Raw genomic sequence first — 144,179 nt, 5'->3', positions numbered from 1 at the left:
TCTGCATTCCTCCAAAAAATATGGGTATTTCAGCGCTTTGCTGTTCATGGACAAATGCAACTATAACCTTACGCTTTTATACTTCTTCTTCTTATCTGTTGTATCTTTTTTTTAGTTTCCTAAGCCTTGAAAATAAAATCCTTTGGTCACAATTTGTTGTCTTTATTGCAGCCAAATACTGTTTGAAATACGAGAGATCTGAAGCACATCCAAACTTCTTTTGACATTGTTTTTCCAAGCACGGCCCAAACTTTGCCATGACTCAAGTGAAGTTTAAGACATACTGGTGCTAAACAAAAAAATAAGGCAACATCCAAGAATTTGAAGCAAATATGAATACATGAGGTAAATATGAAATTAGATAGTGCAGGGATTGGTAAGAAAGATACAACCAGAGCCAAAGTTTCGAGAAAATGACAGAGACCATCAGAGTTTTGCAATGGAGAATAGTCATGTGGTTTTCAGTGGTGTCAGAGATGAAAGAAATTATTATGATTTTCAGCTGTTAGCAGTGGAAGCCATTTCACAAACTTATTTCTGCCCAGGAAAGGACACAAACATGTGCCAAATGATTCCATACAAAGCTTCCCATGTAGTCTGTAGATCCCTATACGTGTCTACCAGAAGCACAATGTGAGATTACCAGACAGATGGTGATTGCCTTTGCCACAGAATATCAAACTCCCTAAATGTACTGTGTGTGTTTGGCCCAGACAACCAAAGATAATATTTTATTCTGAAGACTTTTCTTTTATAGATGGTAAAAAAGCTGATGACCTCCAGCTTGGAGATGGGAATGGGAGGGCTAAGTCAAAGAAAAAAAAATTTGTATTAAACTTCAAAGTGTTAAAACCAAAATTCTCTAAATATGGGAGGAGAAAATGCTAAAGTTACATGTCAAATCAAGCCTTTGCATAAAAATATGATTCTTATCAATACATGTTGTTAATGCTTTCTTCATCTTCATTAAATGTGTCCTAATTTTCTTCCCGAAAGCTCAGCCGTGCTATTACATACTGGTGTTTCCTTTGTCTTGATAGTCCCAAAATGACTCCATTTCTGCAGCAAGCCTCTCCCACTCTACATTATCCAGTATTAGTAGCAATCCAAACAACTCCTAGACTTCAAATATGTCTGAAAAATTGGAAGAGCATTCATAACTCCATTCTGCAGTGGGAAGAACCGCGGCACAGAGAGATAAAATCATCTGTCCTTGGCAGGAAGCCACCTACAGAATACTTGCTTTTTGTTCATTTTTACTTCTGCCTTTATAATCTAGATAATTCTTAGATATTTTTGCTTTCTTTTTCTCGCTAGTATTCTGTTTGATTTTCTTTTTTTTAATCTTCATGTCGTTTATTGAGGTGTTTGCATTTTTAATTGCCTCTTCCTACAGGCTATTTCGTAAGAGAAAACCTCCCCCTGGCTGCATAAAGTCTCTACTGGAACATCCAGTGGGACCAGGACTATACTTTCCTCTACTTTTGTCCCACTTTTCTCTGTCCCTTGGATCCATTTATTCCTAGCTCTTTCCATTTTGCGCTACACTTCTAACTCTCCCCCGCATTCCCCGCTGCCGCCTTCCTATTTTCTTTCTGTCTCTCTCTCTCTCCTCTTTTCCCACCAGCTGGACATAAAGGGACCAGGATTTGAAATACCAAACAATAGCTTTTCAGATCTGGTATGTTTCCTAAGGACTTCACAGGGCTGAAGTCTATGGGAGGGGGAGTAGCCTTTAAAAAAACAACTAGATGTTCCTAATCATTGCCAGGAGATGCACTAAGGGGAGCCTACAAGGACTCAGTCACAAAAAGGGAGTGGTATTTTCCTTGCCATGAGCCCAGTATTGTGCTAGCCAGCACTCTGAGTCACTGGGGGGAGCTTTTCTGGGAGAAGTCATGCAGGAAGTTCAATCCAAGAAATCAATCTCAGAAGCACCATTGCCCTATTTTGGAGAATATCAAGTGTCAACACAGAGTTTTAGGAAGATTCTTCAAAGTAATATTCTCATTATCTTGGAAAAGCATCAGCTATGCCAAAGCAGAACAGTCCTCCTTAACAGTATCTCTCTGGTGTCCCTCTGATGGTCATTGTGACCCAGGGTCATCTGCTCACTACTGATTGGTGGCATATGTTCAAAATGTCCACACATTCCTTTAAATAGTTCAACAAATATTTCCCTAATCTCCGTGCATTTTGGAGATACCAAGCTGGTAGTTTAAGTTCAGTTTCAGTTCCTTTCACATCTTTCCCAGCTCACAGCTGTTGCTTTTATTTGCAACATCAGCATGGTTTATCCATTGCCACTAAAATTACCTAACTACAATCAGTTAAACAGAAACACTCCCAGGTATCTCTCTACATCCTGCAGCCTACAGCAGTGACACAGTTGGAAGCTTGGGAAAAGAATCTTTTTCTCAGAATGTTCCCTTCCACAGAGATAGAAAAGAAGAGGATTATAGAAAATGTTGGGAGGGCTTTTAGCAAACTGGCACAAAAACTAAGAAACGAACGATGGGTGTTTTCTAGTCTCAGATGTCTATAATGGATTTCAAATCAAGCATTAACCGTGGTGTATTTGTGTTGGAATAGATGTCCCACAGACATTTGAGACAGGTCCTTTGTTGCAAGAAATGCGGAAAATAAGAGCCAGCTTCCAAAAGACCTCTTTGATTTATATTTGTATATCTTGCATGGAAAATGGAATAATTTGGTACAGAGTCACCATTTGTCATTTAAAGTATGATGTGCAAAGCAATTCACAGAAGAGTGACATAACATTGACCATGGACCAGCTTGTCACCTATTACTTTACATAGGTATTCTTCCTCACCAGCCCTGCTAAAACATCACATTAGCTAATCTATGTGATACAATGAGAAACAACCAAGGGCATCTTTTCATATGCCTCCCTAATCATGGTAAGCCTTTCTTTTTCTGAAATCTGTGTGTGGGTTTTCGTCATGTGGCATGCAATGTACAAAAATGAATAGTGGGGAGATTGCATGCTGGGTCATACAAAGGGAAAAATATGAAAAAAAAATCTCAATATCAAATGTGACGTTGATGAACTCATTGCTTATCTGACTTTAGGTCTGGGGTTAAGGTTTCCTTAAGTCTTTCACCAGACCTGCTACAGCTTTGGGCAAAGCAGCTGTTTTCTCTGTGCTTCTGATGCTCCTCCCTTAAAATGAACTGAACAGACCTAAAGGACCACAAGATGAACTGACACTAATCACACGTGAGAGACTACTTAGCACCAGGCTATGCTATTTGGCCAGCCCCCAGTACCAGCTCCATGCCTGAGGCAAGGCCACAATCCTCACTCTGACTGTGGGGGCAGCCAAAAAACACTGAGAAGTGGAGCCTCCCTTCCTCCCTCATGCCCCAAGTCCCAAGGGGAGGAAAGGCACATTCATTTTGCAGAAGACAGCTCCAGCATTTTCCAACAGATGCCATGTTTAATGAACTAGCAGACCAGGACAGAAAAGGAAGAGAGATTACTCTGTACACAGCCATCCCTCTCTTCAGTGGTCATTTAAAAGAAACTACAAAACCAGCCCTATAATCCCATTAAAAAAAAAAAACCAAAAAAAAACCCTCAAAATCTTAAAAGAAGGACAGACAAGCAACCAAGCTGATCTGACAAAATGTAGATATACCTGATCATATGGTCGTGGACAGAAAGGAGGGAGGCATTTGAAAACCTTTTGTTTAGGGAGTGTTGTGTCCTTTTGAAATATCTCAAAGACAGCCTTGTGCAGGCTTCACAATTACTGAGGGAAAAAGAGGATTGTGGGAAAAAAATAGAAAAAAAAAAAAGAAATTAAGGAAATGGAAGGAGAACACAAAGAGCATTTTAAGAGGTTGAAGGCAAACTCCCCACCACAGACAGTGGGCAAAAAGGGATCTAAAAATAGGCAGCATGAGACAGGACTCTCCGAAAGAGAGCGGGAAGGACACTGTGTTCTGGAAACTAGTGTGACCAACCACAAACAAATGTGCTAAGACTCTTGTTCATTTTGTTGGCATTTTGCTCAAGGCTGGCACATAATCCATACCAGGAAAGGTATCACCAAGTAGACAGGGCCCGTCTCTGGGGCATGCTTTGCCAGTTCAAACTCCTCAGAGATCAGAGGCAAATGGCTCATCAGCCTGTGAAAGATGAATGATAAAACAAAGACTTTCCTAAACTCTCCCTTGTCACCAGAGGAATTGACAGAAGCATATTTTTATGTATTTATCTAACTCCAGGAAAGAAAAGTTTGGCTTTTTTTTCTATCTACTTACAGTAAGTTTATAGCCATTTGTTCTTATGCTTACATTGGTATTTAGTTTCTTTCTAAATTAGCTTTACTTAGCTTATCTTCTCCTCTCCAGTGTTTAGAGGGTAACCATATCCCCCCCCCCTCTAAGCTAATATACCAGCCTCTGCTATTTTCTTATTGTATACAAGATCTTCTGTTTTGTGATCATTCTCCTTTTACACTTCTGCATCTACTCTGGTCTAATCTAGTTTCTCTTGAAGTGGGGTAAACAGAGTGAGAATGAAAATTCAAATACTAGCTCACAAGCACCTTGCAGAATAATACCTCTCTACCTCCACTGGAGTTGCCAGACCTCTGAGTGTAAAGCCTTTTTCACTTCCAAATCACACTCATGTTTCTAATTTCTATTACCTCTTACAGAGATCCAGCTTAGAGGTTTCAATGACCTCCTAAACACAATGATTGTCTATTTGTACTATTAAATTCTATCTCATTTCTACTCAAGTCATCAACAAAGTAGTCTTCAGAGTCATCTTCATGCAATGGTCTGATCTTCATCTGTATCGACATGCTTCTCTTTTTATTTATCACTGGCAATTTTCATCAACTTATTCCTGTATTTTATTCCAAACTCCTGAAGCAAACATATTGAATGGCACCAGTGCCTAGACAGGGTCTCAAGACACCTCCTTGCAGCCTGACAGGTTTCTTTTCAGCACAGCATTTTATCCCGTCCTTTTTATGTGCAACTCAGGTTTCTCATATTAATCTCCATTGTTTCCAATCTGACAGCTTCTCAGCTGGTACAATATAAAATATTTCAGTAGAGACCAGAATATTCAAACTGTCTGCCCAGGAAAGTGTTGGGAGTCACCAAGCCTGGAGGTATTTAAAAGATGTGGCGACATGATTTAGTGATGGACTTGGCAGCACTGGGTTAACAGTGGGCTCAATGATTTAAAGACCTTCTCAAAAAAAAAAGATTCCATTATTTCTCTATATTTTCTTCAGTTAGAAAATCACTTATTTATCTCAAAAAAACATTGTGCGATGCTTTATTCAACCAAGGTAATTTTTAATCATGCTGTTTATCTCCATTTGCTTAATTACTCTGTATGTCAGCAGTAAGCTGAGCTAAAAATCCTTGCTAATAGTACTAATATTTCTCCAACTGGTCTCATGGGTGAAGATTGTCCAGTGGCTTAACTGGAGTACATGGAGAGGCTTTGGAGACCATATGTGCCTCACTGTGTCTTCCAATCTGAGGAGCAGGAGACACATTCGAAGCAAACACAAGAAGGTTGTACTTCAATCAAGCTGCAGGTAACCTCTGGAATTCCTTTTCATGAGATGTCGTGAATGGTTAACAATATGGTTAACAATAAAAACAGGGGAGGGGGTACATGAACAAGTAAATGAAAGAGGAAACAACCGAAGAAGAACACCTACAACCTTTCCCATGTTTATACTGGGCATGTGAGTCCCTGGGCCACAAACTGCAGGAGGCTCAGAAACTGATACTGCATTGGGAAGCACGGTGAGATGGATTTTCAAACAAACACAGTAAATTGACTCATGTATTTATGTAATCTATTGTATTTTATTTGACTGTCTTATTTCCTGACACTTCCTTATTTCCTTATTTCCTGACTGAGTCTTATTTCCACCACACTCATTCTACGATAACTACTCCCATTCACTTCCCCACTTTTTACCTTGTGGCCAATATCATCACTCTTGAAAGCTGAGACAAAGTGTTTGTTTAGCTTTTATAGGATATACAGATTATTGTAAACCTTGTCATATCCTTAGGGCACATTAGGTAAACATTATCTTTTTTTTTTCTTTATGTTTCTTGCTTTACCTGCTGTCATTTTTTTGTAATTTCTTTTTTTAAGAGCTTGACTTAAGGAAATTCTCACTTTGTCCCTATATTTTCTAAGATCAGTAAAAGATTTATTTCATGATCAGTCTTTTTTCCATTCCTTTTAGCCCTCAAGTTTCATTCATAAGTTCTTTGACACAACAAATCATTAGGCCACAAGTGGGACCCTTACTTGCCAAAGATGAAATGGGTTTTACATCTTTGTGGTAGATGATATATGTTTTAGACATAGATACAAATATTACACCTCTGAATTGAGAAATTCCAGCCCTCTCCTGCCTCTCAGTTCTTTGTTTTCTCTAAGCAATCAAAGTAAGGACAACAGCTCAGGAGAGAATGGAATGCAGATTTTGGCATCCGAGGCTCCTTTCAAGCATGTAAGGTACTTACCTTCAACAATTGCAGCCATCTAGTGGACAAATACCAGAAACAGTCCCTCGTCAGTACAAATGTGGTCTTCCCTTGCTTGCAATTGTTCACTGAATGGACTGGCATTTGGTGTTTCATGGTTAAACAGGCAATGCAAAGCAAGTGTCCCAAAATCACTTTATCATGAGCTTGTATTACAGCGCAGTTGTCCTGGCCACTCTGCTAAGACCTTAGGAATGGGCACACCTTGCTACCACAGAATATGATATTCTGGGGAGTCACTAGGGCATACAGATTTATTCTCTTGCATTTCCAATACCTAAAAAAATGATGACTTTACTAACTGCTCTACACTGACAGTGATAATGAATACATAACCAGAACGGTTTCTACAGCGGGACACACCACTGACTCACTTGGATACTTGACAAGTGAGTGTGGAGGCAGCTTTTTGTGTGTCAAGGCCTTACCCTACAGCAGTGATTCCCAGCCTGTGCTACCCCTGCCTGACTGATGTATTGATGACTCTGCCAAGGCGAACACCAGCAGCTGCTGACTATCCTGGCTGTAAATGTTTGCCTTCACCGAAGGAGACTCACAGACAATTACCACTTTTGCAAGCTCAATTAATCAGTCAGCTAGGTAATGGCAATCCAACAGCATCTGCCTTTTGAAGTGTGAGACTTACAGAAGAATTTTTTTCACAGAATAGGAGATTGGACATTGAAATGGGCTGCCCAGGAAGGTGCTGGAGTCACCATTCCTGGATGTGTTTAAGAAAAGAGTGGTGTACCTCTTGGTGCCATGGTCTAGTTGTTAAGGTGGTATTAAGTCATAGGCTGGGCTTGATAATCTCAAAGGTCTTTCCAACCTAGCTGATTCTCTGATTCTGTAGTAAGTCATCTTTTAAAATGCTGATACTTTAGGGCAAGGCATGACTATTCAGTTTTTTTCGCTAAGAACTCACCAAAATCTTGATGATGTATCACTGATACATATGTCTAAGGACCCTGAAGGAATGACTTGTTGAAAGCCTAGTCATCTAGTCATGTTTTTTTTAGACATTGCCACAAAACTTAATTGAACCCTAGCCATTATTACCAATAATGAACCCCTACCATTATTACCAATATATGATGCAGGTACCATACAAAAACCTGGCTTTCCCACACTCTGCACACATGCTATGGGTATTTCCAGGTGTCACCATTGTCATTGTATGTCCTGGCTGTTAGGAATAAAAAATTGTAAGCAGCATTTTTCTAGTGACATTCAGTTATTGTGCTATCACTGCTATGAAGCTGCATACAAAGGGAGGAGACAAGACAGGAGAGGATCAGACCACAGGAAATACCATGGTCTACCCAGTCCTCCATCATGTTTAGCAAAGCTGCTGAAGATTCTGGAGCTAAACACCATTTGGAAACTACAGTAACTACCTGCCTGATTCAGCACCAGAGTTAAGCAAGCTGTTTGTAGCCAACAACATAACAATTCCAGCCATATTTCCTATTCATAATTTATGTTTAAGCTCTGCATTGTTTCTATTTTTTTTTTCCATTTGCAAGACATTCACTGCAACATTTTATTGAGGAATATGGTATTTGTTTTGTACCTAAGTCATAGGATATTATATCTACAACCAGAAACTGAAACCTTTCATCAACAGACAGTGGAACTGAAGCAGTCACTTCTAATTTAAGCTTCGAGAAAAGACAGACTTACTCACACATACAAAAAACAGCAGCCAATGTTTGCCTGTGTGCATGGCCTGGGGCAGCAGTTTTCAGTACTGAAACCCAATGAGACAGGACACAAGAGACAGGAAAACAGATGTGCCATGAAGTTCCCAGTGTGAGCAGAGCAACCTCAGCTACACATTCTAGTGATCAGTTCACCCCAAAGGGTTGACATCAAACTGGTGTTAGATTTATTTTACATTCCAGAACAGCAGCAATAATTCTAAATTACGTAGATCTACACTGGACTTTAGCACCTGACAGTCACTTGTCAGCTGCAGTCTTGCTCTGCATGTACTCAGTCCCTGCAATATTTTAGCATGTTGCCTTTTGGAAGGATTCGGGTACTGGACGTCCCCTGAGAAACCCATAGGAAATACATATTGGTCTTGTAGTTAATTTAAGAAAGATCTTGATGTCATTATTATATAGTGGAAATGTAGTCAAACACTTAATAAGCAGCCAAAATTTAAATAAATTCCCATTTTCTTAAGTGGTCATTTGAGTGTTTGACATAAAATGTACATCTGTGTTTAAGACATGGCATACACACATGAACTTACACATCACTGTAGGTTTTAACATGCTGAAACGATTTGCAAGTCTGCTTTAAAGTTATTGGCTTCCAAAACCAATTATGATAAGTAAAGTGAGATCTGGAACAAATTAATATATTTCCCAATAATCTGTGGGTTTCTTTGGGACTGCTCATAGTACTTAATCTCCAGCCAAAATCTCCCCATGACAACAAAATGTAAAAGAAGAAAAATGCTGTGAATATTGATAAGGCGCAAAGTCAGGCACTTAAAATTTAGAAAGCATAAAACTACGATTCCCCACACAATGTTAATTGGAGACCCTCATATACATTTATTCTGATACAAACCTGATATTCAGCTTTTTGCCGCAGGATTTCTCTGTGGCTGGGGCAGACTGGCAAGCCAGGAAGCAGAAGCAAAGTGCTGCTTTCCAAGTAGGACAGCTGGCTGTCAGCAAATGCCATGACAATGCCAGCTTCTCTGTCAGAGAAACAGAGGACTCCAGAGAAAATATAATGGCTGACCAAGGTGCTGCTGCTTGTGCTTGTGCAGAGGCATTGGGTGTTCAGGAAACAAGTTATATCCTCTATTTCCCCCCTTTTCAGGAGGCAGTTAGGAGCATATATAACCCAGCTGGATTGCCCAGGAGAAGCCATTTCACTCTGCTGCCTCCTTCTCTTCCCCCTAACCCCACAGCTGGGTTTGCCACCTGAGTTGGGGGATAGACAGACCCATGCCTGAAGCTAGCAGTCCCTTGAAAACAGAGGCTAATCAGGAGCAGATGGCCAGAATTGTTCCAGCAGTGCATACATTTCCTTGGCCATCATCTTCCCAGCCCAGGGATCTGTGGGGAAGTGCCAAATTGACTGGGCTAGTTCTGCCCCCAGCTGCAGAACTGTGATGGGAAAGGAGCTGCTCTCAGCTGAGCACTTCCCAGGAGCAGGGGTACAGACACAAGGAACAGGTATCCCAAGGCACAGGACTGGTAACAGCCTGCAGAGATCCTCAAATCACTTACAAATGAGCTACTGCAGGGAGGGAGATTTAATCCTGCTGAGGAGGCTTAGACTGGATATTAGGAAAAATTTCTTCATGGAAAGGGTTGTCATCCACTGGAACAGGCTGCCCAGGGACGGGGTTGAGTCAGCACCCCCAGAGGTATTTAAAAGACGTGTAGATATGGCACTTGCAGACATGGTTTAGTGATGGATTTGGCAGTGCTGGGTAAGTGGCTTGCCTCAAAGATCTTACAGGTCTTTCTTTTCCAGCCTAAATGATTCTATGATCCTATGATTAATTCCATACTGCACCCAGCCTAAGGAGCTCTGCTTCTTAACCTTACAATTCCTTTCCCCTCTGTGTTTTTCTCCCTGTGGCTGCTATATATTGGCTGTTATATATTTTATATTACACCAATTTAAAATTGAGAGAAAAGGCTTTACAATTTGCACCTATTTTATTCTTCCTTTTTTCTTCCTTATAGATGAACAAAAGAAAAAGAAAACCAACAAAAAAAACACCAACAAACAACCCTCAAAATCAAAACAAAGAAAAACCCAAACAAAACAAATCAAGAACAACAAAAAAGCCCAAACAAAACCACCCCCAAACAAACAGGGGAAAAAAAAAACCCAAAGCCCAGCTCTGCAATTCAGTTTGTCTGGTTTTGTACTTGGGCACTACAATGGTCCACATTAACAGCCGTAATATTTTTTATAGGAGGCAACTGGAAATTTAGAGACACTGAGTGACCTCTCCATGCAGGAATAAACAAAAACCTTTATTTCCAGCTTCCTGTTCTAACAGCAAAGCTGCTCTCCCACACTCCCTACAGTTTACCAAAAATTGTCCCTTCTCTTTGAAATGTTTATTCCAAAATACCACAATGTGTCTTGGATTCCCTCAAAGCTCAGAGTAGCAACACAAATCCCAAAACTGTCAACACAGCTTCACCTCAGTGATGTTGCTGTAGTTGAGATTTGGACTAAGACACCTCAAGACTGAGGCACCGCCTATCTGGAGCACCCAGCCACTTGCAAAGGAGGAAAGAGGGAGCTATGGGTGACAAACTGGCATAGGGGTTTGGGGACATACAAGGAGTAAACTACAAAATTGCAACCTTGGGAGAGAAGAGTGGAAAAAAAAAAGAAAAGTACCCCATACCTAAGATGTCAGAGTATTTCTTTCAAAGTCAGAGTCTCATTCAAACAGTACTGTTGCTTGTGATTCAATATTTCCACAGCCTCCACATTTCTAAGTACTCATCTGCCTTCAGTATTTTTCAGCATAAAGCCAGATCAAGGCTTCTCAGCAGTGTAGGCAATAAGCAGTTTTGGAAATGGTGGTAGAATGTGCCCAGGACAGGGAGGACCAAAAAAAACGGGGGGCTTTGATAACACTGAAGAGCAGAACAGCTGGACCAGAGCAAGCTTTTATTGCCCTGTGAGAAGTGTGGTTCAACTACTTTGAGTCTGCTCAGAGTCTGATGCCAGGAAAGCACTTTTAAAAATCTTCCAGTTGCTAAAAAGGAAAGAGAAGAGTTCTGCCTCTTGGAAGAGTGTACTTAAAAAGGGTTACACAGTGTGGTTCTCCATCTTGGAGAGGGTATTTTCCTAAGTGGGACTGCAGAGCACAGGCTTCAGTCCCTCACCGTGTTGAATTTCCTAGCCTTTTGCTAACAGTGGCATGCCAGTAGCTGTGGCACACATCATCCCAATGCAGGGACGGTGCTGACACTGCCCAGGCTTCTCAGGATGACACAGGAGGCTCCATCACTCCAGCTTCTCACAGGGTAGGCAATGGGAGGCTCTGCCTCTTGGGGGAAATGGCTCACCAGGGCCAAATCTGCAAAACCAGCAACGCCATAGAGTGCTCCTGATCACTGCACTCTCGTCAGAATTTTGGCTTTGTGCTGTGGAGGGTTTTCTGTCTTTTACAACCAAAGTTTTACAACTCAAATGCAATTATTTTATTTGCTTCATGAAAACTGCAAACTTAATCAACATTTGCTTGTAGTGGATATGCCTTGCCCTAGTGCCCCATCACTCATGTCCTGCCAAGCATCATGTGGGAAAGCAGGAAGGAACTTAGACTCAAAGGCTGACTGCTAGACACTCTGCTGACACCCTAAGGGAGATTGCAATGTCCCCTCGTTGGCAGAAAAAACAAAGTTTGCCCATTTCCTTTGTCAAATGTGTTAGTAGTCCTTCTGCTGCCCCAGGAAACTCAGGTTTCCAGGATCACTAGAAATTGCTCAATGAATTATCACAGATCTACAGATCCATGGCTGCTTCTGAATAAAGGTGCCCTTCATGCATTGTGTGCATGGGGGATTTCTCCTCAAGAGGCTTGTGCAAGTCCCCAAATAATTTGTTCATGTCACAGAGCTTCCATGAGGTTAAAAATCAGGTTTTGCATAGCACTAATATGAGCAAAATTTATCATTCTGAACTGAACTAACATGAAACTGTGCCTACCCCAATTCAACAAGGATTTTAACCTGCTGCCTGTTTAAGGTGAGACATAGGCTTAAACAGCTTGCTGAATAAAAGCCAAAAGGAAGACAGATTGAAAGATTAGGCAGACATAAATGATTGCATAACATTTTCAAGCAAACTTTAAAATTGTTTCCCCTTTAATTCTGATGTTTTATTGGTATTGCTTTCCCAGTAGAATTTCAGTGCAGCTCTCATCTTTACAATAGAAAAGGATTAAAACTAAAGCAAAATTATATTTTTCCGTTTAACTGAGTACCTGTTTTTAATGGGTGGAGTCAGGTCCAAACACAGAATTTCTCAGACAGACTCTGATTTTTTAATTTAATTTTCCAAAACCCTCGAGCTGTTCTGAAAATGTAATTAAATAAAAATCAATAATTTCAAATTATATGTGGAGCATACAGGCGTATTGTAAACACAGAAAAACATTACAACATCTGTTATTATTAATAATACACTATTATTATACACTGTTATTATTAATAATTACTTTCTGCTCCTGTCAATCCTTCTGCTGATACAGGAATCAGATGATCAGAGTTAGGCTCACCAGGGAAGCAGAGACACAAGGATTTTTGACGCATTTCAAGACAGTGTAAAAGTCTTGTTTATATTCTTATCAAAGTATAAGAGTGAAGGAGCTGTTGCCTGTGGATATGACCAAAAGGACTGACTGCCATATGAATCACCCCACCAGCATGTTGTGATCTCCTGGGTAGCTTTAACGTTGGTTGATTTAATGTGATGCACTGAATATTCATTATTGATCCTCAGTGGCTTGTGAACAGAGGCAGCGTGTCCTGCATCAGCCAGCTTCTGTTTATCCAAAATGCCACAATCACATATATTCATCCCAGAAATAGTATTCTAAAAGTACGCTGTCTATGATGATGCTTCAGACAAGAAAAGTATTTTTACAGTGTTGAATACATGGAAGTGACAGGAACCAAGTAAGGAATCATAGTATTGGTGCAAGACAAGACTGACAAGCTATCTGCATGTCAGCAGACAGAAAGTAGGGCTGTAGCATGCCATACAAACATCTACAGGAATGAACTGCAAGGTTTGAACCTCATGTTTCTGGAAGCTCAAATACATTTTCTGTAACATTGGTAAAGATTAGAAGACAAAAAATTGTCACTGAAATCTCCAGGAAAAATACATTTAGTACACACACACACAAAATTCCCACAATCTAAATCAGTTCAGACCTATCCCAGAGGGAGCTCCTCATCCTTCTGCCTATTTTCACCCCATTTGTTTTATGCCATCTCTTTCTAATACAACCAGGGAAACTGATCAAACACATTCTATACATACCACCCAGCCCACAGTCTCAGCATCCCAGCTGTATTCCTAACCTCACAAATCCACAGTCAAACCATCTCCAGGGTTTCAAAAGCATAGCAGCTTTCATGAAGGGAGGCAGTGGGAGCTCTCTTAATTAGCTCAGCTTCTTTGTGCATTTCTAGACATGTCTCCCTCTTTGTTCACCTTTAAGAGTTTCATGTCAGTGTAGAAAGAGAAGATTTGTCCTCCATAAAGTAGCATCACATTCTTCAGGGTCTTCTTTTTTTTCCTTATAAAAATTCTTTCACTCAGAAAAACAGCCAACATGGGGCCAAATATCTAAACAGAAAGAGGTGAATTTTAACTAGTCTGTGCATTTTATGAGGACTATCAGAGGAAAAGCTGGAAACACAGACAGTTAGGTGAGCATTTCATTAACAGAAAGTCCTTCACATGTTGTCCCTACAACTCTGCAAACTCTCCCTACAACTTTGCAAATTCAAACACTAAACCATCACTAATGTAATTCAATCCTTTCTGGAAGTACAAGAAAATTAAATTCAGTCTTGATAGATTAATTCTTTTAATATTTCCACTGGACGTATAACTTACCAACCTGACAGTCATTTCCACAATGCAGGGAAGGGAGCAGAACCACAAATTTTCTCACCAGTACTTTAAAGAATAAGTTTATACAGAAAAGAGAGTTGAGGACAAAGCCATGGAAAGATGGTTCCAACTTTACTGTGTCCCTTATTTCATTATTCAAGGTTTGCAACAAGGAAATCACATGATCCTCTAGAACATTCAGCATGAGCTGAGAGGCCCTGGGACAACAAATCACTCAAGAATGTGTCTAAACTACACACAGCAAATTTTTCTAAGGAGATCCACATAGATCAAGTTAGGTAATAATTTAAATCATTATTACCGTTCCTCTCTGGCTACTTAAAAAAATGTTTGAAAACTGAAATTCCCCATTAAAATCTGCATGAATTCCAAAATCTAAATTAGTACATATTCCTGTCTGGCTACTTAAAAAAAAGTTTGAAAACTGAATTCCCCATTAAAATCTGCATGAATTCCAAAATCTAAATTAGTACATGGCTTAATAAGAGATAGCAGTCCATTAAATTTGTATCTTCTGAGAATTGTTTTGTCTTACATGCTGCAATATTTCTATTATTAGGGGACTGAAATAAAAAAGCTAAAATCTAATATTGCCTAATTTTTATGCATTATCATGATGGCTTAAAAGAAAAATTAAAACATCAATGAAATTATGAATTTTGAAGAACCCAAAAAATGTACCTCCTCCTGAAGTAAGGAGACTACAAACATCAATTTGTCTCCAGAAGTTTACTTTTTGCTATGAAGAGGCTGTTCTTCCTACTAAGTAGGCTATAATTAAAGTATTTTGTACAAAACCACTTCAATATGAAGAAAAGTAAACTAATTCTGGTCTCAGAATAAGTAAAAAAGAAATAAAGAATAAATAAAGAATAAATAAAGAAAAAACCCCTAACTATACCTCAGTTCTACCTTTCCTTCAAACCTCCCTGTACTAGTGCTAGCAAAATATTCAGATCCACCTAACCAATATCCTCACCAATTTCCCGTTTGAAACCCTTGCAGATGTCTCCTGATAATGAAAACACTTTTTCTGCAAAAGAGGAGGCAATGATCTTACTAAAGACTACCTACCTTTTCAGTACATGCACATATGTACATTGTACATGTGTACATTGTTCATGTGTACATTGTTTGTCTTACTGCATGTGTGTCCTCTGTTTTTCAGTGTAATCTATCTCCTTTCTCAGAGACAGCAAAGTTTAAGGGAGTGGGTGTTACCTAAAATTACATTAGAAACTACATCAGCATTGTTTTAAAAACCTATATAAATAAATTACTTCAACATCTGGAACAACTGTACAACTCTCACTGCAAGGCCTTCAGTGTTTTTGTTTTCCCATGTAAAATAAGGTCTTAATTTAATACAAAAACCTTGAACAAGAGTTACACTAAAGTGTAACTTAGTTTGCATACTGTACACAATCCTACTGGTTTATAATTTTACCATTTCAAAAGAGACATTTTGGCTGCTTGAAGCTTTAATGTCAGAAAACCACCTTAACAGCTACAAGTACATATAGTTAATGCACAAAGTGAAGCATATATATAACATATTCATACTCATTGAACCCAAGGGCTCTGCTCATCCTCAATGTTTCTATTTTTACAAATCAGCACATTCGTCAACATTTTCTATATAAATATAGTAAATATTTAGCTATTAGAATGTGGCTGCATGGAACAGGATGAGAAAAGGTTCACAGGAATATATCCACAGTCAAGTTCAGGCAACTAATCACATCTGCTCTGCCTGGATTCTGCCATTCATGATAACTTAACACGGTCCCAAACCTCATCTTTCAACCATTCTGTTGAACAAAGGACTTTGCATTCACCATGGAAAAAATAGGCTCAATTGACTATGCTGGCCATCTACTCATCCTTGTTTCTTTTCCATGTAATATCTAACATGTTGGTATATTTAACAAAAATTGAATTCATTAACACATTAGTCAATATATCAATATTGTTTGTTGATTAAGTTCTTGGGATTTTTTCCCAGTCATAAAGTGATCAGACTTAATCTCGGGGTTTTTTTCCATTGCTTTACTTTCTCAGAGATTTTTTAAATTATAATTTTCTATAGGTAACTGGGTTAAATGACAAATTTCTGCAATTTTTTTATGGTCTCTTTTATGTTTTCTTACTAGAGCATTTCTGCTGTTTGAAGAGACTGTGACCATCCCTTCTATTGAAGGGCTGTACTCAAAGAAAACAATGAAAGACACAATTCTACAACCACCATGTATGGACTTCTCTTTATTTGTCTGAACAGGGCTTGGTCTGCAGGATCCTGAAGGGTAATTTTATGACTTTTGGACATAGCTTCACTGTCCTGCCTAAGCCCAGCAGATTGTGGGGCACAGCTCAGTTACAGCTGTGCTATCAGACAATGGCTCTGCTCCTGCTTCTAATGCAGTCACTGAGAATTTTGCCATGAACTCATATTACTGTAATTCAGATGTGCTACTGAAATAAATGTGATGTATATTTTTCATGATATGATTACTGGATTCAGTTCTGGTCAATTAAATCTGCCTGCCAGGGCTATCAACAGGGTAATGATTAATGTCAATAAGCAACCCTTGCGCACATCTGCTGGCTGCCTATTAAAAAACCCAAAACAAACAAACCAACATTAAAAATGGGCAGTGACATTAATTTGTTGCCTTCAGCCACATTTAGACTAAGAATACCCAGCTGCATGGAGCTGAAGTATTGTGTCCATAAAGAAACTGGCAGAGGGAACATGTATTGCTAGGAAAGTGTCAGACCTGAATGACGCTCTGAATGAGACCCTGGCTCAAGGTGGAGAGTTCAGCTGCAGCACTGCCCACATCACCCGTGACAGGCCATGCAGCAGCACTCTGCCACTTCACGAGACAGACAAACTAGATGAAAGCCTCACAGCACACCAAGAACAGCCACAAAAAGTAACAGAAATAAAAGTTTCTCTGTGTGTGTGAGAGCCCTTGAATGAGCACAATTACAGCAAAACACTCCCAGTGCCTCCCAGGACTTTGGGGTGTGTGCTGCAGGCCCTGAGTACCAGCCCCACAGAGGACAGCATTAGAGCAGCTGGGCTTGGTTCCTGCTATGGAGGGAGAAATTCAGAACAGAAAAGCTCCTGGTGAACTTCTTGTGGGTCCCTGGCCCTCTCTGCTCTTCTTCCAGCCAGCACCTGGTACACCCACACTGACCCTCAATGCCCCAAACATGAGGGATCTTCTCTGTTCCCATCCTAGCTGGGCTTTCATCCCGTGGGTTGCATCTCTGAAACAAAGACACATCCTCACACTCCAGCTCTTCTCCTAGGTCGTTCTGCCATGGTTTTAATGCCACCCTAGGGACTGGGCTAAGCAGTTTGGGGAGCAAAGATGGGCATCTCTCATGCTCCATTGTTTTGAAGCAGGAAATGGCCGCAGAAAAACCTCTTCTCAGAACACTCAGGCTGATGACATGGGACTGGTGGGATCCCTTCTGGTCAGAATGTAACCCTCACTGGAACAATCAGCAATTTGGACATCCGAAAATTATTTTATTAAACAACAGTTGTTAATCAGTAGGAGGTCTTTTTCCACAGCCATTCTTTAAAGCCGAAACATTTCCATGTTTCCTGTAATACTTGTGCTTAGTCACACATTGACAAATACAAGGGAAAAAACTCAGATCTGTATGACAGATTTTTGGAACCGCCAAAATAATCTCTTTGAATTCTGCAGCGACTTGACAGCAGGAGTCCAGGAGGAGAGTGTTGAAAGCAAAAACTTGTATTTATTCACTGAATTTTTCTCCAAGAACAGGATACCTATCACATTTTGCAAAAAAATACATCATCAAATGAACAGTCCACAGACCCTGTTAAACTTTAAAACTTCCAAGGTCCACTTTTTGCTACCCATCCTGTAAGCCTGACAGAGAGAAAAGGGATTGTCCTTTACATTTCAGAGAGCATTTAACACACTCAGCCAAAGGCTCTGCCAGAGGACATCCTACCATCTTACAGCTCACATATTCACACGTGCAAAGTCTCTGGCTGAGTCTGCTCTTCCCTGCTGTAATACATCACAAGAAAAGAGATCCCTACATCAAAATTCCCTAACATTTAAACACTTGAGAAGTATTAAGTACACTAATTAAAAGTTATTACTATTACTTTCTAAATACCTGGAGAGGAAGGATTGTGCTGGTTGGTCTCAAGGTAAAATGTCACTAAGTCATGAAACTTCCCTCCTCTACACCAGGCTGGCAGCAGGTCTCATTCAGAAGGCCATGACTTCAGTGGAAGTGAAAGTGAACATCCTCTCCCATATCCATCAATTCTGAAGCATGGAAGGAACAAGCACTTCATCTTTAAGTAGATTTGTAGAGAAAGAGATAAGCCTGGCTGTTTTCCAGAGGACTGGCTGTAGCACAGGGCTGGGAGTGGCCGTAAGCAGCTGACAAGGGCCATGGCCTGCAGAGGATGGCAGCAGGATGACCTCGCTCTGCTCTGCTGCTGGCACGGGCCTGAGAAACTGGGTTTGCTCCTTTGCCTTGCATGACCAGCACCTGCTGCTGGGGTCCTTGCTCCTTACACCAGGCATCCACCCCTGAGCAAGATGAGCAGGCTGGGCTCTCCCACAGTTCCCTGCCTCCTATTTGCACTTTCCTCCTCCCTCATCTCTTTCCAGTGCAAGCCCAGTCTCTCCATCACTCGCCTCAGGCCAGGCTGGCTGTGCTGTTGAATCAAGCATGGGATTCTTTGGGGTCTGCCTTGAGGGGAGAGTTTCAGTATGTGTCCCAAGCAGCCCAACATCAGCACCAGAGATCCAGAAAGGCCTGGAGCTTGGATATACCCATGGTGTGTCCTTCTAGCCTGCTAAACAACACATACACATCATTTACATCCACTACATGTGGCACTACACATGCCAGAGTGGGACTGCTGCTCAGAGGCTCTGTGCTCTCCCCATAACATGCCTGAATATCCTTGGGAGCCCAGCTCAAAGACATGGGCTTTGCCAGCCAATGCTGAGAGTCAAAACTTCAGTGTCCCATTGTGAATCAATTTCTTAGGCCAACCCATGCCCAGCTGTGTAATACAAATAACATTTTTCACCACAGAAAACATTTCTGCATCTTGGAGGCATACAGTAAATAAAAAGCACATTAAAACACTTAATGTGCTTAACTCTTTGTGTCTTAGGGGTCATTTTGCTATGATGGAGTTATAGGTGCTATTCAGAAATGAGATTCCCTGTGATCATCTTCAAAGTGTACTCTCAGGTGGCCTTCATAAATGAAATTAAAAACAAGATTCTCCAAAAAATACAGACTGAGAATTGAGACTTCACAAACTTTCAATCACTAAAATCACAAATAATCTCTCACAATAAAGACAGTGTTGGTGATAAAAACTGTGTTTTAAATTCATTTTAGCCAGGTAAACATAGTGTTGGCCACAAAGGAGTAAGGCCGTGGTAAGAAATCTCCTGGAGAAGCAAATAACTAAATGTGCATGATGGGTGCAGCTGGGCACCACCAAGCTTTCATGGTGACCTCAGCAGGATGAGTAAGTTCATCCAGCATTTTCCATGAAGCAGAGAACAATATTTTTCACTTTGTAGCTTTCTTCTGAGGCTCCCAAGAGAGCAATTCTTTTTTCCAGGCTGCTTGCAACTGCCCCAAAATCCTGCATTTCCTGCTTTATCAATACAAAAAAAGGAAGGAAACATAAAATGTACAGACTGACACAACCCTTTTTCTTCTTTACTAAAAATGTGGGAAATCTGTGGTGGTGGTAGTAGAAAGAGGTGAAAACACAGCAGTATGGTACAGTGATGTGTCTTTGCACATCTTCTGCCTCTCACTCCTCACCTCCCTTCCATGGGCACAACCAGCTATCAATAGGGATGCAATAGCAGCAGCTGTTACAGATTTTCCATCTGGCCCCTTTATATCTCCTGGTGGTTCCCCTTTGATCAGTGATACAGGGAAGATTAGATCTGAGCTGATAAAGAGCTCATTGTGGGACAAGGCACACGTGGCTCCTGCCAGTCTGTGTTGTGACATCCCATGTCCATAGGGATGCTGCATCTACATAAGAGCAGCCATGCTGAGCTCCCACCATGCACAAAACTCATGTACTGAATTTGCCCTCTTTGCCTCCAGCCATCCCTGCTCTGCCTCTTGGTAAGTCATTTGCTATCTACCACACCAGCAGTAAAGGGCCCTTGGGAAAAAGGAAACCAGGGAGTAGGCTGGTTGTTCCTGATCTAGGCGTGCTCTCTGCCAATACAGCATATTTTCTAGTGTGTTTTACAATTCTGTTTAAATGACTCAGCTAAGGGGTTTTGTATAACTTCTGACCACAGCCTAACAGTTCTCACAGGAGGTAATATTTCCTAGTGTTTGGCACGAGCTTTTCTCCTTTTCATCTAAGCACTTGTGCTCCTTCAGCAATCCTTACCCACTTCTATCCCTTCTTCATGCTTACAGGCTATAGCTTTGTAAGGGGTTACTGGGTCCCTCAGCTTCCACTAAGCCCTTCAACATACAGTGCTGTATACCACATCCACTACTGTTATGAAAGTATTTAGACAGACAGGCTATATCTAGCTGTCCCAATCTTTTCCACAAACCAGTCTTTTAAGTCCAACAGTGGGTTATTTTATGTGAATTCCCTCCCATTTGTCAACAGCAATCTGCAACGTTCTGATCTTTGAATCACTGGATTGTCGCAGTGCTGACAAGGTTCTTTTTTATAAGTAATCAACTGCTCATTTGTTGCATGTTACTAATTGCACTTAATTCTACCTTTGGTTTCTTCCCAGTTTCATTATGGTCTCCATATTACAATGTTGTGGTAAGCAGCACCAGACACAACTGGATTTCTTAGTCTGTCAGCAGCAAAGGTAATTGACATAAATATTTAAAACACAGCAAACTGTGATATGTGAAACAATTAAAACCCTTTCAGAAGCATCCTCTCTCTAACCTAGTCTCCTGGTAAACTGAATTTAAGTGGCTGCAAAGCAACCAAACAAAAACATTGCCTTTCATTTCTACCAATGGGAAATATTCCCCCTCTCTGCTCTACATTCTTGCTCCTCACAGAGTGAGTAGATATTTTATTAGGTACAGATTTAAACAAAAAGATTTTCCAAACCTTGGATCCAGTTTCAAGCAATTACACATTGTCTGGGTGTAACTCAATGCAGCATCACCCAAGTGGAGAGCAGAACAGAGAAGGCTCTTTACAAAGAAAAAAAAATTATCCCAAGTGTTCCACCTCACACAGAGTTCTTGAAAAATGTGCTTCTCCCCAGAGATCAGGGGTTGTTTGTCTCAATAGAGGGCTGAGTATCTTTCTGTTGCTAGTAGACTGGCAAAAAATTAGAGGGCTCAAGATGCAGGGTGAATGAAGAGTTGTCCTGAGCTGACACCAGAATTTCACAAGAACTCCTGAAGGCTGCACCTGTGCCCCCTTATACTGCTGTCTGCTGGACACTGGACCCTTGAGTATCATCTCACCTATAGTAAGCAGGATGTACTCACCTGTCTGCTCTCCAGCAGCACTGGCAGCAAAACATCTTTGCAATCAGAGCAAAAAGTCCCAGTCATGTGCCTCAGTCTGCCCTCAAAGCAGCCTTTCTAAGAGAGAATATGATTCTTAAGACTGGTAGTCTTCTGGTGTTACTGCAATACTGTCTCCGAGGAGCTCACCTGGAGAAAATAAGAGCTGGTATTGGTCCTCTGGGTCTCAGATAAACAAGATTAAATGTGATTTTTTTCTAACACTAAAACCAAGTCTAGAACAAGAAACTAACTAGCTCTGACTCGATGACACCAAGTGGTCACAGCAAAATTTACATTTATTATTATTGGAACATTTTGCAAAATTTTCACCCTTTGAACTTGAGTTTTGCAGCATCACCATTTGAGCAATTTTATTTATTATGTGGGAGCCATTAAGCCTGGATATTTTGAGTCTAGGAAGAGCACTCAATCTGTTAAAAAGAACAAGGGAAAGTTCAACATTAATTGCTACCATACTTAAAAACTGACTTACTATATATTGACAAGATGCTGATTTTAAAGCACTAGTTATTCAGTTAATTAGTGATTGATGAAGTGATTAATAACAGGACTATGTGATGGTGCTAATATAGAAATCAATGAAAATGTTCCTATTGCCAAAATACCAGAGGTCTTTGTATAAGGCATTATGTGTCTTCTCAAACCTATTGAAGCATAAAATACCAGCAGATTGGTTACACCATTACTTCACAACAAGAGTTTATCATACCCTATGCTCTAAGGCTCATTATATCTGTCACAAGAGTTATTTGAACATGCCTTGACTGAACAACATGCTTATCGATGTAGGAAAAGAGATCTCAGTGCATTTTCTCATCCATTACAATTTTGTATGTGATGTAGGGCTATATAGCAAGTACCAAAACGTATTTTTAAAAGTTTGTCATCTGCTGGAATGTGTTCTGTTAGGATATTCTCTTTTCTTCCTTAGATGACTCTGTGAAATACTTGCCTAGTCATTTTGCCAGCAGCCACAAAACACCAGCAAAATATCACAAGTCCAGCCAACCCAAGAGTGAAAAACTGGCTACACTGAAAATTAACTCACCAGGTTCTCCCATTGTTTTTGAAGGGATTGAATTCTTCCCACCTAAACAGTCTTAACCTCTGCAGGCACACATGAAAAAGGAGATGGGTGTGATAGGAAAGAAAATGTTCTCTATGCCCACAGGGAAGGGGAAGGTGAGAAACAGCTGTGTGGACTAAGGTGTGTTATGGACATGTGTACTTTGTACTACTCCTGACCCTAGCAATGAAATTCTGTTGTGCTTCTACACAGAGTTATCATCCCTCTAAATATTTCCTGTATTGACTCTGATATTTGCACAAAGCATGTTTTGAATATAAAAAGTGTGACTTGAACAAGAAGGTGAGGACAGCATGAACACACAAAGGAGGGCAACCAGTGCCACCCCCTTCCTCCTGAGCCTTCTGAGTGGGCTAAACGGCCTGTCTCTGACATGACAGCATCTGACTGCACCAGGAGGATTTATTCCCCTAGCCAGGCCTGCTCCACAAGTGCACAGCCATTTCACCAGCTGAGCTACAGTGGCCACTTTATAGACTTGCCAAGCTAAATACTCTGTGCCCTCCTGCTCACTGGAATGCACCCCTTTTTATGATGATTCACCTTGCTTGGGCTGTGTTTCCTGAGCTCCTCAGGCTGCTTTCTCTCATTCTCATGCCCTATCTGCTGTTGCCAGATCTTGTGTATTTTAAATAAATTTATATGCTCTACTTAGCATGAGTCCTGTAGTCTCCTTACTTCCCATTTAAGATCAATACAGAAGAAATCAATGGACTACACAACAATTCCCTCAGACACTCCTCTCCAGACCATAATGCATTGCTGGCACCTCCTTTTTATAGCTGGTCTGTTAGCTGTCTTTCTCTATTTACTGCACTGCTTTTATCTGAGATCATTTTAATAAGAAAAAAGTTAAAATTCTTGGAGAAATGCTGCCTGACAGAGTAGTCTTGAAAATTTAAATATATGCTACTTGTGCTATGTTATGTTTTACTATATGAAAAAAAAATGGGAGGCTGTTTTGTTAATAACACATATGATGGACTTTAGATGATGCCATGGACTTATAGAACGCCTTTCTGTAACCTTTTTGGCCCTTTCTGGCCTTTCTGTAACCACAGCAAAAATCTCACTCTATGTGAAACTGTGCCCTGAGCCCCTGAGCTCTGCAGGGTGCCTGGTTTCAGAAGCAGAGCATACAAGTGACACAAGTGACACACACCTACTGTGCAGGTACTAACCAAATTCAAACAGGCAGGTGCCTCCAGCAGGGCAATTTCTCTGCATGACAATTCCTTCTCCTTACTCAATGCCAGCAAGAATATTTTTCCTTGTTCTCCTTACTGTCAGACTCCCTCTCACAGCAGGAAGGTTTGTCCCCTCTGGCAGGAAGGGCAGCTGCAGGGAGGTTTCTGTAGCTCATCCCTCTCACCTCTCTCTTCCCTGACAGAGCCACTGGGCTGCTGTGCCAGCTTGGAATTCCCCTATCAGGGAGGAAAAATCCCCTCTGATTGCAGGAACCCAAACCTCCCACAGAGATGGATGGGTGATGGAGTTTAAGTGTCACTGCTCTGACATGTCACCTCACAAAAAAAAACTTCATGCATGCTGAAGTACCCCAGTGTGCAGTTTCCAGACAGAAGGAGCTCCAAGGCTGAGGGGAACATTTTGACATCTTCGGGACATGGACATACCTAGTAATCCTGGGTGCACTCAGGGTTTACAGCACCTATGCTTAGGCCCAGAGACAATTTAAAGGTAATACAGGAGATAAAACTAGCAGTGCCATTTTAATATAACTTGGGAAAAAATTGAGTTAGTCTGCACTGGGAAGCACCTGCTGAGCCTGAAAAATCAGTAAGGTGAATCTGAGCAGATGTCACAGACAATCACCATCTCATGATGGGAGCCCTTCACAGCCACTGCTAATCTTGAGAGTGTCTGGAAAATCCACCAAAAAGCTTCAGAGACTCTGCACACACAAAATGGGGAAGGCAGGTAAGCCTGGGTTGAGCAGACTACCAGAAGAAGGGAGGAGACAGTACGGTAAGAGAAAAGGCAAGGGCAAGGGAGGGCTGGAGAAGGGCCAAGATGTTAAAGGCAGGGTGTCTCAGGCAGAGTAGGAATGAGTGGTCCAGAGGCAGTGACAGGAGCAATGTGGCCAGAGCTATTAACCAGGAGGATAAAGTGATCCGAAGCACTTTTCTAAAAGCCCAGAAACACAGAGAGGAGATGTGCTTGGGAAGCCAGGCACAGCCTGAACAAAGTTTAGCCTACCTAGCAGAAAAATCAGATTATCCTTTGCTTTTGTAGGAAGATCTGATAGCTGCACTTGGAGACAACTTTCACATCTAAGCAAACAAGAGGGCAGAGAAGACACCAGCATTAAAAGCCTTTCTCTCCAAGACTGAGAGAACTGATGTCCTCAGCCTTGTTCAAGGAAGCATAGGAGAAGACAAGCTTTAAGAAAGAAGTTTAATACTGACTGTGCTAAGGACAAAGATGGGAAAAGGACATATGAAGAGGGAGAGTCTATCAAAAGAGACATCATGTAAAAGCCATTCTGTGACTGGGAAGTTATTGCTAGAAAGTTCTGGGAGCTGCAATCCAGAAGACATTATCAGGCTGTTCCCAAAGAAGGAGCTAGCAAAAAGGAAGGGAGCATGTCTCATGAAGAGCAGTAGAAAACAAAGCAACGATCAGAAACAAAGCTAAGGAGAAAGGTTTGCAAAAGGCTAGGGCAGCTTTCCAAGCAGAATCAATGGCCTCAAAGAAGAGAAAGTTTCAGAGACCTGAGGTTCGGCTCAGAAAATGAAGCTAAAGTCTTCAGTTAAAGAAGTGTTCCATGGTCAAAAACAATACAACAGTGGCCAAGCTAGGGGCTGAAGGGAGGAAACATGAAATAGCAGCATCTGGTTTTATCCTTTACACCAGGATAAAAACACCCAGGCACCTCTTGGTGTTTTGGCAGGGGGGTTGTCCATTTTCTGTAAATCCATACGGGTTACAAAACCACAGAAAGAATCAGGTCAGGCAGGACCACTGCATGTCATCTATGCCAAGCCCCTGGCACAGGCAGGGTCCCCTAGGGCACATTACTTAGCATTGTGTCAGCTTTTGAATATATCCAGGGAAGGAGACTCCCAGGCTGAAGGCCTGAGGAAGTGTTGCCAGCCACCTCAGGCCCTGTGATGGAGCTCGAGAAAGGAACAGCATAGGTCTGAAAATGGCACCTCTGCTCCTTGCAAAGGTGGACCAGCACTCACATAGAACCAGCAAGCACCACAAGCAAACTGCTCTCACTGTAATTTGAAGTGTGCATTGGTTAACATCTGCTATTAAAAAAAAAAAAGAAACACAAGAAAACAACCTACCAAGCAAATGAAAGCATTTAGCATTTTGGAAAACCTTCAGTCTGCACAGAATTTTTTATCTCTTTTACCAGAAAAAATAGTGAACATTTTTAAGGTCACTGACAATGAACACTTTTTAAAGTTTGACACGTCCTCAGAGCTGCAAGAGCTTTCCTCTCAAAGTCTGATCTACCTTTGCTGTAATAAGACATATTTATTTTCAACCACGTGTGACAAGAAATATACACTGAATAAAATTAATTAGAAAGATGTTAAAATAAAAGACTACCAAAGTAATATAATATTTTGAAGGAGAAAAAAATGTTTATCACTATAAATCAAAAATACCTTCACAAAATTGTTTTCTTTTAGAAGTAAGAAGAAAATTGGAATTAGGCCCAGTTCCTGCAGAGAGAGCTTTTCAATTTCCTTCTTGAAGCAAAAGTTATATCCAGTCAACACAGGTTTTCCTGATTAGGCTCAGCAGGATCAAACACGATAGTAACTAAAGAATCATGAAAATACTTGTTTAAGCACAGGCAGTCGTAAGACACAAGACTCATCAGAATGGAACAACTTCTCTCCCTTGGACAGCAGTTGACAAAAGGGAACTTCCTGTAGTTTAGAAAAACTGTTCTCTACATTCATGGCAGTATTCTCTACATTCATGGCAGTATGCAAAACTTACAGTCTGGAGAAAAACAGTTTCTCTTGGCTGAAAATCCTGATCCAAACTTCTATGGTGTAAGACCCTGGCTCTTAACTGAATGTATGCTGTTTTATTTGGGTACAAATTTTGCCAGCTGAGTGTTCATGTTGACCCTACGTGTTTTATTTCAGAGACTTGGAAGATGTTTCCATTAATAATTTTTTATTTCCACAGATCATAACTTCTTCTACTGACAAGCAGCTGTTTAGTGTGTCCTTTTACCTACCTAGCTTCACAGGATCTGCAGTTTCAAAGTCTCTTCCAAGTGCCAGTAAGGACTACTGTTACTGAGGAAGTTTGCAAAAATACCACGGATCTATCCAGAATATCTGAGGTTGTTTATTTCTATCACATGCACAGTTTATATAAAGGAGTATTTTTAGAGTATTAGGTGAAGGGCTTTATTATAACAGCTAGGTTTGAAGCCTGGAGATGATGCACTATTTTCTTTCAGAAATAAATCTTGGATAAAACCTTAGCACTCCCTGAAAATTGGTTCCTTCTTAACTCTCTGGAAAGCATGGGGTTTTTTTTTATCTTAAAGGAACAACCAACAATAAAACTCAAATAATGACAATTCTCCAGTTTTTGGCATCCAAAAAGCACAAAAAAGGTCCATTCAGTGTGAAAAACATAAAAGAAATAAAGGAACATGCTGTAAAAAGCTGACAAGGAAGAAGAAACTAAAAAAGGGGAAAAAAAGAAGATAGAATTGCTTTAGTTCAAAACCCACCATATTTTTGTTACAAAAATTCAAGAAGGTCCCCATTTCTGACACAGGATGTGTTTATCTAGACTTGCCACAGTCACTAGTGAATTAAACCATGCTTCACCATGGTAAAAATATATTTCAACAGAAATGAGTTTCAATGAGAAAGCTGTGATTATGTGCTCATTTTTACAAGTACTCTATTTCCATTATAATAGGATAGTTTTATTCTTGATACAGATCTATGGATTTTAATAGCACTACTGCTAAAATAGATTAAAGTTCATAATTCATGTTGTGCACAAAACTGTGAGATTAGGTTCTGTGTATTATTGTGAGGTAATTAAGTGGCCTGATTTCCACTAGAAAAGGAACTGCCCTAGTTCCCTTTAACACCATTGAAGCCGTTCATTAGGATGACTGAAGTTAGAGGGTTCTTAAATCTTGGCCCATAGTTTTCAAAAAAAGCAGAGAGCCAAATCCCAGGAGATGTTCAGTGAAAGTCTAAAATCCACAATGATGCCCTAATTCTCCATTGCTGCATGTCTCCCTGGTCATGTACAGCTGGGTATAGTCGGTGTAAAATATTACCTGGCAAGAACTTTGCACATGTATAGAAAATCAAGACCTGGCTTGTGCAGAACGGTGCACACTGAGTATCAGGCAAAATGCTGTCATTACCAAGATCCTTCACACAATGACTTTAAACTTTAGCAGGCAATTACTATTTCCATTTTAGTGATAGGAGCCTAAAATAGAGGCACAAAGCAAACTAGCCTAGATGGAAATGCCCGGGAAAATCAACAGACTTAATATTTAGAGTGGATTAGTTAAACCACAAACAATTCTATGTAGACATCCATTCAAAATTAAAGCTGCTTTTGTTCTAGTCAATGTTATTTTATTCTGAAAGTGAGTTAATTTAAATCAAATTGCAGCCAGTTCTGTTGTGAATAAGAGCATGCAAACTGAGTTTCAATGCAGTTCACAGACACTTTTAATTTACACCCTTTTTTAATTTAATTAATTGTCCTGAGTGCCTGAGCTCACACAGGAAGTGTGCCAAGGCGCAAAGAGTTAAGGATGAGGCTCTCAGCCGCAGGGTTTGTCCTCTCCAGCTGCCCTTCCTTGGGGTGCTGTTCAATCACGCTCCTTATCACCAGACAGTGGGAGCCAGAGGAGGTGTTCCTGTCTTTCTGTGTCACCTACAATGTAGTGACAGCTCTCAGGGAGAGCATTTCATGCTCTGGACAAACATGCAGCACCTATTGACTAGGGGCCAGGAGGAAGCACTCGACCCAGGAGGGTGCATTCATTGACCCCTGTAGGCACCGAAAACAGAGAAGCAGAGTGACACACTGCAGGAGATGCAGAGCTACATTTTCTGTCATCAGCCTAAAATCCCAACAGTCAGTTTCACTACTTGACCAAGCTCAGATTTGTGGAGGTGTAGCGCAGTGATAAACATTAAAAATTGTTACTTAGAAAGGTCTACAAATACTCACTGCATCTTCCTTCCTATTTTTTTCCTCCATCATCTTTAGCTTGAAATTTATTGTAGCAAGGCTTTGTGCCCTTTTTATCCTTCCCAAAACTGAAATGATCTACTGGAGTGATTGCATCCATCTCAGGAAACTGCAATTTTATCAGTATCTGTGCAGTTATTGTACTACCACAGGAATGACCTGTGGATCAGGTCCTACTGTGATCCATTGCAAAAATCCTACACCCCTGCTAATAGTCAAATACTCCTCCACAATACAGACCTGCATGGAATGTCATGCATCCACTTCCACCCGTGTAGTGTAGCCACTGTCTAGGCAAAGCCCAAATTTAAAGACTCGACTTTTCTTTCTTTTTTTTTTTTTTTGAGCATTATTTCCTTTAGCTGTCATACATGGTTTCCTCAGCTCTCTGTTCTTTCTTCAGTCTGTCCGTCCCACCTAGGTATGAATGTGTCCAGAAATCATTTTAACCATTTATTTACAATCACATCAGAGAAAAAAAAAATCAAGAAGGATATTTCTCTTGTTTTCCTGGCAGTTCGTGATGAGTCCATCAAGAAAAAAGAAAATATAAAAAAAAAACAAAACCAGAGTCATGGTCCACAGTCCATGAATGAGAATTGCTATTTCTCTTGTTTTCCTGGCAGTTAGTGATGAGTCCATCAAGAAAAAATAAAATTAAAAAAAAAAAAACAAAACCAGAGTCATGGTCCACAGTCCATGAATGAGAATTGCATTTCTCTCCTGTTCTTAAGAGGTTCCTAATAGAGAAACTAACTTAAAAGTAGTAGAACAGCTGCTAAGAGGCTGCTTACTCAGTGAAGGATATCGGATACAAATGGCTTTTTAAGAATGAGAAAGTAAAGTTTAAAAAAATTGCTCAAAGACTTAAGAGTCTGAGTACCTACCCTGTTCAGTAAAGAAACTCGGGACAGTCTTGAGTCCCCTTGAAGAGAGCTGCTGAACAAAACTTCAGCTCCTTCAGAAGGCCATGCACTTTTTAAAAATAGTCTTTAAACTCCCTAACTATTTAACCCTAAACGGCTCACAGCGATGTGTAAAAAATCCTGAAATCTCGGGGGATAGGAAATTTCATTTTCGGGAACGGAGCAGAAGAGAGTCACTCCTCTGCTGGAGCCGGCTCCCCAGCCGCAGCGAGACAAGTACTGCTTTGCTGCTTCGGCAAGGCGGCTCTGGGAGCGCCCCCACAGCCTGTGGGAGCCGCGCTGGCCTCGTGTGACCCGCCAGGCCCCGCAGCCACCGCCAGCACCACGACTGCCGAGAGCAAAAACAAACAAACAAAATCCCCCAACAACAAACCCACAAGAGAGCAGAAAGGAAGGAGGGAGAGGGAGCTGCCTGGCCGCCCCCCGACGCCCCCCGGCCGGGACAGGAAGCCTGCGGGTCGGGAGCTCCAGGGAGCCGCCGGCCGGGGCTGCCTCTCCCGGGAAAACGCTGCCCGGGGGACTCCGGGGAGCGAGGGTGACCTGCAGGAGAGCGGCGAGGGTGGTGCGTGAGGACGGGGGATGTCCCGGGGCCTCCAGGTGGCGGGAAGAGGCGAGTCCGCCCGGCTTTTTCTCTTTGGAGGGAAAAGCAACGGGGAACGGCGAAAGATGCATTTCTCTGGGCTCCGACTGCGCGGTCCCGCCGCAGCAAGTATTCCCGGGATCCTCGCTTTATGGGGCCGCGGGAGGAAGAGACACGTGTGCCATACAGCCAGGACCAAAGCACGACAAGGGGCTTGGCCCGTGGGTGGCGGTGCTGGTGCCCCTGCCTGTCGCAGCGCACCTGTCGCAGGGCAGAGCCTGGGACCTGGCAGAGGTGCAAGGGCTTGCCTTCCTCGGTGTCCTCCGGGAAAGGCCGTAATTTCTCACCTAAGGAGCAGGTAGATCTCTCAAAAATAATTCAAAACAAACAAAAAAACCCACCCTAATCTAGGCAAGAGGAAAACAGAAGTTTCCCGGAGGAGGGCCTTTAGCAAGGCTGCTAGGAGGATTTAGCAGCCGGATCGACGACAAACGGACGCTGACATAAGCTCTACTCGGGGAGGTAACCATAGGATAGCTCAGGTTTCTGTAGGAAAACAGCATGCGGGAGTTGTGCCCCAGGGGAAAAAAAAATACCATAAAGCAGCAGGAGCTATTTCCAGAGTGAGCAGAAATTACAAATCCAGCGGCACCGACGCGTGACATGAAAGATTTCTGTGCAAAACCCCGAGACAGCTCGGAAACGCTCGTCCAACATCCCCGGGTGATTCGCGTGCTTTAGCGGGGATTCTGGCGCCCACGCTCGAGCCTGTGTCCCCCCCCCTCCCCGTGTTTGCAGGCGTCTCTGGAGCAGCTGCAGCCCGGCCCGAATAACACGGTCTTAAACTCAGACCTAGCAAACCTCGCCTCGCTCTGAAAGGCGATGTCTGAGGCAGGGCAGCGTTACCCGGCCGCTCCGGGGGCGCCCAGAACGGACGGGAGCAGGCCCGGCTATCTCAGGTCTCCCCGTGACGTTACAGTACAGACAACGGAAAATAATTTGGGATGGTATTTTTTTTGTTTGTTTATTAGGATTTTTAAAATATTCTAGAAACCCCCACGTCGAGCACTAAAACTGCTCCTAAGCCTAATCCGAGATTCCTAAAGCGTTTGTGCTTCAAATTGCAGTCGGGCGCCACAGGCTGCTCCTGCTAGTCCACTTCTCCCGGGAGATCCCGATACTTTTTTGGGTTGTTTGTTTGTGGGGATTTTTTTTTTCCGTGGGTTTTGGTTTTCTTTTTTTTTTTTTTTTTTTTTTTTTTTTTTTTTTTTTTTTTTGGGGGGGGTTTTTTTTTTTTTTCCTTTGGTGGGGTTTGGTGGGTTTTTTTGTGTTGGGGGGTGTTTGTATTTTGGTTTGGTTTGGTTTTTTGTTCAGATCCCATCAAAGGGGCCATTGTGGGGAATGCGTCCCAAGTTCCCTGGAGCTGTCTTCGCCATTCCCGCGGACGCTCGCTTCTGTTGTGAGTGAGCAGCCGCGGAGCTTTTAGTAACTCTGCAAATACGGGCATGAAAAGGATGTCCCGGTAGGGCAATGAGGCATGAAATCCCGCTGTTCCTTTACATAGTAGCAACATCCACATGAAAGGGCAAACACCCGACGTGCCACCAAATATAATTGCAGAGATGGCGGATGTCGGCGTACAAAAGAGCTGGCGCCGGTTTCTCATTCGCAGCGGCCCTTTGCCGCACGCACAGCCGCGAACGAACCAAACCACCTGTACCTTCCACGGGATTTAACCGAGTGGAAAACTGAGTCATTGGTACCGTCGGCCGCTAAATATAAAGCAGCCGGGGCGAACTCCGCCCGCAGGCAGAAGCGGCACTGGCGCTGCCGAGCGAGGCCGCCGGGAAGGTGCCCGCTGCCTCCGGCCCACCGAGCTCGCAGCCTGCCCCGAAAGGAAAGCCCTTCTTTCCTCCCTCCCTCTATTCGAAGCAGCACCGTGCTGTCGCCGCCTGGAAACCCGGAGAGGCGAGAGCAGTGCGGCCACGGTGAGGGTCGCGGGCCACGCCGCGCTGGACGGGAGACCTGGCCGCTGTGTCGCTTTGCGGCGACGCCGGCAGCTGCTTCCCGCGTCGCTCTCCGGCAGGTGCTGCTCGCCGGAGCGGGGCTCGGGCAGCCGCAGCCCCGGGCGGCCAGGCGGGGCGGCGAGGGGGCTGCCCCTGTCCCGACAAGGCACCGAGTCGCAGCAAGGGCAGCCCCCTCGCCGCTAGCCTTCAAGTCCTCCGGAGTGCTGAGCGACCGCGGCTCCGTGCGCCGCCGAGAGCCAGGATAAGGCGGAGGTGCCCAAGCTGGTGCCGAACCCTCCCCGCCCTGTCCCGGCCCCTCTCGGCCAGCGTCCGACAGCAGGGACGGGAGAAAAACGTTCCTGGGAAGGTGGCAAAGGAGATGAATGGAGCGGGGAACGGGGCAGTCACCACAGTTGAAAGATTAAATTTCTGCGGAGAACATACCGCTCCGAATGTATTTTGTCAGGAACCCGGAATTTGAAAACACAAACAAACGGGGTGGGGAAATCCCAAACAAAGGCAAAATAAAAGCCGCCTGCTACAGATCCTCCGGTAAGCGAGACGCTAAACTTCCTCCCAAGTCGTTCCCAGCAGGGATTATCGCTGCGCTTGGCTCCCGGCCCTGCAAGCGCCCGCTAGCCCTCGGCGCGCCCGTGGAACCCAGCGGGACGGGGCGGCCGGGGACGGGAGGGGTTTATACATTTCCCGGGACTGACACAACTCTCCAACGCACTCTGGTGTGCCCGATAACACAACTCGCGGCACCGCAAGAAAGGAGACCGGGGCTGCTGCCACCGCCCGGGGCTCTGGAGCACTGGGCAGGGGGCTGATCCGGCTCGTGTGTTACGGGCGGAGGGGAGCGAGATCGTCCCAAATGCCCGGTGACAGATGGACAGCGGGGCGACACCGGCCACCCCTCTTCTTCCGGCAGCATCGGAGGGCTGGCAATCCAGTACTGCTCCTTCTCCCCGCAGGGCGAGCTCAGAGGATGCTCGGAACCCCGCACCCCTCCCTCCCCGGCCCCGTGCCGGCTCCGCTCCCCGCCTGCCGTGAGCCCAGGGCGGCACGGCCCCCGCCGGGCTGCCGCCCGCTCCTCCGCACGCCTCCGCGCCCCGGCGGTGGGCGGCCCCCGCCCGTCACCCTCGGCAGGGCGGGCCTTGCCGGGGGCGGGCCGTCGGGCTTGAGGCTGTGCCGCGGCGTGGGAAAGCGCCTCAGAGAGGGTTTACTCTGCTGGCGGTGTGGAGTCGTGCTGTGCCGAGCTGTGCCGTGGCCGCAGCCCCCCCCGGATTTATTTATCTTTGCCCCCGCGCCGTGCACACCATGAAGCGACCTTGCGAGGAAACTACCTCAGACAGCGATATGGACGAGACTATAGACGTGGGTAGCGAGAACAACTACTCGGGGTAAGTGGGGCACCCCCGGGGCCGCCGTCTCCGTCGGGGGCACGGGCCGGGGTGCGCCCCGAGCTGGGGCAGGGCGAGGGGGAACCCGGACACCCCCTTGGGATGGGGGTGGGCGGCCTGCCGAGGTCAGAGTGTTATGTGCCCCTCCAGGTCAGCTGGCAGCTCGCTCGTAGCCCACCAAAAATTAGCCCCGCGCTCGGACTGCCCGAGCCTCGAAATTACGCGGAGCGCTCCGGTAGCTTTGTGAGCCACCGGGCTGCGGTTCATTAGCTCCGCTTAATTTGCCATTTGCAATCAGACCTTTTCCAAAATCGCTCCTGATCAGGCCGAACAACCTAAGGGAACCGGCGCCAGTGGGAAATGAGCCGTGGAAAGGGAGCAGGGATCCTCAGCAGCTGAAGTTCAGCAAACCCGCCGTGCGAGCCGAGGGCGAGCAGTGGTGTTTGCCCAGGGAGGGTCGCGCTGCGGGGACGCTGAGGGACTTCAGGGCTCCTCCTGCCAATTTAGAGGTTCACGCACCAGAGCCCTATCTTGTCCTCATCAGTGGCTAAATGAGTATTAAAAGATACTGATGATTTTTTTTTTTTTTGCGCGCGCGCTCATGATGAAATAAGAACAACTTTGTACTTCTGAGTAGTATCGTTTTAAAAGCAGGTTTTGAATTTTCTCCTGGATAATGCAACAGAGCCAGGCTGGGCACCTGGCATCGTACTTGACCATCTACTGACTGTGTAGCAATGGGCAGCAATGTCAAAACTCAGCAGGCCTGGCAGAGGTTGTGTCATCGAGTATGTCCACTCACCGCTGCTGTTGCCATATAAGAGATGGTTCATGTGGATTTGGGCCTGGTTCTTCAGCCTGTACTTGGTAGGCAGGACTTGATATGCAAAGAAAATGAAATCTGTGCTGGGTAGTGAACTGTCTGCAGAAAAGGACCCTATTTTGTACAGAGTGTTGGAAAATTGAAAATGTCAATTCAAAATGTATGCTGGGGCAGTCAAAACTGAAATGCGTTGCTGTCTTCAAAAACACTGTGCAATGCAAGGCATATCTTAAAAGCATTGAAAATGGCATTAGAGGGACTGTGCATACGTAATGTGGTGACCTAAGGTGTCTTCAAAGAGTGGTGTCAAGTTGTGCAACACCTGACATACTTTTATTGTTTCGCAGGCAAAGCAATAGTTCTGTCATTCGATCAAATTCCCCAACAACAACATCTCAGATCATGGCCAGAAAGAAAAGAAGAGGGGTATGTTTCATTTAATTATTTTTGCATCTGACAATTTGCATGTGTGCTGTGATTTTGCCCTTCATTTTTATGAACTTAATGTGTTTTGTTTTTTTGGGAATAGATTATAGAGAAAAGGCGCCGTGATCGTATAAACAACAGTTTATCAGAGCTGAGGCGGCTTGTGCCAACTGCTTTTGAAAAACAAGTAAGCATTTTTTTTAATATAAATTCTGTATCTCATCTGGCAATGTTAGTTCTCTTGTAAATCTCATTAAAATAATACTGTATGTGTCCTGATCTGGCACAAAGCAGGCATTTCAATAAAATGCTTTGTTGTGGCAAAACTATTAGAAACATAATTCATTATAAGGCTGAAAAACATTTCCATTCTTTGGCTTGTTTTTCCCTTAAGGGTAACTGTGTTCTTGTTGCCTCTGTTCTTTCGATGAATTCCAGTAGTGGTTTTGTTAAAAATGTGCTTTACTCCATATTAAATTAAAAATAAAAATACACAAACCCAACACAATTCCCCAAACCTGTATGTAAATTAGCCTTCTGTCTAAATCTTTAAATATCATTTACTTTGCCGCTACTTTAACGGACCTTTTTTTTCCAAATCTATACTTTCATTGCAAGCTAATCAGTCCAGTTTCCTGAAAAGGGAGCAGACAGTCTGGATTATTCATGTTTTAAGATTACTCTTTAGAACCAGTGAATTAGGAGGTGGATTAGGCCCGTGTTTGTCAGCTGATGAAGTCAGTGATATATTCAGACTTTCAGTGAGAAAGTATTTAGTAGGAAGCCTGAAAGCATCCAGTTAACTTTGGCTCAGCTCCTTGGTCATGAAATTACAGACCAAGACCTTAGAATACAATGTTTCGGGGCGGGGGAAAAAAGTCATTTTGGTTTTTCCATTCAAATTATTTTTTTCCATATCTTGAATTTTATTTTTTGGGCTTTGATTCAATAGTCAGCCTTGTTCCTGTTTTGCTAGAAGTGTCTAGCAATCTATGGATACGTGCAACTGACACTATGTTTCAACAAAAATGAAACATCTGAAAATAAATAACCTGACTTCCTTGTAATAGTAAAATAAAAAAACCCAGAAAGTAAAATCTGAGAGCAAGATTGGAAGGTGTTGAATATAAGTGGTAACTACGTGGCAAACACCGCACCGTCCTAGGCCTGTTTCATCCCTGGCCTGAGCAAAAGCCGGCTGAAAAAAATAAATTTGAATATTGGTTGAGAGCATCACTTGTGTCACCTGCAGTATGATTTTTAGTAACTGGTAGTTGTCACTGTGCCCTTTCTGGTTCTGGCAAAACTGTGACAGGAATATTTTCAGCTAGATAAACAGGGGCAAGAGACAACAGTTGTTTGTCCCATTTTATTGTTTATTTCTTGAAAACCACAAACATTATAAAACAAGTCCTACAGAGCCTTTGGAAATTACCCAGCACCATGCAGTTTTTAGCTATTAGTCACTCTCACTGAGACGGCTTGTACTGTGTCTATGGAAAAGATGAAGTCTGAGAAAGCTACAGGATGTAGCTGCATGTAAAACGGGGAATTCTGACCAAAAATTCACACGCACATCAATGTTGGTGCTTTGAAAGCAGTAATGAGGTTGAAAAAAGTACACTGCCATAAAAATGAGCATGTGCTGTATTTGAATCAGAAAGTCCCACCATTTTCCTGCAATATGCCAAGGACAAAGTCATCAGTCCTTGCCCAGCTCCTTGACATTCAGCTCACTGGAGATTCCAAGTTGGAGGTTTAGTTTCGCTTCCGCCTCTCTCCCTCCCTCCCCAAGCCCCGTGCTACTCCCGAGTGTGGCAGAGATGAGCGCTCTGAAGCACGGCTGCACAGCACCGGGTAAGCTTTGCCCAGCTCAGAAATGGGCAACCTGGGTGAAGCTGGCCGAGACAGTGAGGTGGCCCTGATGATAACTAAGAGAAAAAAATTGGCTCGCAGGATGTGATCCACTGGTGGCTGCAGCTTGCACGGCCCTGATTTTAACTGATGCCAAGGGACGATCTCTTGCACTGGAATAACATTTGTGTTGTCTGGGTGCATTTCAGACATCCAAGGGAGTGCTACCAAACAAAATAGTTTTATTTATACATTGATATACTAATAGTATCTTTTGAGTTCTATTTTGTACTTTTCCAGTATCTCTTGTAGCTCTGTGAGCCACTCTTAGTGTCAGACAAGATTTTTATTGGCAGAGGAGCTACACTCTTTCACAGTACTTAGTCTTTGCAAAGTAGGCCTCTCACTAACTTAAAATACTGTGGACTGTGTGGCAGTTTTTTCAGTCAAAAAATGAGAACGGAATATTCAACAAGCAAATGACACATTGCAAATTAACAGGCCACGAAGAGAGGGACAGTGCTGGGTGTGTGTCCGCAGGGACACCTACCGGTAATAGCACAAAAAGTAACGCTGCAGCAGGGTCCTAAGCTGTGGCCACACAGATCCCTCCTGCCAGCTCTCCACTTGTGTTTGTTGTTAAAAAGGAAGTCCAGAAAATTATGTAATTCTCTCATTTCTTGAAGATGTCATCTCTACATTACCTCCAAGGCCAGAGCTATGCTGAGGTATAGCCCTAATAAAGGGAAATTAGGGAGATGGTATTAGTCCTTAGACTGAGTCTGGGAAGCAGATGCTCACGAAAGAATTAAGCAGAGAATGTCCTAATGATAGGGGAAATTGAAACCATACAGCTGAGCTCAGTGGAAAGTATATCAAATTAAAGTTTCTAGTACTCGTAAGCCTTTGTTTATATGTGTCTCTTATCTCAAAGGGATCTGCCAAATTAGAAAAAGCGGAAATACTGCAAATGACAGTGGATCATCTGAAGATGCTGCAGGCAACAGGAGGGAAAGGTAAGGAGCTAACTTTTTTTTTTCTAATATTTGGGGAAATCTCATCAAAAAAGTGCTTTGAGGAGCTGTGATAGGCGTTTCCAGATTAAAGGAGTGGAAATCAATGCTAATGGCAGGATTGAACTCGTGGGAAAGAGCTACTGGGACAAAAGAAGCACTTGACCCTGGGCTTGTGTTTGCTTTCATAACACTGTGGGAGTAAAGGCTTCATTCACAGGCAGCCCAGTCAGAGATTTGTTTGGGGTTTCCAAAGAGCACTGAAATCTGCACAGGGAGACAAAACAAATACACAAACACCAAACATAAACAGGAGGTTTGTGGCAACAATTGTGTAGCAAAAAACCTGATGCTAAACCTCATTATTGAGCTGCTATACCAAAGGAAGTGAACAGAGAAGAATTTTAATTTATGTTTAAATATTTTCTTTGTTCTGGAAAGACTTTTCAGTTCTAGGTTGGACCATCTCATTCACCAGAACAAAACTCAGTCTTGCTCTGTGCAGCTCTAGGTATCTGATAAAGCAAATGGGCAGGCAATGCTCTCTGCACTCACATTTCTATGCTATATTTGTGTGTCAGAGGCCGGCAGAGCTCCCTGTTAATGGGTGCTGGAGTGACGCAGTGGTTGCACTCGCTGACCCATTAGATCAGCTGAGTGCCAGGAGTCGAGCGTACCTCGCTTGTGCAAGCTGACAGTCCCAAGGCTGGAGGCCAAATGGTTTCAGCCACCCACGAGGTGTTCTGTGTAGTCATGATTTTGGAACTTATTTGGAGCGAAAAACTTGCTGGCATTCCATAAGCATGGTCCCACGTCCCATGCCATCAACCGTGATCATACTTTGAATTGTTGTAATGGAAACCAGCTGATTCTTCACTCACCCACTATGCCATAGAGGTAAAGGCTAGAAAAGAAACTGCTGCTTTCTCTCTCTTACTTTTTTTTGACCAAAGTTTTTAGTGCATATCTGAATTATGCTCCTCTCCCTACCTTGCAGCAATTAAAAAACTTAGCTTAGAATCAGTGCATGCCTAACAGCAGATGACTATAGGAAAGAAAGTTAAAGGCTGGTTTTTTGTTATTTGTTATTTGTGAAAATTAACACAAAAGCTGACATACCTTTTTTCTAGGTGTTAAGGAGTTTTTTCTAGGAGTCCATTTAAGCTTAAAATTTATGGGTAACTTATTTGATAAGAGATGAAAGGAATTTTATTCCCTGTCAGGTAGCAGACATGTCTCTTGATTCCTCAGAAAATGTACAAAATTTAAAAAGAAGGTTAACATATATATGTAAAAAGTCCTTGAGAAAGCACTGTAGTTGCTAAAGACATGCTCTTGAAACACCAGAATTGATCGTGGTTGTGCAGTCTGTATTCAGGTGACTCAGACCTCTGTGTGTCTGAGTGACCGTGCCTTCTTTGAGTGTGTGGCTGTGTGCTGGTGTCCCACAAGCTCTGTCTCCCTCAGCACGGAGAACACAGTGCTTGGCTGCTCAGGGAAATGGTGGCTGTGTCTCTTCATCCTCCCCATGCGAGGTATGGCTCAGCTATCCCAGCCTGACCCCCACGTCACACTGCACATTGTTCCTCTGAGGAGCTGCAGCAGCTCCCACCCCTCCGATGTTTGCACCGGCAGCGGGATGGCCAGGAGGTGAACCCAAATGGAGACCTCATTCATCAGGAAGCTTCCTGACCCGGCTTCCCCACCCAAAAAAAGTATGCAAGGGATTTTTTTATAAATGGGTCAGATCAGGTGGCCAAGTGGGGCAGGGGATGAAATGCTTGGGATGGGAGCTGTGGGACCGAGAGATATGTTGGTGAAGCCCAGCCTCTGGCTCCAGTTGGACAAACTGGATGTTGTTAGCAGTCCCAGGTCTTGCAGTCTGTTCTCTTCCTTGGTTGGTCTCTGCTGCCATGTCTCTCCTGCCCCAGCTGACACCGGCATAGCTCTTGCAGTGCGGGAAAGGATGAAGTGTTGTGGTGTGGGGGGAGGCAATGCAGGCTTATTTCTGCAACTGCCTTTCACACCATGATCCACCGTGGGTGGCCCATCACAATAGTACCTGATCGCTTCACAAATACTACAACTTTATCTGCTCCTTCTGTTCTAGAGATAAGAGTAATCTCACTGCACAGGTTAAGAAACTGTAAGAAAAAGAGGTTTGAGAATGAGTAGTGGGCAAAGTTTAAGCCTGCATTTCCTGCTTGCTTAATGTTTTACTTTGCAATCTAACTAACAGTTTTAAATATATTTTCTTAGAGTATTTTTAAAGTAGATATTTGTTTTATTTGCATTTATTTCCCTCTTTGTAATTCATCTTGTGTGCCAGAGGGTTTTTTTCGTATCAGCAAAAAAATGAATTTCATCATTTTTACCAGGGACCATCACTTCTTTCTGCAGAAAGGAGAAATGGGTCCTGATACCCATATGCTCCCCTGCACTGAGGACTGTCCTCTTCCTCACACAGAAAGGAGGACATGATGGGGGAATGATGGGAGAATGGGTGGGACTTGGCAAGCCAGGATGGGGTTGGCCACCACTCAGCACACTGATCCCAAGGTGGGCACTGCGGGAAAAAAGCCCAACACGGCTTCTTCCCCTTCTCAGAGTTGCCTGGGCAGGCACGCAGGCAGATGCCTCCCAGGTCCTGTGCAGACTCCGCGTTTCCGCTGCCCTGACGCAGGTGTGGACAGTGGTCTCATGTTCACATTGAGTTATTATTTTGGCCTAAAGCCAGGGCTTTTTGCTGATGGTGCAAGCAAGCACAGGGGAGGAGTGATTCGTCAACAGTGAGTTGCTTGCAGAGAACTCAGTGTGGTTTTATTGCAGCTTTGCTACAAATTTATCTTGAGTGAGTGCCACCTGGGTCAGTGCATGGGTTCGTGTAGCTTAAGTGACCTGTGTGCAGCGCAGGTGGGTTACCAGGACAAATGAGGTAAAACCAAGAGTTCCTGTTCATTACAAAACACTGGCATGTGCACATGGTGGAGGATGTTTGTGGGTTGGGAAAGAAATAAGAAACAATGTTTTTAAGTCTCTCTCAGAAGGGGGAAGCTGGTGAAGGGGAAACTGAGAAAAGATAACCATCAAAATATAATGGAGCCTGGGAGTCCCAGATCTCATCTAGCCTCTGTTTTCATGTCTCAGCCACCATAGGAGACTGAAAGGGAGCCAGGATCACCAGGGCTTTGGGATGGCTTGTCACAGAGCCAGCAGCTCAGACTCAGGGGAAGCTGGTGACAACCACATCCCCCACATCTCTTCCAGTCTGGAGGGAGGGAGGGAGGCCGGGAAGCCCTGGCTTGAGCCGAGTGCTCTCAGGACTCCCAGGCTGGCTGACTCGTGGCCAGGGCTGGGAAGTGGTTCTGGCTGTGCGTCAGCCCCTCTGAAGCTGCTGGAGGTCCTGGAGCCTCCGGCACAGCAGCAGTCCCTACGCCAGGCTGACTGGCACCCGAGAAGGTGCCCTGCTATCTCACTGCTGCTGGCACGCCTGGCCTTTGTTTCTCGGGAGTTCACTCAAACCTTTGGTGGCAGTGGACCTGGCAGAAAGAAAGCTGTGGGGAGTCAGCACTTGCAGACAGGAGTCCTCAACTCCTCACGCTTGTTGGTCTGCTGGCTGAGCCAGCGTTTCCCTCAGGTTCAGATGAGCAAGTGGGCCTGCAGCAAAAGCACCATCGTGATTTGGCAAGATGGAGTGTATAGTGAGCGGGGGATTTGGAGCAAAGTGGATAAATGTGCCTGAGTTAATTCTATAATGTGGGCATGCAGCGGCAGAAACACTTCTTTCTATCCTGAAAATTGATTAAAATGAAAAAAGCCATCTAAAGTGCTAGCATTTTTCAGAAAGGCCAAGATTATTTCATGACAGAGTACAAGGCATTGCTGCCACATTCCACCATAAGAAAGGCACTTGATCTTTATATACTGACACTCATCACAGTCATGCATGCCTAAAAATTTTCATTGAAAGTGAGAGGAGAGACACCATGCCAACTTTGGAGTGGATAGGATATTATCCCCCAAGGAGACAACATTTAAACTAAAATAGGAAAATTCCAAAAAGTGGAATAGGTTTTTTGTGGTTGAAGCGCTGCAAGTTAAACACAAGATTTTATGCTCAACCCTTTTAGAAAGGGAGTATCTTTTCATGTGCATTTAATAAAACTTTTTTTTCAAATGCTTTTTTGTCCCAAGCCTATGGAGCTCCAGTTGCTGTTTGTTGAAATACCTCATGGGCCATATGACTGTCAGTCTTCCATCTCCAAATTAGCAATGGCATTACATAAAACGTTTTCTCAGTAAAGCTTTTTATTGTGTGTGTGCAGAGTCATCACAAGATGTTTTTTGTTTGTAGTTAAGCAACACCGTATGTCATATTGTCTTAATGACTCTGTGAAGTAGATGGGACCCCGGCAGCAGCTACAACAACTATCTCACAATGTCAAGAAATAGTTTGAAAGCATTAGGATGAATGCCAATGGAGGGAAGAAAAGGCAGGGTGGTACATGCAAGCTCTCTGATCTCCAGCCTGTTTCTTTATGTGGATAAGCATCTCATTCACACATACAGGATCAACACTGCACTGCAACAGCTTGCTGAGGAATTTCAGGAGAGGAATCATGTTTTTTTTAAAGTGTCTTATGGACTTATTTCTTTTCATTTGTACATTGTCTGCATAAACAACTGCGCAGCTTGCTGAGGAATTCCAGGAGAGGAATCATGGGGTTTTTTTAAGTGTCTTATGGACTTATTTCTTTTCATTTGTACATTGTCTGCATAAACAACTGCAGCCTATTACATTACAGGGATGGTCACAGAGATGATTTACAGACCAGAGAGCAAACTTCTGTTGCACATCTTAACCCATAAATGGCAGATGGGAAATGGCGATGGCTGAGCCAGGACTGGGTTGGCCAGCTCCACACTCAACACGTATTTTGCCCTCCCCTTGCAGGTTACTTTGACGCTCATTCCCTGGCCATGGATTTCATGAGCATCGGCTTCCGGGAGTGCTTGACAGAAGTGGCGAGGTACCTGACTTCGGTGGAAGGTCTCGACACGTCCGACCCCCTGCGCGTTAGACTCGTGTCTCACCTGAGCACCTGCGCCTCTCAGAGGGAAGCTGCTGCCATGACCTCCTCCATGGTCCACCACCACCACCACCACCCCTTGCACCCTCACCACTGGGCAGCCGCCTTCCACCACCTCCCGGCCGCTCTGCTGCAGCCGAACGGACTGCACGGCTCCGATGCTGCCCCATGCAGACTCTCCTCGGACGTGCCCCCTCACGGCTCCGCCCTGCTCACGGCCACCTTCGCCCACGCCGATGCCGCCCTCAGAGTCCCCTCCGCTGGCAGCATCGCTCCCTGCGTCCCTCCTCTCTCTACCTCCCTCTTGTCCCTGTCGGCCACTGTTCACGCCGCGGCAGCAGCAGCCACAGCTGCAGCCCAGAGCTTCCCCCTGTCCTTCACCGGCACCTTCCCCATGCTCCCCCCCAGCGCGGCCGCCGCCGCCGTCGCTGCGGCCACCGCCATCACCCCTCCGCTGGCCGTGTCAGCCACTGCCAGCCCTCAGCAGGCTGGCACCGGCGGCGGCACGAAACCCTACCGACCCTGGGGGACTGAAGTTGGAGCCTTCTAATTCCCCGCCCCGGGCACACACACCTCTTCCCACTGCAGCTCCCTCCTCTCCCTGTCGGCACACGTGCATGTGCTCCCACCCACGGGCCCACCATCCCCGGCCCCGGCCTCCGGGACGCGCCGTGCCCTCCCTGCTCAGCCCTCACCCCAAGGGCCTGAGGGGGGCCCCGAGCCCGCCGAGCATTATCCTCACTGCCGGTGTCGGAGAGGACATGGGGAGGCACCTTCTTCCTCTTCTCCGTTTGTCTTGCTGGAGGCACCTTGAGGGAGCAGCAATGGCTTTCATAGCAGTGTGACCATATCGGCATGTAGAGGTTTCCTGCAGCATACGTAGAAATACGTAGGCATTAGAACTCATAGTTCTCCAGCTATGCATCCTCGTTTGGCAGAGAGGTGAGGGATTGCATCTACCGGGTCTCCCCAGGCTAGAAGAGGAGTTCCAGTTTCATAAGTGCCTGACATTGAAAAAATAATAAATAAATATATATGTATATGTGTGTGTGCTCTGCTAAAACAAATAACCATTGCACAGGTATGGATATGGTATGGGAGAGAGGTGAAATTCTGCATTCAGCTCCAGAACTAGGATACTTTTCCAGGGCAGATCATGCTCTTGAAGGGAAGAGGTTTTTTTAGCCAAAAGATTGCCGAGGAAGAATGTTTAGTTTGACAGGCCTAGTTCTCGCTTAGTTCACTTTCTTTGTACAGACTTGCCAAATTGTGACGTCTAGCATAGCATTGGCAAAAGCAATTATCCTATCAGTGCTGGGATTAATGAATGTTTCAGCATTGCCTGTGAGCCCTGAGGCACCCCTTTTTATGGCTTAAACATGGTGCTAGCTCCTATCTGCACAAACAGTGAATTTGTCATGCACCCAGAAGTAGCCACCTGTTGAAAGTGTGCACACTTGGATACTGTTGATTCATGCCAATACAAGAGATTCAGTGTTGTAAGAGTTCAACTTAACTTATTTAGCTGTACTTGGACACTTTTAGACAATTCAGTGCAAGATCCCTCTTCTTTTCACTATCAGCTTCTGGGAGAATGATCACTCTGGGTATGAATGAAGTTATGGTAGGGACGATTTTTAAATTGGCTATTAACATGCCAACATTGTAATGTGGGTTTGATTCCAAACCAAAATGAATGTATTAATGGGATGTGAGTAAATTATTTTGTCAATACCCAGATAACTAGTGCTGCATAAAATGGTTTGCTTTCATTTTTTTATTACAGTGACTTAAAATAACCTAAGTATTTTAATACAACCAGTCAAGAACTAGAGATTTTATGTAAAAAAAAAGAAAAGAAAAACAAAACACAGCATGTATTATTATGCACTTGATTTCTCTGCTGTGTGGAGAAAGCAATAAGCATTGAAAATGTTAAACATTATGCAAAATATACTTTAAAATATTTGTTTTAAAAATACTGTACCTAGTCGGTCTTTTATGCATTACTTTGTTAACCTTTTTTCTATGCAAAAGTCTTTACATATCACTAATTAAATGAAGTCCTTTTTGACTGCGTTTTATGGATGATTTGTTGTAGTATTTGTTTGCTTTTGAAGAATACTTGTGGACTCAAGAGTTGTTTTCTGCCCCTGATAACAAGCCTGTTGGCTGCTCTCTACTCTTCTGCTCCACCTTCTCCAGCGGGATCTGGAATAGGCAGGGGAAAATAGCAAAGCAGCATTGGTTTTCAGGCTTGCAAACTGGCTCTGCATTGATGGTATGCTTAATGACACCAGCATATCTGTTCATCCTGGAGAGCCCCAAAAATGAGGTTTCTAGGTTTAGCTTTCCATAGGGTTTAGAAGGTGAAAATGGTAACGCAATGACATCATTAATCCATAAATATATGGAATGAAAGGAGGTAGTTTGTACAAGTTCTGGTCTTCTAATTTGACAGTTCTCACTGAGGCAAGGGTTTGTTATTGTTTCATCAGACCTGCCTAAGCCCCTCTGTGGAAAGTGTGGAAAGCTCTGTTTATAAGGATGAGGACAAAGTCTTACGTGTCTGAATGCCGAAATAACAGCTGGCAAGACTGAGGCACAGAAAAAGGGGATCACACCACAGCCAGACAGACACTTCACCTGTCATCAAAAGCCTCAGCAGCCTCAGCTCGGTGGCTCACACTCCTGTCATCCTTTCTCCCAGATATTGAACCTGGAACTCATCCCTGCCTCAATTAGCTGGTCTCTGGCACTTAAGTGAGGAGGGGTTGTCATTCACCTGAAAAAAAAGGACAAAAGAGGGGGAAGAAGTCTTGTAACCCCTACACTGTTAATCAACCTTGATATTCTTTGAAGTAGTGTTGTTTGGGGGGAATATGACTTTTTTTTTGTTAAGGGCAGAAATGCTGTGCTGCCGTTCTGGCATATTTAGCAGCATACAGATGAAGTATAATTCACTTTCTAAATGTGTATTTTCAAGAAAAAAGAGGACATTAGTGGCTGGTAGATAAAAAGTGGGGTTTATTTGCATGAAAGAGCAGGTTGCAGCCCTGCTTGGCTGCAAGCTGTTAACTATTAACTTGCCCTCAAAGAGCCTGGTAGGAGGTCTCTCAGGCATGTATCACCTTAAAAATAGTCACCCACTGACTTGGTTCTGCCTAAGGTCTTCAATCTAACTGATGTACCTCAAAACATCATTTGTTTCCCAAAATGCAATATTCTGCCTTGTTCTAAAAAAATGGCAGTTTGAAAAGACACTGATTAGGTACACACCACTGATAGTTTTTTGCAGCCTGTTTGTGTTTATCCCATTTTCACTTTCAAAAAACAGGCCAGATCTATGAGTTGCTGATGTGTCCTCTATTGCTTGTTGTGTTGGCTTTTGGTCTCCACTATTTCCTCTTGTGTGGTCTTCTGTATCGGTTTGGTTTGAATCAAATCACCTGAGGAGCTCATCCTTCATGCCTGCTTATTCCTAGGCTGTGGGGAATGTTACCTCTCTGAGAGTGGATGAAGATTTTCCAAGTGATTAATTAATGACGAAGACTCATATTTCACATGTGCTGTTGGAGAGACATGAGAGGGTTATAGCTTCTGGTGGCTTTGGCTGTAGCTAACAGGTCAGAGCTGAAGGTGTCTGTGCAGTTTTTAAAACAGAGCAAGGGAAAGCTGTTTCCTTGGCGTAACCAAGATGCAAAAGTTAGGCCTCGTGGCTGTGCACGTGCAACCTTACTTCAGCCCTTTTCTATCTTCATTGTGCATTCAGTGAGGAATGGACCTGGATGAAGAATAAAGTTAGTAGTTTATGTAATTTAAGAGCAGATCATGGCACATACTACAAGAACACAAGTCAGGCTGCTTGTTCAACAGTTAACAGTTGGCTTTGACTAACTTTTCAATGGGTGGGTTTACAACTTTAAATTCCAATTATCAAGAGGATCAAAGCAGGTTATGCAATTTCCTAGAATGTTTTTCTTAAAAGGAAAAAACTAAAAACCAATTCTGTCACTCAGCATTAGCAGGCTCAAAACCTTAGCCCTCAGCAATGCAAATAAAAAGCACTTAGGCTGCTGAGAGAAGATTATTACCGTAGAGAAGAGACAGGCAACTGAGAGGCAGCGCTGCCTGTCCTCCCTTTGCTGTGATTGCAAGTGGAGGAAATCCGGCATTAGGTATTGCCTAGAAGAAAAACCGGCTACTGTGGCCGAGGGCTGAATGCATATATTTAAAGTAGAATAATCGGCTGTGACTACCTCTGCCTGAACAACTGCCAGGAGGTGCCAACTTATGCTGCTGCCTCCTTAGTGTGAACCTTCAGAATGTTTGCAGCTGTTTTGAAAGATGGTACTTCAATGAGGATGCCATGAGATAAGCCTGGAACATGGATTTTGGCAAATTCTTAGGGCTATTGTAAAGAAATAAGAGGAATCTCTTCTTTGCAACAGGAAAAAGTCACAAGCACCTTTTAATCAAAAGATATAAAATAAGAAAATACTGACATTTGAAGAGGACTTTTACCAGCTCTGTAGTCACCAGCCTCATTACTCATCTGCTTCTGTAGGCACGGATAGCCTGAGATCAAACAACTGAGGACCTGAGGGATTGAACTGGTAGTTTTGCTCAACTTTGAGAAAATATGAAGGAGTTGGTATAGCTTTGCAAGCTTCGTGTGTCCAAGCTTCATTTCTGTGAGGCCACTGCATGAACATGAGTTAATTTTACTCAACACTGAATTTTTTACTTGTGCACTGTTTCACTGCTTCATCATTTTACACAGCAAATACTTGGACACTACTGTGTAAAATCTCAAAGGAATGACATCGGATCATAACCAGAAATGATAAGTAGAGGAGCACCAGGCAGGTGCTAGAAATGCTGAGATCTCCACTCAAGGGTAAACCAAACCTCTCCTGATTTATAAATGAAATAACATTTTGACAGATAATTCACAGATCATTTCCATAAAATATGCAGGATTTTATTTTGGGGGAGAAGATGTGGTTGGTTTTGATTTGTTTTCTTATCCTGGTAATTGCTTTTACTGGAAGTTGTAAAGTGCTATGAATGTGCAAACACAATCACTTAGTCATCATTCAGTTGTCTAAATGTTTGCCATGTCCTAAGTTTGGCTCCAAATATCACTTTGGAGGGGGTAGGTGTCCCTTGTGTCCTGTGTCACCTCTGCCAGTCCTGTGCAGATGCCTGGGAAATCCAAGCTGCTTAAGAGTCATGATATATGTTAGGCCAGGCAACTGAATTTCTCTCTATCTTGCATCATCTCTGGAGATACAGGATTTCAGGCTTAATAACATTTTCATGTGTTGTCTAATTTTTTTCAAAGAATTAGACTCCTCACCAGAAGAAACAATAGAACAGTATCAAAATCATTTGGTGATAATGCATTATCATCTATCACTCCCAAAGATCAGTCAACACCTCAATCAGCACTAATTTTAGAAGTTTTCTTAATGCTCTGACTTCAATAGTGGTGATGATTATAAGATAATGTCAATATAATTTGTTTTTAAAGGGATATTTTTCTGCATTTATGGTGGCTGTGTAAATCTGGGACACATGAATTAGTGTTGTACCCTAGATACTCAAATTCCAGAAGCAAAAGGAAGTGATTATTGGAAATAAAATGAAATATGTCTGGTTGAATTACTTTCAAGGCCTGAAGAGGCAGATTCCTTTCCTACAGATATACTACTGCCAATATTGAATTCAAGCAAAGCTAAATGTTTTAGACAATCTTTTAACAGTGCTATTACTTATTCTACAGGAAAGTCCTTCTGAGTTAATGACTGAATTTTGCTTTCCACTCAGTTAATTTTCAGGATTTTTCTCTTCTACAAAGAAAGTTTTCAGGATGAAAAAATATCTCGATGCAACACTGAAATTTTGGTTGCTAGCAAATTTCGAACACTGCCTATGTGAACTGCAAGACCTCTGCCCCCACTCCTGGAAACAGTGTTCCTACAGAAGATGTAAAGGAAATGGTTTTACCTGTAAAGAATACCCATAGATATTACTACGTGGTAAGTGAAAATCTAACAAATGAGTACAAGACAATATATAAACCCAAAAAGACAAAACTGTAGTTATGTAAAGGCCTACACTTTTTCCCCCTTACTTTTGATTTAACTCAGAATGCTGTATTTTTTTCATATCTCAGAGAGAAAAGGAATTTTAATTTTTTTGAGAAAAAGAACTTTCTCCCTCCACGAGTTTAAAGCAAAAGTTAAACATTTAAGGTACACTTTCACAACTTGATTAACAGGACAAGGTCTGTTGTGTGTGGATTGTTCACGTAGCTCTTAATGTCACTTGCCAGCACAGCCCTCGGTTTTATTATACAAGCCCTAAAATAAAGTAACATTGTTTTTCTCCCCACCCCCTCTCCCTCTGTTGCTTTCTAAATGTATTTGGTGGAGGAGAAGGAAGTTTATTTTTCTTGGCTTTTCTGGGGTTTGTTTTTCTGAAGAGGCACCAGGGTGGCAAGGGGGGAGCATGGTGAGGACTCTGGCTCCTTGGGCACCAACAGCATCTCTTTTGCTCTGGGCAGGCAAAGCTGCTTCCTCTCCTTTTCCCTCCCCTGCCCTCTTTTTGGGCAGCTGTCCCACTGGTTGTCCCCCTCCCTCCTTTCCCAGCAGAAAGGGGATGTAACCTTAGCGAACCAGGCAGCCACCCCAGCAGGGGCTGGTGGCGGGGACCAGCTGCCAGCCTGCGGTTTCATGAGGCTGTTTCAGTCCCTCTTACCACACTTTTTCATTTTGTTGATCATAAAAGCTGAAGTGAATGTTTTCTGATAATTATCTCAGACCTTCAGCCACAATCAACTGTGACCAATGTCTGCTTCCCTCCTTGTGTTATCAAGAATCTGATACCTGCCCTGCTACAATGACTTTGACCCTTCAATTCATTATTGCATTTAGTGAATTAAAATGCTCCAAACAGGAATCTCAAAACAAAATAAATAAAACCATTTCTTGATACTGGTGAAAACTGACCTTCATGTGCCACCCTGTCCTCCTTCAAGGCCTGCTAAACCGTCAAGAAAGATTCCCATTAGTAAATCACTATTGGATCATTAAACCTTTTTAAGGCAGTATGTGCCTTACCAAGAGAATGAGGATTACGACACAGCAGTGGCTGCTGCCCACCGACAATCATGGGAACCGACCTCAGTAATAAATCCATTAATTATCTGGCTCACTTTGACCGGTTCTCACGCCAGAGCCGCTCCTTTGATGTGACCGTCAAAACCCAAGGATGCCCAAGAGCAGTAGCCACCAAGAAAACAAAAGAGAAGTAATAATTCAATATAAATATGTAAGACCTGCTTGCCCATATGCCCAGCTTTTGCAGTGGAGTGTTTCTGTGCCGGTGGTTCAAACTGGAGGCAAAAAAAGGCGAAGTAAAGCTCTTTTTCTCCTGTATATAGCCTTTAAAGTGAAGAAGAACTACGCATGTTAGAGATATTTTTTAGCTATTGTTGACATGCATGACTTTTTCAGTCCCTGTTGCTTTTCAGTGTTACAGTTCATCACCAATATAACTAAGAACTTGTCCTGCAAAGGAACTAAGGATGTATTTCTGAGGGAAACAGAGGAGCTATTCCTCTTCAGTGTGATTGTTTGTATAAACAGAATTCTTTATGCTTTTAATCCCCCTGCAGGACCAAAACTTTAGAGGATGCATTTTTGTCTGATTTTTAAAAGTTATGGGTGTCAAGCTACTTTTTGAGTGTTTAAATACATCACAAATACAACTTGTTTGTTAATTCACTTCTTGGCTACTCACCTGTAAAGTGGGAACAGTGTTAATTAATACTTGTCCTTGATCTTGTCTAATTAGATCACAGACCCCAGGGGAAAGACTAGTTCCTAACTCATCGTCATCTTGGGAGCACTTTTAACTCAAGTTTCTATCCCTTACCAGAAGCCTTTGGTTAACAGAAGATAGTAGCTCTCCTGGAGCCCAGATGCTACTGAGGAAGGCAAATGTCTGATGGCATAATGGATGACATGGAAGGAAAGCCCCTTCGAATGCATAACCAGAAGAGAAGTAGAATTCATTGAATTACATTTAGTCATTTTACTTTTTGGGTTTTTTTGAGGATCAGCAAACTGCAATAAACAGTAGGTACGAGAGATTTTAAGATACCTGCTTTATCTTCAAGATGCCTGGATTTTGCCTTCATCCACAGCAGAACCCCAGCTACTCCTTTCTCACCAAAGACATGCTTAGGGGAAATTACATTTAGTCATTTGACTTTTTGTTTTTTTGAGGATCAACAAACTGCAATAAACAGCAGGTACAAGAGATTTTAAGACACCTGGATTTTGCCTTCATCCACAGCAGAACCCCAGCTACTCCTTTCTCACCAAAGACATGCTTAGGGGGATCATGATGGTAAACCCAAGAGAGATCACTTCAGAACTGGGTTTGGCATGTGCACAGAGGCTCCCTGTGAGCCTTGTAGCAGGCAGGGGAGTCATGCTGATAGGAGCTCAGGAGCTCAGATTCATCTCCTCATGTGCTTCACACTCCGCTTCAGCCTGGTTACTTTGGGGAAGAGGAGAGCAGCATGGTAGGAAGGATGAAAGCCCTTGCAGGCTACAGCAAGGAGCTCCATTTTGATTGAACCAAGGCCACAGTCCCAACAAATCTGAAACTGAGACTTACTACCTGGCTTGGGGTAGAGAATGAACAAACTACAAAATGTCATCCTGATAGAATTAGGCAGGTGGTTTCTTATCTGAGCAGACAGGAAGAGCGTTCCTGTTTTTTTCCTTTATTTTGCTGGATCTCTTGTGCAGAACTGCAGCTTACACAACACAAATTATGCCAGTTATGGAATACAGAGTTGTAATTTTTGTAAAAAATCCCTTGCAAAGGGTGCAGGGGCAGTTTGGGTGGACAGCCACAAAGGCACCCTGCTGTGACCACCCTCCATCAACCCAGCTGCCTTGTCCTTGTCTGGGGTGGGTGCTGCTATTCCCAGCTACATGCAGCAGACACACCACCCACCAGAGCGCCCAGCTGCCTTGTCCTTGTCTGGGGTGCTGCTATTCCCAGCTACATGCAGCAGACACACCACCCACCAGAGCATGTGTTGTAATACCAATTTATAGTCTGTTATTATTTTCCTGCTTTGGGGGAAAAACTGGAATCTCCCAGCTCTGTTTTCCTGCTAGCAAGACAAAAACTAGGCACATTATAGTAACATTGTCAATATAGTTTACTAAAGTGTGATTATTCAAAAGAGCACATGGGAAACAAAGCATGGAAAGGCAGAAGGTAATGATTGACTGTAGCCACAAGGCAGTATAAAAAGGATCTAGAAAGCAGATTTGCAGCATGCAAGAGAAAAATTCAGACTTTTAAAAGGATCAGAAGCTTTCATAATTTCATGATCAGAGTACTTCTTAATAGGACATGGCAACTGCTCCTGTAAAAGGACTTGCTGGGAAATGGTCCTTGGACAGTATTATCTAGATTTGTGAGTGCTAATTAAATTTGTATTGGACTTTCAATAACATTACCTTAAATAAACGGCCTTGGTTTGCATAAAATAATTTTTCTTAAACTCAATTCAGAGTAAATTTTCCAACTGTAGTTCTCAAGGAACAGTCCTGGCAGGATGTGCAGTGAGATTGTCACATTTTTTTTAATCTTATTGTCTAGAAGGTGTTTCATAGTGAATGTGTAGCTCAGGAAGAAACATACAGTTATGTTTTATAACATCAATATTATATAGAATATTTTTTTAATCTTATTGTCCAGAAGGTGTTTCATAGTGAATGTGTATAAAACATACAGTTATGTTTTATAACATCAATATTATATAGAAAGAATTTTGGGATAGATAATAGGTTGGGGGAAAAAAAGCCTGGAAAAATGATTGTGTGCCTGAAAGCATCTTTTTGCTTTTTGTTTTTCCTTCCACCCCACCAGTTTAATAAACACTTTGCCTTGTTTGTGTCCTTTGACTGCCATGGTGACAGCACTAATGTCATAGCACAGACTGCTCCCATGGCTCACCAGCCTTGTGAATCCATGCAGAAGGGAAGGGAATGAAACGAGACCTTATCTTGTGTCCTTGGGAACTGATGCCCCAATATCCTGACCTGGGATGCAGAAATTGTGGTTCCCTTCTTCACCTTGGCACAAACTTTCTGCCTGACCTTCAGTTCAAAACCTACAGATGAAAAGCAGAGGTGCTGCTGACCCCAACAGAGTGGCTGTGGGGATGAACATGTTCAGGGACACATGGTTCTTTGTCACTCTGGTAATGGTATGTGCCCTCATTGTATTAATGCCACAGACAGGATGAGGTGATAGAGTCTGAGTCACACTCCTGATTATTTTTGTGACTTTTTTTTTAATGTTATATTAAGACTGTTTAAAGACAGCTTGTAAAGTTTCCATAAACAGCATACAACTCAGAAACTGTGCAGTGATTTGCCTTAAAAGCTTCATTTGTACATGAAATTTGCTTTAGCAGCAAATACAAGTCCTTCATTCCTCTATAGCTCATTGGAATGAAAGGGGCACAACGTTAACTTAAGGAACTGAGTCTGAAACCTCCAGAGAAGGGGATGCTCTGGGAACCGCGGGCGGCTGGTGGCAGACACAGGACCGAGATGCCACCTCGTGGCGTGTTCCCACAATATTTATATCACTAGGCAAAAGCTCGTTGCCTTGGGGAGGATACCACGGAGTTGCACTTGTTCATATCCACAATAAAACAGACAAAAGGGGGATAAGTAGCCAAGAGAATGTCCTGGGAACAGAATAAATCTAACGACTGCACGGCTCTATGCCCTTCAAACAGAACTGAAATATGATGGCAAGTAGGAAATACTCCTAAAAAAAAGTGGGAACTTTCATTTTCTAAAGAATTGTTAGTTGAAAAACTCACGCAAAATTTTATGTTCACTCACAGCCAAGATACTTCATATAAGGTTGGAAAAAACTTACAAAATTGAACTAATGTAGGGCTGTAACTTAAAGGAGGTAGCAAGGACGAAAAGTTGACTCAGCTGCTGGTTTAAGTTGATCTACAGTTAAGGTATTGTCTTCCTTATCATTCTTGTTTCTTCTGCAGTTCATTTCCATACACCTTTGCTGTGACATGGAAAGCACTTGGTCACCCTTATGACGAAGAACAGAAATGAAAGTGAAAATACTTGTGAGCCAGCATTTCAAAATCTACCACAGTGAGAAGAGAATTCAGCTACATGTTGAAAATATGTTATTAATAATCTTATATTTGTTTGAAATACCTCTGCTCTAGCTCATGTGCTTTTGATTGCACTGCCAGTCCTGGGTAAAACAGCCCACATTTTCTGGGGCTTCAGCATGCCAGCATCATGAGTTACTTTTTATGTAAACCAAAATATCAACAAAAGCTCTAGGAAGGATGGTTCTTCTACCAGTTAAATATAAGTACCCAGTTCCTTCCCTCCATCACTAAGATCCAGGAACAAGGAATCAGAAACTGCTGTAACACTGTTCAGCACACGCTCAAGGTGAACATTGATCTGGGGTCTTTACATCCCAGACCAGGACACCTTCAGTCACAGTGGGACCTGAAGTGTAAGGACATCAAGCCAAGAGGATTGGTGCCTACGCCTTGTGGGGTGAATATTTGCTGTCTATGCAAGGGCAAATTTCAAGTGTGGCATTAGACTGAAAAGGGATTTGGAAGGCCATTTGATAGCTTTTTCAGAGATTATGCAGCATTCCTAACAAAATACTGTATTTTGGAATAAATATTGGAAACTACTCTTTCTTTGCGTGCAAGAGCTATTCTGGCATTTTTTTACATGTTTCTAAAGTCTTACATGTGATTATTTTTTCTCAGGTGACTCTACAGATGGATTTACACTGCTAAGAGCATGCAAATGTCCTGCTACAAAATGAGCTGAAACAAAAGGAAATGCTTATTTTGTTCCTATTCTGTAAAACCATATATATGTATTTTCTGAGAATGTAGTCAACACGTGAAATTCATTTTAGCTTCTTCTAAAATTGCCCAACATTTTCTGACATAGAAAGCAGCAACTTCTTCCACCAACTTGGTAAGGCATTTCACTGAGATCAAAGAGGGGGAGAAGAATCTCCGAGCCCTACACAGTTCTAATTAACAGGTAAACTGTTAATTATAGGGGAAAGTGCGGGATGAAATCATATAATTGTGACTTTCAGGGTGTTAGGAGATCCACTGAGACATTCCTCTTGCCCAGTCTGAGAGATTTGATAACTTGTCCAGCCCACTCTTAAGAACCTCCAGCCATAGGAATGCAGTAATTCTTTAGGTGGCAATCTGTGGACCTGGTGTTTAACTATAATTTGGTGGCACCTTTTCTTTATATCTAAAGGGTGACAACAGCCCTTTTGACTGTTTGCTTTCTGCCTTAGAGCAAAGGTGATCCCTTCCCTTTGAATGTCCTCAAAGCTTTTTTTTTCATAAAAAATATAGAGGAGGCCCTTTCCCACGAGACCTCCTGTCTGCATGGGAGGGCAGCCTAGGCTCTGGCATGCCCTGGGAAAGGCAGCCAAAGCCATTATTTCCAGTGGTCCTTTCAATCAGGCACCACCAAGGAGAGCCTGGCTCTATCCTCTTGGCACCTCATTTCAGGTACTTGTAGACATTGAAGAGGTTCCCTCTCAGCTGTCTCGGTCAAGGCTCAACAGGCCCAGTCACCTCATCCTTTCCTCCTAGGAGAGATGCTCCGCAGGGGGAAGGAGCGGGAGCACCCTAAGCTGTTAGAGAAGAAAAAAAAAAAAAAAAAAATTATCTCTAACTGTATGTGGCCCTCTAGGCACTTCTAGAATCCCTATCCCTGTGGGTGGGCATGGGATGTCTGTGACTGCAAGATTTCCAGGGAGATGCTACATCTTCCTGTGTCCACCAGCACAGGGTGCTCAGACTTTCTGCACAGCCCTCATGCACAATTTTTCCAACCTGTCAGGTACGTCTTACAACTCCCGTGCCTCTGCTGGCAGAGAAGCCGGCCGATGGTCCCAGAACTGTAAGAGCAGAAGGAGAGGGCCGGAGAGAATCCTAAAACAATAACAGAGATGAAAGGAGTAAAGGTAGAAAAGAAAAAAACAAGTCTTCCCTGACCGGGAATCGAACCCGGGCCGCGGCGGTGAGAGCGCCGAATCCTAACCACTAGACCACCAGGGATCCTTGCATTTGTCTTCCCACTTCTTTGTAAAGAAGCAATGACAAAGCAATCTCTTTCCTTCGACTGTGTTCCACGGTTATTTCTTTGTGCTCCCACCTTCCAAGCAGTACCAAATCCTGGAAGCAGCTACACTGACGTTGTATTCCACCCCACGGAAGAGAACAGCGGCGGCAGGCTGGGGAGGAGAGGGGGCCGCCCAGGCGAGGTTGCTGAAGGGCCCTCGCCGTGGGCGGGAGGCGGGATGGTGGTTGGGGAGCGGGCAGGACGGACCTCGGGCGGGAAGGAGCGGCCAGCCCGGCGGTGCCGCGGCGGGAGCGGGGGTGGCTCCCACAGCGCCTCAGGCAAGAGCTGCGCGGCCGCGGCAGGGGCGGGGGCGCGCCGGAGGGCGCCGGGGGCCGGCGCCGGGTCTCCCTCTCCTCTTCCGCCAGCGCTCTTCCCGCCGGCCCCAGCAGTTGCGGGCTTCGCGCGGTTGTTTTCCCTCATTTCGTGTTGCCTTTACAAGCCCATCGTGACACCGTCGTCTTGGTACGGGGTGTCGCTGTCACGGCGGCAGGCGGGGCCCTGTCAGCTGGGCGCTCTGCACCGCGCATCCCGGCCGGCGGCTGCCGGGAGGGGAGGAACGTGGCGCTTCCCTCCGCGCCGGCTTGGTTCCTCCAGCGGGCAGGCTGTGGAAACACCTCAGCCTGTCCGGGTTCCGGTGCTGGGCCTGCAGGGAAAAGCGGCCCCAAAGGCCTCTCTCAGGTGGGAGCCAGTGGCTCCACAGAGGAGATCGAGGTCGGTGTTTGCTGGCCTTGCCCTGCCGCGGCCTCCTCACACGATAGATATTAATTTGTGACCTTGGATTTTTTTGTGAGGGTTGTGCGAGCGGAATGAAAGCAGCCGGTGCTGCGGATGACCTCTGTGTAAAAGCTCTTTCCTCTGGCATGTTGTTTACATGAGCATAAAAGATCTGGGAGCTGTACTAGCAAAAATAATATTCCCTATTTAGGCAGTGTCCAATGATGCAGAAGGGTTGGCTCTGCCCGAGCAAATTTCGCTAGTGCTCAAGCCCTTTGCCTCTAAAATGCAAAAACATTAAAGTGTTAAGATAGATAAGCTTCAGACTGTGTGCTTGTGGACTGTGCAAATATGCATTAGCTGATCTTCAAAAGCTTTAGAGTCTGAAAACAAACTTAAGGGAATCATTTTCTTCTGGGAGGAGCAAAGGAGGTTGAAGGTGTTTGGTTTCCATCTCATCATTTGGTTTCCATCTCATCCCTGTTAAGCTGATGGTTCATTTCATCACAAAACATTTACTATAGCAGTCTAGAACAAAATGTTTGTCTTGACTGTGATGAAGCTTTCTTTGGTCTAAATTCAGCAATTTTACTGTGCGGTGAGAGAGATAACAAAATATGAGGTTAAAATCAGGCCCTCTTAGATAATGATCTGGTGTCATATGCAGGGACAGCTTTCCACATGTGTAGGATTGACAGCATCCCCTCTGGTAAGACGAAGGCATTTCAGGCCTTGAGGAGCCAAAGGTGTGTGGGGCTGGAAGCTGAGGTATCACTGTGCCCTGAGGTCACTTCAGAGAGGTGGGTCTGCTTGGGTGAGAGGGGTCAGCAGGTCCCAGCAGGTATCTGTGCCTATTGTTGAAGAGGCAGGCAAAGCGGGACCTAGTTTCCTACAGAGTGGAACCTGCAAGGAATACCAGCCAGATATTTAGGTGGTTATACTGCAGAACCTGAGCTAGCCATAAGAGTTTGTATACTCCACTAAGTCCACAGAGTTGTGCTTAAAAGCATAGGTTTCTGCAGTCTGAGTGCATCTCAGGTGGGTTTTGGAGGGGTACTGACTTCTGTGGCTGTGATGATAGCAGCACTGGAGACAGCTAGGTTAGAACAAGGCTAGCCCCACCCCACCCCCCCGCCCCCAGTAGCTGCATTGGCAGGATTGAAGATACAGGTTACAGAATAGTCATTGCCACCCTTAAGAGTGTCTGTGTTATGTGACACCACAGAGGAAGGCAGGGGTGAGCCCCTTGTTTCTTAAGCTGCCTCAATGACGGAGACAAAATACTCCCCCTGACAATTTCAGAAAAGTAGCTGAGCCTATGAAATATGTGCCCTTATACTGATGGCAAGGTGGGCAAATGTGTTTTGTCCATGCCCTAGGTAGGTGTTAGATGTAGAAGCAAAGCAATCCTGCTCTATTGTGCTTGACAGTTAGCAAATCCCTTTCCAAATGGGTAATATATCTTACTAAATTTCTCTTGAGCAGTGAAAGGGTTGTTAATTACCGCCACAGGAGCAGTGAAGACTAAGGTATGTACAAGAGAAATTTACTGAAATAGCAAATCTTTTCCTTGATGTTAACCTCAGAGGTGAGGGCTGGCCACTAGACCATCAGAAAAATAGCATTGAGAGTCATATGCTGCCTAGTTATTTTTAGAAATGGCTTTCTTTACTGTACAAGTCATGTGCACTGACCAAAGATTGTGCCTCTCCTCTGGCTTCCTGTATCCAATAGAGAAGTGCATCAGTGAAACTGTCAGCGATTCCGCCTCCTGCCAGCACAGAAGCAGCCAGTGCCTGTGCCTGCATCCCTGAGATGGTAGCTGGAGAAGAATGATCTTCCCAAAGGCACCAGGAAAGGGATGTCAGAGGCTGACGTTTCTTTTCACTTAACGCTGGTGTGCCTGTGAAACCGAGTGAGTAGCATTCAGTGTTAGAGGTCACGGCTGTCACGGTTTGGTAGGTAAGGCTCAGTTTTGGAACCTGGAAAATCAGAGTGATTCCTTTAAATGCAAGCTGTACAGCAGCATGCAATTAACTTGTCTGTTCCATATGAATACGTTACATATTATTATTACTTTAATTTGACACGCTGATTGATGTGTGACAGTAGACTTATGATGTAAAAATTAGTAAGAATAACATCAAAGTAATATGCTAAGTTATGGAAAGTATATAATTTGGGTATGCATGTAATACATAATGGTAAGTACAAATTTTCTTTAGTACCTGGGGTATATGCTTCAGCTCTAGTGAAAACCCTTGTTCTGCACAGAAACTGCATTTATCAGTCCTCTCTTTCCTCAACCTGTGTGTTTCACGTGGAAAGCCTTGGTATCAGATTTTCTTCTCTAAGTTCGCCTGACTTGTAATTGTCCATCATCCCAGTTTCAAGGAAGTGGAAAGGAGAAGGAAGGAAGAAATGATGCACAGTCTTTTGCTATTTTGTGTTTAATTTCCATGTATGGTCAGATTGGTAACCTAACTGTTGGATTATAACAATTTTCTGGGAGAAAATGCTATTGTACTTTGTACTTACTACATGTTTTTTAACCTCAGTAGTGTTTTGATGGAAATAATGTGAGGAAAACCTGAAGATGTGTTGTCCAGGCATCGCAGCTGTTGTGGTTCTCCCAGCTCCAAGAGCAGATTCCAGGCCGCGTGGCTCCCGGTGCCTGCAGTGTGGCGCTCGCGGCGCCAGGGGACGGGCAGCGCCGCGGCTCGGGCGCGGCAGTCCCGCTCCTGGAGGATATTGTGATGATGCTGAAGAACGAGACGGGGAGCAACCAGCAATATTTTACAGTACTTACTTTACAGAAGCACTTTCACACGTTCTTGTATTCTTTTTCTTCAGCTTCCGTTCCTCCCCTGGCACTGCATTTGATGTAGTAAAGCCTGGGTCCGCTTCTCTTCCCTTTTAGCCCATGTTAAAATGCACGTGATTCTGGGATTTGGGATAAAGTGTGGCGGTGAGGTGCTTCATGCAGTGTCCACTGAGCTACCTTACTTGAAACAAATAGGACGCTTTTGTCATGTCCTCTTCTATTGCAGCAAATTCCATTTCTTTTTATAGTCTTTCTTCAGCTGAGCATTTTGGAAGCTACTTCTGGTTTGCTCTTCTAGACAGAGAAATAGGTGCACAGAATCAGTTATTAGGGGACAACTTCTTATAAAAGTTTCAAGCTATGGTCAGTTTCTCATTTTAGTAAAACTTGTGGAAAATTTCAATACCTCAGTCACATTGAGTTATATCTAGACAATCAATTCAAAGTTAAAGGGTGAGTCGAGGACACTCTGAAAATTCATCATTACATAAACTGAAGAAACCAAGCTAAGAATAGCCCTCAGTGCAGAAGGATCAAGCAGAGCCTCAATTATGTATGCATAAAAGTCTGTCTGTATGAAACCTATTTTGTGACTACTTCATGGTGAATAATGGTAGGAGTAATAGGCAAAAACAGAAGGGCTGATAATGGAAAAAAAAAAGAAAGATTGGTGTCACCTTTATTTTTATATCTTTTCAAAACTGGACTGTTATAGCAGTCAAGGTTGTCAGTGTAATTCTTTATGGCAGGTTGTCTGAAATAAACAAGCTGTAAGCTAACAATTACTGATGTAAAAAAGAAAAACTACACGAACTACATGAGCAATACAGTATTTTTTCTGCTATTAGTGTAAGCTGATCTGAATGCAGGCCATAAACATGCTGTACCTCTAGCAGTTTTTTCTCTTGAATGTATGTAACTCTGTTAATGTACACTGAAGCAGAAGATCAAAACCCACTCAAATGTAGTATTTCAGTATCCTTAATCTGTCTTTCATGTGTGGTTATACGTGTAAGTTTGTGTGAGAAATATTTTTCTAGGATAAAAATTCACAATTTGGAAGTGATAAAAATAGTTAATTTACATTTTGTCTTCATCAAAATAATGCAAACAGTGATAAAACAAATTTGCCCAAACCTGAAATCAACAAGCAACATGAATTTAAGATTTTCTTAGGTAAAGATATTCTAAGCATTGATGCCACAAAGACAATTAATCAGATTATGTTAAGAGCATTTGTATTCAAATTAATTGGCAAGGAACATATTGCCATGGGAAAGAGCAAACTATTCAGACTATCTGCTATCCTCTGTACTGTAGTGAGACTAAAACTAAATTTTATTTCAAAGGTGATACGTGTGTGTCTAATCTACCTCTTGTCTGTCTATCTCATGTTCAGTAAAACAAAAGGGGATGTGATGTGTTACTCACACAATGACTTCTTCCAATGACATGAAGTCTGTGGGTTGAGCCACAGGCAGTAACCCACAGTGCCATAACCAGAACTTGTACAATGCTTCTGTCCCAGTCCTAGCCTGCTTATCCTGCTGCTCTGACAGGAATTTGAGTGATTTCTCCCCCATGCAGTCTAGAATATGTATTTGTTATGCTCAGGGCAATATAAGTACTATAGAAATGTGTCATTTCTTTGCTATATGGAGTTCATGCATTGTCTTTATAGAGCCTTCTACACTGTACAATAGAGGTGACTGTTCTTGGAATGATGATGGACAGCAAACTGGTACATTAGGACAGGGATAGCCTTTCTGGAGCTAAAATAAGCTGTTAGTCACTGTCATTGTTGTGCAGGTGCAGCTAAGAGATAAATAGGGTTTCCACCACTTTGATGGATAGGGCTTCATAGCTCCTGCAATTTGGCAAAGGAGGTTGGGTAAACAGTACTACTATTCTTCCTCTTTTTTTCCCAGTTTTGTTATCTAAGCAGGGCTAGAAGAGTAACTGAGAGCAGGGCTGCTTTCTTCCGTGTGGTGGTAGAGAACCCTTGCGCCAGTGAAGAGATTTTAACCAAAGTAACTTTGGGTTTGTCCATCTTTTGCTGGATAATAATAAGATGTACTAACTTCAGTGTGGTACCAGAATGTATCCTTTAAGCAGCAGACTGTGTTTTAAAGAAAATCTGTCCCTTGTAAAAGAAACTGGTTTGGTAAAAAAAAAAAAATCAGATGGAAACTTCAATTTTAGCTGAAAGTGCAGCAGCAAATTTAGTGGAAGAGTTGAGACAGTTGCTGTTCCAGCAGTGAGACTGAGTGGTAGCAAGCATATGCTACAAGTAGGATAATGGCAACGGTGGGAGATGGCTGTGTCTGAATTGGAGATGCATTTGAAAATGTTGTGGTTTTGAAATGAATCTTCTAAGCAGCTGTTAAATAAAAAAAAAAAAAAAAAAAAAAAAAAATAAGCCTCTGACAAATCTCTTACTTAAAATTAAAGCTCATTGGATTCATAACATTATAACTAGTAAAAATATTATTCTTGACACACCTGTGTGCCATTTGTTATTTTGACACATTCTTTTAGCATCTCTCTATATACGTGTACACTTTGTGTCACCTTTTCATTTATGCAGGTATCTGCCTATCTTCAGGCTTGAGATTTTGTCTTGCAGAATTTGGAATTTAATGGTGTTACAATGCCTTTTTAAAATGCCCAAAAAGACTGAAATCAGTCTTTCAGAGCTGACTGCTGACCTAAGGAAGAAAAAAGAAGCTATATCTTGTTTAGACTGGCCGCAAACGTCAGGGTTACCTGCAGTTATTCGGGTAAGGGAGTGGAGTTTCTGGTAAATATAGCGGGTGTTGTTTTCTGGGGATTGGGTGAAGAAGCCTACTGGCGGATGTTACAATGCCTTTTTAAAATGTCCAAAATACTGAAATCAGTCTTTCAGAGCTGACTGCTGACCTAAGGAAGAAAAAAGAAGCTATATCTTGTTTAGACTGGCCGCAAACGTCAGGGTTACCTGCAGTTATTCGGGTAAGGGAGTGGAGTTTCTGGTAAATATAGCGGGTGTTGTTTTCTGGGGATTGGGTGAAGAAGCCTACTGGCGGACAGTGTAGAAACAGCAGATGAGGTTTCTAGGCTTTTCAGTTTCCCACGGATCTAAAGGCTTTGGTTAACCTCAATTTCCAAAACTGGCTGTTTTGTTTTTAGCACCGCCCTTGAGAAAACTCCCATCCAGAGGAAGACCCCGGCGCCTGGCCTTTATGACTCGTAGGACTTCTGGCTCCGCAGACCGACCCCTTCGGCCAGGACAGGGCTTGAAGCCTGCGAAGCGCCCTTGGAGCGCGGCCACCGCCCCCCGCGGTGTGTCCGTGCGGGCGCGGTCGGGGGCGCGGGGCGGCTCCGGGGACCTGCCCGGCCGCCCCGGGAGCTGCTGCCGGGCACCCGCGGTGGGCTCTGCTGCTGCCGCTACCCAGCCGTGCCGCCGAGATGGCTTTCGCGGCTTCGAACCTCATTTATTTCCTCCATCTCAGGGTCTTGGGTGAATTACTGGAATGTTCCAGGCTGTCTCTATACATTAATTTGTGTAGCCTTTGGTTGTCAGGATTGCGAAGTGCTGCCGGGTTCCAAAGCTGTGTCAGCAATTGATTTTTTTCTCTTTAATCAGTGCAATGGACTTTCCTCTCTGTCCTTCATCATGCAGTGCTTCAGAGTTGGTTTACGGGTGGAGTGGCGTACTTGTATCTTGGGTGATGTGTGTGCAGTATCGTGGTGCTAAAGGATGTAGTAACTGTTCATCCCCTAGGTGATGAAATGAGATGATGAACACTTCGACTCAGTAGCAGGCTTTTAGCATGTGTTTACATTACATGGTACAATTACTCTTCTACCGTTAGGTAGTCGTACATTTCTTGTATTAATGCACAGTGATGGACTTTTAAGATGGGTAGGTGCCCATTAATCGATTATGGTTTGCTTAAAATGCTGTGACCCAGCCTAAGGGCCTGTGTTTGTGTGATACTTAAAATGTGTGTTGATGAACTCTGCCAGCATATTGTATCAGCCAGTGTTTACACAGTATGGAAATAATAATTTCCTGATATTGTTCCATCTGACACTTATGTGTATACACACAGACTTTCAGAAAATTAATGGAGAAGGCAGTAGGAAATGCCAAGAATATAAGTATGCGTGAATATATACTTTCTGAATGAAAATTACTTTATCAGGAATATATTTTTAAATGTAAACCATGATAAAAAATATGTAAGTTGCAGTGCATTTTAGACTGCCTTCTCTTTCATCTTTTTGTCTGGAAAATGTCCATAAATATACACAAAATATTTTAAGAACCTAAATAGTCAAGTAATGTTGATCCTTTGAAGAGTTGTATTGAAGTAGATGCTTGTAGCCAAAATGCTGTCTGGTGGCTTTCTGTTTTTTGTTTGGTTGTTTGGTTTTTTTTATTTTTTTTAAAGTAGTGGATCAAAATCTTGGGCTTGGAGGGAAATTCTGTGTCTTTTTATTTTTTTTCCTTGTTGCGTATTATGTTATGGAAGAGAAATACTTCTGGAACACCTGATTTGTCCAAGTTGTTTATGAGGCAGTCTCTGGGTTTCATTCCTTGGCTTTGCCCAATGCCCTGTTCTCACTGCAGCAGTAGCCACACTCACATTTGGATGTGTCACATCTGCTGCTGAAATGGTAAGTGATTCCCTTTGGAGATGAAGTGAGTTAGAATTGATTGGAGCTGTCCTTGTCTTATTTGGAATATGGCTTTGTTGCTTTGTGTATCCATGATTTTGAAAGAGAAGGTTGAAATTGATTAGAGGCTGGCTCTAGTGGATATTTGGCTACCTTAAGCTCCTGACTTCAGGGGACAGCTTGCAAATATCTTTGTTAGAGAATAAGCCTCTGTATCCAAACAGAAGTGAATTCACTTGAGAATTATTTGCATTGGAGGATAACAAGTTTTTGGAAAGATAATTTAAAAAATTGTGGTGATCCTGTGGCTAGTTACTGCAGCCAGAGTGACACTCTGCAGTCACCCATTTGGGTGGGTGTTTCAAAGGTGAGAACGTAGTGTGAGTCTCTGCAGTGAGATCTGACACAAGAAATTGCTGTTCTAGGCAGCTGGAGCTGCTCACAAACAATAATTATGGAAATGAAGGACAAAGGGACTCAATTTCCCTTTGCTATCCAATAGGCATGAAAGGAAAGCTGGAACATGACCAATGCTGAGACAAATGGTAAAGCTCTCTGTCCAGCACCTGGCTTGTGCCCTCTGTGTCTCAGCAGGTGCCCAGTTCAGCAGCAGGCAGTCGTGGTCCTTGGCTCATCTGAGAAGAAATTCAGTGTCATCACCCAAAAAGCAGCTGACTGACAAACCTCTTCCTCATCATGATCAATAAGCCAAAATAGTCAAAGGCTTTATAGGTGTAGCTTTTGTTTTAGTGAGGTATCCACCTGCTGGTGGAGTTATTGATGGTAGGGTTGGCTGCCTGCCACAAAGTTGATGGCTTCTCACTCCTTCTTGTGAGTGATCACAAGAGGAAAGAAGAAGAAAATGTCCAAGTCATGTTGCCGACACTTTCTGCTGTGAGTTTGTCCTGGGGGTTAAGATTGCTTTCCCAAAAAGAGGAAATGTAATGCTACATTTGATGAGTGAAGTCAGCAGTAAGAGCGCTCACTCAAATGACCTCCTTTGACTAAGAAAGAAAGCAGAGTAGGAGAAACAAGTCTTCAGTTCTTTTTTCCTTCTCCTTCTTTTTTTTCCCCTTTAAAAATCTTATTCCGTTGTCATTTTTCCCTAGCCAGATTTATGAAACAATGAGTTAGTGACAAAATTCACAGCAGGCTAGAGGATTATATTTCCCTCCCCAAACAAAATGTTTCAGACAGATATATTAAACACATACAGAGGGGTATTTTCTTTTTCTTCCTGCTTTTCTTTGCAATTTTTTCTCTTTAAAAATCTTATTCCGTTGTCATTTTTCCCTAGCCAGATTTATGAAACAATGAGTTAGTGACAAAATTCACAGCAGGCTAGAGGAATTATATTTCCCTCCCCAAACAAAATGTTTCAGACAGATATATTAAACACATACAGAGGGGTATTTTCTTTTTCTTCCTGCTTTTCTTTGCAAACCCTTCTACTGTAGGTGGAAAGCTGTATGTCTTTATTCCTGGTCAAAATGTCAGGTGGGTGTGAGTGGTTGTGCTGGTGCTGGAAGTTGTATGTTGGGAACTGTTTGTTGAGTTTTGGAGTGGGCAGCACTCTGCAGCCTTGCATGGGATCGTGGCTGTGTATCTGCAGTGTCTCCCCAGCTTGCCTGCAAGGGCAGAGTGCAGGGAGGCTTCAGGGAGTCTGCTGGTGCTTCCCTCTGGGTTGCAGTGCAGAACGTTGTACTAAGTGCCTACAACCAGGTGCACTGCTTTGCTCTTGCACTGCTTTGCTCTTGCACCTGCGCTGCTCCCAGTCTCTGACCAAGCTGGGAGAAAGGGTACCAATATTTCAGCTCAGTGCCATATAGCATCCTCCTGACCTCCCTGTACTTACCTGAGAATTCATGACTTGTTCATGGAACCACAGTTCATCCTCCGAGAAGACTTCTGGATTAGGCTTGAATTTGTCAATGTGTAGAGTACTCATCATAATCACAGTAAGCCTTTCTGATTGCTATTTATCATAAGAGGTGAACTGCTTTCAGTTGCATGCCTCAGATTCCTGGTGCTGTGTGGTCCAATGCCCCTATAAGAGCTAGGTGAAGCTGTTCCCTGCTCAGTCATTCTTTGCCCTGTAGTACTCCTGAGCTGTAATTAAGCATGTGGCCTTCTCTTTGGTATGCTGTGTGTAGAGCCCACCAAGGTGCCATTTCTTCCCCGTTGCTGCTTTTCTTATGGCTACTCTGTGTGTTTTTTCGGGGTTTTTTTCAACATCCTTCGTGAAATGTGGGGTTGTATGAGTACCCATGTTTAAGTAATGATAATATGAAACTGATTTACAGGAACAGAAAACAGGCAAGTTTAGCAGGGAAATGATGTTTGTTTATACAGGCAGGATATATGTTTATCTTCTGGTTACAATGTCAAAATAATACTGTTTATATTTTTTTTGTGTTTGCTTTAGGATTTAAAAGCTTTTTGTTAGTATTATTTCTAGAAAGGAAATTTTCTTACTTTACTCTCATGCTGATTTTGGGATCTTCTCATAGTGTTTCTGAAGATAACTGAGGGCCATTTCCTCAGAATCTAAGACATTGCAGGCAAGGATCAGTTCCAGTGCACCAGACAGAGGAAATCACATCTTTGTTTTAGAGAAGTTCACAGTGAGAGCTGTTGCTTCCTTGAACTTAGCCTTATCTTAAGAAAAGGTAATGTATTCCCTGACTCATTTTTTTCAAGTAAATTTAACCTTTTCTAGCAGCACTCTCTCTGTCTGATGTTACTCCAGTCTATTTTTTCTGCTTTCTGCCCCACATGCCATCTGTCTTATTTTGCAGTTTGTTTTCTTTTTAAGTATACTAAGGTAATGCAGCGGATAAAAAAGTATGAATATTCACAAAACATCACTGCCATTTTGATTCAGAGGGGAAGAGTGTGGATGGCTTTCTGCCAGATCAGGTGATGCTGTGATTGCAGAAAATCCTTGGGCCTGCCTAGGTTGTTCCTTTGGAGGAGATGCTGTGTGGAACGACTTGATGTTGTCAGTGGCTTGGCACTGCTTCTGTGCTGTGTCAGTAGGCTTTTGCAGTAGTTAACTGTCTTGTGCCTAAGTAGTGCCCCAGTCTGGTGGCAAGGGCTTCATTTTACTCTCAACTTCAGAAGTATCATTTTTAGAATGCTTTTTAAGCAGCTGTAGTGATGCCAAAGACATGGGTACTTGTGATAAAGCTGGGTTTAGTCTGTATGCAGATTTTTGGTAGCTGCAGCAAACTCAGCAAAACTTTGTAGGCTAGAGAGTGTCTTGAGTTCTTCCTTCATACTTCCTCACAAAGGTTCAGATAATTCAGGAAAGCATTGAAGTCTATAATAATTTTACACATGAAGATTTTTTGCATGATATTTAGAATTTATATTAAAAAGAAATTATTATCTTATATAAGCAGTATTTGACATTTTGTACTCCCTTTTCCCATCCTGGTTGCTGATCAAGCCTTTTGTAGTGAAGCTGCTGAAGACTCCTAAAATAGGAGATGTGGTAATCTGTTGGGCTGCAGTAATCCATGACATAAAATCTGGTCTGTACCTTCTGTCCCAACTCCAAAAACTTCTGAAATGCAGGTATTGTGGGGTAGCTATGTGGTGTAAGTGGTGATATTTTGATGACAATAGGTGAAGAACCAATGAAATGAAACTTTTACTTTGTTACAAGTAAACTTTGGAACAGTGTGCTGAAATGTAGCCAGGTATGTGGTGACAGATTGACTTTGCCTCCTGTGAGCCAGTCACTTGTGCAGATCTGGCCCAAATGATTAACAGCTGATGAACATGAAAGTCCTCTTGCCACCCAAATATGTGGGGTCGAGTCACGAGCAGGCTGGGTCATTGTCAGGCCACTTAGGAAACAAATGGAGAACCACAAAGGAATGACAAGGGTGGCTTTCTGCCAGTGCCATGAGTTGTTCTCCAGTCCCCATGGTTAGGTATCCACTGAAGAAATTTCATTTGATTTACAGGTAATTTGGTTTTGTACTGTGGTATTGGGTGTTTTTTTTAGTGTGTGGTGCTGGGCAGTATTGGCTAGGTGAACCTTGTAAGCTAGAGTGAATAAAGGGTGACATCTGCATTTGTGTCCTGCTACAGTCATACTTACAGGATGGAAAGGAAAAACTGCTTTGTTGGGCTTGTGCTGATGTGGTTGCTCACATCACACCACACCTCATCAAATGTCCATATGTTTCCTTTTATCAGGAATTCTTAGTTCCTTAAAAAGGGTCTCTGCTGCTAACTGATCCCTCAGTGGTCAAATTTTTAAGTGGGTTGTTTGTTTTGAAAACTGGATTCTGTTTGTAGTGCATCATTTCTGTTAGTACAAGTAACACACTGGTTGTCATGAAAAGAGATTAAGAAGATGAAAGTTGGTTTTCTTTTCTCCTGCACTGTTGACACTGTGCACCTGACCCTATTGTGTGAGAAGGAAGTTCAGTGTTTTGTCAACTAGTCATGTCCTTTTCTAAGCCCTGCTCTGGTGGTTCCCAGCCCCAGGCTGAGCCTGGCATATAATGGGCAGATTTTAGAGTTAGGGGACTAGAGACTGATTTTGAAACCAAAATGGTACAGCAAAACCAAGAAATAATGAATCTTCTACAGGGAGTTTGGAAAGAGCGAGGAATGTGAGCCCTAGGGATGAACCAGACCTTACCCACTGCCTGGTATTGGAGGATTCTCCTGGCCTCTGTGGGTGGTGAGCTGTGGGATAACACTGCATCCAGGAGAGCAGCTCCTAGCCCTTCTGCTCAACCATGAACACAATTTAAGTTAAGTTTACAAGCAGGGCAGGTGCATTTGTTTCTTTGTTTTCCTCCAGGGAAGGAGATTTAGACTCAGACCTGGCAGAGCGGAGCGATGCTGCTCCTTGCAGAGTGGCACCTTCCTTCATTAAGAGTGAGCCACAATTGAAGGGTGCTGTGGGTAGTGTGTGCAAATTCAAGCAGAAGGCCAAGGAGGTTTGCAAAAGGAAAGGTGGTGCAGCTGAAGGAGCCACTTGCAGCACCAAACCTAATTTTTAAGGTGCTTCTGAGGAGATGTATTTCTTTTTACTTGGAACTGTTACACGTTCATTTTGTTGTGGACCAGTGTAGAGTTTGGGATATAAAGGCTTCAAATTATAAAATGCATTTCTTGGGGAAAACTATCATCCCTTACTAAATAGTAACAGTCCTTCAAAAGTCTTTCCTCTGATTGTGGTTTGTTGTTGTTGTTCTGTTTATTTGTTTGGGGGTTTTTGTGGTTTTTTTTTTTTAATTTTCTTTTTTGTTTGTTTGCTTTGGTTTGGTTGAGCTTTGTAAAGAAGCAGACTTCACTGGCTGTCACTGGAATCAGGACTTCACTGATTACAGTTTTCAAATTTTAACTGCTTTGCTGTCAGCATTATATTGCAATTAAAATAAAAAGTTATACAGTACTGTGTTTTACATCTTTTGTTTAAGTTTTGATTTCTTCTTCGTGCCATGTACTGGGTTTTTTTTGAATTCTGTGATGCAAAACCTGTGAATTATTTTATTACTGAATGGCTCTAGGATGACAGAATGCCATGTTAGAAACTGAAATTTATTTCATCTGGTCTTGAAACATATCTCTCTTCCTGCTTATTTTCACTTATTTTTTGCCCCTTTTTTTCCTTCCCTGAGTCCAGCATGCAGATATCTCAGAAAAGTAATTTTGACCTGTGGAAGCTAGACCTGTTCATGAGATCACCCCAGTTAGGGATTGGATGTATGAGTTTTAATCCTGGGTCCTGTCATAATTATTGGAGAATTACTCCAATACTCAAGAACATGAGTAGGTTTATGGTTAAACTTGATGACCTTAAAGGTGTTTTTTGGCTAAATGGTTCGTGATAGGTCCTGTCATAATTATTGGCAAGAATATGAGTAGTTTTATGGTTAAACTTGATGACCTTAAAGGTCTTTTTTGACTAAATGGTTCGTGATTCTATGAATCTAGCTCTGAGGTAATACCCTTTTCACAGGTAACTGTCAGTCCTTTTTAACTACAAATCACTAATGCACCCTGGTGGGGTAGGTGCAAACTGCTTTTTGTGTTATTTTAAAAGTGTAGGTCTCTACCCATTTTTTTCTACCCATTTTTTTTTTCAAAGACAAATTTTAACGCAAAAAATGGGAGGACTGTGGCCCCGCAAAAATAGGTGCTTTAACATGGAAAAAAGCAAGGCCAAATCTAAAACTTCTTAATGCATTAATTGCTTTTACTGGCTTCAGCTTGAGAAGGGGCAAGCAATTACACTGAGGTAGCTGTAAGCAAGAGAATACAAAGTTTTGTTTGAAATGTTAGCAGCTATGTCAGGTATAACCTGCAGTGAACAGGAATTGGGCAGCTTTCATCTTTGGGCCCCATGTTTGCTTAGGTGTCACAAACCATCTGTGTGAGTAGTCCCTCTGAATGCACTTGGTATGGGAGTAGAGAGCTCAGAGTCTCTGCTGTGGCACCTGGTTGATGTGGCTGAGATGGATGGCTTTCCTGAAAATGCAACACTGGAGGAATTGAAGCTATTTGTCATTTTTCTGACTTCATGGTGTTTGGTTCCTCCCCACCCTCCAGCAAAAGGAAATATCTAGCTTCAGAATGCTGAGTTACTTTTTTGATACTGTCAGTGTAAGAAGTTTGAATTTTAGTTTCAAAATTAGTCTGTTTTGTTCAACAAGAGAACCTCTGTTATATAATAATGTTTAAAACACTTGAATAATCTGAAAGTAAAATATATACTGCTACTGCTTTGCCAGAAAACTTCTACACATCTGTTTTTTATACAACAGTACTCAAGCTTAATTCAGGTGTATTTTTAATTTTTTTGTTGTTTCGTTAAGCCCTGAACCATCTCACTGATTGAATGCATGCAGAGTTGAGCAAGTAAAAGCCCAATCAGATATGCTGAAGAAAGGATGGCATATGACAGTTTTGCATGAATCATAACATTGATCTATCTTTTCTGTGTACGTAGACATACGTAACTTTGCTTACCTGAAACATTTTAAAGAGTTAGCTGTGCACACCTTGTTAGAACTTAGAAAAGTATAAAGAACTTTTCTGTTTCTGCTTCTGAAGAAGCAAGCAGCTCTTCAAAGAGTCGCTCCCTAATTAGCAGGTAAATGTGATGTGCTCTGGTGTATAGTGAGGGGAATTCCTTTTGAGAGGGGAGTTTTTGCACTGCTTATAGCACAGGGTGACTCGGTGCAAGGTCAGCAACTGTGTTTAGTGTTTGCAGGAGTCTGGAGGTGGAGGAAGGAGAAAAGGTAAGATAATAGAAGTTTTCAGGATGTTTCAGAAGGACAAGACAACTAAATAATCTTGTGTTGCACAATGCCTGAGGGGATTTTGCAAGGAAGAAGGAAATAATTATAAATATTGCTGCTTTTAAAAACAGGATTCAGTCTATGCAGTGTAAAGAGAGTTTGATTTGTTGTTGATCATTGTAATTTTGATGCACCTTACACTGCCAGCGTTGGAGCACCTATGAAACTGCACAGGTGTAATACAAGGTCATACTCAACAGACTGCAATACATTTTGCAGGTTAAACAATTGAAAAGTAAATAGTGAAGGTTTCCAGTGTTAATTTTTTACATTACAAATGTACAGGATTTTGTGTTACAATTAAACTGTTCAGTGTTGCTTAATATACAGTGTAAGCATGTGACACAGTTCAGGTTGCTATGGAAACCTGGCATTTTGGTTCTGTTAACAGTGTTTCAGATAGGAAAAGATTTGCATTGCATTACTGCTAGACTCCTTTCTGTCCCCACTCCTCACCTTCTTTGCTTCTCAGTTGGGAGGTAGATGATAGAGAAGAAGCGATGACCTGGCATTTGCATGAATCAGGGTCAATTATAAAAAGAGGTGTTGAGCTGAAACTTAAAAAATTTACCTTCAAGAAGCTCTTGTGTCTAGTTGCTTTTTTGAAGTAATGAAGTATTTTAATGCTTATCTTTCACAATGTAGTGTCCTGGGTTGATTTGAGGTTCTGTTGATTTGAGGTTCTTTTTCTAAACCCCTGAAAATGATGGGGTATTTTTTAAGGAGACATTTCCAATAATTTTCACAGCCTGATTGTGTATATTGCTGGAAGTATGCTTGATGTAAAAAACTGACCAGTTCTAGTGCTTTCTGTTAGACTGACGGATTTGTTCCTCATGGGTTTCTTGTTGCCTGGTCTTGTCCTGTAAAACATTAAGAACATGTTAATCAAGTTCATTGAGTACAATGGGAACTAATCTAATATAAACCTTTGGGACCTAAACTAATTAATAATTGTAAACAGAAGATGATTAATGGAACCTGTGATTGACAGTATAGATATTTGTGCCAAGCATCAAGCCACATCTTTGTGTTTTAGGAATCTTCAAACACCAGTGTCTTTCTGCTCTGCCTCAGCTTTATTTACATTTCATATAAATGCCTTTCTTGTGTTGGTGAGAAAAGAGCTGAGAAGAGAGCAAGTTTGCTGTGAAGCTGAGGTCAAGTGTTTGTCTCTTGTAGTCTGTTTGTCATCCCATGAATGCTGGCACTCATCTTTCCACGTGTGTGTTTGCCCACAGAACAGAGTCGCTGCTCAGGGAGTCACACTGATGGTTGTCTGCCCAAGCTTTGTGCCGCAGGTCTGTCTGATGTGAGGGTGTGCTTGTGATTCAGCCGTGTGCAGCAAAGCCTGCTGGAAGGGGGGGTGAGCTGGCGTGGTGGGATGTAAACTGAAATGCAGATACAGAGCCACTTCTGCTGAGTCTGCTGCGAGTCATTGGTGTGGTAATTTTGGGCGGAGGAGTGTTATCAGGCAGCTGAAGTGGGCAAAAGGGAGAAAGGCAAAGGGCAGTAATACTTGGAACTGGCAGCTGCTTGCTCCGTGGACAGATTCTAACATCCTGAGACAAGGGAAAGCCCAAATTCTTTGGCTTGGCACTTTGACTGGTCAGGGTTGCCTTAATCACCAAAGAGTACTTGCTGTTCATCTGTCTGCTGTGATGCTGCTGTTTTGCCTGTGCAAATCCCACTCTGTGGCCTGTGTAGGGTAACTCATAGAAGGAACTCTGGAGTGTGGCCAGGCCTGCAACATGTGACACGGTGGGTCCAGTGGCCTTTCGCAGCATTCTAAGTATGGTAAGAGGGGAATCTAAGGCAGACTTTATCATGGCCCTTATAAACCTGGTAGAGAACCTGTAATTCATTGGGTCTGGGTATGATGTGGTTGCTTGTGTGTATTTTTCTTGACTACCAAAAGGCTTTGCATCAAAAGATGTGCAAGGCTTTCTTTGAAATACAAAACAGTTAATGAAATTAGTTGTTATAAACAAGCAACGTGGTAGTGTCAACTAACAAAACAGCAAGGTAGTGCTAAGGGGTTTGTCTAAATGCTGGTTGATGTGTTGAATGTTCATCAGTTTTTTCTGTTTTAGAAAACTGCAAGTACTTGGTCTTTTAGTTGTATGCTGGAGAGCACATAAATGAGAAATATTTTGTGTATATGCCTACATGCTCCAGGCGGAGGTAAGGGAGCAGTGATATCCATCTTACCCTCTCTGGTTGTGGTAAATTTCATCCTTCTGTAGTTCATATAATCACAGAGTCACTAAGGTTGGGAAAGACCTCTAAGATCATCAAACCCAATCTTTGATCAAATCCATATTGTAAAGTGCTATGTGTGTTCATTTTTTGAACACCTCCAGGAATGGCGACCCCACAACTTCCTTGGGGAGTGCAATCCAATCCTTAACCACTATTCTAGTGAAAAAATATTTCCTAATATCTACCGTGAACCTCCCCTGGCCCAGTTTAAGTCCTTTCCTTGTGTCCTATTACTAGTTGCCTGGGAGAAGAGGCTGACTGCCACCTCCCCACCTCTTTTTTTCCAGTAGTTGTAGGGGGCAACACTCTGTATACCTGTACAATGTGAGTGTGAAAAGCTGCGGGGTCAGAGAGCTTGGACTTCATGTTTAATTGAATTGGGGTAGGTTGAAACAGGAGATACAGTAAGATGAAGGTACTCATTATTTTAAAACATCTGCAGCAATGTTCTTGTTGACCTAGAAATGAAAATCTTCCCAGGTGGCCTGATTTCCAACAGCACTGCACTTTAACATTTAGAGTAGCATAGCACTCTGCCTGTTAATAGTTTATACTGTGTTTTGTAACCAGTTTCTGTCTAGCACCTGAAGCTGAGTTAAACAGTAAAATGCATTGTTCTGTATGGAAAATGCATCTGGTGATGTTCAGCTGCCAATGAGGGAAGATTAAATCTTGATGTTTTTGTCTTGTGAAAACATGACTGGTGATGTGGAATTCCTGGCAGCATGTTTGCTTCCTCTTACTCTGTGTGAAACATGGCAGCCTGAGTTAGTGGGTTAAAGCCTCTTCCCCATTAAGACAGGAATAATTTGTCTGGAGAATTCTTTGGAGCTGAATCAAGTTTTGTTATTGTTCTGTTCCTGAATCAGAAATGTTTCTGCTACGTTGTTTGTCATTTATTTTATTTGGACTTTGTTCATGTGCACAGACTGTTGGCAATCCAGTAGGGCACTGAAGGAGGTCTCAGCATCTTCTTACTTCATTAGTAGGGAATGAGAATGCTTGAAGTTTTAGTTTACTACACCACTGTAGGGGGATAAGAAACTGCTAAACACTGTACCCTGTTCCTCAAGAGCCAGGGTGTTTGTTTTCTTTGCCTGTCTTATCTCCAGATCTTATCTTCGCTGTCCTTGAGAGCCCACAGCATGCAAATAGCCACATTGAATCTCTTTGTTTCTCTCTATTTGGGGACACAGAAATTGTGACTGCTCTGTGTTTAATATGAACAAGAAGTCTAGAAATTGCTTCTGCTTACACGTTGATTTTCCCGTCTCTTATTTTTTGTATTTTTATTTTTTGTGGTTTTTTTAATACACACCCTTGTCACAAGAAACATGGCAGACATAATGTTTCATCAAAGATGAAAGGCATAAAGAAAGGCAAGCAAGGGTTGAGTGAACCTCAGGTGAAGTAACTCTCCTGGGTTAGTTTAGTACCCTCCAGTTACGTGTAGTGGACTGGAACTTCTTTATAGAGCTTATTAGTGTTTTGGAACTAACAGTACACTATACATCATAACTGTAATGTAACTATGTAATTGTATCAAAATAATTCCATACTTCAGATAGCTTTAGAATGAACATTGTTTTGTCCATTGTATTGAATGTATTAAGTTAGTGCTGTGTTTTGCTTCCTTCTGCTAGGTACTTTTCTGAAAGCTTCCAATCTCACTTTTTCCTAGGTCATTCTGCCTATAGAAAAGACTAAAATAAACTGTAGCTTGCTCTCCTCTTTGCTGGCTGTATATTTCTGTTATGTTTCATCTTGAGATGCTGTAATGTTTATACAGAAACTTTTATCTTTTTTTATTACACTAAGTAAAATATACTAGTATAACCTAAAAGCAGTAGAACTCAGCCTGGTTAGTCCAGTCAGTGAGGCTTTAATGAAATGCTGCAACATTTAGCATTTCTCATAAAGTGCAAGTGTGCATTCATTTTCCTGGTTTTAAAAATGAGAGGTCTATGGAAATGAATGCAAGAGTTGTTATTAGTGTTTTGGCTTGTGAAGCTTAATAATGGGCATTTATATAGCCAGTAGCAAATTAAAACATCTCTTCCTCCATGTTAAACTGTTTCTTTTGCCTTATGTTTAAAGATGTGTGTTTATATTTATTTGCATCTGCACAGTGCCCTGGTAAATGCTTTGGGCTTATCAGAGGCACAACTAGCAGCCCCCAAGGGTTCAATTTCAGATCTAATACACTGAAACTCCTTCCCTTCTATCTGTGATTTATTCTACAATTTCTTACTCTTCCAACTTGAAAGATATTTTTAATATTGCTCTTGAAGTATTACAAACATACCTTTGCTAATTTTTTGTCTTAGTAGTGGCTTATTGGTGTAACCCTTGTCATCTCTCATGCTGCATCTTTTAGGGCACATTTAGCACATGTACCCAGAAGAGTTGTTATTCGGAAGAAGACGTTCTGTTGCAGAGTTGCAGACTTAGCCAGATCATTAGTAATGCTTGGTGTCTGGATATGGCCAGTTTTGAATGTTGGTATTACAGCAGGTGATTGGAAGCATGCAGTGCTGTGAACAGATGTGTGTGGTGTTTGTAATCTCAGGGGCAGATATATAATAGAGAAGCAAAAATAAAAAATTACTGTTGTGTGGGACAGAGAACAGATGAGAGCTACGTGGTGTGTCTGGGCAGCATCCTGCTCCCTCAGCACAGCGGGGTCTCCCTGTTGCATCCTTGCTGTGGCCACGTCTGCTTGGCTGTCTCACTGGGAGTCTTGTACCTTCATCTGCTCTGCCTTCCGAACTGGAAAATCTGTGTGTAGACCTTCCCTGTTTGTTGTTCACAGTGTGACTGTTGCCACTGTCTCTTGCATTATGGGGGTCCTGCTAAGTTATGGAATACGCTACCCTTGACTAGGTTTTCCTGAAGTCAGTTAATTGCTTTTTTACATACTTACTCCTTGCTGACCGGGCTGAGTGAGCCTGGATCCTCAGATCCAGGCTTTTTATTTTATTTTGTGGATGTGAGCTATGATTCTTAATGTATATGACCACAAAGCCAGATAAAATTGAGACTGTGCTGTTGGTTTCCAAAGTCAGTCAGTTTAAATTTCACAGAAAATAATAACCATCTCCTTGTCAAAGTAATCTCCTCCCATGTTCTCATTGTTAAGGCTGGATTAAAGCTACTGGGAGGATACTTGCACACATTGCTTTTCCTCATTTGAATGTGTTCAGTTCAGCTCCCCGTTTGCAAAGCAGGGAATTACATAATTTTCCTACTTCATGAGAGGTTGAGAGATATTGACTCTACAGGATCATGAAAATATGTCTAGAGAATTGCATGATCTTGAATGTTTCTTTTTCTCTGTATGTTTTTCCAGGACTGGGAGTGGGCACAGATGGCCAGAGAAAAGCTATGAAGTCCACTGAATGTTCTAAAAATAATCAGATGCTTCATTGGCTTCTGCATTGCTGTGCTGTTGGATGTACTGTTGCTCACATGCACAGTTTTGGAAAGTAATGTCCACAACTAAAGGATTGTTTGTTGATGCTTTAGGACCAGCAGACAGAATTTCTGTGTGCTTACTCCTGAGCACAGCAAGCAGGACTTTTTCTTGTTTCATGAAAATGTGAACCACTTAAACTGCAAGTAGCAGGGTATATTATTCTTCATGCATGAGAAGGGAAGGAAAAGGGAGAAAAAATAATTTTGAAAAATTGGTAAATTTATCAGTCTTTTAAGGGTGCTCTATTCACACACTAAGTTATTTTTAATCTTCTGTTCCCATTTTTTTTGTCCCTGCGCTTAGAGCATCTTCTGCTGTTACTTTGAATGTCCTGCTGTCCTGCAGTGCCCGGTTGCAGGGAGGACAGCAGGACATTGGAAGCAGGTTCTGGAGGTCTTGAGACTGTGGTGACAGTAGAAGTGGTGTGGATATCCATGATCGGGAGTTCAGTCTGTTCTGTGATTATAACATTTAATTAATTTTTTTTTTTTTTTGCCTTGGAGCATTCCCATTATAATTACAAATTTTCAGTAACCTCCCCAGAACTCCCTGGCAGCAACACTAGATAGACAAAGCAAATATCCAGAAATGAGTAAATATAAACTAAAATGTCCAGAGCAGTAGGGCTAAATTAAGAAAGAATAGTGTATGTTTACGTATTGTGTTCTTTTCTTTATATAATTATCAGGTGCTGACACTGGCTAGATTTGGAGAGTGGCAAATTTTTAGCAGGCTCCTTACTGAAATGCACTGTTTAGTTTGCCTTGAAAATGCCTAATTAAAGAATTAGCACTGCTGTGGACATGAAATAGAAGCTTTTCACGGTCTGCTGCTGTTTCAGTGTGTAGAAAAGGTTAAACTGAGCCTGAAATTTATATAAAATCAGCTTTGTCATCCTTTGAGTTTGGACTGAATTCATGATGTATGAGTAAGTTGTCTGTTTCTCAGCATATAAATATCCCCCAAATATGTGTGTTTCTAATAGTCTGCTGATTCAATATTCATCTGTACCAGAAAGGAGCTGCCAGGAAACCAAGATGCATTTTAATCATATAGCCTTAATAACATTTTAAGCAGGTGATAAAGAATACCTTGGATTTTTTTTTTTTGTAAAATATCAAAGGACAAATAGGGGAGAACTGTGGAGTAGGTTTGCCTTTTTTGATGTCATTTTAAATTGTCATTGACATCCTATAAAGTAAATGTGACTTTTGTCACATTTTTGTCACATTTTTTTGCTGTTACTGCTTAAAAACCTAAAATTGAAAAGGACTTCTCAGAAATACTAAATACTAATTTTCTGTAGCAATTACTGCAGGCTGTGCTGTGTTCCTCCTAGCTGTCAGATTTTCTCTTTTTTGTCCCTTAAGGCAACTAGTGCAAGATTCCCAACAACACAAGTAAACTCAGAAGTTAAGAAGTCAGCATTCTTAATAATTTTGCTATTTCTAGTACTATGTTTTCTAAGTACGATTTTCAGACTTTAATATGCCTTTCTGGAACAACACTGCTGTTTCTTCTGAGAAGGTAAACTAAGTAAGTTTTAGGTCAGTAGAGTGGGATCTGACATTGAATTATGCTATTATGAAAATTTAATTTAATTGGTGACTGGATGTCGTATTGCTGTATATTTCTATTAGCGAAAGAAAATAGAAAATTGCCTGAATGCCTTTGCTGTGCCTGGTCTGTGGATAACATACCAATTTTTCTGAGTGCCCATCTGTTATGCATACAATTATTTAATTTTTTTTAGTTCTTGATGTATTCCTCCTCACCATGTGAAAGGACTTGGAGCTGGATTTATTTGATGTGAGAAGAACAGGCTCCATGCCCATGCTGGCATTGCTGGCTTTGTTTGGCACTGATGAAAGCAAACAGCAAACCTCACACGTGGGGAGCTGAGCAGTGCCTCGCTGGTTTGGTGCTGGCACCTTCTGCAACATTCGTGTTTAGATCCAGGCTTAACCTCCTCTCTCCTTTTTTGTGCCCCTTTTTGCTAAGCAGGGGGTGGCTGCTCTGGCAGTGGGCCTGACAGGGCTGTGGGCAGGCAGGGGTTTCTCCTCCTGGCTCCCTGGACAATAGTGCTCTCTTTGTCTGCCATCCTGGAGCTGGGCAGTTACTTCCCTGGCTGGGGATGTCAGATTGTGGGAGAGGAAGAGAGAGAGTGGAAAGAGCATGCCACTGACCCTTGCATGGGATTAGGCAGTGAGGACTGGTCTCTCTTGCCTCTGTTCATCCAGCTGATCTTGTTTCAGTGAGGTGAAGGACTCTTACCTCTTCCCATTCCCATGGGTCCTGCTGTCCTTGTGGTGATGGGTTCAACACTATATTGATGCTTTGGGGTTATTTGGTAGTTCTTGGTGTCAGTGTGAGGCTCAGCTCTGGCCTGTCAGTGCCCTCGTGGCACATCACAGTGTAGTGAAGGCAAAGCAGGTGAAGGGGGAAAGTGGTTCCTCTTTCTTTGAACTCTTTTTGTAATTCACTGTAGAGATTGTAGTTGTACACTTTGAAAGACTTATTGTAACTCTAAAGGCAGTGCTGATAAAGCCACCAGTTCTGACCTTCTGAAGATCTAAGAACCTTCCCCTACAGGGAAGGTAGAGATGCATCAGAATTCTCAGGAGGTGTATGGTGTCTTAATATAGACTGAACATCTGAGCAGGCCAGTTTGTTCTAATGCTGCTGTTATGCTTCTGTCATGTAGGTGTTGGTGTCCAGCTGTGTCCTGCATCATGTGTTACCTTGCAGAGGTAAAATAGTATTCTCTTCATAAAGCTAAAGATGTCAGATATTTGCCATATAAAGAGTACCCATTACTGTAAGACTACCTGATGTGTGAAAATGAGAGCAATTTGATTCTTTCTGATGCACTGGATGAATTCAAAACTAATGAGTTAGAAAAAGTGCATTTTGAAGCAATGGGCTTCATATGCTATGGACTAATCATCCATCAATAAGGAAAGAAAATTGTGGCAAGTATTTCTAGCATGATTTGTTCTTGGGCTTTTCATGTAGATTAGTCTGTCTTTGCTGCATCATCTCTTTTGTTGACATCTGGCAGTTTGTAGCTTGTGATCTTTTAATGCAGGGGAAAATAATGGAAACTGATTAGGTCCCAGAGGATTTTTTCCTTCTTTTGCTATGAATCATAATTTATGTGGCTTCCATCTCTTTGTTATACAGCCCATTAGACTAAAATGTTTAGTAGTAACTTTGGGCTTGAGTTTATTCTGAAATACTGATAAACTCCAAAATTAATTTACTTCATGCCTGTGCATAAACCATCAGGATAGGTTAAACGTATGTTGAGGGGAGGAAAATGATAAAACATCTGGGCAGGGATCTTGGACAGCAGTTTATGTGGCATGTTGTTAATTACAGTAATTATAGTAATTATAAAGCAGTTTGGAAAATCTCAGCTTCTGTTTTCCAAGGGCCTTGGTACAGCATTCTGCCAAGAGTGGTGATTTTCATGTCAAAAACCAGTGCTACTGGTCTCTTTTTTTTTAACTTCTCAGATAACCTAGATAACCTTCCCTAGTTCTGCCTATTTCAAGGTGATTACACTTCATTGGGAGAGCCAGAGGTCTGTCTTGTTTCTCTCTGTATGGTTGTTTGAGTTTGAGCCGGAAAAATATATTGGTCACAAATACAAAGTCAAACCTTGTACAGAATGTAGATAATTCTTTTTTCTTTTACATTGTTTTTAGAACTTTCAGATCTCTCACAATCTCATAGTATTTTTAGTAATTTAAAATTTTAATTCCAAATAAGCATTGTATGTCTTACTGGTTATTCTGTTCATACTGTATATTTCCAAAGCTTCTCTTGATCTGTCTGTCTAGGAAACACAGCAGACCTGGAAGATGTTTTGGTATAAATTGACAGTAGTTTAATCTTTCCAGGGTTTTAAAACTTGATGTTGCTCTTTGGGTTACCTGCTTTGCAAAATATGTCTTCCACTGCTGAGAAACTGGCCTGAGTGCCTTTATTGAGTTGTCTCATTGTATACTAAATGGACACTTCACAGCAAACACTGGTTAAAGTTTTACTTTGCTTTGTCACTGGGTCAGTTGTATTTCCACAACCTGTTGGGTTTTGTAGGTGTTGCTGACTTGTTGATTTATGAACTTCCTGTTTTTAACTGTTCTATACAGGAGACTCTGCCTGGTTATGAGGTACTGAGGGGAAAAGAGCATCACGCTTGGCTGCTCACCTTGCCCATTTCACTGTAAATAATGGAGACCAAGGAGGAGAAGAAGGAGCGGCGACAAGGCTATTTTGCTCGGTAAGCTTACAAGGCTAATTTCAATGCTGATTAAAATACAGAACTCCTTATTCTGCCTTTTTGACAAGGCTTTGTGATTTTTCAAGTATGTGTAAAAATGAAACCCCTGCTGCAGTATGTATCCAGAAAGTGCTTTCCTTGATGTATCCCTGAGTAGTAGAGAATACTTGAATTATAATTCTAATTTGTAATATTAAACTGTTCTTGGCTATTCAGCTGCAAATTGCATTTGAGCATCTAGCATCAAGTTCCTGGACAGTGTGGATGAAACCAAGCATATCTGAAACATATGTGTGTCTAAACATTAAGTTTGTTTCACATAAAGCACAGATTAAGTAATATTATCTCACTGGGTAAGGCTAACTAAGAAAGAGTAAGCTGTCTAAACCATAGCATCTTTACAAATAAAAGCAATGTTTTTTCAATGATTTTTATCATTTGGAATTTATAAATCATGATTTTTAAGAAATAAATGATGTTGCTTTCCTAATAACTTGTCTTTGTTAATTTAGCAAGTCTTTAATCATCTCTGAGCTCTGATGTACAAGAAGAACCAAAGCTCACTTACTCTTTGGAGGGGATGGGCAATAGGTTTAAAAACTTGCATCCTCTCTCCACTCAGTAATAAATAACTGTAGCCTTAGTGCATTACAGACTAGATATAGAGATATGACTGTCACAACATTTAGAAGTAGTGTGGGGAAAAGTTGCTGCTGCTTTATTGCTGTCAGGTTCTATGTAATGGTGGCTAAAGACTGGAGGAAGTTTTGGTCATGTGTTAATGTCTGGTGACTTGCTTTCTATTTGGAGAAATGCAGTTATGTTGATGTTGGCAGAATGTTGCAGTTTGGGATTCTGAGAAGGGGAAATGGATAGTGGCACCTAAAACAGAAGAGGCATTATAAAGGATAAATCAGAAGTAGCTAAGGGGATTGTACTAAGGAACAAGAAATTTTGTATTAAAGAAGATTCAGGCTTTGAGACAAATGTCTGAGTAAGATGCTTTAGTGTTGAGAATGTTTTGTGTTCTTTCTAAGTGCTGTCTTCTAAAAAAGTGGAAATCCTCAAGAGGCTTTCAGGAAAGTCCTTACCAATTATATTTAATCTGCTTTCCTCTGTCATCTTGTGAGTGTGCCCTTTTAAAAATTCATAGGGGCAGCATGTCTTGTATGGGCATAGGACATTGAGCAAGGTTGAAAAAAGATGGGAAATCAATCTGTAGTATTAGCACTTAGCTGGTGTGTAACTTTGGGGAGGTTACCTGTCTCTTTCCCTCTCAGCTTGCATCTTTTTTCTTTATATAGGTTGCAGGCCCTGGTTCTTCTTGTACATCAGAGCTCAGACATGACTAGAGACTTGCTAAATTAACAAAGACAAGTTATTAGGAAAACAACATCACTTATTTTTTAAAAATCACGAATCATAAATTCCAAATGATAAAAATGATTGAAAAAACATTGCTTTTATTTACAAAGATGATATGGTTAAGCCAGCTTACTTTCTTAGCTAGCTAGGGGTGGTACTCAGTGTCAGATTGGTTGTGCTTGAAATTCTTGGAAGCTTGAGAATCCCAAAATACATGGCTAACCAGCTCCTGAACTGCAAGATCAAGATGAACATGAAATTGTCTGCATCTCTGTCCCCCAAATTTAGCATTGTTTACACATTTGTCCTTTAAAATATTTGAAATTGCTCTGTTGAAGACACCCACTCAGCCATCATATTTTTCCACTACAGATACAGTGCCTCAGTTTTCCCAGGTCTTCCCTCCTCCTTGTGGCAAGTGAAGCTGAAATAAAACTTCCCCATCCATTTTTGCTTCTTACCAAATGCAATTTTACCCACTGTGTTTTGTGGTAGAAGGCTTATTTTTTGCCTTGGTTGTCAGGAAACAAAAAAATGTGATTTTTTTTTTCAAACAAAATAGAAATGTCTTCACAACTTTTTAAAGCCTGATTTAGATTCCTTGTGTAGATAAATGTTACGGCTCGTAGGAGTCTATCAGGCAAGTGAAAGTATAAGAGTAACGTGAGCATAAATTTCTCTTATGCAATAAGGTCCTTATTTAACTGTTACTCCTACTTAAAGACTATTCTGTGTAGTTAAGTTTTCTTGTCTTATTTTCCCAACCATGTTTTTAGGCTTTTCTGTTGCCTTCCGTGTCACTGACTCTCAAATGGACCAGTATCTGTGCTGGTATTCAGCAAGTCCAAAAATAAATGGCTAAGTGTAATGGGTGTACAGTGGCACACCTCTGTAGATTGACTCTACTGTGACATTTGGTGCTTTTTATTGTGATTATGTGCCCGTGAACCCAGATGAAATCTACTTCCCTCTGCCTATGCATCTTCCCTCTCACAGAATGTAGAGTTGTGTTTTCCCTTGGCCATTGTGTAGGCTTGAGTACAGGGGTACTTCACCTCATAAAATGAGTAGCCATCAAATTTTTAACTTAATTTAGAAAGAAACTACCAGAATGAGTGTTGTGTATCACATGGAAAGAATTGCCTTGGATCTAAATTGGTAGTCTTGCAAGGCTGAATGTACAGCTTGGAAGTGGAATTGGTTTGCATATGCTGTTGTGTGCTGCTGGATATATTTTGCATGTACTATTATGTGATACTGGATATCTTTGGACAAGCAGTTAAAGGATATGAGAAATCATAAGGGAAGTGTTTGAATAGATTTTTTAAAGAATGAGAAAAGGGGCTCTTTTAGGTTCAAATTTTCTGGGTCTCAGCATTCATCACAGCAAGCTACTGAGCATTTTCTATGCTTTGTACAATCCTTTGTCAAGTAGCTGTCTGCTGCTGTCTTAGGGAAAAGAAATAAGTGTGCTTTACTTGGAAAAAATGCTGCTTTTCAACAAGTTGACCAAAATACTTACATTAATTTTATTAATTGTTATGTCTTCTACTTGTGGTGACTTAATCTGAACAATCTGTGTGGAGATGAACTGTAAAAACCATACTTATGTTGAGTGATTTCTTAATAGATTCCAGGGGAATTATGAATTTTAGTTTTCAGTTTCTTTTTGGTCACCACTGAGAGCTGGATTTCTGAAGCCGGAAATGAAGCACTTGTATTAGGGAAAATATTATCGCTGGGAATTGGGTGTCTTTGTGTTTGTTGAGTTTACATTGGTCTTGCTACCATCATTCTATTGAGAAAACAACATAAATGTCTAGAACATGCTCCAAAGGCCATCCCAGTAGGCAGACACTCCCTTTAGCTCCAGGTTTTTAATACTTTTTCAGAGCCTGAAGCCATTTGTATAACTTTATGCTCATCTCCTCTTCCTTGTGATGCCAATATCTAAGGGAAATAAAGGAGTTCACAGCTTGCTTTAAGTTGATTTAGGTTCTTGGCTTAGATACCTAAATTTACATCCATACAGATGAAGGTTTATACATTAAACCCAAGATTTAAAGAAGACAAATGTAAGTGTTTACTGCAGTTGTTGTTCACTGGTTCCCAGCTCCAATTTACAGCTTTTTTCACCTTCTAATTATTTTTAATACTTAAAAACAAATAAAACCATACAACAAATGGTGTACAGCTTTTGAGTCCCATAGCTGGTTATGACCTAAGCGTAGCTTTCCTTTTAAGTATTTACAACAATTCCAACAGTAGGAATCATTGATACATAACTACTGAGCTGTAAACAGCTGGAAAGCTTAGCTGGGGAAGGCATAATGTGTAATTGCCATGTTGGTATGGTTTTTCCCTGATCCTTGCTCTTGGTAGCTGTTGGGGGCAGGATGTTGGCTTGCACAGACCCTTGGTCTGACAAGCTGTGGTCATTCCCTTGGTCAGTCTTTTGCATATTGCAAGCTGTCAGATTTGTAAGCATCTCATTTGGACTTTTCCTGTCTTCTGTTTTATTCCCATATTCAGTAATTGTGCGCTTCATATTTTTTATTCCTGTGGCCGTTAAGACACAGTAGGATGGTGAAATAAAAACGCAGTAAGCGCAGAGGGACTGTGAGGAAAAAGGGCATCAGTGGTGGCCATAACAGAGGAAAACCTAGATAAGATACAGATATATATATATGCACAAAGTTACTTCCTTGAGGGCATCTCATTTGTGTGAGACCTTTTCATAAGTGTTTCTGTTAGGTATGGTTCTTGTTGGCCAGATTAATTATATCTATGTGACAGACTTCAAGTGCTGGGTGCTCCTCAACTCATTATTCCTCCAGCAGTTGCCTCCTTGCAATTGTTCTAATTCTGCTGAGCCAATGTGTTGATGTTTATTCAGGCTTCCTGTAGCACCCATATTTTATTTTTTGCTTTTAGGAGGAAAAGTTTTCCACACATTGTTTTTAAACAGTCGTGGAGGTTTATCTTGGGTGTGAAGAATAGTCAAGCCAAGATCCTGGAGATGCTTAAATATTTTTTAAATGGCTCTAGGAAATAATACATCATTTCAGTTCATCTGTACAATGAAAATATCTTAACTCTGCTTCCAGATATATAAACATTGCCTCATAATTGAGTTACTGAAATGAATAACAGTATTGCATTTTATTCATATTGTTTCAGGCAATATTATGTATGCCTGAGGCATTCTGTTTTGTAAAAAAAGGATGAATATATCACTACTTCAGATTTGTGGGGTGCAATTGTTATTATTTGCTGTGTTATTTAGGGGGTGTGTGTCTGTGCAGGATAGTTGATTTGCTATAGTGGATAGCTGAAAAAAACCCATAAAATATTTTCTGAAACATACAGTGCTGTGACTTACCTGCCAGGTATTCATGCTTGAGCAGTTTCAGTGTTTTTAGCAAACTTTCTGTCTTCTGTACTGTAGGTCAGTATTTTAGCTGCCCTTTGAAAGTGTTGTAGCGGAAGATGTGGAAAAATGTCTAGAATTCTGCTGACAGCATCCCTGGGACCTGTTGGGTAGAGCTTTGGGAGGTTGGTCAGGTCCTTCAGATGCTTGAGAGACACTTGCTATTCATTGCTTCCAAACTTTTTAGTGTATATATATGTGTGTGTGTATATATAGGTGTAAATCTGGAGAATGAGAGTTGGTAGGGAAATTGAACCTGCTTTTTCTGAAGTGTTGTCTGGGAAAAGTTGAACAGCTGTTTATCTTGGGAGCTGTTTCCTCATCTCACATTGGAGTTGCTTTCTGGATTCCGAGGTTTCTGTGTTAGCAGTCTTGTAATTCTCTGGTGCAGGATAGAATTCAGCAAAAGGGCATGAATCACCATTTTCTGTTTAGTCTTTAAATCACGGAATTACTCCCAATGTGAGTGCTTCCTCTGGGAAACATAAACAAGATAGTGGTTTCTGGTTCTTGGTCTTGGTTCTTTCCAGTGCTTTCATACTCAAGTGGAGTCATTTAGGATTGAAGAAGAATTTTTTTACTGGTAACAGAATTAGTGAAAGTATTTCATGGGGCCCTGAGGCTTTCCTCAGGCTTCTTTAAAACTTTCAAGTGCCAGAAATGCTGTTTATGGAGACACAAAGCTTGTGTAAGACAGGAAGCGTGGTTAACCTCCTCACCCATTCACTTCCCCCAGCAAGTGAAATGAGACTTGGGTAACATTGTGGCCTCTGTATGAAGAGGCTTTTTTTTAGGACAGAGAAGAAAGGTGGAGTTTTGTGTTTTTCTTTATTTCTTTGAGAGCAGACTAGGCAGAAAAAAGTTCAGTTAATCTCCAAATGTACTGTGTCACACCAGTAATATCACAATTTTTCACCTTGCAAGATTCTTGTAAGGTTGGATTGTTAGACAGAAGCATGCAATGACCTTAAATTTGCTTTTCCCAAAGGGACCTTTGGATGTCTCTTATCAGCCTTTAAAAAGAAACTTATTTAGCATTCTTTATAGAACATAAATTGTTACAGGATGGGCCTTTTGTTGTAGGCATCTGTGCAGTTTGGATAAGAGTGGTTGTTAATATAGTTGCAACGTAATTTTTCTTCCTCTACTTCCCCTCCCTACAGCCTACAGCTGGGAATGCCAAGCACTGAGGGTTGTGCTGCACATTCCTGGTGGGCCATGCAATTTACGTTTTTGCTCTTGGAGGGATTTAAAGACATATATTAAAATTTATTAAATTTGTAGGCTTCGCAAGGTGCTTTTTAGATAGGTGAGATACAGACTTCTTACTGTATCTGAAATAATTATATTTTTAAATTGCACTGTTTCTGTAGTGTCTGCAGATACAGTCTTGTCCTTTGAGCCTCCCAGGTGTTCTCTTCTGTTCATAGGTGCTTTATGTATCTACTGCATAAAATTCTGCTTAACCCCAGTGAACTGTTTTAAGATTAAGTCTAGCTTAAATACTGGTGGAAATGTAGCATAATACTTGGCAGAGGTGTGGTTGCATGGTCAGTTTTAAAGTGATGCTGTGTAAGATGCTACTGAAAGGAGTTGGTCACACTCTGCCTTCTGGTTTTGCCATGTCTCTTATGGATGACAGAGCTGCCATCACTGAGCTGCTCCAGCATGGAGGCACCTTCCAGAGGGAGGCACCTAAAGAGATGTCTGATGGTACTGACTTGTTAGGGATGCTGTTAGTCACCTTCTGCTCATGCTCTGAGAAACAGCAACTGTCTTACCTCCTTTTGGCAGCAGTCCTGGTCAGCTCTCCTGTGCTTTGTACCACGGGTACTAGGGAGTGGGCTGTACAGTATTTTGAGAAGGAGAACAGTTGGCATTGTGAGCTATATTAGAGTTTGCTGGATTGAAGAAAATACAGGACATGCACCTTCAGGGAAAGTGTTTCTGGCTCACAAACATAATTGCCTGCCTTTGTATCTGTGATCATTGAGGCTTTTGCCTGTATGATTTTGCCATGTGCCATGCTACATTATATAGTCTATTTCTGGTAAGGGTGCTGCACCTTTAAGGGGAAAGGTATGAATGAAACCTGCAGGAACATGCTTTTGGAAAGGGGCAGTTTTCCCCCTCTGTCTGAGAGATTGGAAAGCACCATATAGCTAAGGGAATTCTGTTGGTAAGAGAGGAAATACTGTGGGTCCTCTGTGGGTACACTGGATACCTGTTTGTTCTGTATCTGATCAACTAGATGCATGTTCTGTAGTTTTTGCTGCATACCTTTAGGCATTGGTGTTCCTGCTCTTGCCTCCCCAAGGAATTGAAGCTTTTTGCCTCTGCTCTGGGGCTTTGAACAGGGTAGGAGGCTGTGTGCGTATTCCTGGTGGCCTTAGGCTCCCCATGGTAAACTCTCATGCCCTCAGTGTTAATCCAGCTTCCAGACTGTGTTTGGAAGGGATTTCTTCCACCCCACCCTGTGCCTGCCAATCTGATTATGTGGAGGTGACTTGTAAGTGTAGGTTTTTGGTGTTTTTTTTTCTGTTCTACTCTGTAGTCTGAGCAAGGAGTGTTTCCTAGGGTTATCTGAAATTTGAAGATGTATGTTACCTATGCTTTAAGTCTCTCATGTTATTCCACCGAGATCTGTGGGATTCCTCCTATTGATTTATATGAGAGAATATCCCAAGAAGATCAGAGGAGTGGTTAGGAATTAGGGGAGGAGGGAAGTAATTGTCCTTATGCTGGAAAACCTTTGTAATGTAAATAAGCCATAAATCAGCTCTCTGGATGTCTTAATACACTGAGTATTTTCCTGTGAGACAGCAGTTTCTGGCACAGAGAACTTGTCTTGTATAACACTTAATATACTGCTAATAACTTCAGGCTTTTGCTACTATTTTTCTGGACTGGCTATTTTTATTTCAGTAGGTGTAAGCTTAACAGCTAGCCAATCACTGGTAAGCTTAGTTTAAATTATATTATGGTTTTGGCATAACAGTGCATTTCTGTAATGGATTTTGACTTTCAGTACTGCTTCTAGAAATAAATGGCTTGAAGGTGTCAATCACATGTTTCAATCAGACAGCCTTTAAAAGTCAAATCCCCTTAAGTAGAAGATTTATCTGTAAATTCACTGTCTGTTAGGGAATTAAATGTTAAAAAGAGGATGCTGTTCTTTCCACCTGGACCACAGCAGGTGCTGCATGTTGCAGTCCTGCTTGTGTGAGGCTAAGAAGGTTTTTTTTGTTGTTACAAATACTGCCTTTTTTTTTTCTTTTTTTTTTCTTTTTGGCAATCCAAAACTACAACATATGACTCTGGTCCCATGGACAGAGGCATTTGAGCAATGTTGTGCATGTGAGGAACCATACTGTTAGGTGTTACAGAACAGTGAAAGCTGCCTGTAGGAGCTGAGCTGTCCAGGCACGAGTGGTGGGAGCAGGTCCAAAGCACTGTGGCTCCAGGGAGAAGTGCCAGAGCACCAGAGGGGAGGGGAAGCCAGGCCAGCAGCTCCCTGCCCACCTGGCATAGCAGGGATAGGACCCAGCATGCCAGGAAGCTTTCCTTCCCAGCCCAGAAGGGAAGGGACTGGTGGGCATAATGGCAGGCAGCAGGACACAGTGTCACAGAGCACCTCCCTCATCAGGCTTGGGCTGGCTGGATCTGGTAGGAGCTGGTTGTCCTTGAAGATAGCAGGAGGCTGAAGATAGCTCCTGGCCTGCTTGTCCCCACAGCCCCCTGCTCTGTGTGTGCAGGGAGGAGGCAGCACTCAGCCTCCGGGTGTGCTGCAGCGAGGAGCAGAAGGGCTGCCTCACAGGGTTACATTCACGAGCACTGTAACTTCCTCCTTTCCTCAGCTTATTATTCTAGTTCAGCTACTGCCTCAAGTGCAGTGAGACCTCATGGGCTTCCAGAGTCCAGAGAACGTGGAGACAGAGCAGAGCCTCTTGTGTCTTCCCATCTTCCATCACACTGACAGAGGGCAAGGTTTCATTTTTTCTTTTTCATTTTCCCTGAAGTAATTGCTTCTTTCCCTTCCAGCCATATACATTTTGATTGCAGGTTAAAAGTTTCAGCTGAAGTGAAAATGAAAAAATGCAAACTATTCTTCAGGCAAAAATAAATCCATAAATAATATAATATTTGATATAAAACCCACAGAGGAGTTTTAAGAAGTAGTAATTAATACACATTTTATCTCTTATGAGTGTAGTTGAGGACTGACTACACTAATGTAATGATATGGCTGCTGAAAAATACCAGACCATGTCAAATTCTCATTTTAAGGTATGTGCTTGTTACAAGTTGCATTTGTACATGCCTGCCATGTGACAGTCCCACGTAGACAAGCTCTCCTGTCTTGTCATCTTTATACCTGTGGTTAATGGTCTTTTCACTTCAGTATTAAAAAGGTGGTGCCATATTATTAATATGGTGCCATATTAAATATGGTGCCATATTATCTTATCAGAAGATGATGCAGACACCTGTTCTGGGGGTACATTGATCATTATTCTCACTTACAAAATACCTGTTATGTGAGACAATATCAGCCATTATTCTAAACACTGAAACTACAGATTCTCTTTTTATTCCTCCATGACAATGTGTCTGTGTGTGTTTTCAGAACTTTAATCCATGTATCTTAAGTGAACTTGGACATTTCTTCTGTGCTGCATGCCAGTTCATAGGAAGTCTCTTCAGGAAAGCCATTAAACTGCCCAACATGCAAAATAGGTTGCATGCAAAATAAGTTGTCTGAGGACAATGAATGCAAACACAGAAATGAGATACGTAGTTGGTTGGTTGAGATTTATTTTTAGCAATTACTCTGAAATAGTTTAAATAAAACCTTTTTTCACTCACGTTGCTGTGCTTTTTGCTCTAAATTTGTTCCTGAATAGATAAATTTTCACCCTGCTGTGCCTGTCCACAGCATCTCTTATTCTGTGATCTCCAGAATCCTTGAGAAATACGTGGTGACATTTGGATAATTTTTGTGTTATTATGAAAGTTAGCATTTAAAGCCATTGGTTTGGCTTCCATTTAGTGTCTTTTTTTAAAAGAAAAAACCTTGGCCTTTTCTATTAATAGTATAAAGGAGAAGGTGTGGATTTTTTTGTGTTTTTCTTTTTTAAACTGCTTTTGTTTACAGTTTTTGTTACAGTTTAATGTTATAGAGGTTGGTGCAGTGATGCAGAGCACCTTGATATTTACATAGTAATTTGCAAAGTAACTTTCTTAAGAAAAGCAAAGGCTAATGCAAAGACAGGTACTTTAAAGTACCTGATCCAGGTCCCCTCCCTCTCTAAGACATCTCTATTATTGATCATTTAAATAAGAAAACTGTTGAATTTCTGTCTTGACTTTGGTCACTGACTTCTCAACTATAGCCACTTCTGGATCACCCCAACCATTGTGGTCAGCAGACACTGACAGATGACTTCATTTACTGAGTTGTGGCAACTTACTCAATATTAAGATCCTTTTTATGGAGAAAACAACACTTTCTTCTCTCTCTGCTGCTATTGAAGGAGCAAAGTCACTGTTTCCTTTTAGCAGCAGGGGAAGCTGCCCATCTTCCAGCCCTTGGAGTGCCAATTTTTTATGAAAATTTCCTATCATCAAAGCACCTTTTCTGGATAAGTGGGAAGAATCTGCCATGACCACTTCAGTGCTCCTGTCCAGAGGTCTGTTGGGCATGGTGTGGTGTGTGCCTGGCTTGGCTTTCTGGCTCTTCTTTTTGCTGGTCTCAAGTAACAGAACAGGCTGTTGCTTGACAAGCCTTTCCATCTCAGCAAAGTGCCTGCTTGGAGGAGCAGTCTTGCCTTGCTTACAAAAGGCTGCCTCCTTTTTTATTGACACCATGCTAGCACAGCCAAGTGGGATCTAATGGGGGAGTGATCCAATTTTGAAAAATTTATTCATGTATTGATATTTTTGCCGGGTTACCCTTAACCTACATAGTTACCCAGATCTAGTCCCTGTGCAGGTGCAACAAATGGGTTTGTGCATGAATGGGGACAGCTCCTGGAGCCAGAATCAGTGGTGAGCAGAGAGAGAGAGAAGCACCTTCTGCTTACAGAAGTGGCTTAAAGGTGCTTCTTTCAGCTACAGGCTTTGAAACAAGTCTCCTTTTCCTCAAATACTGTTTAGCTTTGGAAGTTTGCTGTGCTTTTTGCCTCGGTATTGCTGCATTCACCTTCCTTGATTTCTGCTCGGGCACCAGGCATGGATGCTCAAGAATGAGGGGCGGGGAAAAAAAAGGGAGTGCCTGCAGGTATCCTTCAAGAGTCTGCCTGCATGTGTACAGCTTTCTAACAGTTTGCCATGTAGATTCCTTCTGAGAAAAAAACCAAACAATCCCCTAAAACCAAACGAACCAACCAAATCACCAAAACTGAAAGACTGTATCCCTGTCACTGTGTTCTCCATGGCCCTGCCATGATGAATTTTGATATTGGTTCTTTGTATCTTTTTACGTCTTTGGCAAACCATATGTCTAGGCTATTTATTTTTATCTACATTTCACTTTTATCTGAATGTAATTCTTGAAAGAATTTAATTTGGTATCTTTGGTACTTCTCATATAATAAATGAAATAGCACTCCTTGAGGTTTTTTTTCCTGGAGGTACATTCCAGCTGCATTACTGCTGCATGATGTGTGGCACACTTCCTGTGGGTATTGCTGTAAATGACCATTGATTTTCACCTACTGTTTTATTGCTTCCTTGCAGATGTTTATTGCCATTTGAGTCACTGAACGCTACATTTCTATCTGTCTTCAGTCAGTTTAGTCAATACTAAAGCTGCTTTCTGTTATCAGGAAATTTTGTTACATAGGTGATCGGAGAAAGTGGGTGTGGAGCAGCCACTGTGTGGAGCAGCACACATCCTCCAGAGCTTTCCATGTACTCTGTTGTTGGCTTTGGGATTGTTCTCAATTCTTGCATTTTGTTTCCCTGTGTTAATTAAATATTAATTTTAAAGGGCCTTCCTCTTTTCTCATGGAATTTGAGTTTCATGAAGAGTGTTCAGTTGAGACAGGGAGGGCCATCCCTCCCTTGCCAGGGCTTCAGTGCAGAGACAATGTGTCGTTGAGCTACTTTCAGAAGAATTCCTGGCATGTGTAGGAGCCGTTTGGGGTGATGAATGAACACCACAGTAGGAGAGAGTATCTGGCACTGTCAGCAGAGGAAAGCAGGAGTAGGATGGGAGTGTGTTAAAAATCAAGTTGGTATTTGTGACAAAATAGTTCTGTGGTGCTGCTCTGACTGAATGAGCCTATTAAGTGAACTTCTGGCAAAGTTAAAGGAAACATCTGAAGGGAAAGACTTCTTCATTTTGCCTTCTGCCTAAGGCTGTTCTTTGAGAGCTTGCAGTAACTGAGGTTATAAGGGAGAGAGTCAAATAGATGTCTAAAGCAAGCAAAATGGCTTTACAGAATCCTTTTCCTATGGATTTTATTAAATTGTTGTCATAGCAACTGAATGCTGAATACATCATAACCTCTTTTGCTAAGTGAACACAAAAGATGGGGATACTTCTGCTTTTGAAAATGGAAAGTTTGTTAAGGTGTGTAAGAACACTGTGGTCTTAAATTTAGGAAAACAAAAACTCTCTGACAGCTCAAAACCCTCTGAGTTTTACGCAGGGAAACAGGGATTATTCCCACCCCGTAAATAAAAATAAAATATGTTAGATGAGATATTTAAAATTCCCTGATCTAAGTCAGAAAACTGGAGAGGGGAGATTAACATATTTAGCTTAATCTAAGAACTCATCAGAAAGTGTAGTGTCTTTAAAATTCCAGAACAACTTTACTACAAATCCTCCCCTCCACTTTACAAATGATGAAACAGAGGTAGTGACTTGATTTTTAAGCTAAAGGCAGTATTGGAAGAAAATAGACATACCCTGGATTGTCAGTGTAGCACTTCACTCTCTGGAGCATGCCAGCTTTCTTGAGTGTTGCTGCTGGCTGACCATCTGTGAAGCCTGGTGTTGGTACTTGCTGTCAATCAGTAACAGGAGCTCCAATAAAAGTGGAAATTTCCAGCTTGGACCTGTGCTACTAACATCAGAGCTTTCAGGAGTTGTTTTTTGTCCTTTGGAATGACCAGGTTATGGACACTTTTGAGTGTCTGCAACTACATGGTTGTCCTTGATAACTTTTTCAGAATTGTTGTTCTTTTTTGTAGTTTTTCCCTCTCTGTGGAAGATACAAAGATAAAAATATATAAATATAGTCTTTAAATATCTGGTAGAAGATGTGTTCTCTCCCTTACATTTGCCTTAATAAACTGTTTTAATTGTAAACACACAGCCTTGTGGCTTGCTTGTTTCCAAAACAGGACATGTACCAGCCTGAAATGGCTGGTGATCCATGGAGTGTGCTTCCTTGTGGGGTGCATGCTGTTCTGTTTTAGGAAGATTTCTGGGGGTGGATGGCTTTGTATTTGTTTCTGTGCTGAAGTGAAAGTAGCTGCACTGGGAAGGTCTGGGTTAAGTGTTATGGTCTGCCAAGCAGTCTGACTTCCTTTGGCTTTGCAAGCAGCAATGATTTATTTTGTCTGAGATTTGCTTATTCTTCAGGTTCCATGGGATGGGATGAGAGCAGGGCCATGCCTGGAGCTGGCTGAGTCGTGCTGGCACTGAGCTGGGTGGAGGGGAGATTGGTGATCTGTGCAGGCTGGGAGAGAAGGACTGATAAAGATCAGACCAGTGGGTGACTAATGGAGATTTTTACTGTCAGATTTCTGTGGGTAGGTAGGTTTTTTTTTTTTTTGATGTGACATTTGATTTATTTAGCTCTTCTGGATGGGTGGAGAAAGGCATGGAGGGTAGAAAGAAACTAGTATATATTATAATCAGCACAGAGATTTAAATTAAGATTAAAATTATTAATTCTGAAGCAAATAATTGGGGTGTATATAATTTTTATATAAAGGAATCTTAATGGGAACAAAACAGATTAAGGTGTTTGAAGTGTTTTAAGGGTTTTTTTTTGTAATCTTATTGTATGTATGCATAAATAGATTTTTAAAAATGGTATTTGAGGAACGTGATCTGTTTATGCTCTGCAGGATGTTAAGATGATTGTATGCCAGATATCAAGGCACATTTTAGAGGATGCACATTGTGGAAAATATCCAAAAAGGAAAACTTCAGCTTGTCAGCTGAAAGATAAAAAGATTTCTTCTCCCTTCCCCCTCCCTTTGTTTCTATTTTTGGAGGGCCACTTTATTAGATGCTTTTGTTTCTAAAGCAAGAGTTGCTCATGGTGTATGATCTTTATTAATCTAATACATCATAAAAAACATGCCTTACTATCACAGGAGTTTTTAGGACATCCTGTGATAAGGACCTAGTGCTCTTTGACTGTGATATTATGTATTGAACGAGGTCCTATTGAATTGTCTGTTAGACACTTCTATGGAATAAATGTTAAGCAAAACCAAATGAAATTTCTAGGGGAAAAGTTACTGTCAGATTCCCATGTCTTTATTGTCTCAGTGTCAGAGTTGCTTTACTGGTTGATTGTAGTTTCTAGTGAAAGTTGGCAGATAAAATCACCCTCTTTTCTCTGAGCAGTTTTCTTTTTACCCTAACCACCTATCTTGTAAGTGCAATGGGAAATTCAGGCTGTTTTGTTCTAAAAATTAGTTATTTGCCTGTCATAGGCAGTCAGATAGAGCTGGGTCTGGAAGATGAAGTAGGCCATTTCTTGGAATCTTTCCTAGCTCTTTTCCTGTAATTCAGTGCCCAATGTATTAAACAGTCAGTTGCAAATTAATTTAAGTAAGCACTGCTAACTTTGCATTTTTACCTGCCTACTCTGAGATTGTGTCCATTTCAGATCGTTAGTCTTTATTGAATTAAATGATCTTTGTATTGCAGTAAGTTTTGCTTTTGCTGGCAAACTTTGTATTTGGACCAACTTAGAAAATGGCTTACTGGTTGTTGCTCAGAAAGCACTCGAGGGGCTGGAAATGGATCCCTCTGTAAAAACTCAGAAGAAATGTTTTGCCTAGAATAAACTAGTTTGAAAAATGATATCTGGTGTCTAAATGAAATTACAGATGTGTAAGACTTTCTTCATAAACAGGAGTGTTTTTGCAGATAAGATGTTTGTTTATCCTGCCCTCCCTGTTTCTTTTTCTTTCTTCCCCCAGCAGCTTTCTTCGTGGAACACAACATATCCATCAACTGAAACTGAAATACAAGCATTTTCTGCAGCAACACTTTATGAATTCATTGTATGCATCTTGTTTTGCCTAAAAGGCTGATTTACTTGCAGAACAAGATCAAACTGAGAGATTTAATTTTTTTGTTATTTTTGTTCAGCTCACTTTTACTTTCATAACTATTAGGACAAAACTGAATGTTAGATTGGTTCACAGACATCCCCTTAGAAACTGAACAAACCCACTCAAAGTCTTCCAAAGTAGTTGAAAGAATAAACAATTCAACAAACTATGTTCTTAAAACCATCGTTCATAGCAGCTCTTGTCATGAAGGTTAGGAAATACCTGAGACCTGAGAGAAGAATAGATTAAACTTTCAGCCCCTACCTTCTTTAGGAGGTGATGGAGTGAAATCTGAGCAGGAGAAGGACTGGCAGCTTGTGTGGGATATACAGGTCAGTGTGATAGAAGGGTAAGTGGAGGCTGAAGGAGGGAATGGAGTTTAAGATGCAGTAAACCCTCTAGCTGTGCTCTTCACAGCCCAGTCTCTGCAGCAGTGTACCAAGTGTGCATTAATAATGAATTGCCTTGTGTGTATATACAGGGCTTTGCTTTTTGACATTATGCACCCTTTATAGAGAGGGTGCATAATGTCAAAAAGCATAGTAGGTTTGAGGCTGCCATTATGGTTTTAAATGCTGTTGAAGGCTTGTTTTGGTTCCTTGATATATTACAGGCAAGGTTTTTCAGAAGCAGTGAATTAAAGGGGTTTTGGTAATTTTTACCAGGCTTTAGAAACCTCAGGAAGAAGCATCTTACAAGCAAAGATCACAACCCTAGACAGAGTTGCAGGTACTCTGAGTACTCTCTGGAAAGTCATGGATGCTTGATCTTAATTTAGGTTTTTTTCCTAATGCCAAGGTTAGCACCTTTGGAGTTGGATGGTCATGACCTTCAAACAGAGCAGTGGGCAGGAGGAGTAAGCTTGGCACCGTCTGAAAATCTGATACTTGCCATGGTGATGGAATAGAAATTATGGAGTTCCCAGATTCTTCATCACTTGTACCTGAAGGACTGGTGTCACTGTCCATTCGCAGCAGCAGCAGCAGCTGCGTGCTGGGGATGCTGTACATCGTGTAATGAGCCCCCAGTGTGCTGTAAGAGTGGGAGTGCAGCAGGATTAAACACAGAGGACAGGAACCAGTCAGCTGCATTGCAGTGAGTCAGTTCAGACTCTTTCTGCTTTCCTGTTTTATATCGCTAATGGACCAGGGCATCTTTGAAAACTCCACTTCAAATGTGAATGTTTTAAGGAAAGTACTGACAGAAGCTGTTAGTATTGTCACAAGGACTGTTGACCTCCAGAGAGGTTTTACTCTTTATTCTTTTTCTCCCCCTGCCAGAAAGGGTTCTTTGTTTTCCACTAGTGGCTCTCCTGTTGTTTTGAGATACTACAATCATACTACAGAAAGCTTACTAAACAGAGTTTGTGATCAAAACAAATAGACTGGGAATCTGAAGACAGAAGTCTCTGCTGCAGTGTGAGTAGAAGTGGGGTGCCAGTGGATGCTTGCTAGTTCTCATGTACTGAAGCAGGTGATTTGGGTATCCTGTGATATGCACACTCACAGGAAGGTCCTCGAGTCACTAGAGTCAAAAGTCAGGAATGTGGCTCATTTAGAAGTCTGTAATTGGGTATAACCATGGTAGGAATATGCCATTTCAGCATAGAGGGCTGTGTTGACAAGATTTACACCAGAGCTAAATATACACATTGTGCATGCAAAGTGTTTGCAATGTTTTGTGATTGCTACAGCAGCCTTTTATAAGGACTGTGGCTTACTAGTTAAAAATAAGCCTCCTTTGCATATGCAAATTTTAATTAGTCTAGTGTAACAGTCAGTTTAAACACTTATTTGTTATATAGATGAAGTCACTTCTATATTTTCTAAATCCCTGTATGGTGTTTCCATATGTAGTCAGGACTGAATCCATAAATTTCATATACAGTAGCTGTCTCTTTCTGGGCAGAGCATGAGCTACTACTGCTAGTTATCTTACAGATCTGTGAGTTTGAGTGAATGGGGAGCACAGCATCCCACAGGATTGGCTGCAGGATGTGAATATTCCTACTTTGGGATGCATGAAAGAAATATGTATACATACATGTGTGATAGACACCATTTGTAACACAAACAATACAACAATACTGTTGTATTTTGAAGTGTTTCACTGGAAAATGTTGGTAACATGTACTCTCAGAAACTGACCCTTCTCAGTCTAAATGTTCTAAACTTGGAACTGGTTTTAGTATTTTATTTTTTAAAGAAGGTGTGTAGCCTGAAATGTCTTTCTAAAATTTTCAATTCCTCTGTGTATTTATTTTGTGTTGCAGTCTAAAAGAATACATGAAAAGCATATAAACAAAAAAGATGGAAGAAAGCATCTGTGAAATTCCTGCATTATATTAATAACTTACTGTATTAAGTTTTCACTTACGTAAGCCACTGCTGTGAGCTCATGAGACCTTTTCCCATTTGTGGTGACTCACTGGTTGTCTGTATTTTCTATGCATAATTCTTCCTGTGCACAAAGCAAAGTTTTTGGCATCAACAAGATAAATATACTACTCACTCCCTTAGGTACCTTGTAACTAATAAGTTAATGTACTGAAGATAAGGAGCATTAGATAGATTAGTTTTTCATTTTGTATGGTATGAGTCAGTGATTAACTGGGAGCTATTTTAGTGAGAGTGACCCTCAACCCATAAAGTCAGTCTTTGCTCTCACTAAGCAAACTCAGTGCCATAGATGGTTTTTTAGCAGAAAATTCTGTGTTAGGATTCCTGAAGCATCTTTCTCACTTATCTGTGCTTTAAGGAGTCTTCCAAAATGAAAATGCTCTAGTTGCTATAGTGATAAGTTGGAAGATCTATAGGCAGCTCATTAAGATTTCTCTCAGAAGAAATCTAGGCAGCTGGAAAATGTTCTGGCACAAACAGTTTGTGGCCACACTGATAATGTTGCAGAAGGAGCTCCCCAGTGACACTTGGAATACCAACTAGTGTGGGTTGTGCCAGAACAGCTGTGGAGTAGCATGAGTGGCCTCTAGGAGATAACCTTGGACAAAATGGAAAAAAATAACAAGTTTATATGAGAACAGATGGTTTTGTAAAGCAGGAGCAGTGAACTGTGGAATTATTGTTAGCTGTTGTGTTATAGTGCATTGTGATCTGAGGTTTTATTTTATACCAAGCTTCATCTGGAAAACATGAATTCTGTATCTTATTTTTACATTTAGATGTCTGGTACTTTTAAAAACCCCCAGTTTTTCAGTGGTTTGTTTGTTTGTTTTTCTTTGTTCTTTCTCCTCAGTAAACAACAGTAAAACTTTGTTATTTTTGAGAAGGTATCCTTGAGATTATATAAAGGAAGAAAGAGTATAAGGTAGGATCATCTAAGTTACCAAGTTACTGATGCCACGTATGTGATTTTTGAAGGGTTGTAAGGAACTCTGATATTAAATTAATCTTTTAAAAAGATCAATTTAGAAGGTGAGTTAACTTGTCTCTAGAGGTTGGCTAAATGTTAATGTGGGTTTCTTTTCTTTATGCACAGCTTGAAAAAGAAAAGGCAAGTCAAACAAACCACCGAGACTGTCTCTGCCAATTCCTCTGGATCTCCCGTTTCCAAAACACCTTCTGAGAAAGATGATGAAAGTAAAGTTATTTTGGAGCAAATCAGTTCCTCTGAAGACAACTGTAAATTTCCTGGGGAAAAGGAAACTGCTCCAGACAAGGAAAAGAAAAAGAAAAAGTACAATCAACTGAAAGACATCAGACGCACAGAACTGAAGAGATACTATAGTACTGGTGAGTTATATTAATGAGTTATTTTAAAATATGTTTGTTTTGATAGCTAGCTAATGTATTTTTCTCATATTCTGTAGGCCTTCTTAAAAGGATAATTAACTGTGGACATCCTATAAAAACAAATAGAATTATATAGTTCAAAATATCTGGTACTAACTTAAACCTTGCATTTTCACAAAAATACCTATATCTTGTTTCTCAGTTCTAAAACTCAATGTTGTTATAGGCAGCAGTTAGTTTACTATTGCATTTTATTTTTGTTACTTTGAAGATTAGGCTTCAATGTTTTATGGGGTTCAGTTTTTTTGGCAGGACTATTTCTTTCAGTAATTGATGTATACTGTTCAAGACTTCAGTCTTAATTCATATTCATGTTTGTCTGTTGAAGTGCGAGGAAGTAAGTAAATTAACTACATATTTTTAAACAAGGTGTCAAAGGGCTTGTGTGATGGCATGTTTCCTCCTCACCCCCTCCAGTTTTCTAAGTAACTCAATTAATTTTAAATTCCTTTTTAGATTTTTTTTGCAAATACTTGAGAAAAAAATTATTTGTACATTAATATATGAGGTGAGTCATATACACATCTGCATTTCTGGATTGTAATTAGTTAGATACTGATAATTTATTTTACATATGATGTGTGAAGTATTTCCCATTCCAGATTTTGTCTTGGTATTTTGTTGGAATGAATTCTTAGATTTGGAGAACACAGGTTCCATCTTGTAAGGAATCCTTTCCCAAAGAGAAGGAATGGAACAGAAAACTTCAGCTATCCTCAAAGCAGACTTCTTCACTGCTCACCCACTGTGTGCATGGATGGCTGACTCCTAAGGAGGAGTCCTCTTTAGGATAAAAACAAAGGCATCTGCAGTGAAAATGTTATGTTTACTGGTCATGCAAACTGGCCCACAGCCATGAGTGCCTTTTATGAGGCAGTATAAGCCTTGCCATAAGGAAGATAAACCTTGGAGCAATGCTTCCTTACCACTGTAAGGTTCAATAAATCCTTACAGGGATTTATTGATCAGGCTCTAACTTCTGGCAGATTTGAATGTCATGAGATCAATAATTTGAGAACTAAAATAACTTGCTTCTCTCTGTCTGAAGTTCTGACCACACTGTTCTGGAAATAAAATCTGTAAAAGGAAAACTGGAGAACAGTTAATGAACAAACCTGTAAATTCTTTCTGCTTTGGTAGTATGCTGATAGAAAAAAAACCCCGAACACACCAAAATACAAACTTCTGCTGCATTCCTAGTAACATGCTTCTTCTAGAAACACTTGTTTCTTTGTACCTAGAGTAATTTAGGGGTTTGTGAGGTAGCTGAATTTTGTTTCTCAAGTTTTTCAGAAGTTAAATTAAAAAGTTCTAGAACCACTGACACTTGGGGTGGCGAGATGGGGGGGCAATGGGGTCACTCTATCACTGAAGAATGTGGCATTGCTAGCTAAGCAGAATGTAAAGGTATCCTTGATGTCTTTGAGTTGTCTTTGACTTGTGATCATAGTCAGTAAAAACTCAGGTTTTACTTATGTCTGTTTTGTAAGTGTTCCCCTGTTTCATGTGGATTGGTGTCATTACAGGGTGACTTGAAATGCTACTTACCATCCTGTAGGTATGCAAAGTTTCTGGGTTCTGCAGAAATACAGAATTTGTTGAGAAATAATTTAATGCTGCTGTTGAGCTGAGCACAGACTCAACTGGCAAAATCCAGAGAGATAAAAACTCCTCCTTTTAAAATGTTTTCCTTTTGGTTGTTCCCAAAGGCTTTTACCCAAGCGGTGCACCAAATAGCAGAAGTGAAACTTTAAGTAGAGTCAGAAAAGAGTTGATTGTGAAACAAGTGCAGTAGCTCCATGTGCAACTTTCAAAATGCAGTCTTTTCAGTAGAATTTTAGTTGCCATGGTACTGGACTACATGGCTTATACTGCCTTCACCCACTGCAGCTGTAGCTTGGTGGTTACCTGCTCAGCTCTTTGTCACTGCTGCTCTCCAGAAAGCTGCCACCTTTCCTACAAACATGCGTAGTTTCTGAGAGCTGTCTGCACACCCACAGCAGTCTGAAAGAGCTGGACTTGTTGAAGTAGTTTGCCTTTTGCCTGCATATGGCATGGCAGAGGACAAACCCATCTGTGTTGCTGAGCTGAGTTCTGCCAGGTGTACATTCAGCAATTCTCTGCTGGAAGTTGTCAGCTGCAGTGGTGGGAAAGCACTGCCAAATCTGTAATGACTTTATCTTTTCATTGTTGATATACTTTCATATGAAAGTGTCTGAGAGGGATTATCCATGCATATATGTCTGTCTTAATTATTTAATGTCAGGGATACATATACCTCATTTCCCTCTCCCCCCTTCCCGGTCTCTTTTTCCCCTCTGACTTGTCCCATTATTGATGTTTTGGAAGTGCTCTGACTAAAAAGCATGCACTGTCTCTCTGTTAAGCATTTTTCTATTTATGTTTTCTGAAGGGTTTGGAAGTTTTGGTGTCTGTTTCTGCCCAACTATCCAGCTTTCACTGATGTCTAGAACATGGGAGAGGGGTTGGAGCTAGATGATCTTTAAGGTCCCTTTCAACTTAAACAGTTCTATAATTCTACCTTTATGAAAATCTGACACAGTAATTACTTCTTTTTTCCTGAAATGCTTTCTGCGCTTTATCAAAATGTGTAACTTTCCTCAGAAGGAAAATTTACTAAATGTAGCAACAGCCGTACATATTCCCATGATACAACGAAGCTTTGTGGATTAATGGAGGTTCTGTCATTAGATTATTTGAGTCCAGAGGAGTTGTGTCTGTCAGTCTAACAGAATGAAGACCACTGTCCCCTGAATAATCTCTCATTCATATTTCACAGGACAATAAATCCTTCTTTATTTATTGTTCTAAAAGATGGGGGAAGGAACATAACATCTCATTATAACTTGTTCCTTGCACACCACATCCCTTCATTAGAACCTTGTGAATGTGTTTGCCTTTGTCTTTGCAGTGACATCCTGACTCCCAATTTGAATGCTGAGCTTTTTAATAGATTTTAATAGCTTTTTCATAGATTCCTGCAGGCACCAATGCTGTCAGGGGGATTTTCTTGACTCAGTAAATTCCTCTTCTCCAGTGGAAGGACTAACACAGCTTCTGGAGACTGTGCAGAACTGGAGGTGGTTATCCCTGCCAAGCTTTGTATAAAGGATAGCGGTTAAAGACGTGGATTGTTAGAGGCGATGGAAGCAGCGGGGCAGCGAGGAGCTCCTCTCCTGCACCCAGGTGAGGCGCTGTGTTCACGCTGGCAGCCGGCGGGGGCACCGCCGAGCCGGCCGTGGCTGGGAGGAGGAGGAGGCTGTGCGACTGCGGCATCCTCCAGGAAGGGATCCTCCAGCATCCCTCTCCCAGCCAAGACTGTTCAGTACAGCATATCGGTTTACACTGTGGTTGCACCCTTACAAATCACCTGATGGCATACAGAAATGATAATTTGTCTTGAGGCATTGCTAAGTGGCTGAATAGGTCCTACTGCCAGAAAGTTTCTCCAGTGTAGCCTCATAGCTTCCTTTCCTCTTAGCACTTGCACTGTTCTTCAGTGGGTCTGTAGTTCCATAATAATTTGCAACATTCAGTCTCCAAATCTCATCCTGTAAGACATTGCCTTGCCGATACAGCCCTTGTTCTCTTGCCTTCAAACAACAGAGATGCTAATGCTTGTTGTTTTCCCTGAAGATCAATGGAAATAACACTCCTTTCTCTATATTTTTGCCACATCTGTTGGCTTATGTGGTAATCTGCTTTTTAGCTTTGTCTCACTCTTTCTGCTGTTGTTGCTGCAGTAAACAGCTTTCAGACCTCTGGGGGATATGTCTGACTGGCACAGTACAATGGTTGTGCAGGTGCTCTGGCTGCTGTACTTGGTGCCCAGGATGCTCTCCCCTTCTTCTTGGGATAACCCAGCTGACCTACTTTTGCAGCCTGGCTTCTTGGTTTTGACATGCTGTCTCTGGGAAGCTTGTTTTTACTGAAAGATTAGGAAACCACAATTTCCTGTCAGGAGTTGCTGAACTGGATGAAAACATTAGTGTTGTGCCACTGAAGACACTGAGGCAGGTAAAAGGTGTGAGCTTCTGAAAGCAAGCAGTGTAACAGTGGTCAAAAATTACATTGAATTTCACCCATGTATTTATTCCAGCATGATATAATGTGTCTTTCTATCAGATGTGCATAATATTCCTAGATTCCACTGATTTTGCTTGAAAACCTAAGCAAGCAACATATGTAAGGAATCGGTCTCCATTAAAGAATATGTCTTAAAGAAAAGTTTGGTTTTGGTGGTTTGTCCCATATCACAGAGTTACTTTTGTTAACAACATAAAATCCATTCTGCTCTGTAATCATAAAGCCATTCACTGTGTGGTGTTCAATTTCTGCAGGAGTGGGAGGTGAGAGTAACAAAACCCCCTCTTATTGTAGCTCTAATTTACATCAAAACAAGCAGGACTCCTAAACACCATGAGAAGAAAAGTGGTATATGTCCATTTAATGAGAGTATATCATATGTTGAGCAGGAGGTGCCAGAGTATCTCCCTAGGGGCAGAAAGCAAATGCCTTTTTTTTTACTTGTTCTCCCTGCCATCCCTGGAGCAGGGAGTGATGCAGGAGCAGTGTGTGTGCAGTTACCAAGCCTCTGGATGTTCTGGGTAAATGACCAAGAACAAATTTTAGTAAGTAAAGCAGAGAGGGCATAACAATTTTCATTACTCATGACGTGCTGAGGTTGGCCCTGACTGGCACAAAAACAGCAGATGCAGCTCCCATGATACCAGAAGTACTTTGTTTCAAAGATGAAAGTTGCTTGCAATGCATTGAAAATTTACAGAGAATTTAAAAGAAATGAAATGGTGGGACACTTCCTGAATACACACTGCAAAATAGGTCATCTCCTAAGTAGGCTTAATCTGAAGTGGACTTTACAATACATATTGAATTAAAATTGGAAATTTCCTTCTGTTTATGAGTCCTGGTTTTCTCTTCCATATTACCTGGTACAGAACATTATGATGCAGTCGAGGACCTAATTCAGGTGCTACTCATAAAAGAAGAAGAAAGAATTAAAAAAATAAAAGAGAAAATCCATATAAATTTTTGCTTGTGGCTAGCTAACTGTAATCAGCCCTAATCTCTGGGGGCTTGATTTGGTCCGCCCTATTCATGTAGCAAAGTGTTTTCTATTCTAAGTAATCCAAGTGATTTACAAAGTGGGCTGCTCAGTATTGTGTTAAGTTGCTTAATACAGCAGTAAGAACAGGATCTAAATTTTCTCAGGTTGAGATCTTGCCTTAGTGTTTGTGCTTCAGCCCAAAAATTACTGTGGATATAAGGAGGGGTGAAAATGCAAATAATATGTTTCTTTCAGAATGAAGATCTCAAATAAAATTGAAGCAGCATAAGAAGCAGTCAGTTTGGTTACAATTGCCTGTGTAGAATACTAAGGGGATTGGAGTAACATGCATATGAGGGGAAAATGAAGGTACTGACTGGGCAGTGGATGGTTGGGAAGCTTCAGGAAGCCGCATTATTAACACTGATTACAGAAACTATGTGGAAAGAGTAAAGTGGACAAATGACTGAAAGCCAGCTGTTTTCAGGTGACTTGTTTTGGAATGAGAACAAATGGTCTTGAATCCCAGAGGATCAGTGTTAAGGCCACCAGGTTATATTGAAGCTGTGCTGTTAACAGATGTTTGCTAGAAACAGTTGCACAGAGAATGGATTTCTTGTCCATGGGCAGGAGAATTCAATCTGAACAGTAAGTACCAGTAATAATGTTGTTAGCATTTAAGTTTTGAAAATTTGTGTGGAAATCGTAATCACTTGCCACCGGGCAAGTTGCTCATGTGTGGTGTCTGCTTCAAATTCACATCTCTGTGGATAAGGTTTTGTTTGCCGTTAAACTTAAGTAAAAAATGCAGATAGTTGAAGGTTGATGTTTTGTATGTAATAGGTAGGTATTGCCCATCAACACAACCTTGGCATTATTGGCACCATGCTCAAAGCAGATGAGTGGAACACATGGCACCTAATCTTGAGACAGAAGACTGAGCTGGTTTTAAGTCTTCTGTTAGAAGGAAATGAAGCTTTATGGATATATAAACCCAACTTGTAAACTCACCTGTTGATAGTCAGTAATCTAATGTATGTTTCAAGTAGGAAGCAAGGGAATTGAATGGGAAATTAAAGGACAGAACATGAAAACTGTTCTGGAACATAAAAAATAAGAGATTTCTTAACTGTTTTAAGAACAAAAGAGAAACTAAAAATAATTTTAGCTCAGTATGTGATACTAGCAGTTGAATTTTCAGTAATTTTCTGATGCTTCTGACAGCAAGGAAGATGAAAGTACACAGAAGGAGAATTGATCTATTTTTATACTGTGGTGTGATTTTCTCCACTCAGAAACGGAGGTAAACAATAGCTTAATAGACACTTTTTTTTTAATTGACAGAGCTGTTTTTTACATAGGTGTCCTGAGAGTTTATTGATGAATTCATGATAACTGATGTTGTTTTTTTTTCAGTAAGCCTTTTAAAAAAGGTTGCTAAAAATTTTTATGTTCCTCCCTTAATTTTCAAATAGTCAATCAAGGCAAATTGCATTTGTGAGCATTACGTTGCTGATGTCATGTACTAGTATTTTGTGAGGCCCTTGAATTTATATTCTATAATATCTCAAGTTTATGATTTGGATGGTAGGTCACTCTGGTAGGATATCCAAGTGTGTTTAGCTAGAAGGGGTCAGTAGATTTCTGTGTGATTCAACACTTTATAGGTGAGGGGGGAAAGTGCCCATCACAAGTTACTGATGCTGAGTTATGTGAATTCAGTGGTAACTTGAGTACAGGCAGATTACATGTCTTAAAGGTAGGTTGTAGAACAAAGCATCCAGGATGAATGGCCTGTTAACTACGAAAAATTACTTGGGGTACTTCATGTGCTCAAGCAAACTTGAGTTTGCTTTGGATGAAGGAGTTGGACATTCAGGAAAAGACCCCAAATACAGCGTCACAATCCGCTCTTCTGGCATTAGGACATGTTGTCATTAAATGTAGCTTGGGTTTGATTCACAGATTATTTGGGACCTGCCAGTAATTTGGCCTTCACTCAAAAATAATGGATTATAATTTGTCCACCGCTAAGAGTCAGACCCAGTGCACTCTTAAGTCATGAGAACAATACAGATACACAGTGGCTGGCACTTCATATTTTAATAGTACCAACTCAAAAAAGTAAACTGACCATAAACTGACCATAAACTTGGAAAACATTATTTTGGAGGCAAAAAAATCCTACAGTACTTGAAAGTTTTATGCAGGTGAGTAAAAGGAATTACAGTGTGACTGTGAGACTGCTACTGAACCGCTGTGTCCAAGCCTGGTGGTGTGTGTGATTCCAGGGGGAAGAAGTGCTAAAGGGGAAGTAGGACAGCCCATGCCATTCCAGACCAGAGCCCATTTAGTGTAGCATATATTCTCCCACAAGAGTCACACCTGGATGCCTGGGGAAGATTATGAACACAGTGAACGTTGTAAAAGCGTCCACACCACTGTCCTCTTGTGAGCTGCTTGTAGTTCATGCATTTAGAGTGCTCTACCATATGCTTATCTTGCCTCTCCATGGGCCTGTGCAGGTTTCTGCAGTATCTTTTGGTGAAGAGTGTACAGGTTTGCTACCATTTTCTTGAAGAGCAAATCTTGCTTCTGCTGGCTTTGTTGGGTGGCCATGGGTTCTTGTATAAGAAACTGAACTGTCAATTCCTACCATCTCCAAGACTCCTATGATTTTTCTTGGGTGTTTTGTTGTTGGTTTCTTGTTGGTTGGTTGGCGTTTTGTTTGTTCTTTTCTCTCTGTAAAATATCCCTCTTCCACAGTTTCCTTTCCAGGCTGAAGATCTTTGATATTCTTTGCATGTAAGCTGTTCCATGGCTTTGCTTGTCCTTGTTAGCCTTCTCTGGACCTCCAGGACCCAAGATGCTGAAACAGGGGATGTTTTAACTCTTAATTCAGGCTCTCTGACTTGGTTTACTGTGAGTTCTGTTTAGAATAGCTCAGGGAAGAAGAAAAATGTTGGAGACTAGAGGGAGTTGTGAGAGACTGCCTTGGTTATAACTCTTCTTGAGGGAGAAAAAACCCAAGAACCTTATCCTAATTTAATTGTGTAATTGAAATATCATAGCAAAGAGCTTTGGCAGGCTCAGCAGACCAGGACATGGAGAGAAACAAGTGGAGATTAGAAATCAGGGATACCTTTTTAACAGTGGCATAAATTATTGAGGCAAAAAATTGAAAAGTGGTGTTTCTGTCATGGGGGAAAAAATATTTGCTATTTTACAAAGTTATATTCCACTATATCAGTAACTCGAAGTAAGATTTAAGGCAGTGACATCTTGTGATCTATTCTGGAAAGGTCAGACTGTGGACTGACAGGCTAGTGTTTAGTTAGCTAAAACTAAGATCGCACTTCTGAAAGACCCAGGTGTGTTTCTAAGGGCTGGCTGTTTTCCCAAGGCCGGAATTTTCAGTCAGAGTGAGCACTTACGTTCTTAATTATATTTAAACTCAGATGCACTTAACATCTCTGAAAAGTGGCCCCAGAGAAAGAGAGGAAGGCTGTGGAGCAATTGGTCCCATAGCCCATGGTGAGACTGTGATAGGTGTGTGTGTGCAGGAGGTGAAAAGGAAGCGTGTCAGGAGAATTAATAAAGAGTTGTCATATTTCTGCCAGGGATAATGAAGGGAAATATGTCTTCGTGGTTAGCAAGTTTGTCACTTCAGCTCATCAGACTACCCTCATGCCTGGGGTAGTCTGGCTTCTCTAGGTTGTGCCAGCTGCCTGCTGAGTCTTGTGCTTGCTGAGCCCTGTGGAGTTAGCCTTGAGTACCTGCAAGGCACGTGCAGCTTCGGAGGTGATCTTGGTGGTGTATGCTGTGCTGGGATAGAGAGTTGGACTCTCCTGGGAGGGCTGTCAACCAGGCAGATTGGATCCTTTGCCTCTTCCCCTACCCTGGCTTCCAGAATCTGTTCCCTGAGTGCCTGCAGAGCAGTCCTCTGCAGCACTCACATGTATCAGCTCTCTCCCCTTCCAAGTGACTCACAGTAGCTCTCTTGGGATTTCTGCCCTCAGGGAGCAGGAAGAATATTCTCATTTTAGTTTCAGACATTCTTCTCTAAGACAGGAATATTCATAAGCCCAAGTATGTAATGAGCACAATGTAGTGCAATTGAAATAATGTTGCAGATCTTTTGGTCTCCAAGCAGAGGCATGAGGTAGTCATTTTTAGGGTGTCTGCAAAACTCAGGCATGGTATCCTCAAGGCAGGCTTTTAATTTCTTTTCTCCACCAAGTTCCCATATTATGCTTGAAAAGCACTATTGAAAATTAATATAAATGCTCTGAAAAGCAGCAGTCTCTTCATGTGCATTTAAATAATAATAGAAAGTTAAACCAGATTTTTTTGATTGTGTAACATCCTCACTCCCAGCTTTCTCTACTGACATTTCCTAATATCTTCTCAATCTGTTGCGACATCCCTGTTGCAACTTGCTGGGTCACGCTTGGGATCCAACAGTAGCTTGTATAAACTGAGTTGCTCTTTTCTATGGCTTCTGAGGATCCGCATGATGAAGTGATGACAGTCAGCAGCACATCAGATGCTGATGCCATCTCCAGACACAGGGCATGTGTCCTGTATCTTTAGCATCTTTATGGTTTTCATCTCTATTTTTAACCTATGACCTTGTAAACACCATTCAGTAGACAGGACAGTACAGTGCTTGGTTTTAGGAGGCATTGTCCTCATTGACTTACATGGCATAGCCTTCCTTCCCAGGCAGGCTGTGATGTGCTCAAGCAGCAAAATAAATGAAGAAAACCAGCATGTGTAGTGTTAACCATTTTCTAAAATGTCCATGTTTTCTCTTGTGATGCCTAAGTGTTTCTTCCCTCGGCCCTACTTTGTTGACAGGCTGATTTTCCTCACTGTGTATTGTCCTTGAGTACTTGAAGTAGTGGATAGTCAGAAATTTTGTGGTGGTACTTTAGTGAAAGATGTGCTTAGATGCTGATATGTTCTTGAATAGGATTCACAAGTAATGTTGTAAGACCACAAAGGAGCTAAAGCCCCTTCTTGGGGATGAAGTAAATAAAGAGGGAATTTAAGTTCCTTAAATATTTGCAGTTTTTCGTGTAGAAGCTGCTGTATATGAATATTGCTTGAATATCAGTAGTCACATTTTTACTGAAGTGTGCCTGAAAATACCTAATAGCAGAAGGAGTTACTACCTTTTTTATCAGTTCTTTGAACTGATTGTCATTTTTCCTTGAGGCTCTGTATTTTCTGGTGATCTCTTTATTCCTTTGAAAGAATTGCTTGGAAAATAATTAGTGGACAATCAGTTTTTATTGAGAATGGAGAAAAGTTGTTCAAGGCATGGCTATTTCAGAGTCATATGTCTGGATTTGTACTGATCATGGAATTGCTATGTTCCTATGTCAGGAGAAGTCTCACTAAGGAAGGAGCACAAATGTGGTCATGATGGATGACAGCTGCCCTTTTGTTTCAAGTGACTTCAGCAGTAGCAAAGGAGGAAGCCAGCTGATAGGATTCAGTAGAGTAAAAATATGCAGAAGTAAAGGTGAGGGCTTGTCAGGATACTCTGGGAAAAGTGAGAAGCATATAAGAAAAACAGATACCTGAGTTGGTGAGAAAGTGTAAGGATGTTTTTATTTCTCTTTTAATATTATACCAGCACACTACCCAAATCTGAGTAGGGAATGTTTCTGTCTTGCTGATTTGCTTCAGGGAGATAAGTGATCAGATGGCCAGAAATCCTTTTTATATGCCCCCTAACTGCTGCAGCTGGCTAAAGGAGGGAATGGGGCTGGGGTGTCTTTCTCAGAGGCTGCTGCAGCTGAAACATCAGAGTGGGTGGAAGGTGTCCCAAACCAGGAGTCTGGCCCCTGTGGTGGTGGGGTTCACCCATGCTTGACAGGAGCTGAAAGACTTTTTATTTAAAACTAGTAATTTTAATGTGAATGCTGTTCAGTTCATCACTTTGAGAGCCATGAGAAAAGCCAGAAAGATGCTTTAAATCAGAATTACATCATCCCATGCACAGCTTTGCATACAGCAGAGATGCTGAAAGTTATTAAAATGTCAGGGTAGAAAGTAGGCATGGAAAAAATTGTTCAGATAAACTGATTTGTCTTCCCCCTCTATCATCCCAGGTAGGTCTTTCATATTCTTGAGATCTCTGTGAGTAGAATCACTTAAGTGGTACTTACTATATTCCATCTCTGTCACCATAATTGATATCAGGCCTCATTCAGTGATAAGGAAGCTACCCCAGGAAGCTTTGTTTATTTAATTCCTTATCAGTACCCTGATTAGGTTACTCTGAGGGATAACTGTTCTCCCCTGAATTGATTGTGTTTCAGATTCTTTTAAGCTACCCATAGGTTTTTACTCCTTTGTCCTGGTGCTTCGCCAGACTATTTATAATTTTATTAAATATAATTTTATTGCTTCTGTAACAAATCTGTAATAGAGATGTGAGACTGGAATCTCCCAAAACAGCAGTGACATACTGAGCAGCGTGGAAAAAATATTAGTATGTGATGTGGAAAAAGGACTAGTATCATACATGTTTAAGGAAACCCTTTTTTCTGTCACTAGCATATGTTATTGTTTTTATCATAGCTTAAAATCTGTGTTTGGTTTTACTTCCTCCAACTCAAAAAGGATGTAGTAGGAGAAGAAAAGCTATCAATCACACAAGCCTGTGTGATCAGAGAAATAGGAGAGTCCAAAGTATCACAGTATTAGTCAGCTGGAAAAAGTGAATGAACTGAGAAAAGATGCTGGAAATGTGTGACATCATGAATGGCATGCAGAAGGTGAATAATGACTATTTATTTTTTCACCCTTAAAACAGCATTAATTAGGACATTCAGTGAAGTATGAAGTACAAGAAGGGAAGCACTGCTTTATGAGCACATGTTAGCGTGGGGCTCATTGGCATAGAAGTGGTGTGGAGCTCTTGGAAGAACAGAACAGTTCAGTGAATGGTGTTACTCTGGGAAATCTGTGATTTGGGGGCTAATCAGGGGAAAGATTTCCCAAAGCCTAAATCTTTGGTAAGACAGAAATTAATGAGTAAAATGGACTTTTGCACCAAGTGTGCCATTGCCTCTGTCCTCTCAGGCTACTGAGTTTGTTTGCCAGGTGTGGAAAGCAGTCAGTCCCTTGTCCCCTTTTTTGCTCGGGCATTCCTGCTAGCAGTACCAGACACAAGGCTGGCAGGTCCAGCTGTCACTGCCAGCGCTGCCACACCTCACACTCATTTGGGCTGGGCAGCAGCAGTGGTGATGGCACCAGCCTGCAGTGATGATGGGTCTGTGCTCCATGTGGGCAGCCCGGGAGACTCCTGATGCTCCTTGACCTGTTCTATCTACTTACAGAGCTATTTACACAGTTGCAGAGGTGTAATTCTCCTATCACGCGTCAAGGTCTTCTGGGTGATAAACTGATTGACCTCTTTATCATACTCCTTCAATAGCTGGTTTCCAAATTACTCTTAGGTAACTTTTTTGTAAGGTTTCCTGTAACACTGCTAAACGAAATGTCAAGAGTCTGCTAAGAAACTGAGATACAAATATATCATTACAGGCAGAAAAATTCCCATTTTAGACCTGTCTGTTTTCAGTAAGCCTGTATTTTCTTGCCTGTTCTCACTTGGCATTCTTCTTCTCACTGCTTATTATTTTACTATTTTTACATAATTCTCAATTTACAAGTTTCCCAAAACCACAGAGAGGTTCAGTCCACCCACTCTGCCTTTTGCCTAAAAATGCGGTGTGATCAAATTTGCATTAACACCTAGTCACTTCTCATGGGTGTGCAATCCCATCTCCAGTGTACGTGCAGTGCAGGAAAACTTGGGATGCAGAACCGTGAGTCATTTCACCACTAGGTGTGTTCAAGTTCAAAAAGTAGCCAAAGGCAGCTGTTTAAAGCCTGTGGAGCTCTTGATCTAGTTCTGACTGAAAGAAACGTGGTTCCTGAGGCTTCCATCATGCCTGCATGTGCTCTGGGTGCCTTTGTGGCTATACAAGAGCTGCCTGCCTTCAGATCACGTCAGAAAATGTTTGGCTTTCAGGAGGAGGAATGAGAGAAGATTAGGGGAACTGGAGAGACAGTATATTGTGTGTGTTTAAGCAATTAAATGTGGTGCTTTGGCAGGCTTGCCAGTCACTCTGCTGTAAACCATTCATGTAGAGCACGATTTGTGACCTCGGCCTCATCACATGAGCAGTACCTGTCAGGTTTAATGGATTCATTACGGTTTTTATTTCTGAAGGTCTGAAATTTTAAATTCATTATTCTAAATCTTTTTATGCACAATTAAAAACATAGACTAGTTAAGAATTCACACTATTCAAATAATTAGGATGTGGTTTTGAGTTGCCCAAACCTGACTAGTAACTACTAGTATGGACTGCATGGACAGTGTTCTGAACCCTTTGTTGCTGAGATAGAACAAAAAAGGAGGGCAGTAGGGGGTAGAAGACAAAAGTATCCAAACACAAAATGTCAGATTTTGGTTTCAGGAAACAAATAAATTTACAGACTGTGACTGCTTCTTTTAGCTTGTAGCTAACCAGACTGTACAACACATATTCTTGTACATAGGTGTGAAAAAAAAGTGTCTAATTGTTCAACTTATTTAGGATTTATTAACATTTATTGACAAAAAGCACAGTATTTTGTTTAATCTAAACTCAACTTGTCTTTCAAACTTCATTTTTTCTTGTCTTAGTTAGAGGTTTTCAACTCTGTGTGCACATTTAGTTCACTCTTCTCTGTTGTACAACAGTTATGTTAAGGACCCTACTAAACACACAGTATTTTGTTTAATCTAAACTCGTCTTTCAAACTTCATTTTTTCTTGTCTTACAGTTAGAGGTTTTCAACTCTGTGTGCACATTTAGTTCACTCTTCTCTGTTGTACCACAGTTATGTTCAGGACCCTACTAAACAAACAGGTTCACAGTTCTGTCAACCAAGAACTAGAGGATATTATATGTATCCTGTCAATATAGTATATATAGATTATGTAAATGTTATACAGGTTATAGCATTTTCCTGGATAGTATTTCCTAATCTCCAAACTTAGTAGGCAGTGCAATTAGGAGAACCTGGAAAATACTGATATTTCACAGGGGAAGACAGAAGTGTCCTACCTCCCAGGTAGGAAGCTGCAGGGGAGAAAGTTGTCTGTATTGCTATTTTGTGGTCTTTTTGTGCCACAGGGGCATAGTGGTTGCTGTTGTGGTCAACTCTCTATTGTTAAACACAAAGCTTTGGAATAAAAAATGTTCAGCTAATAGCAAATATTATAAGCTCTTCAGAGAAACTGCTTTTATTGCATATTGTTATTTCTCCCAGCTACATACAGACTTAAACTTCTTCTCATTCAGCAGGTGCAAAAGCTCTTTCTCTCTACATCTCTCTGGCCTACTTTATTTTTATTCCCACCCATCCAAGGTCTTACTGGTGCATGTCTAGATAGTGTGAGATTATTGCTCTTAACTGTTTCCTATCTTGTGTACTGTTTCAGAGATAAGTAAGGGTAAAATATCTGAAAACTTGTCTCCTTTTTTCAGCTAGATCAAGTCTAGCTGAAAGGTCTACCTTTCTTTCTCCAGGGAAAGGTCACAAAAAGTTCATGTAGTTTGCCTACATGTGTGATATGTAGTTGTAATTAGAGTTATTCTGGATTAGTTGAAGAGGTATCTCCTGGAAGTACAAAACAGTGTGAACTCAGTAGTTGGCAGGGTTTCTTCAGGCAGGATTGTGCCATATTGGCAGTTTTATGTACGTAATGGATAAAGAAAACATCCAGTATTTGTCAGATTTTTTGTCATGTTGTCATTGTGTTTCTGATGGTTTAATACTCTGCCCTGCTGATGCTGCCATTATCTGTTTTTCCACACACTGCTTTCACTTTGATCAGCAGAAGGTGGCATGGCAATGGTGAAAACACAAATGGTCAGAAAAACACAGAAAGAAAGCTAATTTAAAAAGTTTCAATGTGGGTGTCGTCTCAGACATGAAGTGTCTGAGATCATTGAGTGATGCTGTGTTTCAAAATGCAGTCAGAGAAAAGCCAGCATTATCCTGATCTTCCTGTTCTCCCGCTGTCCTTCATGCCATATACACTATGTGCATGTACTTAAACTGTATTTCCCTTCTACATGCTTTCTGCCTCTGTCGCCTTATCTGTAGTGTCCCTACCCAATGCACTTCTCATGACTGCATCCCTGGCAGGTGCTGGGTGGGATATGCCAGCAGTAACGCCTGGGTGCATGTCCTGGGCTCTTGTGAGTCTCTTCTGATTGAGAGAGCAGCACACTGAGGCAGCCCCACAGCATTCATCTTGCTGTGGACATGGGCCAGCAGAAGGCTCAGGTGCAGCACGCTGGGCCCCTCCTTGTTTCTTGTGTACATTACAGTGTGGCAGGCAAGTCCTCGCCCTTCCTTTTACTATCTGCCTCTTGCTCTCTGGAAATAGCAAAGGTTGCAGCAAAGCCTGAATGTGCAAGTCAGAAGCCCTGCGCTGCCATTTCCAGTCCTTTCCTCCCTGATCTTCCAGAGCTGCTGGCTTGGACCACAGGAGGAGTCCACCCTGGACAGCGTGTCCCTGCTCCTGGTCCTGGCTGCTGGTTTTGCTGGGCCCAGCCTTGCCTTGTCTTCTTGCCTCTCCCCACTTCATCCAGGCTGCAGTGTCCTGCCAGAGGCAGTGGGGCCTTTCTAAGGGCTTGGGGGCAGGCAGGCAGGGAGAGCCATGAATTGCCTCCTGGCACCCCATCCCCACTCCTGGAGCTGGGGCTGCATGCTGTCCTCTCCTCCCCCAGGTATGTGGGTCTGGGCGCTGGGTTTGGAGGGGGAGCCATGGGGCTGGGGCTGGCTGGGCAGCTCCATCCTCCCTGAGCCTTGCCTTTACTCACCCACTGCTCTCATAAGAGTTGGAGATCTCTACCCTGCTCTGGGAGAGAGCTCTGGTGCTGACAGCTCACGAGCACCTTTTGGGTCCTGCAAGGGTTTGGGTTCTGCAGCTGCGTGAGTTCTGTGTATTGCAGCTGACAGAAAAACTCTTCTGCATAAACTTTCTGCTTTCTCAGGCTTGACTGTATACATGCATGTTTTGCAGGACTCTTGGCACACTTTTACCTTCAGAGATTAAAGTAGTGTTTAAATATATCGTACTTGTGAAGTGGTGACTAACCAATATTTGTTGTGGTTGTACCAAGGCAGTAGATATGTGTCTGTTCACCTGACGGTACAAAGTACGCGTATCCAGCAGCTGAACTGTGCAGGAATCACCAAGAAACCATGGGAGCAGTTGTGTATTGCTGTGGTATCATATATACATTACTCCTGCAGAGTTCCTGAACGATCACTAATCCTGCTGTGCTTGATGAAGTTTTCTTGCCTTACAATTTAATCTTAAGGCTTAATAGGCATTTTAATGTGTCCTCTTGTTCTTCACAGCTACAATTTGCACATACTCTAGATCTCTTCCAAACGTGCTGAAAGGTAAACATCTTGACAGTCAATTACTTGATTATTTTTTTTGCTCTTTAGATGACAATCAAAACAAAAGCAATGAAAAAAAAGAGAAGAAGATGGTTTCTCAGAAGCCCCATGGTACCATAGAATATACAGTAAGTACTGGTGTGTGGTATGTTCATGCCTGCTTTTTGAAAGTGGAGTTGTTGAGGTTGAGAGGGGGGCAGTGGCACAAAACTGTAAGCACTAATTCTTTCTCAGTTTGCACTTACCACAGTAGGGATTGCCCCTATTGATACCATTCAAATACCACTGTAAGGGGAGAGCTAGGGTCACATCCAGAATCTCTGCTCAACCTGGGATCTCTCCCTCTTGCAGCTGCCAGTTCCATTTTTACTTCTGCATTATGGCTCTCTAGTAGAGCAGTGGTTTTATTAATCTGAAAAATACTCCCATTCTGCAGTGTTGCTTAAGTCATCAGGCAGATAAGCTGTGTTGGATGAGATGTTTCTGTAAGCTGGAGCAGGGCAGCAGTGGGCTAGCTCTGCTCTGTCTGCGTGAGCCCTCAGGTCACTAAGTGCATTCCATACAGGACCTCTGTGTAAGCTGGTGTCCCATCTGGGAACTGCACAAATGCCTGACATGCTGTGGCTGCTGGAGGTGTAGTGAACTTTGCAGTGTATGACCTCCCCGCCAGACCAGTTGTAAATACAGATGTGCTGCTTTAAAGTTTTAAGAGAAAAGGAGAGGGGCATCTGTAACACCTCTACATTTTTTTCTACTGTATATTGTGAAAGAATATTTCTGTCTTTTTTTTTTTTTTATACTGGCTTATCACCTAAGCTATTAAATAGATGCCTGTCAAGTCTATCCCAGCAAACAGTCTGATAAATGGGTTTAGTTTCTGTGTGGTGCTGTGTTCAGTATGGTATCTTAGTCATCAACTCTTTCTTCAGGCTGGAAATCAGGACACCATAAACAGCATAGCATTAAAGTTCAACGTCACCCCAAACAAGCTTGTGGAGCTCAATAAGCTTTTCACACAGACAATTGTGCCAGGCCAGGTAAATATTTTATTTATTTGTTTGGTTTTTTTAATACCTGAAACATAATTATTGGCTATGTATTTAGAAGTTTTTTAGTACTTACATGTATCTTTCAGGTACTTGGATACAAGGATAATAGACACTAATTTAAAGCCCTCCCTCAAAGTGAAACTTAGATTATTATTTGGAATTGGTGTGATGGGAAAGCTTCGTAATTGCCATATCTGACTTGTTATTTATGTACTGTCACTAAAGCTTAAAGATCACTCTGAAGCTCAAGAAGATAATACAGCTGTTGCAAGGGTGTTGGATTATTGGGAAGTCTGGATAATACAATCTATAATGCATTAAAGAATTAGGCAGAAATTGAAATGCCTTTGTGCCATTATGTTGGGTATGAGTCAGTCTCCAGTAAGCGTTGGATTATTGGGAAGTCTGGATAAATACAATCTATAATACATTAAAGAATTAGACAGAAATTGAAATGCCTTTGTGCCATTATGTTGGGTATGAGTCAGTCTCCGGTAAGATGAGAAATAAGTAGAGAGAGACCTTTTAGGAGACTCCTAAATCCTAAAATTTCCAGGACTGGAAATGCAAGTGGGGAGATTAACACTTGGTTCATAAAATGCAGATCTCTGCTTCTGCTTCACAGCCATGAGGAGGCTGAAGTGTCTTGATTTGCAGATAGGGAAACTGAGGCATGGAGAGATGGTGTGGCTTGCCTAAGAATACCCAGCAGACAAAAGCTGGAATAAGGAAATTACTTTCATTTTTCTGAATGTTTTTAAGGTGTACATTGCAGATACGAGTGATCAGTATTGTGTTGTCCTTCTAATACAACATAATTAATAACCTTTTAAAGCTTTTGCCTCACTGTTTTGAAATGCCTGTTTGTATTTAGATTCTCTTTGTGCCAGATACAAGTGCTGGGAGGCTGTCTTCTAGTCCTGGTGCTCCTGTTTCTCCTTCATCATCCGATGCTGAATATGATAAACTCCCTGTAAGTCAGACGTGGTTCACTGGTCTTAAATTCTCAAAATATTTTCTGAAGCTGAGAATTAAGGCTGTGTAAATAGGTGGTTTTCGAGTTTATGGGCCTTGTGTGTAGTGTCTTGCATTAAATTAGTTTGCTGCACTACAAAATTTACCATTATTTTAAAAATAGTCCAAATTAAGGGAATTGTGAGTGTGGAAACCAATTACAAGTTCAGTTGGGTCCTGAGTCTATCCAAACTACTAAAAACTGTGTAGTGCATAATCTTTAAAGAATAGAAAGCTAAATATTAAAAATTATTTAGTGTTTCCTACTGGAGATCTTTATGCTGCTCTGTAGTCCAGAGCCTTGATCCTGCACTGGCATCCTTGAACAGGGAGGCTGTTAATTTAGTCTGAGCAGTCAGTTTCTTTCTGTTTAAATTGTGGTGGTACCCATGTACAGACTTGTCTTTAGACAAGACTGCTGGATTTCATCTTTGTGAAGGGTCTTGGCATAGTTGATCTTTCATTTTCTTTTGAAGGGTGATTGGCCATGATGATTTTTAGACAGGCAGTTTAGCTGCCTTTAACATCTTTAACATCTGCTGAGATTAAGGAATTAGTAATTTAATCACTAATTGACTAATTTCAATTAGTCAATACTAATCAAAAGTGGAGAGAAGCTTGGAGTGAATAGTTGTGTTTAACCTTACCCCTATTCCATCTGCATGGGGAATCACACCAGCGCTCTGTGAGCAGACGTCCTCAGTGTAGATGATGTGTCAGGGCAGGCCCTCTCCCTAATGACAGTGTGTAGTTGAATTTTGATGAGTTGACCTGTCTTGGTGTTTTTTAATTTCTTGGCTATTATTTGTATGGAATTTCTTGTAAGGTTACAAGGGTGGGCTTGTTGTTTTTTTTTTCAATACATACTGTATGTATTGAAAATACATATGTATACTGTGGGAAGTGTAAATATATACCTACATATATGATCATTGCTTTTCTTCCTTATGCAAATGGAAAATAATTGTTTGAACCTGGCCTTTTAGTTTTCAAAAATCTAGAAGAGTATGATTCTGGTCCTGTTGCTCTGCACTGAACTTTTTCTTTTCTAAGGATGCTGATTTGGCAAGAAAGGCTTTCAAACCAGTGGAGAGAGTCCTGTCCTCTACTTCAGAAGAGGATGAGCCTGTGGTTGTCAAATTTTTAAAAATGAATTGTCGTTACTTCACAGATGGTAAGGTAGGTGGAACCTGATTTTTGGGCATTGTTTGAGATTCTCTTTGGATTGGTGAGAGATGAATGCTGGGAGAGTCAAATGTGCTTAATGTTTTTAAAGAACGTAAAAGTTATGTTGGCTTTATCTGTTACTGTTGTGTTTGCTGGTACTGTAATAATATGCTGTATAATTTTGTTCTTTTGCTTGTGTGCTGCTAGATACACAGAGGGAACTGCACTTCAGAGTTATGACATGTCAGGATTAGTTGTCCAGTACCATCAAATTGAGCAACAGCTTTATAAAATGAGTACATGCCAATCTTTTTCATTTATGATGTGAAGATAAATTTTAACTGTTTCCAGAGCAGCCTTTCCAAATATGTTTATGTTGCTTCTGCACTTGCTAATGAATGTTGTGCAAGCCTAATAAAAGGATAAATATTGCATTATACAGTCTTTTCTTTCTGTTTCTTGTAACATAGGCCAGGACTGCAATCCTAAATTATAGCAAGTGTTTTAGAAGCACAGAGCTTGGGTAGTATTATAGCCCTTTTCTCAAAGTTCAAGGCACTGTCTTCCTGAACTGCCTACCTTGACATATCTGTCCTTGTTGACTCTGGTTTCCGTTAGCTGTCTGTGTGTTTGGGTTTTCAAGTTTTCTGGAATTTATAACACTGGAGATGATAATCATTGTAGTTGCAACATTTTTTTTCCCCTTAGTCCTGACTTTTGTAAGATGGATGTGTTTACACTTAGGGTTTCTGGCTTCTTTTTGCATTGAGTGGATGCAGACTGATTTATCAACTCTGCAGTTTTACAGTCTGCATTTTGTAGAACATAATGGAGGACTACTTGGTGTCTGGCATGTAAATTACGGCAGTACTGTCACTTGCTATGTGATGCTTGTTAGGTGCAGGGGATACAGATTGGCAATTTTATGGCTGCTGGATGGAAACAGTAATTTTCAGCCAGAGCAATCAAAAATGAGATGGCTTCTTTGCCAGTGTAGCTGAAATCCCTTGTTGCCTGGCTTCCTGCAGTGGCTGGGTGGGAAGTACGTCCTGCTGATGTATTGTATTCTGACTTCTGGGGGAAGCCTCTGCACTTGTTTTCATTCTGTCATCCAAACAAACCAAGCCTGAGGAGTGAGTCATACAGGAGAAGCTAATAGGAAATATGAACAGACTTTTCTTTATAAAGGAGCAGCCATTCATGTGCTCATTTGCCAGTGCCAAGCCATCAGCTTGATAGATTACCTGCTTTTTAAAAAAGCCCCACAGACCAAGCTTGTGGTCTTTTACCTGTGCATTCATGAGCCTTCTTTGGCTTGCCTTGCGGATGACCCCATATAATTAATAGTACCTGCAGTGTGGGCCATTCCATTTGATCTCTGTCTCACATTTGTCAGATGCCATGATCTACAGACAGATTCTGAGTTAGTCTGGTGAATTGTGTAGTTCATCTGGAGGAGAGGGTGCAGAAGTAAGACAGTGGAAATCTTTTTAAACCTTGGTAAATGGTCAGTTGCCATGGATTGATGCTGAGTAATGGCTGATGCAGCAGCCTTTTATCAAATCCATTGCTAGAGCACATTTTGAAGAATTAAATGAGTCCTCTGCAGCTGTGCAGAATATGCTTGGACCAATCATAGGAGCTGTTTCTAAGTTGGGAAGAAGCTTTCTCATATCAGATCCCTGTATGAAAAAGCTTTTGCATGTACCTCTGGGAAAGTAGATCAAGGAGACCTCTGATCTGTTAGCTTGGCATAGTAACCTGGATGTTTCCATGAGTAAAACTGCATGCAGTTGTGTTGGTTGCATGTAAATTTATGGATCAAATGAAACTAGCTGCATCCAGAATAAAATGCTATGTAGTTTTTTTAAAAAATAAATCCACTAATCTGTTTTGTCTGAGATTGATTAATAATCACATTTTTAGCTTGTAGCAGTCAGTACTGAAAGATGAATAATTCAGATGTTCTTCCTTACGAGCCAGGAAGTTGGATGATACTAAGAAATTTTTTTTTCTCTCCTTAAAATGTCTGACTTGATGCAATTGGAAAGCAGAGTATTTTACTAGCAAACACTGCATGACACAGTACAACGAGGCAGGAAAGTGGTTTTGCTTTTAGGGTAGTAAGCCTGAAATTCAACACCCAATGACAAGTGCATTACATGTGATGTGCTGACTCTTTCTTCTCCTGTTTTAGGGCGTTGTTGGAGGAGTCATGATAGTAACTCCAAACAATATCATGTTTGACCCACATAAGTCTGATCCTCTGGTAATTGAGAATGGCTGTGAAGAATATGGGCTCATCTGCCCCATGGAGGAGGTTGTCTCTATAGCTCTCTACAATGACATCTCTCACATGAAGATTAAAGATGCATTGCCATCGTAAGGAGTGTTCTTCCCTGAACTTACGTTTGCAGATTTTCAGTAAGGGTCATGGAAAAGGGGTGGGGAATGGGAGGAATGGAGGGGAAGAGTTTTAGTGCAACAGAATAAAGTGCCAGCAAAGGAATTATTCACTTGTGTTGTTCTTCAGAACAACAACTTTCTCTTTAGAACACTTAAGTGGCATTTAACACAAATGTGAGAACCTAAGTGCAAAGGAGTACAAACCAGTAATCAATAAAAGCATTTGTAATATGCCACAGTTGGGCTCTGGCACTGACCTGTCTCTAGGGCTCTTTGAGTGGATGTGAAGAGGTTTAAATTTTGACCATTATTGTGTTACCAGAACTGTTCTCAGAGGAGTATTTGAAAGTTTTGAACGTAACAGCACCTCAGCTGCTATCTTCAAGACTTACAGAAACACCAGACTGTGGAATACTTGTATCTCAGAACTAGAAATTCATTGATAGTTATAATCTATAATACATTATAGACGTTCTAGGGTGGGCTGCTTTCATTTATGCACAGACCAGGCACTGCTGTCTATTTGTTCTAAGCAGGATTTTGTTCTTACAGGCAATACCTGATTGAACAGTGAAATTCATTGAATTTCTCATTTCAAGAAAAACTTTACAGAGTCTTGCTGCACTCACTTCTGGAGTGTTTAATAACTTCTTAGTAATTTTTAAGTGATGAGGATCTTGTTTTCTAATTCTCCTCAGAGTTTTAGCAGTAACAAAGAGCTCAAGTTTTATGCTGATAGGCTTATTCAGAATTTTTCATTTTGAAATGTTTTATGATTGTCCTGCTTAAAAAGAAATATTTGGGGAAGCCTGCATTCAAACAGTATGTTTGAATAATGGAGACAAATAGAAGAAGAAAGCTACTAACTGTGTTGCCTGTTACTGTTCTGCAGTAAACGTGTTCAAACAGGATACAGCTTATCTCTGATTTTCTTTTTTCTCAAAAATACATTTGTACTGACTAGAGAAGCATGGATGGTTGTAGATGTTGACTCATTGTCAGGTGTGGGAAATTACAGTATTAATATGATTTGAATTTAAATCCAGCAGCTAAATACATGTCCTGTGTTTTTTTATTACGGAACTTCTGATGACTTGCACATTCTTATTACATGTGTTACATTTCTTCACCTACATGGCATATTCTGCAAAGTGGTTTACTCATTTTATTTTGATATTATACTTTCAGCATTTTTCTTCATTGTCTTTAAAGTCACTTGTTTCCAGTACTCTGTGTTTATTTTGGAGGAAGTTATTTTGCAACTAATTTCATGGTTTAAGTTAAGTTGATGTTTAGTTTTTATTTTCATTTTTTTTCCATTTCCATTTTGCTTTTAACATCGTATGTACATCCATCATTTCCCCTGACAGTGACATACCAAAGGATCTTTGTCCTCTGTACAGGCCGGGAGAATGGGAAGACCTGTCCTCTGAGAAAGATATCAATCCTTTCAGCAAATTCAAATCCCTTAGCAAGGAAAAGAGGCAGCAGAATGGAGATGCATCTGTTGCTCTGGGTGCCAAACAGATAAAGCCTTCTGATAAGGAAAAGTCCGCTGATTTTGAAGTTCTTCAGTCATCGGAGAGTACGGGCTCAATCAAATCCAAGTCTCTGGAGTTTCCCAACAACATCACTGCCACTGAACATTTGGAAAAGTTTGATGCAGATGCATGTACCAAGGACCCTTCCAGGGAAAAAAATGCTTCAGATACCAAAACCAAAGAAAAATCCCTTCTAGGAGAAGGAGAGGATGAGTTCACTGAGCTGGAAAAGACATCATCTCGTATGGATAGAGGGTTGGACAGGAAAATCTCAGTAATGGAAGGCTTGCTGGCTGACCCCAGGGACTTGGGGAGAACTAAGCAGCAGGTAACCAAACCTACTACAGAAGTCCAGGAGCACTTGACAGTTGATTCCTTGGAAAAAAAGGACAGTGTTGAACCTAAAGCTGACTTAGACTTAGAGCTGTGTGAAAAGCAAGATGTTATTCCAGAAGTAAACAAATGTGTCAGTACCCCGACAGGTAAGGTGGAGACGGAATTGGACACTAAGAAAGAGCTAGAGAAAGATAAACTTATTGAATTTTACCTCAATAAAGATGGAAATGGGTCTCAGTCATCTGAAGACTTACACAAGGCTGAAATCCAGAAAGGTGAAAACAATAAAGCAATTGGCATAGACCTTACACTTAGCTGTTCAAAGTCCCAAGCTAATGAAGTCCATACAGTTAAAAGTATGGAGCTTGATTCCTGCTGTGTTGAAAGGAAAGCACCTTCATTAGAAATCAGCTCAGCAGCAGCAGAGGAAAAGGATCTGGAAGAGTCTGTGGACTCTTCATTAGTACCAGCTGTAGACAAGACCTGTCAAGAAACCCAGTTAGACAATCAATCAGAAATCAGACTGTGGCTGCTGCAGAAAATTCAAGTGCCAATTGAAGGTAGGTCTCTGGTTATCCTTGTTTCCTCTGAGGCTTGGACAGCATTATGACGGTAACCTTTGAATTGACAGCCTTCTCTAAATTTCTTCTTTCTGTAATATCTGGTCTCTTTTTTACTCCTTGTGTATTTCAGTTTTATATTACCTGCTGTCTTCAAACTCTCAAAGCTTGTAGATTGATAAGTAGCTTGTGTGTTCTTTCCACATTCAGTGATCACTGCTTATATAATTTTTACTTCTGTTTGCTCGCTTTAAGAAGGACAGTGAAATGTCATCCAGTTTCAGTATTGGCAGGGCCTAGGAATTGTCACTCTGTGTTGGTAGCCACTGTTGCCTCATTGAAGTCTTTCAGTTTTGTTTCTGATAGTATCCAAGGTAGTAGAGCATTGCTGTGAAGGGGGGCACCAAAGTATTCTTGTCAATATTTGCATGTGTCTGGTGTCACTCGTGCTATGGGAACCCTTAAAAAAGTGATAAATAGGAGTACATGTATAGTCCTACTGAGTGATCAGTTTTCTCCTGATTGCTCATTGCATTATCAGAAATAATTCAGGCTGTTCCAGGAAAGCACATACCTAAATGAAATCTCTGTTCAGAGCATGTGCACACATATTACCATTCCTATGGCAGTCCAGTGCCTCTAAGCAGTAGTCTGTCCTGGAGCATTGTTGCTCCTCTCTGGGTAATTTAATGAACGAGTGGACATACCATTGTGTCAAAACATATGGTGGGAGATGATTAAAATGGAAGTCTCTATTTTAAGAACACTTGTTCTTAAAATGATTTTTTTCTTTTTTTTCATAAGGGTTTCTGCTGGTGGTATTTGGCTGTACATGTATTGCTAAAACAAAGAAGGCAACTTCAGTATGCTCCTCTCTGGGTAATTTAATGAACCAGTGGACATACCCTTGTTCTTAAAATTATTTTTTTCTTTTTTTTCATAAGGGTTTCTGCTGGTGGTATTTGGCTGTACATGTATTGCTAAAACAAAGAAGGCAACTTCAGTATGACTCAAGCTGTAGTTTAATAAGCAAGTTGGGGTTTTTTTTGTCATACTAGCAATTTAAGGAGCTTAAACTGGTTCTAGGCTTGGCCTTGTCTTGTGCAGATAAAAGGTGCTTGTATGGCTGTGTGACTGACAGAGTTGAGAAACTGATTGGACTTTTTGTGTGCGTACGTGTGTGTGTGCATGCAGGATTACCCTTCAGCCTGGGTAGGTTTTCTGGACCCTATTGCATGTCCCCTTTATTTTCCTGCCTTGTGTTGCAGGCAGCACTCAGCCTGCTCATCTTATCTATTTCTTTACAGGGCTGTTCTGTACACAGCTGTACAGCTGAGGGGGATACAGGCTGTGACAAAATGAGAATAAATGGCCTCAGTTTAGGATGAACGTGGTTTTACTAAACCAGTTGTGCTGGTGAAATGAGGTGTAATTCTGTGTATGGCGCCTCTGAGTATTTCTTTGCACAAGATTATTTATCTTGTCACAGTGTTTTATCAGCTGCAGCATTTGTACTTTCCTGTAAGCAGACCATTTCTTTTGTGTCTTATTCAGATATGCTTCCTTCAAAAGAGGAGAAGAGCAAGACTCCTCCAATGTTTCTGTGCATTAAAGTAGGCAAGCCCATGAGAAAGTCCTTTGTGTCTCAGAGCACGACTGTGTCTCAACAGTACAGTAAAAAGATAAAGCAACCAGAATACTGGTTTGCTGTTCCTCGGGAAAGGTAAGCTGCCCTCCTGTCAGCACAAACATGTCTGTCTGTTACTTTTTAAATGTGTAGTGCTTTCCAGAGCTGAATCTTGCATTGCCTGCATGGTCCAAGTTGTGAAATGCAGCAGGGATGCTGAGGGGTAGCCTCATTTCATTGCGTGTCAGGAACATAAAGCAATATTTGTTGCTGGTCTATAGCAATATTTGTTGCTGGTCTAATGTGGCTCTCAGTGGGAATGAAAAAGGGCTCAGGTGCCACTTGAAGATGGAAAGAGGGATATATGTGCAGCTAACATATGGTAGAAGAACTGGGAGATGATCAGGATTTCAGCTGTAGTCTAGGAAGTGAGGGAAAGGAGAGCAGTGGCTGGATGTGTCAGTGCTAAAAAAAATAAGTATTTCACATGAGCAAAGAGAATCATGTGGGAAAAGGGAGATGCTCCTAACTAAACAGGTGTGAGGATTTCTGTCTTTTGTCCCATTAAAAATAGTCCCTTTGCAGTAAAATTGAGGAACACAAATGTTTTCCTGCAGATGTGCATTAATACATAAATAGTACTCTAGAAAAAAGCAAACCAACAAACTAGAGACATAGAGGTCTATGATTTTCCACATATATCACCCAAGAATTTTCACTGGCTGTGAAAAATCAAATATATGATACTTTTGTTGACAGAAGGCAACTAGAGCAATTCTCTGGTCTGTTGATGAACCAAAATCAGTGATTCTGGTAAATTAGATGCCAGGAACGAGGAATTTGAACTTGTAATCCATCTCAGAGATGTCTCTTTCAAATGCAGTCAACTTTTTCAAAATAATTTTTATTTAATAATTTTAATGTCAAATGTGTATGATCTGTGTTGATTTAAATGTTTATGTTTTTTGTGGCTTGAAAATGAGTGTTTTGATTGTCTGTAGTAGTGTGAAAGTTGCTGTCTTGGAACTCTTCCTGGAGGAGAGGAAGAGGTTTAATCCAGCTGAAATGTGGTCCTTGGGAGAGCAGCTGGATAGCTTTTGGTTTGCTTGCTTTCTATGGATCAATAGTTTGTGGATTGCTAGTCCTTGGCTCCTCAGGGACTGCAAAAGGGTGGGTTCAGAAAATTCTGAGTTGAAGTTTGAGTAAATACTTCAAGGAGTTGGAGTGATGCTGTAATACCACACAAGGTCAGTTAGTGCTTTGGGGTTAGTGCAGCTAACAGTGAATAAAGCTGCTGAGCTGCCCGAGGTCATCTCTAATCACTGCTGTCTGTAACAGGTAAATCTATCAAGCTTCTAACCACAGACTTGGCAAACAGTTTTTCTGCTTGTCCTTTTATGAGCAGAAGCTTTTTGAATGGTGAGCAGACCTAATCCATATATTAACTGAAGTGTTGACAACTGGTTTGTACTTCAGTTTTTATAATGAAAAAAAAGTAACTTCTGTAGTGAGCTGCTGCAGCCGCACCTGGCCGTGCTGGCTGACACACCAGATCTTTGGTGTCAGCGCTGCTGTTTGGATCTTGATCAAAAGTAGTGGTGAATGACTGGTTGTAAGTTTGGGTCCCTTTAGTGCTATTCATGCCTGTTTTAACACCCCGGAATTGCATGACAGATCAAGTAGAACTTGGAGGAGAAATTAAATGTGAGACCTATTCCTTTGTATTAATGCCAGGCATGTCTTTGCCTCTGGAACAAGATGGTGTTTTCTCCAAGCTCTTGGATGCTTTCCCAAAGCAAAACACAACACTTCCTACCTTCTGGGGATATTCTTGAATCAGTATTGTGTAGAATATAAACATAAGTGTTGCATCTTGAGAGTGCCATGAACAGTAGGTTGTTTCGGATAGTTTTGCCATGTATTTTAGACAAAATGGGAGATAATTCACTAAGTCTAAAACTACTTGGAATGCGATTTGTATTCATGTGTGAAAATATCAAGAATAACACTCTCATCTTGCTGGCCACAAAGCAGCATAAATAAAACACTTTCTTCAGTCCAGTCACAGTAGCGTGAGCAGTATCGTAATGTTTTGTAGTAATTTAAAAGAAAAAAACAAAAAAAAAAAAACCAAACCAGTCCAGTCACAGTAGCTTGAGCAGTATCTTAATGTTTTGTAGTAATTAAAAAAACCCAAAAAACAACAAAAAAACAACAGAATCAAAAAAGCTGTCCAAATCTGGAGTGAGACTATGAAAAAGTTGGTCTGCATGTCTATATTTAGTGTAGGTTAAATCTTCCTCTGATTTGCTTTTAGTTATATTTTTTCCATGGTCATAATGTTTGCTGTTAAAACAGCTTCTGTCATCCGTTGTGAAAATGGCTCCAACTTCAGCCTGTTCCCATAGCCCACAGCTCCCAGCAGAGCCGCTCTTCCATGTGCTGGCTGCTGTCACTTTCTGGGCCCAGTACTTTTATGTTTATTTTTTTGTTGAAAGCCTCTGGAAATGTTATTAATACAGAAAGAAGACTTTTAGGCTGATATTCTTTATAAAGGCACTGAACCTTCTGTCTCATTTGCCTTTTGTGCCTGCTGTAGCTGTAGCTGTTCTCTCTCCATGCGTGGCTTCCCAGGCGCCGAGTGTGTCCCAGCACACGTCGCCCCATGACCAGCACGGTGTGGCTGAGTTAATCAGTGACTGCAGCACTGCTTTGTGCTCCTTGCTTGGTCACAGCAGTGCTCACCTCAGCATGCAGAGGAGGTGCTGGGCATCTTGAGTTGCCTTATATACAGATTACTCAGTCTAGGGCAGCTTCTTGCCAGGTTCAGCTGAGAAGAAGGGCACCCGTGCTTTTGGACACAAATAGAGATTCTGTTTTGCTGGAAGTTTTGCAATGGGTATAGCTTACAATAGTAGAGGGTAAGTCTGTGTGTGCTCTTGCTATGTGGATTTATGTTTAAGTGGTATGTAGGTTTCCCACCCTAGTGAATTTTGAGTAGCAGTAGCTCAGTAATTAGGTCACACATTTCCTGAAGACCTTTTACAAGAAAATGTCTTGCACCAAGAAACAGATAGTAATGCAGAATTTCTTTGCTTGTAACTAATAGCATTGACTAGTTCCTCAGTCAAGAAGTAAATATCTTTAATTTTCCACAGTGTAAATTCTGCAAACATGTTTGATTTATGAATGTATAATTTGCACTGAAGTTGATATAAAAGACATTGCACTGAGATTGTGCTGCTGAGAGGGCATCTACTTTTTTGCTAGATTGAGAATCCTTTTGAATTAGCCTTTTATAAGGAGAATAATCCTAGACTCCTGATAATAAGATATCAGACTGTACAGAGGAAATTTATAAAAACCTGTTTGTATCTATAGCTTAATGTCTTATAAAGAGGATTCATAGAAGTCTCTATAAGCTCATTAAAGCATATGAGGGCTTACAATACCTCAGTGCTCAAGATTAGTAAAGAGTCATCATTTAGTCAGGCACATTTACATCAAAGTCATAGGATACTTCTGGATTAATGTCTTTCTCTGGGCCGGGAGCATTGGTTGGACTTAGAGCCTTTTGAATATTTTCTTTCTGGAGTTACTAGCTTCAGGTTTCTATAGTTATCTCTTTCCAAGTACTTTGTTTTATTGATGTCTCTCTTTTAGTACATGATACACTCATAAGCATGTGATCATCAAAACAGTTACTGAGTTCTAGGATAAATTTTCTCACAGCTGTCTAGTTGACTGTAAGAAAGTTCCTCAAGAAGTGGCTTTTCAATTTAAAAATTGGATCAAATGTTTTCAATATGGTAGCTTGGAAGTACCACTGTAGCATAATGTTAGAATTGTATTAGCAGAGCATCCCCTTTCAGAATGACATCACCTCTGTAATCACCTATTTCTATTTTATGCTGCTACTTTTGAAATTTGGACTGTCTGTATCTATCAACTGTCACAGGAAAACTTAGTTATGTACTACTTAAATAAACGGAGCATATACAAGTCCGTGCTGCTACTTTTAAAATTTGGACTGTCTGGATCTATCAACTGTCCATTGCACAGGAAAACTTAGTTATGTACTACTTAAATAAACGGAGCATATACAAGTCCGTGGGGCCTGACAGGAAATGTTCTGAGTATATTGAGGAAGTTGGTTGATGTTATTACAGAGCTGCTTTCTATCATCTTTTGAAAGGTTATGTTCAGGGGGAGTGTTCCTTAAAAATTGGAAAGACAACTGCTGCAACCATTGTCAGAAAAATCATAAGGAAGTATCTGTGGGAGCACAGGGCAGTCAGCTTCACCTCAGTCCCTGGGAAGCAAGTCCTTACAGACACCATTTCCAAGCACACAGAGGGAAAGAAGTGATCGTGATCAGCTGTCATATATTTACCAAGGACAAATTGCTTCTCTACTGACCAAATAACTTTTCTGTTTGAGATTGCTAGCTCCTTGAGCAAGGAGAGAGCAAGGGATTGATACCATCACATTACAAAGGCTTTCAACACAATCTTCCATAGTATCCTTGTAGCCAAATGGGAAAGATATGACCTGGACAGGCAGGTTACTGGTGGTTATAAAATTGACTGGACCACTGGGCTCAAAGGTAGCTGGCCTGAGTGGCAGTGAGGTACAAGTGGTATTCTTGGGGACTGATACTGCTTAATGCCTTCACTGGTGACATGGACATTAAGACAGAATACACCTGTTTCGTTTTGGGGAATGACACAAAATTTGGAGAGTCTCATAATTGGAGGGCAATGCTGCTATTCAGAGGGGCCTCAACACAACAGGCTGACAGAAACGTCAGGAAGTTCAGAAAAGGCAAATGCAAAAGTTGTGCACCTGGGATGGAGCAGTTCCTGCAGCAGTAGGTGAGGAAAGGCAGCCTGGGAGGTAGCTCTGCTGAAAAGGAGTTGAGGAAGTTGAAAGCAAACTCAACATGTCAGTGGTGTGTCCTTACAGTAATGAAGGCTTCACTTCTTGCTGACTCAAGTAAGGAAGTACAGCCAAACAACTTAGGTGGTCATTAACCCCCTCTTCCTTTTAGACACTTGGTTAAAAAATGGAGGGGAGGGGATGAGAAACAGAAAATGTAGGATGGCACCAGATCCTTCTCAGATCATGTGCTGCATGCTTTGGAGGAAATGGTGATGAGAAAAAAGAGAAAAAAAACACAGAAGGCAGACTATGCATGGAGAACTTGTAGAATCACTGTTGGAGATTTTCCAATTCAAAAGGACAAGAATGTGCAACCTCCTTTAAATTGGAAGTTAGCTCTGCTATAAGCAGCAGCTGGCATAGATGATTTCCAGAGATGACTTAAAACATAAATACATTCTGTGATACAAGTGTGCTGCTCTCCTATCCACCTGCATAAATGTGCTTTCAAACCGATCTTACCCAGACAGCAGAAACCACTACTTTTATTGTCCTTTCTTAGGGATTTGTAGGAATTAAGTAGCTGTCTTTCCAGAGTAAGACTACTATACTGTGTACTGTAAAATACACAGTGCTCAAGTCAGTTGTCTCTTTCAATTAAAGCTCAGATTAATTAGCAGAGAGCTAATCAGACTGCTTTTTCTGAAACCTCTGTGAACCATGCTATTTTATTCCTTTTTCATTATTTCCACGATGACGCAAAGTAAATTCTTTATTCTTTTTGTAGACTCATTTGAAAAAATCTGAAACTATACTAGTGACCCTAAGACATTGTAACAGTGCTGAAAGGGTATTTTAAGATTATTTGTGCATATGTATAAATCCAAGTAACTTGAAATACGGTGGGGGGTGGGGGGGAAATGTCTGTATTTCTAAAAGGTTTGTTCTGTTTCCTGTTGATCTAAGAGTTGCTGGATGTAACTTTCTAGTGAAAAGCTGGAGGAAGATCTGATGTCATAAGCACTTGCTATCTTTCTATCTGCCCTCTTTACTGTGGGTCTGATTTTTTTGTGGGCAATTCAGCTTCTTGTATAGTGGATCCACTGTTGCATTCCTGTTTGAAATTGCACATTTTTGTTTTAACTTAATACATAAATTCCTTCTTCAGAAATTGTTTTGTGGTTTGTTATGGATGTTGTCACGGAGTATCTTTTTAAAGACAGTGGCTGAGAGCTGACTACATTTATGGAAGAGCATGTGCTGCTGGTACTATATCATTAGCAAAGCTGTCAATAACAGCTTATTTTCATAATGCTAAGAGAATGAAGATTGTTTTGTGGCTAGCCTCTATAACTTTTAAAGGGCAGCTAAAACTGTAGTGTAGACTTCACTGGTGATCTCATTGCTTGTTTCATTGCTGGAGGTCAAACTAAATGGTAAAGTGAATGTTGTACAGAGTTAACTTTTGTGACTATGACCTAATACCAATCAATTTGACTTCTTAATATGAATTGTGTGGGACTGGACAAGCCATATTGCTTTACCATCATTCTTTGGCTTTGCATGTAACAAAGAGAGGACAAAAATACATTGTAGGGAGAGCAAGCAGAGAAACCTTGAAGTGGTTCAAGCTGCCAGGTGGAGGGAGCTGCTGCCTTGTGTGGTATGGGAGGGTGGAGGTACAAGGTTATCCTCTTTGTGTAGTTGCCCCTGCTTTGGCATTGGGCAACACCTCTGTGCTGCGTGACAGTGTTGGGTTCATGGACCACTGAACAATGGTTGTCTCCTCCTCTTCTCTTCACAGGGTGGATCACTTGTACACATTTTTTGTTCAGTGGTCACCAGAAATATATGGGAAAGATGCCAAAGAGCAAGGTTTTGTTGTGGTAGAAAAGGAGGAGCTTGACATGATTGACAACTTCTTTAGTGAGCCCACTACTAAAAGCTGGGAGGTGAGTGCCTTCTGCCTTTACATGAAGCATGTGCATATTGAGTGTGCATCCTCTGCTGAGAATCTCAGCAATTGTTCTTTGGAGGATTTTATGGTGTTTCCTTAAGGCTTGTATCTGTCTCACAAATGTATTTATATTCCTTTCGTCTTCATTTCTTCTCTCCCTAGAAAGAGCAAGTAAACAACTGGGAGCTCTCTGGTGTGCAACCAGCAGAAGTTGTGTAAATATTTTGACCATGTGGTACTAGTCTTTTGCAAAGCTATACAGGCATATGTGGTCAGCATTGCTAAATTCCTAATGTATTTATATGCTACAAATAAATTCTTCAAAACGTATATATGCATGTAAACATCAACCCAGACTCCTGTGTGCTGGTTGAAATGGATGGATGTGTGGTGATAGGCCAGACCCTTGCTTCTTGGGTGCACACAGCAGTACTGTTTGAATATTGGGTGTAAGTGGGATAAGTTTATCATTGGACTTTGGCTTTTTCATGTGTGGTCTTCTGCAATCTGTTTCAACCACTTGGCATGCCTATGCTTGTTATCTCCTTCTTCTGCGTACAAAGCCTGGTTTCTGAGGGAAATAAGCTTACACACACTTTTTGAAACCACATTTCTCAATGCTTAAACACTTTCTGTGCTAAAGGAATGGGATAAATGAAACAGAAACATAAATTCCAAAGTGGGGAATATTTTGATGGTGATTAAAAAAGTTACCTGATTATTCATCTTAAACATAAACTTGTTTTCTTTAAATTCTACTACCCTCTTTTTTATTTGTTTGTTTGAGCATTTTGATCTTCATAGTATGTTCTGTTGAAAAAATGGAGCTTGGAAGTGGGACTTGTCATTTTAAATGTAGCAACCTCTATTCCCAAAGAGCTAATATTTTTACAGTTTTGTAGCTTCTCAATGTTATTGCTTTGTGAGCTGAAATATAAAAAAAAAGCCTTCCTCGTTTTGCTTAGAGCTGAGTGCAGTCATACATTGCTCTAGATTTTACTGTTCAGTTATTTGCATACCATTTTCATAAAACCACAGTGGAGGAGAGTCAGTGATCTAACGACAGATGTAGGAGAGATCTGACCACACTGGGAGCTTTTCTCTCATTGTTTTTTTTAGATATTTATTGAAAGGAAGAAAAGCTGGAAACTGCTTCTAAAGGTGTGTCTCTTTCATTTCTAATATATTCCAGCTTCACCGATTTAAAGTAGGTTTGCCAGGAAATCTCTATTGAATAAAGTCCAAATTTGGGCATGATGACTGTGAAACTTTCACTCTCCCTTGCGGGGAAACAGAAACTCTAATTGTAGAGCAGCATATAAGCAATTTTATCACAGCATGCCTTGGCCAGTAGCTGTCTGTCACTCCTGGGGCTGAGAACTCTTGCCACAAGAGCAGGGGTAGAGTAGTGGTACTGAAAATAAACTGCTAGAAGATGAAACAGAGACAAATGCCTTTGAATATTCGAATTGTTTACTGTGCCAGACCGGACCAGGAGGAACCTTTTGTGGAGGTATGTCGAATTGTTTCCCGTTTGAACAGTGTGGATCTGATGATGGAACTTCTGTCCCAGTAATAAACATGCTCTGTACTCAGGAGAGGGGCATTTCCACCTCAGGTGGCTTCCTTTCTCAGCCCTATAAAATCTTGGAAAGACTTTGTATATCTGGTTTCTGTAGTGGTCAGTTCTTTTCATCCATTTCTGCTTTTGTGTGGTCTGTAAATACCTGACCTTACAGATGCCTCTTTCTGCAGCTGTTAACTGAACTTCATTCATATATCCAATTCGGAGACTGAATAAATGTGTATGCAGAGAAGAGGGGGGGCTTGTCTGTCTCTGGAGCCAATTAGCAATTTTCAACTGTGTTAATGTTACCTAAGTGAGTTTGGTTGTATTTTGCTACAGATACCTCTTGGTTGTTTGCTGTTGTCTGATACTTCTCCCCCATTCCTGGAGTGGGAGAGACTGTTCCTAAAAGAAAGTCCTCAAAAGGGGAGTTGTGTACTTTTGGTTTAATGTCTAAAAGGTGTTAATTAAAAAATATACAATAATGTTCTGGGATATGAGGAGTGAAGGCAAACCAGTCTGAAGGTGAAAAAAGAACAATGATACAAGTAGAAAGATTGGGATTTTTTAACAGTTTATTGTGGGTGGTTTTTAGATTTTTAATTACTTTAATTTTTAATTTTGCAGTGCAAACCTTTCCTGTAATTGACCATATGAAAAATATTCCAGCACAGGATTATCTGTAGTCTCAGAAGAAGAGGCTAGAAGGTCGGGATGAAGCTGTAGAGCTCTTGCAGTATCATGGGCAGGAATACCCGTAATGCTCAGGTGTGCAGGGACACAGAGCAGTGTTTGTTCTGCAGGCTGGATTTTGTTTGTGATCCTGCCTTCCTCTCTTTTCCTGACCCTGCACTGGAATGCCAGTGCCCACGTGCCCTGCTCAGCTCCAGGCATCTGCGAGAGAGCGTGGACTGCACATGAGTGCATGCAGCAGATGTGTAGCTCTCATCCCACTGGGGATGCCCAGTGTCACTGAAGGTATTAGAGCTGTGAGAGCTCCTCACCAGCCTGGTCCTCATGCAAAACTTCCGTGCTTTGTTGTGTGGTTAACTCCACACCTGGAGTCAGTCTAGCGCATTTGCTTTCTCGCCTGAGGGGTAGGAGTGTGTGGGACCTCTGGGCATCTCTTCCCAGTTGTCTCCACTGTTGACAGCTTCTGCAAGTTCCAGCAGTGATCGTGAAGGCGTGGAGGAATTATGCAAAACTTGATCAGTGTGTAACATGAAAGCCATTTGGAAGCCTTATTGGCAGCGAGGTGCATAGCAGAGCTCAGTGGGCTCTGCAGCTGCATCCGGAAATTCCTGCTCCTAGACAAGACCCTGTGGTGATACACTCATGGAAGGAAAAGACGGTTTAAGGTTTCCTGTTTATTTTGTAGCTAGGCCTTGTTGCTTCCCCTTCTCTTTCTCATCAGCTTCCTTTCAGAGCTTTTGCTGTTGCTTGCTATGTGCCATGGTGGCACTGAGCTCCAGCTAAAGATTTTCCCCATTGGCTTAAGGGTACCTGTGCTTGATAAAATTATCCCGGTGTTTTTTCTCCAAACAGTGTGACAGCTGAGGAGTAAGTTTTAAATGAATTGGCTTTAACAGAGGATTGATGGTGTAAGAGCTGTGCTTTAGGTTGGACACTTGTTTTCTTGTCACAGATCATTACTGTAGAAGAAGCTAAACGACGAAAGAGTGTTTGCAGTTACTATGAAGAAGAAGAAGAAGATGACGATACTTTGCCTATCCTAAAGCATCACAGCGCTCTTCTGGAGAACATGCACATAGAGCAGGTATGGCCGAAAGCCCTCAGGTTTCCTTCTTAGATGTGGTGCTGCCTCTGTGGAATGCGAGACAGAGAGCAGGCTGGGGCAGTGCCTGTGTTGCTTGTGTAACCATTTCGCTCATTGCTGCTCCCTGCCCAGCTCGCCCGGCGCTTGCCCGCGCGGGTGCAGGGCTACCCGTGGCGCCTGGCATACAGCACGCTGGAGCACGGGACCAGCCTGAAGACTCTGTACCGCAAATCGGCCTCTCTCGACAGCCCAGTCCTCCTCGTCATCAAGGATATGGACAACCAGGTAAGGAGCGCTTGTTCCGCGGGGGTGGAGCAGAAAGGGCAGCATTTTGGAAAGTGATCATTATGAAATGCTAGTCATACTAGGAACTCATGTCATACCAAAATAAGACATTATTTGCTGTATTCCTTTATATTTTCTACTGCCTAAACTAGAGCTACCAGAGGAAAGTACTTCTGCACTAATAAAAGTTTTAGAACTGCAGTACGTGCAGTAGTGCCTTTGGAAATAGCTTTCTTAGGTACCTCAGTTAGGGAGCTGTCACAAGCAGTGCCTCTCTGGAGGTCTCATTCTTCAGTAGCTGCCAGAGTCAGCAATGCTGCTGCCATTGGTGTCATCTGGCTTTTAACTTGCAGGATACTGAAGATGTGTATAGGAAGGAATACTTGCACATCTGATACACTTCACTAGTTCTTCTAACATGAAAATCAGCTTAGTTGTTCTTAGAAAGTATTTGGACATGTTTGGGGGGTTTTTCTCTTGAATTCTGCACTTTCCACAAAAGTAGTGTAATCATTTTATTCTGACAGATATTTGGAGCGTATGCTACTCATCCCTTCAGGTTTAGTGACCATTACTATGGCACTGGTGAAACATTCCTCTACACTTTCAGTCCGCATTTCAAGGTAAGCGGGTGTCCACTTTCTGAAATAAGATTTTTGGGTTCCACTTCTGAAACAGTTCTGAGATTTTAATGACAATAGCATGTTTGAGTGTAGAAGGTGCCAGATGTTGATGAATGCAGTTAATCATTCATTGGCTCAATGCAATACTTCAAGCAAAAGTGTCCATAATTATCTGAAGAGAGGACAGTCTGTAAGGGTGAGGAGAGGGTTTTAAGTGAATTGAAGGAGGAAGGACTTAAGGGGTGGACTGTCAAAGACTCACTTTAGAAGGCAATGATGTCAAGACCAGGATATAATTTTATGCATTCTTAGGATCACAGTGACCACAAAACAGAGATGAGTGCTACTGAAATACCCCTTGATGCTCATAGCTTATGCACTTTTTACATATTGAGCACATTGTTCCTTTGTAACAGGGTACCACTTGATTTAAAAAGGGAAGCAGCATCTGAAATAAGGATTAGGGTGCTTTGATCATAGTTTTAAATATGCATAGATCTTTTACTTTCTGCCTTACCTTTTCCTCTTTCAAGAAAAAGATGATCACACCTCTTAGCTGCTAAGAGTAGGTACCCAGTAGTTTGAGATTACAAGAATCCTCAGTCCAAATATGTTCATGTTTTTTCCCCCTCCTCAGGTATTTAAATGGAGTGGAGAAAACACCTACTTCATCAATGGTGACACTACCTCTCTGGAGCTTGGAGGTGGAGGGTGAGTGAGTGTTTGGTTTTCAAATCATATCGCTATCTTTTCTTTTTGTGAAATTTTAAATGGAAATAGGGACAATTTTAGGTGCAAGAAAAACTTCACAATAAAGTGGCTGAACTTAATTTTAGTAAGCTGTTCAGCAGAGATACCTCAGCAATCTAGTTTCTGTTACAGACTGAGAGCAATTTTGTTTGCTTGGAGTGACTGATGTTAGGCAAGTAGGGTTTGTTGCAGAGTTTGAGTTGTTTTTAGCCAGGAAAAAAACCAGATGTTTTGGGTAGATACATCACTCATTGCTGAAGCGGTTTGTCACTGGAAGATAATTCCTAATGGCAATTTTGCCATCAGTATCTAGGGTTTATCAAGTGGTCCTTACTAAATTGTTGTTTTTCTGTTGATGCACAGAGCAAGGATACAGACAGGGCATAATCACATCATAGGTTTCAAAGGTCAGTCTAAGGCTGTACAACCAACTAAAGCTTACTTGGAGGTTGCACCATGGGACAGCTGGGCATGGTTTGCATCAGGAGTGGATAACCAGAAGGTGCTCTGCCCACATCCAGACAGCCAGGAAAGGACCCCAAGGTCTGTGCCCTGGTGTAGCCACAGCTGGCAGCGTGAGCAGCCGGGTGGCCCAGGGATGCAGGCACTTATAGGGTCCTACGTCCTGCCCCACTCACTGTGCAAACAAACACCAGGGGATGGCTCCACGAGCTTCTTGGCGAGTGCTTTGCCAGCATGAGCTCTTAACATTTGGCCTCAGAGTCACCTAGATCACTTCTTTGATTGTTTATACAGCTTCCGTGCTTTTACTGTTCCATCTAACACCAAATCTGTTCTGTATTTCCCTTTAGTGGCCGGTTTGGTTTATGGTTAGATGCAGATTTGTATCATGGGCGAAGCAACTCCTGCAGCACCTTCAATAATGACATCTTAACTAAGAAAGAAGATTTCATAATACAAGATGTAGAAGTATGGACATTTGAGTGAAACACTGACTGCCTTAAGGACTGGATCCATTAGGCACTTAAAAGCTATCCAGAAGGTGCAGGCTGCCTCACAATGTTACACGCTTTTTCCTCAAGTTTGTACCAGAGCATGACTACGCAAAAAATCCAACCGAACAACCCAAGAATAAAAGAATTGGTTTTGAGAGGCAGTAAGAGACAGAACAGTGAGAGATCACTCTGAAGTGTTTTCTACTTCCTCTTCAGCACTCTTCAATTGAAGATACAATGCTTATGAAAATGTTCATGATGTATAAGTTGAAAACTTTTTATGTAACTGTGAAAAAGATCCTGTGGAAGAACTATAACTGTCTAGTACATTCCATGTGTATTTATGTTCAACATGCAAATGCTGACCAAAAATAAAAGGTTAATTTACCAAAATCTACAGCATACTGTTTGCCATGGAAAAGAATCAGAAATAGGTGTACACAGCACTTAAGGGAACATGTTTTTTAAAATTATTTTATTTATTGTTACTGTATAGTAGGTTTTTTTGTAAAGGTATTAGCTATGAGGTTTTTTGTTTAATGTTTCAAATCTCATTTTGATAATTACTGTTGAGGTGAGTTTCTTATGCATTGGCATTTATTCTGAATCAATTTATTTGATTTCTGAAGTTAATTTTTATATTTTTATTTTGTAAATGAAATTTGGTTTTCATTATACCCTAATTAGAGGGTTTGTTTTCCTGGCAGAAACACTTGAGTGCATAATTCTGTTTCATTTTCTTTTCCTGAAATTAGGGAGAAGGTGGATAGGGCTTCTTCTTAACTCTGCTGTCACATTCCTGTTAATATATAACTATTTTGGCAGTGTATGGAGACGCTGGGCAACTGCCCCCTGGTGTAGACTTTATCAGTTCAGTTGCAGTCCACAGAATTGGGATAGCATGCTCTGAGCACCTGCCTGAGTATTATTTGACTGATTATGAAGGAGATTTCTAAGAGAACTGTTTTTCTGTATCACCACAAAATGGTTCAAAATAAGCCACCCACTGTGCTTTTATAAGCACTTCTCTACAAATTGAAGAATTTGTTAAGGAGAAAATACAATTGAGATTTAGCGAAGAAAGTTCTTTTCCTTACAGACCAGGTCATGTTAGTGTAAAACTTGTTTTCCTAATAATTACACATAATTTCCTTTAAAAGACTACTTCAAGCAGTGGTCTGGTTTAGGATTTGACAGTCAACTAAATATTCTTGTTTGTTTTTAATGAAATTATCAGATACTTCCCCCTCCCCCAGCCAAATCTCTACATTACAAAATCTGTGAAATTTATTTTATGAATAAAATATATTACAAAATCATAAAAGATTTGGTAAATGGGGAGAGTGTGAGAGAGGACTGGCAATATTCACTGTTTGCTAAGGAATTCTGCATTGCCATTAAGCTGTGGTTTTGTTTACACAATCCAGGCCTAACTAATATTATTAAGATGCTGTCCTGCCCTTAGACTTGAATGTTTCATTGTCCTGAGAAAGGCAAGTTTTAGAGACAGTAGTGTGCATTAAAACAGAAAAATCTAATGTTGGAATATTATTAACTGAGTAGTACAACTCAATTTAGATACTGCTCTTTCCCTTTTGAATAGAGTCAATAATAATAAAAAAAACCAATTGCTTTTCCTTCAAAAGCATTTCTAAATCTTAATCTTGCACAGAAGTTTCACAGTCTAAAAACCAGTGCTATACACAGTAAGCCTGTAACACGCTGCACATGAGCTTTTCACACTTCCTTTCTTTGTGGTCTAATACAGCCATAAATAAAGTTCTTATTGGTAATGCTTTAAAATATTTTGGAAGTTATTAACAGCATAATGCTTTGAAGATACCCAGAATATCTAACACTCTTTGCTCTTTTAAATGATGGAAGAAGACCACTTAGTAGTTTAAAAAAACCCAACCAAACCAACACCCAACAAAAAATCCCCACAACAAACAAAATGAAACCAAGTTCAACATTTTGCATACATTTCACTCTTGCTACCTACAACTTACTCCATTATATTATCCTTGTCAAAGCATATCTAAACGCTGTGGTCTATATTCAAAACAGTGTTGTTCAATCAAAATTCTGTGACCCTTGAAACTATGAATATTGAATATATGTAATGCAGTGCTATCACAATATTTTCAATAAAGGAATTTATGCATTCAGAACTTGTTACAGACGGTTTCGCTTTTATTCACAAATTTTAGAACATTTTAAAGATGAAAGGATGCAGCTTAAGTTACAGGGTATACTGACAAATATCTGTGCCACCTCATAAAAAGAGAACTTCAGCAATACTGTATTTTACAAACATAGATAAGGAGGTTGGAGATTTTGGTGGGGTTGGATTTGGGGTTTGGGTTTTTTGTGTGTAGTATGTTGTGTCCTCAAAGAGAACTGTATTTTGAATTCACTCTGAGACAGACTCTGACAAAGGGCTAAGAAATGCTAGTAAACAATTAGAAGTTTAGCTGGTAGGTCTTGCTGCTACTCTCAGCTGCAGTGAATGACATGTATCCCCTTATCTTTTTTGACCAGCCTCTTCCCAGAAGTCAAAAGCCCATGTGCATCATTTTTATATGCACCCTTTTCATATTTCCAAAGTGTTCACATGTATTTTTATGTCCAAGAAAAGCAAAGTTGTCTTAAAACTACCTTATTCTTGGGTTTTATTGGTTTTCATTGTATACAGCAGTGGCATTAAAAGAAAACAAACTACAATTGTGTGTGAAACTGAACAAATGTGCTATCCATGAGCCTTGCTCTGAGTGAAATGGCAGTAACAACTTTCCTAAAGTAACTGGGAAATTATGGTCACTAGTAATTTTTCTCTCAGAGAGAACAAGATCTTGTTCTTGCAACAGGAAATGTGTTCCTTCAGTGGTACTTGGGTACAGATTTTTGATACAGGACCATGTTCAAACACAGACTCACAAATCAGGCTTGTCAGTACCCAGGTAATTGCAGGTGTTTTATTTGGTGCTGGTTTAAGTGCAGGTTTTTTGTTGGATGTTTTGCACAAAGGCTGGCTTTAGAGCAAAGTCTAGTTATGTTTAGAACAATCTTCATTTGTAGACTCTAAAGATTTGATTTGCCAGTTTGCAACAGAGCAAAGGAGCAGGTGAGGTTATTGCAAAGGGACTGCCTAGCACTCTGCAGGGTGGCACACCTGGCAAGTGAGCTGCTTCAGGTAGATAAGCCAACCATGTCCTGTTTGTACAGGCACAGCTTGCTTTTTTTTTAAAAAAAAAACATTTTTGAAAATCTCAGTCTTAATTTTTCATCTCATTCCCTTTTAAAACACTGTAGCCTGTCACCTGTGGGACAAGCACTTTGTGCCTTTTGAGCTGCGTGAAGAATACATTTAAGTTGCAGGGTCAGTGATTCTGCAGCTCTAGTCTAATGAACAGTGCAAATTATTTTAAGTACAAACTATTAAGAAAACATTTTTAGAACTTGAAGGCTAACTACCACTTACCAATATCCTCTGTTAGTTTCAGAAGTAGTTGATGGGAGGAAGTGGTGAGGCACTGGAATGGATTGCCTGGAGAAGTTGTGGATGCCCCATTCCAGGAAATGTCCAAGGCCAGGCTGGATGGAGCCTTGAGAAACCTGGTCTAGTGGAAGGTGTCCCTGCCCATGGCAGGGGGGTTGTTGGAACAAGAAGATCTTCAAGTTCCCTTCCAACCCAAATTATTCTGTGATTTTATGAAATATCTTGCTTTGGCTGTGAATTAGCATAATTGTCATGAGCAGGCAACAATTTCAGGGCTGTCAGCTTACTTACACAGTTAGAATTAACATCAGATTTTAGCCCTCACTGCTGGGAGTGTCAAGGAAAAAAATGTAGACTGTTGGAAAAAATTCTGGAATTCTATTAGTGACCCTGAACAAACTGCAACAGTGCTGAAATGGTGTTTTAAGATTATTTGTGCACATACGAAAATCCTAGTAACTTGAACTATAGGGGCAAAATGTCTAAATTTTTCAAAGGTTTTTCTTGGTTTGTATTGACCAGTGAATTGCTGGACATAACTTTCTGGTGAAGAACAAGAAGGATCCAGCATCATAAGCACTTACTATCCTTTTTTCAAAGGATATCCTTTTCCT

At 41.4% G+C, this 144,179-nt stretch overlaps 2 protein-coding genes and 1 non-coding gene across 9 annotated transcripts; 2 read left to right on the top strand and 1 right to left on the bottom strand.

Moving 5' to 3' along the window:
- The first annotated feature begins 33,801 nt into the window (after positions 1-33,801).
- HEY2 (hes related family bHLH transcription factor with YRPW motif 2) lies at positions 33,802-45,330 on the top strand. The gene is made up of 5 exons (XM_039707755.1): positions 33,802-34,040; positions 35,211-35,289; positions 35,393-35,476; positions 38,078-38,159; positions 43,111-45,330. The coding sequence occupies exons 1-5, from the start codon at positions 33,958-33,960 to the stop codon at positions 43,794-43,796; spliced, it is 1,014 nt and encodes a 337-aa protein (XP_039563689.1). The 5' UTR covers positions 33,802-33,957; the 3' UTR covers positions 43,797-45,330.
- An 11,051-nt stretch (positions 45,331-56,381) lies between these two features.
- TRNAE-CUC lies at positions 56,382-56,453 on the bottom strand. The gene has a single exon. It is a non-coding gene; the product is annotated as a tRNA-Glu (tRNA).
- A 234-nt stretch (positions 56,454-56,687) lies between these two features.
- NCOA7 (nuclear receptor coactivator 7) lies at positions 56,688-142,237 on the top strand. 7 transcript variants are annotated; one of them, XM_039707226.1, is made up of 16 exons: positions 56,688-56,795; positions 81,943-82,073; positions 100,675-100,928; positions 117,619-117,698; positions 118,500-118,607; positions 119,494-119,592; positions 120,687-120,812; positions 122,998-123,182; positions 124,610-125,643; positions 127,198-127,366; positions 133,956-134,103; positions 137,321-137,452; positions 137,585-137,737; positions 138,265-138,360; positions 138,998-139,071; positions 139,923-142,237. In XM_039707226.1, exons 2-16 carry the CDS (start codon positions 82,024-82,026, stop codon positions 140,056-140,058), a joined length of 2,844 nt encoding a protein of 947 aa, XP_039563160.1. In that variant the 5' UTR covers positions 56,688-56,795; positions 81,943-82,023; the 3' UTR covers positions 140,059-142,237. The 7 variants fall into 7 exon arrangements, with proteins under 7 accessions (XP_039563160.1, XP_039563161.1, XP_039563156.1 ...); XM_039707227.1 differs by having other exon boundaries at positions 124,577-125,229; XM_039707222.1 differs by having other exon boundaries at positions 124,577-125,643.
- Positions 142,238-144,179: the final 1,942 nt, after the last annotated feature.

This window comes from Passer montanus, unplaced genomic scaffold (genome assembly GCF_014805655.1).
Source record: "Passer montanus isolate IOZ18808 unplaced genomic scaffold, ASM1480565v1 scaffold2, whole genome shotgun sequence".
NCBI classification, from domain to species: domain Eukaryota; kingdom Metazoa; phylum Chordata; class Aves; order Passeriformes; family Passeridae; genus Passer; species Passer montanus.
Note: the sequence above shows the minus strand (reverse complement) of the source record. Positions and strands in the feature narration are given on the sequence as shown.

What these genes read in the sequence shown, in the direction of transcription:
- HEY2 (XM_039707755.1), top strand. Translation starts at nt 33,958, where the DNA reads ATGAAGCGACCTTGCGAGGAAACTACCTCAGACAGCGATATGGACGAG. An exon ending in AGCGAGAACAACTACTCGGG is followed by an intron (nt 34,041 to 35,210) that starts GTAAGTGGGGCA and finishes ATTGTTTCGCAG; the next exon opens with GCAAAGCAATAGTTCTGTCA. An exon ending in CAACTGCTTTTGAAAAACAA is followed by an intron (nt 35,477 to 38,077) that starts GTAAGCATTTTT and finishes CTTATCTCAAAG; the next exon opens with GGATCTGCCAAATTAGAAAA.
- NCOA7 (XM_039707222.1), top strand. Translation starts at nt 82,024, where the DNA reads ATGGAGACCAAGGAGGAGAAGAAGGAGCGGCGACAAGGCTATTTTGCT. An exon ending in GTTACTTCACAGATGGTAAG is followed by an intron (nt 120,813 to 122,997) that starts GTAGGTGGAACC and finishes CTCCTGTTTTAG; the next exon opens with GGCGTTGTTGGAGGAGTCAT. An exon ending in TTTGCTGTTCCTCGGGAAAG is followed by an intron (nt 127,367 to 133,955) that starts GTAAGCTGCCCT and finishes TTCTCTTCACAG; the next exon opens with GGTGGATCACTTGTACACAT.